General features: G+C 40.5%; 3 protein-coding genes, 2 long non-coding RNA genes and 1 pseudogene across 6 annotated transcripts in view; 2 read left to right on the top strand and 4 right to left on the bottom strand.

Annotated features, from left to right (window-relative positions):
* Positions 1 to 1,963, bottom strand: part of LOC139454327 (uncharacterized) — a 3,322-nt gene extending 1,359 nt beyond the window's left edge. For both annotated transcript variants that reach the window (XR_011652451.1, XR_011652452.1), the window contains exons 1-3: positions 1,717 to 1,963; positions 1,185 to 1,243; positions 1 to 70 (exon numbers count right to left, since the gene is read on the bottom strand). The exon at positions 1 to 70 is cut by the window's left edge. This is a non-coding gene — a long non-coding RNA (uncharacterized lncRNA). The remainder of the gene's footprint in view (positions 71 to 1,184; positions 1,244 to 1,716) is intronic.
* Positions 1,964 to 2,068: 105 nt separating this feature from the next.
* Positions 2,069 to 7,876, top strand: LOC139454329 (uncharacterized). The gene is made up of 3 exons (XR_011652453.1): positions 2,069 to 2,288; positions 2,543 to 2,624; positions 7,513 to 7,876. It is a non-coding gene; the product is annotated as an uncharacterized lncRNA (long non-coding RNA).
* A 9,594-nt stretch (positions 7,877 to 17,470) lies between these two features.
* Positions 17,471 to 34,255, bottom strand: LOC139453723 (uncharacterized). Its single transcript, XM_071235197.1, has 6 exons — positions 34,207 to 34,255; positions 27,475 to 27,765; positions 25,626 to 27,247; positions 21,104 to 21,236; positions 19,302 to 19,601; positions 17,471 to 19,113 (listed from the first exon to the last, which is right to left on the bottom strand). Exons 2-6 carry the CDS (start codon positions 27,761 to 27,763, stop codon positions 17,471 to 17,473), a joined length of 3,987 nt encoding a protein of 1,328 aa, XP_071091298.1. The 5' UTR covers positions 27,764 to 27,765; positions 34,207 to 34,255.
* Positions 31,716 to 33,325, bottom strand: LOC139454326 (E3 ubiquitin-protein ligase TRIM56-like; annotated as a pseudogene).
* Positions 34,256 to 37,570: 3,315 nt separating the features above from the next.
* Positions 37,571 to 42,555, bottom strand: LOC139449481 (tripartite motif-containing protein 66-like). Its single transcript, XM_071230904.1, has 3 exons — positions 42,489 to 42,555; positions 41,078 to 41,368; positions 37,571 to 40,848 (listed from the first exon to the last, which is right to left on the bottom strand). Exons 2-3 carry the CDS (start codon positions 41,364 to 41,366, stop codon positions 39,221 to 39,223), a joined length of 1,917 nt encoding a protein of 638 aa, XP_071087005.1. The 5' UTR covers positions 41,367 to 41,368; positions 42,489 to 42,555; the 3' UTR covers positions 37,571 to 39,220.
* Positions 42,556 to 81,586: 39,031 nt separating this feature from the next.
* LOC139449472 (protein APCDD1-like) lies at positions 81,587 to 132,431 on the top strand. The gene is made up of 4 exons (XM_071230891.1): positions 81,587 to 82,193; positions 105,456 to 105,606; positions 117,743 to 118,367; positions 129,190 to 132,431. The coding sequence occupies exons 1-4, from the start codon at positions 82,124 to 82,126 to the stop codon at positions 129,958 to 129,960; spliced, it is 1,617 nt and encodes a 538-aa protein (XP_071086992.1). The 5' UTR covers positions 81,587 to 82,123; the 3' UTR covers positions 129,961 to 132,431.
* Positions 132,432 to 144,179: the final 11,748 nt, after the last annotated feature.

Genomic DNA, 144,179 nt, shown 5'->3' with positions numbered 1-144,179 from the left:
TTGCTCTTCTATGGTCTTTCTTTGCATTGATGCTGCACGGATGACTGTCTCTTTTATTCATCCGGACATTCTACAAACATAAGTAGCATTCACATCACAGAAATGTCCAAACTGTACATGTTGTACATTTGATTCAAATGAAAAGACCCCGGTTGTGATTCCGACTTAGAACTACCCTAATCATAATAATTCATGTCAAACATTCAGAGATGACATTTATCCCCATATTTAACAAATGTTAAAACAATATTTTGACAACAAAGTCAGGGTCATTCAACACATACATTACATAGGAAATAACTTGTTCGACAATGCAGAGAGATCCTCACCGAGGTGAATATCATTCCATGAATTATTGCCACATTTTCTTGAAATGCAGATTAATGCAATGCAGTATTTACTTTTATTTCTAGGCTATTTGTTTGGCTTTTCCATGACACTTTGTTCAGAAATGACATAAATAAGAGAATACTTTATTATTCCAGAGAAAATTTGGGTTACATTGTAAAAGCACAGAGAAACAAGTATAAGATTCATGATTTAAGTTAAATACACTCGACCCGTGAAGATTCCGGGGTAGACTAGGTCTTCAGCAACCCATACTTGCCGTAAAAGGCCATTATGCTTGTCGTAAAAGGCGACTAACGGGATCGGGTGGTCAGACTCTCTGACTAGGTTGATGCATGTCATTGATCTAAATTCCGTGGCTCGATGCTCATGATATGAATCACTGGGTTGTCTGGTCCAGACTCGATTATTTACAGACCGCCGTCATATAGCTGAGTGCGGCGTTAAACAACAAACCAACCTAAATACACTCATACATACACACACAAACACAACATCCAAACACCAGGGTTAGAAATTGGCACTGGTCATTTTGACATTTTAAAGGTTTTGCTATATGCTATCATTTTAGGACTGGTGGACTGAAAGTGTTAGTTTCTACCGCTGCAAACACTAATCAACTAATGAATTGAGTGGTCAGACTAGGTTGTCATCATACTCTGAGGGCATGGATCTTTGCTGAAAATAACAATCACTAGATTGTCTGGTCCATGTTCAATTATTTACAGGCTGCCATCACAGAGCTGGACTATTGTGAGTGTGATGTTTCACATTACATTGAAATATACCATGATGAATACATGTAGTTTGTATTTATCACAAACAAAAATACTCACTCAATACTTGGTATCCTCCCTGAGGATGTCTGTGAACCTGCCCACAAACCCTGAACATGCTGAAACAGAAAACAACTAACTTGTCTTTATCCTTTCAATGTTTCAGTGAGAATTTGTTAAAGATTGATAAGCTGTCATTATTCATTGTAATCCATATCTCACTTTCAGGTGGTTCAGGTGGCAACACATGATTGAAATTGAATGCCACGTTTTGTTTGACATGCACTTTGCCAGATTTATACCCTTGGTAACTAACCCTCATCATCAAATCCCAGCGTTATGTTGAGAATAAGGACACGACCCTTAAAAGTCCTGCACCTGTAGCTCTTATGCAATCCCAAATAGAAATACCATGTCACAACAAACACTTGATCATAATATTAACAAAGGGTTTCCGAAAACAACAAAACTAAAAGGCCCTTGACGTTTACAGTAGTAACATGGAGATCAGGAAAATATCTAAATCAATCCATTCCATAAGATCTCTGTATAGAAATCATTGACCATTATGTCTCGAAGCCCTGCTACGTACCTGGCATCTGCAAGCTGCTCTTCCTTCCTTCGGCTGTCAATCGAGTTTTCGAAATACTTGACGTCCTCGTTGTGGATGGCTCAGGTGGATTTCGACCGGGATTTCCGAGTTAGAGGTGATTGAGAACAATGTATCGATACACGAGGTAAGCATATCGCAATCAAGCATCACGGTGTACATCGATTACACGAGCTTTGAGTGTTTGTTTACATTTGTGTTCCAAAATGGCGCCTTCGGCCATACAGGGAATTATGGGTAGACTTGCTTGTCCCGGAATAACACGAGTTGGTCACGAATGACGAGCGGTCATTTCTGCAGCAGTTACGGAAAGAGACGTACAGGCCATATTGGGAGCCGCGGGGATTTCGACAGTGTGTATTAGGAAGTATACCTATGTGGTGTATGGGATATACGTTTGCCTACCATGCCAGGCAGTGTGACAAGCGATATCCCAGCGGATGTAATATCCCTACAGCAGAAATGTTTCACAACCTCGATTGCAGGGAGCTGAAGACGTGACATATTCAGACAGAGACCATAATACATAGACTGTTATATGGTCTCTGATTCAGGTAAGGAATATGTTAATAATATTGATCACGTATTAAAGTTATTTATCTTCTGTTAGCCACTTATTCTGTTTTATATATGTTAGTAAATGTGTGATTTAATTTTTGTAGGATAAGCAATCTACCTAACTTATGTTAATCCTTGCTAATGTATATGATGTAGAAATATGTTTGCTTATTTATATTCCTTTATCTAGATACTCTATAGTGACTCATTTTTTTAGTTCATACCGTACCGACTAAACTTACTTTTGCAGGTGTGAATAATCAAGAACAAATTAAATGACAGGAGTTTTGCAACAGTGAACATTGTGAAGTGGAAGATAAGACATTTGAAAGGTATGGATATTTTCACTTGAACTTGTTGAAGAATACCGTGATGACAACTTGATCATGTTGGGAATTTTGGCGGTGGGGTACCCTAGTGGTTGAAGTGCTGAAGACCAAGGTTCGATTCTTGTCATGGGTACAATGTGTGAAGTCTATGTCAGGTGTCCCTTGCTGTGGTATTGCTAAAAACAGCGTAAAACCATACCCACTCATTTGGGGATTCCGGGTTGGAATTGGTCCCCATCAACCTATGCTAGTTGTAAGAGAGGGTTATACTATAAAGGGAAATAGTACCTCGCCTACTATTGCCTGGTGAAAACAGCACCTTGTTATTTTTTTTAACTTGGGTCTGAATATGCCCGAATACATGAAATTAAACTTGCATGGTCACTTGTAAACACAAATAACTGAGAAATGTTCAAAAAGGTTTACATTAAAAACTAGCATCTACTTGCTGACTCTGATTTGGAGATGCAACTAAACTTATTGTGAAAATATAATATGCTTTGATTTCTTTGAAGTAAAATAAATGCAATTAAACTTGCAAACACAAATAATTGTTAAATGTTAGTCACCTAAAAATAATTTACATTAGAAAAATTTAAATGCTCAAATTTACTCATGATTCTGATTGGGAGGTGCAACTAAACTTATCATTGAAAGATCACATGCTTTGAAGTTTTAAGTAGCTTTACTCAGATTAGCTCAATGTCAAGCTGAACCTGAGTCTGGCGAAAATGTCAAGAAACTGGACAACAGGTATACTATATATGGCATATTTATTTGAGTAAGTAGGAAATAAATAGTAATTTTATAGAAATTTCATTTATATATATTTCGGCCAGGAATCAACATGTCTCTCCAGATAACAGACAACAATTAGTAGCCCTTTTTGCCAAATCAAGGTGCTGTTTTCGTTGGAGAAATCAGTGACATTTTGCTGAGGTGCCGTTTTAGCCTCAACCATAAGAGATAACCTAATAGATCAGGTGATCAGACTCAGTGACCTGGTTCATGGCATCTGACAGTGACCATCTAACAGTGTGGATTGATGTTCATAATATCAATCACTGGATTGTCTAGAATTTTGGGCCTACCTTTAGAATACAGTACCTAACTTTTCAAACAGGTCACAGTACCCTGTGATGTAATTCGTAGTATTCTGTTGCCTGACACACTGGCAAAACAATGCCTTGTGATGTCAGGGGTCATTGGATGTGCATATATATATATGCTCTTTTCAGTGGTCTATCGTCTCCACACGCTATGTTGTTGCATGAGTTTAAATTATTTGTTTACTAAATATTGTTTTAAACATTTATATGTGAACTGGATGGGTAAACAAGCAAAAACTTATTTGAATACCGCTCCAGAATTAGAATACAATATGATATGACAAAAGTACAGTCAAGGAATACAATTATATACATGTTCTTATTATAGAAACTACGTTGTCGGCGCTGTCAGGTCGCATTTTTAGTAGTAATAGTGTACTGCAATATACGGCAAGGAATAGTATTATAAATTTAAGATGCTATGTACAATCACAAAACCTATTGGATAGCTGAATGTAGTCTTCTACTGATTTAAGAATTTCTAAGTTTATTTTTGACGTCCTTTCAGGATTACCTAATAGAATTGAATTTAGATCATATCCCTTAACATAATAGTACATATTCTGTCTTAAATCATTGTAATTTGGACATATGAGAAAGAAGTGAAGTGCATCTTCAGTGTGATGGCCACAGCTACATGCAGGATTATCTTATAAATATTGCCTGCGGATGCACATTTTATAACATTTCCTTGTTTATTTTCTATATACTTTTATTTCATTTTTTACTTATTACAGTGGTTAAAATGATTATAAATATAAATTGAAACTAATAATGTGCAATAAGCGGGTTATAGCTGAAACGACACCTTAGCAAAACAGCACTGACTGGCGAAATACTCGCCGAAAGCGAAAACGGCGATTATTACTTCTGACTGATATAAAAGATTTAACGTGCGCTTTCCGACTACAGCGTATTTCGCACACGGGCCTGGTCGGACCATTTAGTGTATTCCGAGAAGGGTGAAAGTGGTGTGTGCAACCCAAGAGGGGGCTTTTAGGGGTTGCTTATATTGATTTTTTGAAATTTTTAAATTTGGAATAAATGCCGAGGTGGGTGGAGGAGGGAACTAAGGGAGCCGGGTGAGGTGGGTGTTTGTAGATTATTACTTGACGAAAATGACACCTTATTTTTTATTTACCTTGGTAAAATAAATGAAATTAAACTAGGATTGATAACTTGCAAAGACCAATAATTGTGAAATGTTAAAACAAGTTTACAATAGAAATTAGCCTCTACTCCAACTTATCCTATACCCGACTCAATTTATTGTGATAACATGCTTTGAAGTAAAATATATGGAATTAAACACACATTGTCTCATACAAACACAAATGCATGTAGTTGTTAAACGTTGAAACAAGTTTACCTTCGAAATTAGTCCCCTACTCCAATTTACTCACCGACTGATTGGCAGACACAGCTCACTTGTTGTGAATGTATTTTTCACTTTAAAGTTTAAAGTACTCAATGTCAAGCTGAAACTGTATTTAAGAATCCTAACATGGTGCAATTTTTCACAATGCCCTTTCGATGTGTCATTTGAACATGTTGAAAGGTTTTACAAGGGATATTTGTAACCCAATACTTTCCGTAACGGGCGACAATGCTCGTCTAAAGAGTTGACTAACGCCATCAGGTGGCGATCAGGCTCGGTGACTTGGTTGATGCATGTCATTGATTCCAATTGTGTGGGTCGATGCTCATGATGTCAATCACTGGACTGTCTGGTCCAGACTCGATTATTTACATATAGCCGGAATATTGCTTGAGTGCGGCATAAAACAGCAAACCAAATCATAAGTGTGGGATGAATGATTTGAAATTAGCAAGTTTAATGTGGCCTTCAATCACAACAACCTGATCTGAGTCTTGAAAAGATATGACTTTGATTCAGTGAAAATTTGCATCATGATAGTTACAACTGTAGATACAGTTAATCTGTTTGTTGTACAGTTTCTGTATATCAATATATATGTTGTTCAAATAAGCTTTGCCTCTTCACCAACCCTATTCCTCTTTTGGAATAAATAGTGTCTAATAATTCAAACACCATCATCCTGGTGAACACAACAAAGAAATGCACATCAAAAACGTCATTATTATTATTTCTGATCTCTGATAAATTAGAAAAAAACTGTTATCCAGCAAGATACATTTCCTTGGTCCCAAGAAGCATGTTACATAGTAAACTGCCTCGATAAGTTGAATAGCAGTTGTAAAGGCACAACCGACTAAGCCGTCACTACTCAATTAAGTAATTAACAGACAATTGCAAGTACTAATACCCACCCGACACTAATTGCCCTGTTAATCCCTAGTCCACAATGAGTTGACATTGAGTTCATTTTGCTAATTAGCTGTAGTTTGAGTAGCAAGGTAATAAACATCAAAGGTGGGGCAGGCTTTGATCATGTGTTCTGTAGAAGAGATGATGTCACTTGTTTTATGTTTATTTAGGATTAGCTACATCCCTTGATGCTACCAAGGCAGCCCTTGAGATTATCAGACAGTTTGGCTAGACACAAACTGATGTCTCCCTTGTAGCACACTATGTGTCAGACACAGACTTTGACCACTCTGTGCAGATGCATATCAATGCATAAAGAACATTGGGTAGATGATTCAACAATGCCACACAAGTCAAAGTTGGGTTTCACTGTATTTAGAAACAGACGATGGATCCAAAACTTTATAACAGTAATTATGATTAATTTAAACTTTGCCAGGCCAATATTTTGGCAGATTTGCATGTTATTGTTAATCTTCATTTAGTTAATTTTCAAAAAAGATAGGATGAATGATAAAATATGATAATGAGTCATGAATATTTGAATTCAGATCAGAACAAACAGGGAGGGTCACCCCAAAATGTGAGAGTCTCTAGGGGAGACTTTTGACAAAATGGACAATAAAATATAAAGTGCTTTGCATTTTCTTTCAGGGAGGGTTGTGTCAAAAATGAATGAGAACATACCGGTAATACATGACCGGCCCCTTTAATGTAATATACATAGTTTTTAGTTGATGGTTCAGGTTGTACTTTTCAGTTGAATTTCTTATCACTGTCTATGATGGACTACCAATTAACGGTAGATATTTAATATCCATAATAACTTAGATAAATGCTTCTACAGTCTCATCCTAATTTGTCAAAATTTGAATTTCAATATAGCTTCCATTAATGAATTAATGAATTTGGTGAGAATATCTATTGTCTGAATTCCTAATATACTTTCTTTTGTATTTGGTGTGCAAGGGTAGCCTAGTGGGTGAAACAGTCTCTGAAACCCGGGTTCAATTCACCACATGGGTACAATGTGTGAAGCCCATAGCTGGAATATTGCTAACAAGCTGCATGAAACTATATCAACTCACTCGCTCATTATGTTGTATTTTGAGATCACTTACATGACATTTACATGTGTTTTGATAATTATGAATAGTTGCATTTATGTATTTATGTATAAGAACCTATGTAACTTAGTTTTGCATAGTCTTGTTTACCCTTCCTTACATTTTGATGTAATGCAAACATTCAAGCAAAATTCAGGTGAACCTTGTGGTATTGTTTTAGAAGACCGGATACATTTTTGTATTTTCTGAACACTTTTCTGTTTGCAATGGCTTATTTACATGTTCAAAGATTGGTTAAATATCAGTTGCAAGATAAATTGTCAATACCTCACTGTTTGAGAAAACAACTTTAAACATTTGTAAATATGTGTGTGTTTCATAACTTTTGACTAACAAGTTTCTAAAGATGTTATGAAATGTTTCAGGTACCTGGATTTCACAATCTGACACCAGCTACATTTAAGAAGATCTTGCTCACACAATTCAGACAAGGGACTCGCCGGAAGATGAACAGTACTCCTGATAACAACCAACAGATTCACCTCAGAAAGTGATGATTCTGAATGAATAATGCCACATCAGTGTGACTGTAGGTGGTTTTATTATGTCACTAATGAAGTCTGAATGAATTTATGCCAAAGCACTGTGACTATGTCCAGGTTGTGTACACCGATGCTGACCATACAAATCTGAATGACTTTTGTGGTTTACTGCAGAAACATAATTGACTTTAGATATTCTTCTTCAATAAAATTCTTCTGAGATTTGACTAATTTGTTTATTTAGAAAATGGCATTGAAGCGTCTGTTCTGTAAGGCCTTGCAAACACCACTGGTTACTTTATGCTAGTTCCTCTTCTTGCTTGATCAAATTTCAATTTGTGATATGTACCAATGAAATGCCATATAATCAATAAATAAGATTTTTTTCCAAAAACATGATTTGTTTTGCTTCATTAGCATAAAGATATATAATACTGATCAGCCATAACATAGGTGCTGAACAAATATGAAATGTACTAATGCCCTGAATGTTTTCCTACTATAAATACTTAACAAAAGTTGTAGTTCCACCTTAGTAGACAAATGACATTGATATTTTTTCTGTACTTTATTTAGGTGTTTTCTATGGATGCCATTAGTCTTATGCACCAATTTGGGACAATTGTATTCTGTTTTATATTCCCATGAAACTACACTGTCCCGATATAACAAGTACTGATACCGTTCCAAACTAATCTGTTAATCTCACCAGGGCCAAATGCCAAAGCACATAGCCAATGACTTTCCATTTTTTTCTGAGTGAGAATGCTGTTTTGCCACTTTTAGCAATATTGCAACAATATCATGGTGGCGGACACCAGCAATAAGCTTCACACATTGGACCCATGTCGCAAAACAACTTGTGAACAATGCATGCCCACATATCTCAGTTTGAGGAGGATATTTACCATTAAAATAACACAGAATATTACAAAAGGTACCTGTAACCTTTTCTTTTTCTCAGTACAAACTGGAAGTCTGGACATGAAATTTAAGGATATCATTATACAAGAACTGATGTTTGTTCATTAAATACCATTAACATCCGAAAAGGACAAAATATGAAATTGAACAATTTTCTTCTCCAAAAATGTTTTAGGAGGATATTTACCATTAAAATAACACAGAATATTACAACAGGTACCTGTAATGCACAGGCTAACATTATTTACCAGAAGCAAGTCATGAAGAAAATTTGCATCCGGATACCTTCCGGAAACCTTCCGGAAACCTTCCGGAAACCTTCCAGATGCCTTCAACAACCTTCAAATTGCTTGGTATTTTCAAGTTAATTTTTTTATGTGTTTCACACTTAAGTGAACAAAATGCACCCCTCAAATTTTGACATTTTTTTTGGAAGGTTTCCGGAAGGTTTCCGGAAGGTATCCGGGCCGGATCCAAAATGGGAAGGTATCCGGAAGGTTTCCGGAAGACGGAAACCTACACTTTTTTTGCTGTGCATCTAAAAGAACTCACCGAATAAAATAAAAACTAAAAACTAAATCACCAATCACCCGAAACCAATAATGGAAGGACTAAATATTTTTCAGTGGAACGCCAACGGACTCACCTCCCATGGCCATGAACTAAAAACTAAATTTAAACTAAATAAAGGCCCTCACATTGCTTGTATACAGGAAACCAAATTCTCAAAAAAATCGAAATTCACACTACCTAACTACAACTCAGTTAGAACTGACAGAGCTAAACCGAAAACAAGAAGAGCCGCAGGAGGACTAATCATATTTATCAGGGAAGATATAAATTACGAAGAAATAAAAATAGACACGCCAAACCTAGAAGCCAACGGCATTAAAATCACATTAAATAACCGAAACATAAACATCATAAATATTTACCACTGGGCGGAACAAAAAGTCCAACCTGAGGATCTAAACAAACTACTCAAAATAAGCGATAAATCTACTATATTCCTAGGAGACTTTAACGCTCACCATCCTACATGGAGCATAGATGATAAAATAGATAATCATGGCAAATTAATCTCCGAATGGATAGAAACAAACGACCTAGTACTCCTTAATAGCAACCAACCCACGAGGTACGATAAGATAAACAAAAAAATGTCGGCTATCGACCTAACCATATGCACCGCAGATCTAGCCCAAAGCACTCAATGGGAAGTACACGACGTCCCGCTAGGTAGCGACCACTTCCCCATAAACATAACCATAGGAAATACAAACGTACCAATCCAAACAGAAAACCAAGAACCTTAAAAAACAACAACACTAAATAACCAACACCTTATCCTACCCAATCTCCCTAACACAGCTCGCACTCATTTCTACTCACACCCACGCCCACCACTCAAACACACCCTTTGACCCAACTCCTAAAAACAAAAAACACCTAATCCCCCCTTCTCCTAAACACAACGCTCGCTCTTTCCTACTCACCACCCACGCCCACCACTCACATACCTCCACTCCTTCGACTAAATATCTCTTAATCCCCGCTTTCCACTTGTCTCACCTTATCCCAGCCTTCCAGAATCAAACTTAATCTTCAATAAATAATCCATTTCCCAAACCCTCCTACTAAAACCAACAACAAATAACCACCGCAACCTCCTCCGCCTCCTAAACGCAAATCACCAAGTAAAAACAACAAACCAACTCACCTCCCCAAAACACTCCACCACCACTCACCACAACACACGCTCTCCAACACAACACCCAAACAATATGACTGACACCCGCAACGCCACACTCGCAGACATTCCAGCTCCTTACTCACCCACGCCTGCGGAAGCGCACAACACTTCTGGGAGGTCACTCGAAAACATCGTCCCGACCGAGTATGGCGAAAACACGACATACACCACCCCAACCAAACCAGCTAACTCGCCACCACAAAACACCAAAAAACGCAAACTCGACACATCCACTCCACCTCCATCGCCAACACCCTCCCCGGCCGCCTTCCTCACCACCTTCGCCCTCTACTTCTTCTCAGCAGGCTCAGGCACCACTCTCTCACTAGAACTTTCGGCAGACAAAATAGGACTTTGGTTCAAAAGACAAAAAATAAATTACAACAATATTAAAAAAGCCAACAAAGGATACCAGATAATCTTTCCTAACCGAGAATCTTACAACGCAGCAAATAAAATAACTCAAATATTCCACGTCACGGTAATCAAACAAACACCTAATTGGCAACAATATACACGAGGCGTAATTAGGGTTAACCCAAGGGAAACAACTGAGGACTTACAATTATACTCTCTAGAAGCTAACATAAACCAAGACCAAAACCCTCAACCCCTAATCACCAGCACGCGCAGAATAACCTCAACTAGAAACGGAAAAACGGTCCCAACCTCCATTGTCATAATCAACTTTAAAAAAACCGCTAAATTCCCTGAAGCCCCCAAACACATATCCTTCGGAGCCCACACCAACTTAGAAGTCAAACCCTATATAAAGCAGGTTAAGCAATGTTCAAAGTGCCTCAAATACAACCACACTGCTTCCCAATGCACCTACCCTAAAACTAAATGTAAAAAATGCGCACAAACAGACTGCACAGGCACATGCACACCCTGGTGCATCCACTGCAAATCCACCCAACACACCTCACTTTCAAACCAATGCCCACACAGACACACACTCACCCAGCAGGCCAACAAACACATAAACATAGAAACGGCTAAAATCCAAACACGAAAATTTGCTACACCTGCATCTAAACCACTCCTCCCTACACCACACCCAAACACCATCCCACAAACAAACACCACACCCATAACCGACAGCTCTGTCTGGGACCCCTACCGAGAAACCGCACCCACCTCACACACACAAGCAGCCACTCAACCAACCACGAACCCTCCCAAAACATCAACCCCCGCATGCAAAACAAACCTCAAAATGACCACCACAACACGACCCTCATCCAAGCACCCTACAGCCCATATGGCAACAACGCTCTCCCACAAGCAAGCACAACAACAAAACACAAACACTAAGAAAACATCAGCTACACCCATCCCGCCAACACCTTCACAACCCTCCACATCACATGCCTCCCCCATGGAAACTCAACCAGCTAAACCTAATCCAACCCATGACGAAGATTTCTCCACTACTGAGGAAACAATAGACACTACTCCAACTAAAACAAACCAAACTTCCCAACCAGCCAACACCCCAAACCTAAATAACCTCACCTTACTCCTAGCATATATGCATAGTCAAAACTCACCAAAAGCTAGTATGGAATCCTTCCACAAAGTAGCTTTCAATCTAAAATTAACCGATCTTCCCTTCTTCCTCTTTAACCTCCATCTAAAAGAACTCACCGAATAAAATAAAAACTAAAAACTAAATCACCAATCACCCGAAACCAATAATGGAAGGACTAAATATTTTTCAGTGGAACGCCAACGGACTCACCTCCCATGGCCATGAACTAAAAACTAAATTTAAACTAAATAAAGGCCCTCACATTGCTTGTATACAGGAAACCAAATTCTCAAAAAAATCGAAATTCACACTACCTAACTACAACTCAGTTAGAACTGACAGAGCTAAACCGAAAACAAGAAGAGCCGCAGGAGGACTAATCATATTTATCAGGGAAGATATAAATTACGAAGAAATAAAAATAGACACGCCAAACCTAGAAGCCAACGGCATTAAAATCACATTAAATAACCGAAACATAAACATCATAAATATTTACCACTGGGCGGAACAAAAAGTCCAACCTGAGGATCTAAACAAACTACTCAAAATAAGCGATAAATCTACTATATTCCTAGGAGACTTTAACGCTCACCATCCTACATGGAGCATAGATGATAAAATAGATAATCATGGCAAATTAATCTCCGAATGGATAGAAACAAACGACCTAGTACTCCTTAATAGCAACCAACCCACGAGGTACGATAAGATAAACAAAAAAATGTCGGCTATCGACCTAACCATATGCACCGCAGATCTAGCCCAAAGCACTCAATGGGAAGTACACGACGTCCCGCTAGGTAGCGACCACTTCCCCATAAACATAACCATAGGAAATACAAACGTACCAATCCAAACAGAAAACCAAGAACCAAAATTCCATTACAACAAAGCTAACTGGGACCAATTCCAAGATATCTGCAACGAAGCTAACTTAAACGAAATAGAAAATAATGATCCAGAAACCTATTGTAAAAACCTAACAGACTATATAATAAACGCAGCCAAAACCTCCATCCCCTTCAAAACATCTAAGACAGGCAAACCGACGGTACCATGGTGGAATGAGGAAATAGAACAGACTAGACGAAAACGTAAATCAGCCTTCAATAAAGCAAAACGCGACTACAAATATTTAAACATAGCCCACGAACTAAACCACCAGGTTCAAAAACTAGTCCAAATAGCCAAAAGTAGAGACTGGAAAAAATTCTGCGAAGGTATAAATAACCGTACAGATGCCAGAACGGTCTGGCGCAAAATCCACGCCATTAGAGGCTTAAAACGACATAAAAAAAACCCTAACATTAACAACTCAACCAACCCCGCCCAAAAAGCAAATAATCTCGCCAACCACTTTTCGGCCGTTAGCAGTAACAGCAACTTCAGCCAAAAATTCCAAGATAAACTTAAAACAGAAAACAAACCCACAAAAGAACCAAACAATAACAATCTAGAAATAAATCAACCCTACACAATGGAGGAGCTCCTCTACGTAATCCAAAACAGGAAAAAGGGCACAGCCCCAGGATTAGACCTAACCTCTTACCAAATAATTAAAAAACTCCCCCTAAAACTGCTCCAGGCACTACTCAAACTATACAATCTCATCTACCTAAACGGACAGGTTCCTACTCCCTGGAAACAGGCCCTAGTCATACCAATCCCTAAACCTAATAAACCAGCTAATCAAGCTAACTCATATAGACCAATATCCCTAACTTCAAACTTATGTAAAGTAATGGAATCAATGGCTAAAAATAGATTACAACATTACTTAACCCAAAATAACACCATAAACCCAGATCAAAGCGGTTTCACTCCTGGCCGCTCAACCCTAGATAACCTCGCCCGACTAGAACAAGATATTAAGACAGGACAACTAAATAAACAATATACCACAGGCATCTTCTTAGACTTCTCTAAAGCTTTCGACATGGTATGGCACGATGGGCTAATACAAAAACTTAAAAAAATAGGACTCAAAGGTCAGATAATAAACTACATCCAGGACTTCCTAAACAATCGTAAAATAACCGTGGGTATAGACCAAACTCTATCGGACCAATGTGCCCTAGAAAATGGCACTCCACAGGGCAGTATCCTCAGCCCCACCCTCTTCAATATAATGATAAACGATCTATTCGAGGGTCTATCCCCTAAAGTAAACACATCAAAATTCGCGGATGATGGAGCCATCTGGATCCGCACTAAAAGCATGAAAATGGCCAAAAATCTACTCCAAAAATCTCTTAATAAAATACTACAATGGGCTGACAAATGGGGCTTCTCCCTTAACTCAGAAAAAACAACAGGAATAGTATTCAAACATAAAAACATGAAACCCGCCTCCCCAATCCTCCAGCTAAACAATCAAACAATCAAATTTCAAAAACAAACCAAATTCTTAGGACTTATTTTCGATGAACATCTCACCTGGGATGCTCACATCCAAAACCTAACAACTAAATGCAGTAAAGACCTAAACACCCTAAGATGCCTAACTGGCTCTAACTGGGGAGCCTCCAAAGATACTCTCCTCTATCTCTACATATCCCTAATTAGATCAAAACTAGACTACGGCTGCGCCATATACAACACCCTAAACAACTCTCTATCTAAAAAACTTGACTCAATACAATATCAGGCTCTCAAACTCATTACACGCACCCAACATGGCACCTCCTACACCTCACTTCAGGCCTTAACAGGAGAAATGCCACTAAGTCTACGCAGGGAACAGCTAAGCTTAAATTTCTGGGCCGCGTCCCAATCAAACCCTCTCATCCAAAACTTAATAAACCAAAACATCAGCCCTAAAAACCAAGCTCTAGCTCGTAAACACCCCTTACTTACCCCAATATCCCAAAGAATAACAAACTACCTAAATGTACACCAAATTAAAAATCTTAAACAAAACTGCAAACAATCAAATATCTTCACCCCTAAACTTAAAATACCCAAAATAGACACAACACTAGCTAGCCAAATAAATAAACAAACCGACCCAAACATAGCTAAAACTACCACACTAGCATACATACACAAAAATTGGCCAAATTGGTGTCACATTTACACGGACGGATCCTCAGATCCGACCTCCAAACACACGGGTTTCGGAGTCCATACCACACAACCAACTAAAACCACACAATCCTTCCGACTCCCAAATAACCAATCAATATTCACGGCCGAACTAATGGGCATGGCCTCAGCCCTCCACAATCAAGAATCAAAAAACAACCAAAAAATCCTAATACTTACTGACTCCCTAAGTGGACTACAAGCCCTCCAAAACAAAAATACCAAAAACCGACCTAAATTAATAAATCAAATACTTAAAAGCTCCAACGACCTAACAAAAGCAGGCAAACAAATAACCTTCTTGTGGATACCCGCCCACGTAGGAATATACGGTAATGAAAACGCCGATAAAGCAGCTAAACTATCCCTCAAAATCCCAGAAATAAGCTTAAACTTACCCATCTCAAAATCAGAAATTAAAAGTGTAAACAAACAAAAAATCACAAAAAAATGGCATAACCTATATCTAAACTCAAATAGCCAAATCAAAAGAGTGCTCAGCAAACCACTAACCAAACCAAAAATTCTCCATCCATAGAAAAAAATCGACAGAGTAATCACTAAACTCCAAACAGGACACACCAACCTAAATAACCACCTAAAAAAATTTAAAAAACACACTACAGGTAACTGCCCACACTGCAAACAACCAGAAACCCCAGAACACGCACTCATCCACTGCACACACTACCTAACACATCGAACCGCATTACAAACCACCCTCAATATAAACAAGGCTCTCACTCTAGAAGCAATACTAAACCCACAAAATAAACTAGAAAACTTCAAGGCCTTAGGCGTATTCTTAATAAAAACGGAACTAATAAAACGCATCTAAAACCATAATAACCTACCAAATCAAAATCACAAAAACAAACAATCATCCACCATACCCAGCTCCCTTAGTTCTCCTCCCCAACCCCATCGGCATCTATTCCAAATCTCAAAATTCCCAAATTCTATATAAGCAACCCCTAAAGCCCCCTCTTGGGTTGCACAGACCACCCTCGCCCCTTTCGGAAACACATTAAATGGCCTGGCCGGGCCCGTGTGCGAAATACGCGTCAGTCGGAAAGCGCACGTTAAATCTCCAAAGTAAGTAAGTAAGTAAGTAAGTAATTTTAAATAACAAGGAAAGACAGGATTGAAAAGACTCATTAAACATATTAAAATACTTATAAATAGTTTGTTTATTTACAAGTAGTTCCATCATAATCATATGTCTCTAAATTGATTGATTAATTGTCATTAATACCGAAAGTTACAAATGCAAACAACAAAGTTCATGTATTCCAAGTCATGGCCATGTCATTCATGTAAATGTTGATAAATTTCTATTTGAACTATTAGCACTGGCATTAAAGTAAATTTCTAACAACTTATAGTGGGTGTGACACATGCAGAAGCCATCTTAACTGAGAAGCAATATAAACCTAGTATATAATTCTACATGTTTTTTGGTGTTAGATATAATTTGATTTAAAACTTTTAAAATGAAATAAAAAATTGAAAAATGAAATCGCATAATACACAAGAGGTTAGGAGTATCTCGGACATCTCTTCTTTGAAAAACAATAAATTTGTTTACAACATTTCAAACATGGTAGGGGCCATGTGGTTGCAAATTCATTTCTTGCGTCAGCCTTCACTGAATTTGTTTACACACATTTACCCAGACACAGATGACGTTTCACACACTTTGCAGGAATGAGTGATGGTTAAATAGAAATGATCAAAATTAACAACAGTTCTTTACATTTTCAATTACAAAACAACCCCGATCGGTATACCTTCTTTTGTCCCTCTGATTATTATTCATCCCAGCTAAGCGTACACCAAAGTATACAGCGTTGACGCTTTTTACTCTCAATTTTTCAAAATAACATATCACTACAACCATTTCATCATTTTCAAGTGTGATTTTGTCTTCCAAATGCGAACCTCTGGACAGATTGGACAACTATCGCAGGCAATATAGCAACGTACATGCACGTATGTGTGTGTCTGCTTGTATTAGTCTAGACTGATGCCGATTTATAGTGCTAGTTCACTGAGATACCATTCCACAGTTTAACATGAATACCCCACTCAGACTCAATATACTGACTCCGAGCCGACCAGTCCTTGTTTTATATTTAGCCCCTTAATGTCGAGCGCCAGACAGGATAATAACAAGTACCATCTTTTGACGTCGTTTGGTATAACGCGGCCGGGGATCGAACCCCGGACCTTCCGCTCTCCGGGCGGACAATCTACCACTAGACCACGGATGCGGTCCTATCGCAGGAGTCATATGTAGGGATCGTGTGAAGCGATGTTGAAACAATCAGCTGCAAGTGTACCTGTCCACCACTCCCTGTGTGTTCTCAACCCATCTAAACGCACGTGAAACACAACAGTCGTTGTCCCCAAAAGTTCATTCAGCACAGTGTTACAAGCAGTTTGGCGATTTGCAATCAATTAGGTCTTATATACAGCGTATGTAGGGCTCACAGCTAGCTTCTACATGACAGAGTAATGTCTATCTATTTCAGTCAATCCTTTCAAAAGGTGAATACTTTCACATGATCATAGTTGGTAACGTAAAGCAAACCATCATCATCCACACAGATACCACGAGGATACTTAAGGCCATCATGTTGTGTGAGAACATCTCTGACAAACTGCCCCGACTCTGTCAGCTGAATCACCCTGTTGGTTTCTCTGTCTACAAGCAGGATGTCGCCTGTGCTGGTTGTTGTGACCCCCGAAGGACATGCCAGAGCTTTATCTCCTGTAGGGGTGTAGGTGAAAACAACTTCGCCATCACTGGTCACAGATACCAGGGATTTTACTTCCTCAACACTGACTATCAAGTTGTTATTTCTCGTGACATGAATATAGGATGGGTCCTTTATCACACCTGTGTTGATAGATTTAAGTACATTCCCTTTCATATCCAGCACGTCAACAGAGGCACGACTGTCGTCACCACCTGCTACCAGTTGTGAAGAGTTCAGACAGGCTAACCCATAATACTTCCTCTTTGTCTTCACAGTTGAGAGTAATTTAGGCTCAGGGTCAAAGTTGATGAAAGCTATTTGTCGTGAGGCTGGCAGAGTAACAGCTGCCTGAGCTCCACCCACCTTAGCCAGTCGCCTTGGACGAGTAGGAAGCTGGAGACATTTCTGGATGAGTGTTGTGTTTGAAGTATAACATGCATGAAGTCTACTATTAAACATATCTATCACAGCAGTTACCTTGATACCATCAACAACTAATACTGAAACATCAAATAAACTATCGAGAAAGGTCAAGGTGTTTTCCTGTCTGCTACAGTCTATTGTTTGCAGGAGAAAAGGAGAAGACGTCCAGTCATACAGACCTCCAACAACCTTGACCTCCCCCAGCTGCACCTCATCCACAGATCTCCTCAGCTTATCTGTGTCATGTGTGAAGAAAATGGTGGATGGTATTGGTCTCTTGTCCTCACTTGTGTTCTTATCTCTGGGTGCTACAACCAACGTCTGATATATATCATACATGTCTGCTACACAGTGTGACGTCACGGCTTTGTCTATGAACTCATGCCGCTGCTGATGCATCTGGAGCTCAATCTCCTGGGACATTATGTAGCCTTTCAATTCTTCTACACGTGTCTCAGTGAGTTTGTCAATACGATCAAGCAGTTTCTTTTCTTTTCTCAGAAGAACATCTACAGCTGCCATGCGTACTTTCTGAACTTGGTCTTTCATCTCCTGTGCGTTCGTCGATAGCTTTTCAATTTTCGAATTTGTTGAAGAAATATTATCAGTGTAAGTTTTAATTTTTTTCTCATGGTTTCTAGTTTCAGTTATCAGACTTTCTTTTACAAGAGGCGTCATTGTATCTATGGTTTCAACATCATCACACTTCCTGTGTTTGATACTGCAGCATACAGTACAAATTGCCGTCCTGCAATCTTTACAAAACAGTTTTATCTTCTCATCCTTGTGAATTCTGCACATAAAGCGCTGTACCTTTGGTTTCCTGTTACTATGGATACGTAAGTCAATCACTTCATGGTCACGTGACAGCGGCATCTTCTTGTGTAACTTGAGACATCCATCACAGAAGACATCGTCACAAATGGTGCACCACACAGTGCCTGGAGTTGTCTCCCCATCTTCTTTGCACACGCTACAGGTATCTAAACATAAAGCACAGCCTGTCACAAATAATGCTATTTCTAGAAAACACAACCACATACTACAACTTTGAATACAAATTTTGTTTGCACACTCGCCATAGTTGCCAGATGTTTAAATGTCAATATAAACCAGCTCACTTCGAACTCAATCCTTCTCACTTTAATAAATATAAAAACTTCATTTCCAATATCTTGGTGTGCAAGACATGAAAACGTTTCAAAATTCCCAAAGTCGTCCATCAGCCCCTGTATCACATGACTTGGTTTCAGCTGACTGACCCACTCCACTACTGGACTGCCAGGGTTAGACACCTTCGTCAGCTGTCTACAGGATGGACATGGAATAGACTTGGCTTGAATTGCTTCAGGCTGTGTTTTAGTGTATTTCAGAAGACAGGACTTACAGAAAGTGTGATTACACTGAAGTGTGGCAGGGTCTGTGAACACTTCTGTACAGATGACACAGCTCAGATGGTTGTCTGTCAGCTTCTTAGCGGTGGCCATTTCTGATGGAAAGAAATCGTCAGACTTAGCAATGTCTTCAGTACGAGTTTATTTCCCATGCATTTGATGACTGTGACATTGATACTCATGTCACTACATGGCTTAAGTTTTATTGCTTCCAGTGATCATAATAAAACACACACACACATGCATGCATACTTACACATACACACACAAACACGTACATACACACATATGTACATACTCTCTCACACACACACACGTACACACATACATACATACATACATACATACACACACACACACACATACATACATACATACATACATACATACACACACACAGATACACACACAGATACACACACAGATACACACATATACAAACACATGCGCACGCACACACACACATACAAACACACACACACACACACACACATTCATACACACATACACTCACACACAGACACACACACACCATTTTGATTCCATGTTCAGCTACAGGTCCTGTGTCCAGTACAATGGTCTTCTGATAAAGGGGCATAACTCTAATATTCATATACAAATTTGCGACGCCAGTATAAACACCGTCACCACTGCATAACTGTGTTCACGCTTGGATTCTGGAAACAAACACGTGCGATATATGGTAACGTCGTTCTGAGGAGACCAAACAGTACAATTAACTTATGTTAACATGTTACACTTATTTCAACCTGCAAGTCAGGACTCGAGGAATGTTCAAGCTGCTTTCGTTATTGAACTTCAATTTACCTTGATGTCGATTATATTTCAAATATATGAGTGGTTTTAACACGAGTCAAATTCGAAAACAACTTATTCCAGTTACATTGAAACAGACATCTATTGTGTTACCTTTACAGATACCGCAACTTGGACGAGCACCCGGGGTAGACTGTTTTTCACTTCCTGGTTGTTGCCTCAGCTACACTGATGATCACGTGACATGTTCAAGCCATCGGGGAGAATGTATGTGATCACGTGACACGCGATACTCGTACACTGTGACACGGTTTCTCAGATCTATTGTGGGCTGTCAGCAGATATATCATGTTGTGAGTGTTTATTGTGACGAAACACTACTGGAATAACAAATACAGTGCTCCCAATACAACGTCATATGTGAAGTACTGTGCGCCATGTTCAAATACTATATATAAAATACACAGTACACAGTACAGTAAATCATGAATCATTCAAATTATAATTGTAATGAATCATTATATAAATATATTCGTTTTATGTTGAAATAAACAGAATAAACAAGCTGTTGTGTTGTTCTGAGCAGAGAAAATGTCAATTCTAACCACAAGAAAACTGTAGAAATTACACCTTCTCATAATGCTCAGAGTCAGAAGACATTTGTCATTATGCACATGGGATCACAAATACAAACAAGGTTTTCGCAATGATCTGGTATAATAGACGTAAAAACTCCAACCTGCCACTTTGTCTGATCCCCTGTTTCAAGTGTATTAACCTAAGAAGCAGCAAAGGTAAACTTAGTCTTGTTCGCAGATACTGCACTTTCCTGTGTTCTCCTCTTTTCTGAGAGCTTCTTGTCCAAACATGGGGGCACGCGCTTTTCTGGTCTCTTTCTTCACAAAGTCCAGTAGACTGTCAAAATTCACAACTTTCTCCCTCTCCCCCAAGGTCTGTATAAGACCCCTGAACTTCTGATATTGACTGGGAGGGTAGTTTTCCAACTATTCTGTTAATATTCTCAGAGAAGTACTCTAACTTAAGGCATTCTTTGTATAGCATTCCGACATTCACACAGGAAAACTGAGTGCCAACTCACACTGAAACATATTTTTTCATGGTCACCTTTCGATTGCATAAATACTTCATTTGTGATTGGCCAGTCACTGTGATTCTTTTGTTCGTCATTTTATGTTCCCGGGTTCGATTCCCCACATTGGTACACTGTGTTTAGCCCATTTATGTTGTCCCCAGCCGTGACATTGCTGGAATATTGCTAAAAACGGCGTAAAACCACACTCACTCTTTGATAACAGAGATACATTAAATGGAAGGGAACAATGAACTTTTCTTGAAAACCACTTAATTCCCCATTATATACCGTTTTGTTAATTAAATCTGGCCAAGTATCGGCATTCAATATATTGAATATCATTTAACAAACATGTCTTTCTAATGTAGATTACTATCACCCAGTGGGCGGGCAATTTTTGTGTTCTGTAACCATGCCAACGGTTTCTACCTAGTATTACGCCTTACCTTGACATTATGTAAACGGATGCAAATTACAAATGCATAACTGTTCAATATAATAAAGATGCATTGTTACACGAAATCAGTTTTATCGTGACCATGTGGAAATTGGCCAGAGAGGTTATGACATTTTCTGTTACAATATGCAAACAAGTATTCAAGGTTATTACCCACATGATACCAAAAGAATCTAAGCCAATTATTTGTTTCCAGAATTACAAGGAACAAATAAATTCAGCGATCAAGGTAAACGTCCATTATACTCCTTCAGCACATAGTTTCTCCCCACACAATATACCTGTGTATGTATCCGACATGAATGAAGATGCTACACGTTATACAGCGACGACTCATGCCAGGTGTTACATGTCAAAATAGTGTGTAGAAATAGACAAGGTATCATTTGTAAACACTTCAATAACCCTTTGTAAATAAAACGACAAAACCAATTCATAATGATAATGATCATTCCACTGTTCGTAACCAGTCTCGACCGCCTCCATGATCTAGCGGAAGGCTCGGGGTACGGCCGGCTTCGTCATACCAAAGGACGTCAAAAGATGGTACTTGTTGTAACCCTGTCTGACGCTCGGCATTAAGGGGCTAAAACAAGGACTGGTTGGCTCGGAGTCAGTATACTGTGTCTGAGTGAGGTATTCATGTTAAACTGCGGTATGGTATCTCAGAGGGTTAGCACTATCAACTCGGCCAGACTATTACAAGCAGTCACAACCACGCAGAGAGAGACAGAGAGAGAGAGAGAGAGAGACACACACACACACACACACACACACACACACACACACACACGCATTTGCAATATAAGTGCAATAATCTTGAACGCGACGTTGAACCCAATTTCTCCTGACCTCAACTCGTAAACACTTTCACACTGAATGACACTGACACCGACATATCAATTGTTAATGCACGGACGTTAAATTTAAAGTTTTAAAGTCATATTTCTCAAGTCAACACCAACACATTTGCTAGTTCTTACATAGTTACGTCCCGTATACAGGCCACATCCCGAATCCCGGTCTAGACTAGTACAAGCAGTCACACACACACACACACACACACACACACACACACACACACACACACACACACACACACACACACACACACACACACATTTGCAGGCACGTCGCAATATAAGTGCAATAATCTTGAACGCGACGTTAAACCCAATTTCACCTGACCTCAACTAGTAAACACTTTCACACTGAATGACACCGACCCCGACATAATCAGCTGTTACTGCTGACTAGACAATCACAGTGCCGTTATTTCTGGTGTCCTCCGCCGTGATATTGCTGGAATATTGCTAAAAGCGGCGTAAAATCATACTCACTCACTCACTCACTCACTCACAGTGCCGTTACGGTTAAGCTGAATACAATCGGGTACATCATGAAAGTGTGTGTGTCGCATAAAATTTGCTTAGGAAGGTGGAAAACAGCTGGTAAAAATAGAACAAACAAACTACGTTACTTTGTATTTGCAATAACCATTTTTAAACTCCATCATATTTGTCATGACAACACCAACACATTTACTAGTTCTTCCATAGTTACGTCCCTTATACAGCCCACATCCCGAATCCCGGTTCGCCCTGACAATTTGTCTTAGTTTGTCAGCACCATATCCGTGCTCCTGCCTCATTTCGTGCTTTCCTCCCACATCAAGCTGACTCACCATGATATAACTGACATAATGTTTAACGAGGCATCAAAACCAATTATCTCTGTTCCTCAACAGGAACAGTAATCTCAAGCGCTAAATGACAGAAACATAACATACGCACCCACAGCATGACTAATAAAAAATGCATTTGTAGACGCTTATTGCAATTTATATTGAATTGATATTTATATTTCGTCCAATGACCACCACAAACGACGTCTTCCTGTTTGCAGTGGTAGTCAGTAACCATAAGGGAATAGATCAAGTGTTACATGAGTAAACTAAACACATGAAAAGGACAAATACGTGTATGTTGGTAATCAAAAGCAGACATATATCTCGCTGAGTCTAACTAATCCAAATAAACACAGACGTCGCCATAAATCTCTAAACTTACATGTCAGATATTTCAACAAGAAATACAGGGTTGAAAAAACTTATTAAACATTTTAAATTACTTATAAAGGGTTTGTTTATTTACAAGCAGTTTCATCATACTCACATGTCACTAAATTGATTGATTAATTGTCATTTATACCGAAAGTTACAAATGCAAACAACAAAGTTCATGGCCATGTCATTCTAAATTCATGTAAATGTTGATAAATTTCTATTTGAACCATAAGCACTGGCATTTAAGGAAATTTCTAACAACTTATAGTGGGTGCGATACATGCAGAAGCCATCTGAACTGAGGAGCAATAGAACCCTAGTATATACTTCTACATGTTTTTTGGTGTTAGATATAATTTGATTTAAAACTTTTAAAATAAAATTAAAAATTGAAAAGTGAAATCGCATAATACACAAATTTACCCAGACACAGATGACGTTTTACACACTTTTGCAGGAATCAGTGATGGTTAAATAGAAATGATCAAAATTAACAACAGTTCTTTAAATTTTCAATTACAAAAAACCCGATCGGTATATCTTGTTTTGTCCCTCTGACTATTATTCGTCTCAGTTAAGCGTACACCAAAGTTATTTCACTTTATGTTTCGCAATGTCTATACGTAAAGTATTTCCGTTTATAATTAATTAGCTGGGCTTTTGACAGATAATCAATGCGAATAATATTTATACACCCTTAATTCAATCTATAAAAAACTTACTAACATTTTGTGATAAATCGAGACATAATGTTATTAATAATCACAGTGGATGAATATTTACCTCTTGGATTCTACGACGAGTGACGAAACGTTTAACTTGAAAGAATCAGAGAAGAGCTATTCTTGACCGCGATCGAGACGGATTTTCTATTGGTAGTCAGACATTTTTGCCAATCGATCCCTTCTTTTGTAATATTTCCTGATAAACAAGGGAACACGATACTGCCCCTCATTCTGTTTTTAGTAATAAAAAATTTGCTCTCAATTCTTCAATACGACATATTTTCCGCCATCATTACAACCATTTCATCACTTTCATGTGTGATTTTGTCTTCCAAATACGAACCTCTGGACAGATTGAATAACTATCGCAGGAGTAAGGTGAGGTGAAATTGGGTTTAACGTCGCGTCCAAGATTATTGCAATATAGCGACATGCATGCACGTATGTGTGTGTCTGCTTGTAATAGTCCGGACTGATGCCGATATATAGTGCTAGCTCACTGAGATGCCATGCCGCAGTTTAACATGAATACCCCACTCAGACAAAGTATACTGACTCAGAGCCAATCAGTCCTTTTTGTTTATTTAGACTCTTAATGTCGAGCGCCAGACAGGGTAATAACAAGTACTATATTTTGACGTCGTTTGGTATAACGCGGCCGAGGATCGAACCCCGGACCATCCGCTCTCCGGGCGGACACTCTACCACTAGACCACGGATGCGGTCCTGTCGCAGGAGTCATAAAAAGAGATCGGGTGAAGCGATGTTGAAACGATCAGCTGCAAATATACCTGTCCACCACTCAACCCATCTAAACGCACGTCAAACACAACAGTCGTTGTCCCCAAAAGTAATACATTACCATGTCCGGTTCATTCAGCACAGTTTTACAACCAGTTTGGCTATTTGCAATCAATTAGGTCTTATATACAGCGTATGTGTGGCTCACAGCTAGCTTCTACATGACAGAGTCATGTCTATCTATTTCAGTCAATCCTTCACAAAGGTGAATATTTTCACATGTTCATCGCTTGTAACGTAAAGCAAGCCATCATCATCCAGACAGATACCACGAGGACGCATAAGGCCATCATGTTGTGTGAGAACATTTCTGACAAACTGCCCCGACTCTGTCAGCTGAATCACCCTGTTTGCGCCTCTGTCTACAAGCAGGATGTCTCCTGTGCTGGTTGTTGTGACACCCCGAGGAAATTCCAGAGCTCGGTCTCCTGTAGGGGTGTAGGTGAAAACAACTTCGCCATCACTGGTAACAGATACCAGGGATTTTACTGCCACATCACTGAATATCAAGTTGTTATTTCTCGTGACATGAATATAGAAGGGGTTCTTTATCACACCTGTGTTGATAGATTTAAGTACATTCCCTTTCATATCCAGCACGTCAACAGAGGCAAGACTGTCGTAACCACCTGCTACCAGTTGTGAAGAGTTCAGACAGGCTAACCCATAATACTTCCTCTTTGTCTTCACAGTTGAGAGTAATGAAGGCTCAGGGTCAAAGTTGATGAAAGCTATTTGCCGTGTGTCTGGCAGAGTAACAGCTGCCTGAGCTCCGCCCACCTTAGCCAGTCGCCTTGGACCAGTAGGAAGCTGGAGACATTTCTGGATGAATGTTGTGTTTGAAGTATAACATGCATGAAGTCTACTACTAGCATTACCTGTCACAACAGTTACCTTGATATCATCAACAACTAATACTGCAACATCAAAACAAACCCTTGCAGAAGGCCCAATGTCTCCCTGTCTGCTCCAGTCTATTGTTTGCAGGAGAACAGGAGAAGACGTCCGGTCATACAGACCTCCAAAAACCTTGACCTCCCCCAGCTGCACCTCATCTACATATCTCCTCAGTTTATCTGTGTCATGTGTGAAGACGATGGTGGATGGTATTGGTCTCTTGTCCTCACTTGTGTCCTTATCTCTGGGTGCTACGGTCATAGTCTCATATATATCATACATGTCTGCTACACAGTGTGACGTCACGACTTTGTCTATGAACTCATGCCGCTGCTGATGCATCTGGAGGTCAATCTCCTGGGACTTTCTGTGGTCTTTCAATTCATGTACACGTGTCTCAGTGAGTTGGTCGATACGATCCAGCAGTTTCTTTTCTTTTTTCAGAAGAACGTCTACAGCTGCCTTGCGTACTTTCTGAACCTGGTCTTTCATCTCCTGTGCGTTCGTCGATAGCTTTTCAAGTTTCGAATTTGTTGAAGAAATAGTCTTGGTGTAAGTTTCAATTTTTTTCTCATCGTTTCTAGTTTCAGTTATCAGACTTTCTTTTACAAGAGGCGTCATTGTATCTATGGTTGCAACATCATCACACTTCCTGTGTTTGATACTGCAGCATACAGTACAAATTGCCATCCTGCAATCTTTACAAAACAGTTTTATCTTCTCATCCTTGTGAATTCTGCACATAAAGCGCTGTACCTTTGGTTTCCTGTTACTATGGATACGTAAGTCAATCACTTCATGGTCACGTGACAGCGGCATCTTCTTGTGTAACTGGAGGCATCCATCACAAAAGACATCGTCACAAATGGTGCACCACACAGTGCCTGGAGTTGTCTCCCCATCTACTTTGCACACGCTACAGGTATCTAAACATAAAGCACAGTGTGTTACAAATAATGCAATTTTTAGAAAACACAACCACATACTACAACTTTTAATACATACTGTATGTTTACGCGCCATAGTTGTTAGGTGTATAAATGTCAATATAAACCAGCTCACTTCGAACTCAATCCTTCTCACTTAAATAAATAAAAAATGCATTTCCACTACCTTGGTGTGCAAGACATGAAAACGTTTCAAAAGTCCCTACCTGACGATTCCCCCAAATCGTCCATCAGCCCCTGGATGACGTGGCTTGGTTTCAGTTGACTGACCCACTTCTCTACTGGACTGTCAGGGTTGGTCACCTTCGTCAGTTGTCGACAGGAGGGACATGGAATAGACTTGGCTTGAATTGCTTCAGGCTGTGTTTTGGTGTATTTCAGGAAACATGACTTACAGAAAGTGTGATTACACTGAAGTGTGACAGGGTCTGTGAACACCTCTGAACAGATGACACAGGTCAGATGGTTGTCCGTCAATTTCTTTGCGGTGGCCATTTCTGATGGAAAGAAATAATCCGACTTAGCTATGTCTTCAGTACGAGTTTTTGAAAATATATTTCATGATGCTAAGTATCTCCAATGATCTATTCTTGCAGTGATCATAATAAAACACACACATACACACACACATACATGCATAATCACAGATACACACGTACATACTCTCATACATACATACATACATACATACATACATACATACATACATACATACATACATACATACATACATACATACATACATACATTCCATGTCCAGCTACGGGTTCTGTGTCCAGTACAATGGTCTACTGATAAAGGGGCATAACTCTAATAGTCATGTTCAAATTTGCCACGTTAGTATTAACTGTCACCCCTGCATAACTGTGTTCACACTTGGATTATAGATCTCACAAACACGTGCGATATATGGTTGCGTCGTTTTGAAGCGACCTAACAGTACATTCATTATCTGTTAACATGTTACACATATTTCAGCCTGCAAGTCAGGACTCGAGGAATGTTCAAGCTACTTTCGTTATTGAACTTCAATTTACCTTGATGTCGACTATATTTCAAATATATGAGTGGTTTTAACAATGTGTGCAATGAATCCGAAAACAACATATTCCAATTGTATTTCAACAGAAATCTAGTGTGTTACCTTTACAGATACCGCAACTTGGACGAGCACCCGGGTAGACTGTTTTTCACTTCCTGGTTGTTGCCTCAGCCAAACTAATGATCACCTGACATGTTCAAGCCATCGGGGAGAATGTATGTGATCACGTGACACGCGATACTCGTACACTGTGACACAGTTTCTCAGATCAATTGTGAGCAGTCAGCAGATATATCATGTTGTGAGAGTTTATTGTGACGAAACACTATTGGAATAACAAATACAATGCCCCCAATACAACGTCATATGTGAAGTACTGTGCGCCATGCTCAAATACTATAATATATGAAATACACAGAACACAGTACAGTAAATCATGAATCATTCAAATTATATTTGAAATGAATAACTTTATAAATATATTCGTTTTCTGTTGAAATAAACAGAATAAATGAGCTGTTGTCTTGTTCTTAGCAGTGAAAATGTCAATTCTAACAAGAAAACTGTAGAAATTATACCTTCTCATAATGCTGCAAGTCAGAAGACATTTGTCATTGTGCACATGGGATCACAAACACAAACCAGGTTTTCGCAATGATCTGGTATAATAGACGTAAAAACTCCAACCTGCCACTTAGCTGCAAAGGTAAACTTAGTTTTGTTTGCAGATAGTGCGCTTCCCCGTGTTTTCGTGTTTTCTGAGAGTTTTTTGTCCAAACATGGGGTCATGCGCTTTTCTGGTCTCTTTCTTCAAAAAGCCCCCTTCAAAATTCACAGCTGTCGCCCTCTCCCCCAAGGTCTGTATAAGACCCTTGAACTTCTGATATTGACTGGGAGGGTAGTTTTCCAACTATTCTATTAATATTCTCAGAGAAGTACTCTTACATAAGGCACACTTTGTATAGCATTCCGACTTTCACACAGGAAAATTGAGAAATCATCAACTGCCAACTCACACTGAAACATATTTTTTCATGGTCACCTTCCGATTGCATATATACTTCATTTGTAATTGTCCAGTCACTGTGTTTCTTTTGGTCGTCATTTTATGTAGTGGTTCCCGGGTTCGATTCCCCACATTGGTACACTGTGTTTAGCCCATTTCTGTTGTCCCCAGCCGCGACATTGCTGGAATATTGCTAAAAACGGCGTAAAACCACACTCACTCTTTGATAACAGAGAAACATGAAATGGAAGGGAACAATGAACTTTTCTTGAAAACCACTAAATTCCCCATTATATACCGTTTTGTTAATTAAATCTGGCCAAGTATCGGCATTCAATATGTTGAATATCATTTAACAAACATGTCTTTCTAATTTAGATTACTATCACCCAGTGGGCGGGCAATTTTTGTGTTCTGTAACCATGCCAACGGTTTCTACCTAATATTACGCGTTACCTTGACATTATGTAAACGGATGCAAATTACAAATGCATAACTGTTCAATATAATAAAGATGCATTGTTACACGAAATCAGTTTTATCGTGACCATGTGGAAATTGGCCAGAGAGGTTATGACATTTTCTGTTACAATATGCAAACAAGTATTCAAGGTTAATACCCACATGATACCAAAAGAATCAAAGCCAATTATTTGTTTCCAGAATGACAAGGAACAAATAAATTCAGCGATCAAGGTAAACGTCCATTATACTCCTTCAGCACATAGTTTCTCCCCACACAACATACCTGTGTATGTATCTGACATGAATGAGGACGCTACACCTTATGCAGCGACGTCTGGTGTCAGGTGTTATATATCAAAGTAGTGTGTAGAAATAGACATAGCGTTTAAGGTATCATTTGTAAACACTTCATTAACCCTTTGTATATAAAAGCGACAAAAACCAATTCATACTCATAATGATCAGTCCACGGTTCGGAAACACTTTCGACCGCCTCCGTTGTCTACTGGTAGAGTGTCCGCCCGGAGAGAGGAAGGTTCGGGGTACGACCTCCGGATGTGTCATCCCAAAAGACGTCAAAAGATGGTACTTCTTGTTGCCCTGCCTGGCGCTCTGCATTGAGAGGCTACAATAAGGACTGGTTGGCTCGGATTCAGTATACTGTGTCTGAGTGAATTCAGAATAGTACAAGCACACAGAGAGAGACAGAGAGAGAGAGAGAGAAAGAGTGAGAGAGAGAGAGGGAGAGAGAGAGAGAGTTGCATGTACGTCGCTATATAAGTGCAATAATCTTGAACTCGACGTTGAACCCCATTTCACCTGACCGAAACTCATAAACACTTTCACACTGAATGACACCGACACCCACATATCAGCTGTTAATGCACGGACATTGAACTAATACTGACTAGACAAACACAGTGTCGTTATGGTTACATCATGAAAGTGTGTGCGTAAAATATGCTTAGGAAGAAGGAAGACAGGTTATAGAACAAAGAAACTACGCTGTTATATGGAATAATCAGTTTTAAACTCCATCATATTTGTCATGTCAACACCAACACATTTACAAGTTCTTCCATAGTTACGTCCCTTATACCGGCCACATCCCGGTTCGCCCTGATATCTTGTCTTGGTTTGTCAGCACGATATCTGTGCTCCAGTCTCATTTCGTGCTTTCCTCACTGCGGCATGGTATCTCAGTGAGCTACCACTATACATCGGCATAAGTCCGGACTAGTACAAGAAGCCACACCCACACACCCACATACACCCACAACCACCCCCCCCCCCCCCCCCCCAACACACACACACACACACACACACATAATTTGCAATCAATTAGGTTTTATATACAGCGTATGTGTGGCTCACAGCTAGCTTCTACACAACAGAGTAATGTCTATCTATTTCAGTCAATCCCATGCAAATGCGAATACTTTCCCTTGATGAAGGCGGTAACGTAAAGCAAGCCATCATCATCCAGACAGATACCATGAGGACGCATAAGCCCATCATGTTGTGTGAGAACATCTCTGACAAACTGCCCCGACTCTGTCAGCTGAATCACCCTGTATCTGTCTACAAGCAGGATGTCGCCTGTGCTGGTTGTTGTGACACCCCGAGGATATACCAGAGCTTTGTCTCCTGTAGGGGTGTAGGTGAAAACAACTTCGCCATCACTGGTCACAGATACCAGGGATTTTACTGCCTCATCACTGACTATCAAGTTGTTATTTCTCGTGACATGAATATAGGATGGGTTCTTTATCACACCTGTGTTGATAGATTTAAGAACATTCCCTTTCATATCAAGCACGTCAACAGAGGCACGACTGTCAGTACCACCTGCTACCAGTTGGCTAACCCATAATACTTCCTATTTGTCTTCACAGTTGACAGTAAAGAAGGTTCAGGGTTAAAGCTGATGAAAGCTATTTGTTGTGTGTCTGGCAGAGTAACAGCTGCCTGAGCTCTGCCCACCTTAGCCAGTCGCCTTGGACGAGTAGGAAGATCGAGACATTTCTGGATATGTGTTGTGTTTGAAGTATAACATGCATTAAGTCTACTATTAAAAGTAGCTATCACAACAGTTACCTGGATACCATCAACAACTAATACTGAAACATCAAATAAACTACCGAGAAAGGTCATGGTGTTTTCCTGTCTGCTACAGTCTATTGTTTGCAGGAGAACAGGAGAAGACGTCCGGTCATACAGACCTCCAACAACCTTGACCTCCCCCAGCTACACCTCGTCCACAGATCTCCTAAGTTTATCTGTGTCATGTGTGAAGAAAATGGTGGATGGTATTGGTCTCTTGTCCTCACTTGAGTCCTTATCTCTGGGTGCTACGGTCATAGTCTCATATATATCATACATGTCTGCCACACAGTGTGACGTCACGGCTTTGTCTATGAACTCATGCCGCTGCTGATGCATCTGGAGCTCAATCTCCTGGGACATTATGTAGCCTTTCAATTCTTCTACACGTGTCTCAGTGAGTTTGTCGATACGATCAAGCAGTTTCTTTTCTTTTCTCAGAAGAACATCTACAGCTGCCATGCGTACATTTGAACTTGGTCTTTCATCTCCTGTGCATTCATCGATAGCTTTTCAATTTTCGAATTTGTTGAAGAAATATTATCAGTGTAAGTTTCAATTTTTTCTCTTGGTTTCTAGTTTCATTTATCAGACTTTCTTTTACAAGAGGCATCATTGTATCTATGGTTTCAACATCATCACACTTCCTGTGTTTGATACTGCAGCATTCAGTACAAATTGCCATCCTGCAATCTTTACAAAACAGTTTTATCTTCTCATCCTTGTGAATTCTGCACATAAAGCGCTGTACCTTTGGTTTCCTGTTACTAGGGATACGTAAGTCAATCACTTCATGGTCACGTGACAGCGGCATCTTCTTGTGTAACTGGAGACATCCATCACAAAAGACATCGTCACAAATGGTGCACCACACAGTGCCTGGAGTTGTCTCCCCATCTTCTTTGCACACGCTACAGGTATCTAAACATAAAGCACAGCCTGTCACAAATAATGCCATTTCTAGAAAACACAACCACATACTACAACTTTGAATACAAATTTTGTTTGCACACGCGCCATAGTTGCCAGATGTTTAAATGTCAATATAAACCAGCTCACTTCGAACTCAATCCTTCTCACTTTAATAAATATAAAAAATGCATTTCCAATACCTTGGTGTGCAAGACATGAAAACGTTTCAAAATTCCCTACCTGACGATTCCCCAAAGTCGTCCATCAGCCCCTGTATCACATGACTTGGTTTCAGCTGACTGACCCACTCCACTAGTGGACTGCCAGGGTTAGACACCTTCGTCAGCTGTCTACAGGATGGACATGGGATGGTCTTGTCTGGTATTGCTTCAGGCTGTGTTTTGGTGTATTTCAGCAGACAGGACTTACAGAATGTGTGACTACACTGAAGTGTGGCAGGGTCTGTGAACACCTCTGTACAGATGACACAGGTTAGATGGTTGTCTGTCAGCTTCTTAGCGGTGGCCATTTCTGATGGAAAGAAATCGTCAGACTTAGCTATGTCTTCAGTACGAGTTTATTTCCCATGCATTTGATGACTGTGACATTGATACTCATGACACTCCATGGCTTAAGTTTTATTGCTTCCAGTGATCATAATAAAACACACACACACATGCATGCATACTTACACATACACACACAAACACGTACATACACACATACGTACATACTCTCTCACACACACACGTACACACATACATACATACATACACACACACATACATACATACATACATACATACATACATACATACATACATACATACATACATACATACATACATACATACATACATACACACACAGATACACACACAGATACACACATATACAAACACATGCGCACGCACACACACACATACAAACACACAGACACATACACACACACACACACACACATACACACACATTCATACACACATACACTCACACACAGACACACACACACCATTTTGATTCCATGTTCAGCTACAGGTCCTGTGTCCAGTACAATGGTCTTCTGATAAAGGGGCATAACTCTAATATTCATATACAAATTTGCGACGCCAGTATAAACACCGTCACCACTGCATAACTGTGTTCACGCTTGGATTCTGGAAACAAACACGTGCGATATATGGTAACGTCGTTCTGAGGAGACCAAACAGTACAATTAACTTATGTTAACATGTTACACTTATTTCAACCTGCAAGTCAGGACTCGAGGAATGTTCAAGCTGCTTTCGTTATTGAACTTCAATTTACCTTGATGTCGATTATATTTCAAATATATGAGTGGTTTTAACACGAGTCAAATTCGAAAACAACTTATTCCAGTTACATTGAAACAGACATCTATTGTGTTACCTTTACAGATACCGCAACTTGGACGAGCACCCGGGGTAGACTGTTTTTCACTTCCTGGTTGTTGCCTCAGCTACACTGATGATCACGTGACATGTTCAAGCCATCGGGGAGAATGTATGTGATCACGTGACACGCGATACTCGTACACTGTGACACAGTTTCTCAGATCAATTGTGAGCAGTCAGCAGATATATCATGTTGTGAGAGTTTATTGTGACGAAACACTATTGGAATAACAAATACAATGCTCCCAATACAACGTCATATGTGAAGTACTGTGCGCCATGTTCAAATACTATAATATATAAAATACACAGAACACAGTACAGTAAATCATGACTCATTCAAATTATATTTGCAATGAATCATTTTATAAATATATTCGTTTTCTGTTGAAATAAACAGAATAAATGAGCTGTTGTGTTGTTCTGAGCAGAGAAAATGTCAATTCTAACAACAAGAAAACTGTAGAAATTATACCTTCTCATAATGCTCAGAGTCAGAAGACATTTGTCACTATGCACATGGGATCACAAATACAAACAAGGTGTTCGCAATGATCTGGTATAATAGAGGTAAAAACTCCAACCTGCCACTCTGTCTGATCCCCTGTTTCAAGTGTATTAACCTGATTAGCAGCAAAGGTAAACTTAGTCTTGTTCGCAGATAGTGCACTTTCCTGTGTTCTCCTCTTTTCTGAGAGCTTCTTGTCCAAACATGGGGTCATGCGCTTTTCTGGTCTCTTTCTTCACAAAGCTGTCTCCCTCTCCCCCAAGGTCTATATAAGACCCCTGAACTTCTGATATTGACTAGGGGGGGGGGGGGGGGTAGTTTTCCAACTATTCTGTTAATATTCTCAGAGAAGTACTCTGACATAAGGCAGTCTTTGTATAGCATTCCGACATTCACACAGGAAAATTGAGTGCCAACTCACACTGAAACATATTTTTTCATGGTCACCTTTCGATTGCATAAATACCTCATTTGTGATTGGCCAGTCACTGTGATTCTTTTGTTCGTCATTTTGTATATGTAGTGGTTCCCGGGTTCGATTCCCCACATTGGTACACTGTGTTTAGCCCATTTCTGTTGTCCCCCAGCCGTGACATTGCTGGAATATTGCTTAAAAACGGCGTAAAACCACGCTCACTCTTTGATAACAGAGATACATTAAATGGAAGGGAACAATGAACTTTTCTTGAAAACCACTTAATTCCCCATTATATACCGTTTTGTTAATTAAATCTGGCCAAGAATCGGCATTTAATATATTGAATATCATTTAACAAACATGTCTTTCTAATTAAGATTACTATCACCCAGTGGGCGGGCAATTTTTGTGTTCTGTAACCATGCCAACGGTTTCTACCTAGTATTACGCCTTATCTTGACATTATGTAAACGGATGCAAATTACAAATGCATAACTGTTCAATATAATAAAGATGCATTGTTACACGAAATCAGTTTTATTGTGACCATGTGGATATTGGCCAGAGAGGTTATAACATTTTCTGTTACAATATGCAAACAAGTATTCAAGGTTAATACCCACATGACACCAAAAGAATCAAAGCCAATTATTTGTTTCCAAAATTAAAAGGAACAAATAAATTCAGCGATCAAGGTAAACGTCCATTATACTCCTTCAGCACATAGTTTCTCCCCACACAATATACCTGTGTATGTATCCGACATGAATGAGTGAGTGAGTGAGTTTGGTTTTACGCCGCTTTTAGCAATATTCCAGCAATATCACGGCGGGGGACACCAGAAATGGGCTTCACATATTCTACCCATGTCGGGAATCGAACCCGGGTCTTCGGCGTGACGAGCAAACGGTTTAACCACTAGGCTACCCGACCGCCCCCGACATGAATGAAGACGCTACACCTTAAGCAGCGACTTCTGATGTCAGCTGTTATATAGGTTAGAGAGGTAGGTTCGGGGTACGACCCCCGGATGTGTCATACCAAAAGACGTCAAAAGATGGTGCTTATTGTTGTCCTGCCTGGCACTCTGCATTGAGAGGCTACAATAAGTAATGGTCTGCTCGGAGTCAGTATACTGTGTCTGAGTGGGATATTCATTTTAAACTATAAACTCGGCTTGAATTCAGACCAGTGCAAGCACACAGAGAGAGATGGAGAGAGAAAAGGGGGGTGGGGGTGGGGGGGGGGGGGGGTGGAGAGATGCACGCACGTCGCAATATAAGTGCAATAATCTTGAACGCGACGTTGAACCCAATTTCACCTGACCTCAACTCGTAAACACTTTTACACTGAATGACACCGACACCGACATAATCAGCTGTTCTTGCTGACTAGACAATCAACAGTGCTTTATGGTTACAGCTGAATACAATCGGGTACATCATGAAAGTGTGTGTGTCGCATAAAATATGCTTAGGAAGAAGGAAGACAGCTTGTATTTGCAATAACCAGTTCTAAACTCCATGACATAACATCATGTCAACACCAACACATTTACTAGTTCTTCCATAGTTACGTCCCTTATACAGGCCACATCCCGAATCCCGGTTTGCCGTGATATCTTGTCTCGGTTTGGCAGCACGATATCAGTTCTCCAGTCTCATTTCGTGCTTTCCTCACTACGGCATGGGATCTCAGTGAGCTAGCACTATAAATCGGCATAAGTCCGGACTAGTACAAGCAGCCAAACACACACATACACACACACACACACACACACACACACACACACACACACACACACACACACACACACACACACACACACACACACACACGCATGCATGCACGACGTTATATAAGTGTAATAATCGTGAACCCGACGCTAAACCCAATTTCACCTCACCTCGTGCTTTCTCCCATATCAAGCTGACTAACCATGATATAGGTGAAATGGGGTTTAACGTCGCTTCCAAGAGTATTGCACTTATATAGCGACGTGCATGTACGTGTGTGTGTTTGTGTGGCTGCTTGCTTATAGTGATAGCTCACTGAGATACCATGCCGCAGTTTAACTTGGATACCCCACTCAGACACAGTATACTGACTCCGAACCGACCAGTCCTTGTTTTAGCCCTTTAATGCCGAGCGCAAGACAGGGTAACAACAAGTACCATCTTTTAACGTCTTTTGGTATGACGCAGCCGGGGATCGAAACCCGGACCTTCCGCTCTTCGGGCGGACGCTCTACCACTAGACGACGGAGGCGGTCCCACCATGATATAACTGACATAATGTTCAAAGAGGCGTTAAAATCAATTCACTTTCTAACTCTGTTCCTCAACAAGACAGTTATCTCTGCCACTACTGATGACAGATAATGTATGCATTTGAAGATGCTTATTGCATTTTTCATTGAATTGATTTTCATATTTCGTCCAATGACCACCACAAACGACGACTTCCTGTTTGCAGTGGTAGTTAGTAACCACACGGGAATTGATCAAGTGTTACATGAGTAAACTAAACACATGGAAAGGACAAATACGTGTATGTTGTTAATCAAATGCAGAAATATATCTTTCTGAGTCCACCTAAATAAACACAGGCGTCGCAATAAATTTATAAACTTATATCTCAGACATTTTAAATAACAAGGAAAGACAGGATTGAAAAGACTCATTAAACATTTTAAAATACTTATAAATGGTTTGTTTATTTCCAAGTAGTTCCATCATACTCAAATGTCTCTAAATTGATTGATTAATTGTCATTAATACCGAAAGTTACAAATGCAAACAACATAGTTCATATATTCCAAATCATGGCCATGTCATTCGAAATTCATGTAAATGTTGATAAATTTCTATTTGAACTATAAGCACTGGCATTAAAGGAAATTTCTAACAACTTATAGTGGGAGCGATACATGCACTAGCCATCTGAACTGAGGAGCAATAGAACCCTAGTATATACTTCTACATGTTTTTTGGTGTTAGATATAATTTGATTGAAAACTTTTGAAATAAAATTAAAAATTGAAAAATGAAATCGCATAATACAGAAGAGGTTATGAGTATCTCGGACATCTCATCTTTGAAAAACAATAAACTTGTTTACAACATTTCAAACATGGTAGGGGCCATGTGGTTGCAAATTCATTTCTTGCGTCAGTCTTCACTGAATTTGTTTACACACATTTACCCAGACACAGATGACGTTTCACATACTTTTGCAGGAATGAGTGATGGTTAAATAGAAATGATCAAAATTAAGAACAGTTCTTTACATTTTCAATTACAAAAAAAAAACCGATCGGTATACCTTCTTTTGTCCCTCTGATTATTATTCATCCCAGCTAAGCGTACACCAAAGTATACAGCGTTGACGCATTTTACTCTCAATTCTTCAAAATAACATATCATTACAACCATTTCATCACTTTCAAGTGTGATTTTGTCTTCCAAATGCGAACCTCTGGACAGATTGAATAACTATCGCAGGCAATATAGCAACGCACATGCATGTATGTGTGTGTCTGCTTGTACTAGTCCGGACTGATGCCGATTTATAGTGATAGCTCACTGAGATACCATTCCACAGTTAAACATGAATACTCCACTCAGACACAGTATACTGACTCCGAGCCGATCAGTCCTTGTTGTATATTTCGCCCCTTAATGTCGAGCGCTAGACAGGGTAACAAGAAGTACTATCTTTTGACGTCGTTTGGTATAACGCGGCCGGGGATCGAACCCCGGACCTTCCGCTCTCCGGGCGGTCACTCTACCACTAGACCACGGATGCAGTCCTATCGCAGGAGTCATTAAAAGGGATCGTGTGAAGCGATGCTGAAACAATCAGCTGCAAGACTTTAGTGTGCCTGTCCAGCACTCTCAACCCATTTAAACGCACGTCAAACACACAGTCGTTGTCCCCAAAAGTAATTCTCTCCCATGTCCGGTTCATTCAGCACAGTTTTACAAGCAGTTTGGCGATTTGCAATCAATTAGGTCTTATATACAGCGTATGTGTGACTCAAAGCTAGCTTCTACATGACAGAGTTATGTCTATCTATTTCAGTCAATCCTTCGCAAAGATGAATACTTTCACATGTCCACCGCTGGTAACGTAAAACAAACCATCATCATCCAGATAGATACCACGAGGAAACTCAAGGCCATCATTTTGAGTGAGAACATCTCTGACAAACTGCCCCGACTCTGTCAGCTGAATCACCCTGCATCTGTCTACAAGCAGGATGTCGCCTGTGCTGGTTGTTGTGACCCCCCGAGGATATACCAGAGCTTTGTTTCCAGTAGGGGTGTAGGTGAAAACAACTTCTCCATCACAGGTAACAGATACCAGGGATTTTACCTCCTTATCACTGACTATCAAGTTGTTATTTCTCGTGACATGAATATAGGATGGGTTCTTTATCACACCTGTGTTGATAGATTTAAGAACATTCCCTTTCATATCCAGCACGTCAACAGAGGCACGACTGTCGTCACCACCTGCTACCAGTTGTGAAGAGTTCAGACAGGCTAACCCATAATACATCCTCTTTGTCTTCACAGTTGAGAGTAATTTAGGCTTAGGTTCAAAGTTGATGAAAGCTATTTGTCGTGTGTCTGGCAGAGTAACAGCTGCCTGAGCTCTGCCCACCTTAGCTACTCGACCTGGAACACCGGGAAATTTGAGACATTTCTGGATGTGTGTTGTGTTTGAAGTATAACATGCATGAAGTCTACTATCAAACCTATCTATCACAACAGTTACCTGGATACCATCAACAACTAATACTGCAACATCAAATAAACTATCGAGAAAGTTGAAGGTGTCTCCCTGTCTGCGACAGTCTATTGTTTGCAGGAGAACAGGAGAAGACGTCCGGTCATACAGACCTCCAACAACCTTGACCTCCCCCAGCTGCACCTCATCCGCAGATCTCATGAGTTTATCTGTGTCATGTGTGAAGACAATGGTGGATGGTATTGGTCTCTTGTCCTCACTTGTGTCCTTATCTCTGGATGCTACAGCCACAGTCTCATATATATCATACATGTCTGCTGCACAGTGTGACGTCACAGCTTTGTGTGTGAACTCACGCCGCTGCTGATGCATCTGGAGGTCAATCTCCTGGGACTTTCTGTAGGCTTTCCATTCTTGTACACGTGTCTCAGTGAGTTGGTCGATACGATCCAGCAGTTTCTTTTCTTTTCTCAGAAGAACGTCTACAGCTGCCATGCGTACTTTCTGAACTTGGTTTTTCAACTCCTGTGCGTTCGTCGATAGCTTATCAAGTTTCGAATTTGTTGAAGAAATATTATCAGTGTAAGTTTCAATTTTTTTCTCATGGTTTCTAGTTTCAGTTATCAGACTTTCTTTTACAAGAGGCGTCATTGTATCTATGGTTTCAACATCATCACACTTCCTGTGTTTGATACTGCAGCATACAGTACAAATTGCCATCCTGCAATCTTTACAAAACAGTTTTATCTTCTCATCCTTGTGAATTCTGCACATAAAGCGCTGTACCTTTGGTTTCCTGTTACTATGGATACGTAAGTCAATCACTTCATGGTCACGTGACAGCGGCATCTTCTTGTGTAACTTGAGACATCCATCACAGAAGACATCGTCACAAATGGTGCACCATATTGTACCTGGAGTTGTCTCCCCATCTCCTTTGCACACGCTACAGGTATCTAAACATAAAGCACAGCATGTTACAAAAAATGCAATTTCTAGAACACACAACCACATACTACAACTTTTAATACATACTGTATGTTTACGAGCCATAGTTGTTAGGTGTATAAATGTCAATATAAACCAGCTCACTTCGAACTCAATCCTTCTCACTTTAATAAATATAAAAACTGCATTTCCAATACCTTGATGTGCAAGACATGAAAACGTTTAAAGACTCCCTACCTGACGATTCCCCCAAATCGTCCATCAGCCCCTGGATGACGTGGCTTGGTTTCAGCTGTCTGACCCACTTCTCTACTGGACTGTCAGGGTTGGCCACCTTTGTCAGTTGTCTACAGGAGGGACATGGAATAGACTTGGCTTGAATTGCTTTAGGCTGTGTTTTGGTGTATTTCAACAAACAGGACTTACAGAAAGTGTGATTGCACTGAAGTGTGGCAGGGTCTGTGAACACTTCTGTACAGATGACACAGGTCAGATGGTTGTCCGTCAATTTCTTTGCGGTGGCCATTTCTGATGGAAAGAAATAGTCCGACTTAGCTATGTCTTCAGTACGAGTTTATGAAAATATATTTCATGGAGCTAAGTATCTCCAATGATCTATTCTTGCAGTGATCATAATAAAACACACACACAAAAAACACACATATACATGCATAATTACACACACACACACGTACATACTCTCATACACACACACATACATACATACATACATACATACATACATACATACATACATACATACATACATACATACATACATACATACAAACACACACACATACATGCATAGTTACACACACACACACACATACATGCATACAAACACACACACATACATGCATAGTTACACACACACACACACATACATGCATACAAACACACACACATACATGCATAGTTACACACACACACACACACACACACACACATACGTACATACTCTCATACACACATACGTACAAACATATATACATACATACAAACACACATACATACATACAAACATACATACATACATACATACATACATACATACATACATACATACATACATACATACATACATACACACACAGATACAATCTTATTCATGCGCACACACGCACACACACACAATACATACATACATACATACATACATACATACATATATATAGATATATATACAGACACACACACACATACATACATATGTACACACACATATATAAACACACATACATGCACACACACACACCATTTTGATTCCATGTTCAGCTACGGGTCCTGTGTCCAGTACAATGGTATACTGATAAAGGGGCATAACTCTAATATTCATATACAAATTTGCGACGCTAGTATAAACAGTCACCACTGCATAACTCTTGAAACAAACACGTGCGACATATGGTAACGTCGTTTTGAAGCGACCTAGCAGTACATTCAACATCTGTTAACATGTTACACTTATTTCAACCTGCAAGGCAGGACTCGAGGAATGTTCAAGCTACTTTCGTTATTGAACTTCAATGTACCTTGATGTCGACTGTATTTCAAATATATGGGTGGTTTTAACATGAGTCTATGTGCAATGAATCCGAAAACAACATATTCCTATTGTATTTCAACAGAGATCTAGTGTTGTTACCTTTACAGATAAGCAACTTGGTCGAGCACCCGGGGTAGACTGTTTTTCACTTCCTGGTCGTTGCCTCAGCCACACTGATGATCACGTGACATGTTTAAGCTATCGGGGAGAATGTATGTGAACACGTGACACGCGAATCTCGTACACTGTGACACGGTCTCTCAGATCTATTGTGAGCAGTCAGCAGATATATCATGTTGTGAGAGTTTATTGTGACGAAACACTATTGGAATAACAAATACAATCTTCCCAATACTACGTCATATGTGAAGTACTGTGCGCCGTGTTCAACTACTATAATATATAAAATACACAGAACACAGTACAGTAAATCATGAATCATTCATATTATATTTGCAATGAATCACTTTATGAGTATATTCGATTTCTGTTGAAATAAACAGAATAAAGAAGCTGTTGCGTTGTTCTTAGCAGAGAAAATGTCAATTCTAACAACAAGAAAACTGTAGAAATTATATCTTCCCATCATGCCCCAAGTCAGAAGACATTTGTCACTATGTACATGAGATCAAAGTTCGGCTCAGGGTCTATGTTACAGTTGTAAGAGTCATACTTGTTATAGATAAAAAAAGAAAGTTAGTGAATATAGAGCACGGTATAATGATATTTTACATTGTAATCACAATATTAATATATTAAACTTCACCAATAAAGATTTTTTACAAAGCCTTCATTGTTTTAATACAACCGAGGTAAACAATGTTAGTTAACTCACATAACTAAAATATCGATTAAATAACCTATAATTATTAAGTAAATAAGTTTGAAAAGCCCTAACAAACAACGTGTTGTGACATCTGCTTTTAGACCTCGCGCAAAGCGAGCGAGTTTTGAATACAGCAAACAGCTGAGAAAGCTATGTAAAATACAGACTAAATACTGAAATACAGATTAAATAACGTGACTGAATATTGCAGAAAGTGCTGATGATAAGTTAATTATATTATACACAAAATGCTCCTCAGCAAATAACATAATTCATATCGTTTGTAGACCATCTGCTCTTTCAAATCAACCACCCACATATAGACAGGCGACATACCTCATAATCAAACCCTACCACATCTTCCTGAGGCAAGGGGTTAACTGACTATTGCTTTTACAGTCAGTGAATTCCCCTGCCTCGGGAAGATGACCCTACCACAGCCCAGCAGCAATGTGTAACCACTATGAATGCAACGCGCTAAAAACTTAACAATATACGCTATACGCACCGATGTTAATCTATCAATTCTCGAACAAAAAAATACCCAAATAAAATTATCATTTTGCAGTAACACTTTAGATGGGCCTTGAGTCCATACATATGTAATTTGAACCTGTGTCAAATTAAATAAATAATATACCATCAAACCCTGATCTTTATTGACATGTTCATATTTAGGAACATCGATGTTTTACATTAACAAACCGACCATGGAGGCCCAGATGCTTAAACTTTGAATAACCTGTAAATAAGGATTAAAGTACCATCTGCATGGCCGTGAACATTAAACAGAACTTTAAAAATACAATGTAAATAAATAGAGGATCTTACCCTTGTGTCTTTTGTTAGGAAACGAGCGTTGACATATTTCACCCAATGATTCACTATATGATAATGTAACTGCCACGATATCAACCTCGTGTATATGTCCTCTGATTCACTATATGGTAATCTGACAATATCAACCTCATATATTTCCCCAGTAATTCACTGCATGTAATGTAACTGTCACAACCTCACGTTGATTCACGATATCATGTAACTGTCACGATCGCATATATTCATATATTTCCCTGTGATTTACAATATGAAAATTTAACTGTTACGACTTCAAATCTCGTAAATTTCCCCTATTGATTTACTATATGACAATGCAACTGTCACGACCTCCATCTCATATATTTCCTTGTGCGTTTTAGGTTTTCTAATTTAGTATTTATTCGGAACACATTCTATATAATTTGCTTTTACAATAAACTCACAAATTTATCATATGATAGAATTGTTCTGATGTCTGGAGTTGGTCACATAACGTCCCCTGTTCTCATCCCATGTTAAACTGTGTGTTACTTCTCCATCAGTTAGCATGTTATTACCATGCCAAATATTTTGCGAAAAAAGAAAGTACCACTAGGCGGAAAGAAGGTCACAATCTAACTTATTGCGAAATAGTGATAGTGATAACACCTTTTAGGAGTGTGTGAGTGAGTATGTATGGTCTTACGCCGCCTTTAGCAATATTCCAGCAATATCACGACGGGGGACACCAGAAATCGGCTTCACACATTGTACCCATGTCGGGAATCGAACCCGGGTCTTCGGCTTTAACCACTAGGCTACCCGACAGCCCCTCCTTTTAGGTTTTGACTGTTATATTCGAAATTATTTGAAGATCCTAGGTTTGTTAGATTATGGGAATGTATATAAACATTACAGGAACACCACGTGTCTCAACTACAGACCAAATTATTTTGTTTGTTTGTTTGTTTGTTATTTAACACTGGACTCAGCAATATTCCAGCCATATGACGGCGGTCTGAAAAATAATCGAGTTTGGACCAGACAATCTAATATTTGACATCATGAGCATCGATTCACGCAATAGGGATACGGTGACATGCATCAACCAAGTCATCGACCACCCGATCCCTTTAGACGCCTCTTACAACAGCATGGGTAGCTGAAGGCCTATTCTAGCCCGGATCTTCTCGGGTACCAGTTTATTAATACGACATGCCACGAAGGTTCTATTTCTTCTACACTATATGTTGTTGGTTATCATGAAGGGAAACACTGATTTAACGGTATGTTACTACATATAACATGACGAATACACGACCACAAAAACATACCTTTTAATGAAATAGCCATTTGATATACATAGGTGCACAAAATCCCTTTCTTTCCATTGGAATACATGTAAGGGATTACTGATTGAAGCGCTCGTAACAGATAGATAGATAGATCATCTTTATTTCCTCCAGTTGATGAAGATACATTGATATGAGATATAAATGTATAAATATATAACAGCTGATATATTGTATGTACAGACAGTTTCACATCGTTATCAAATGATGTTTCTTAGTAGGTTTTTCCACATTTTAACAGTTTTACAAACACGAAGTGGCGTTATCTGCATGCCTTCCTTCCTTCATTCCTTCCTTCATTCATTCATTCCTTCATTTATTTATTTATTTATTTATTTATTTATTTATTTATGTATTTAATGTGAAGCCCAAAACTCAAAACACCATGAGCACAAGAAATGTCACTTCCGTCAATAGAGGCTGCGGCAAAGGAAAAGGAAAGCTGATCCAAGCTGAGAGTATGTATTTATGGTACATAGAGGTGAGGCGATTTTGATCAAGTCACTTTGGTAGAGTGGAGAATCGCCTGAGAATCACAGTATTTCAGTTACATGTATATCACGATGTGTCAGCTCTTATTGTGTGACGGTGTGTGTGTGTGTGTGTGTGTGTGTGTGTGTGTGTGTGTGTGTGTGTGTGGTGTTACGACGTTAAATCTCTTATCTTTCCCTCATGATTAACTATATGACAATGTAACTGTTACGACCTCAAATCTCGTATATTTCCCCAGTGATTAACTATATGAAAATGTAACTGTTACGACCTCAAATCTCATATATTTCGTTTTTACTTTGTTGCTTCCAACGAGTACATAAAAACATCATCAGGGAGAATCACTCACTCATGTGATCTGGCTGTTGCACATAAAGGTAATCCGTGTCACTGAGGCATAAGGTTCTATAGTGTGTAATGGTGAACAATCGACGCCTTGATCCAGCTAATATATTTTGGAAGAAAAAATATGTACATGCACTTGAGCTTGGAGCTTGGTTAATCGTATTGAATGAAGCGGTCAGAAAATCTCCCGTAAAACACTGCTTTCTCAGTCACTTGAGAACTCCAACAATTTTGGAGTCTTGAAACTGTTCGAGACATACTTCTCATTTTCAAATACATGCTGTCTATCTAGATTAGTTGAAACTGTTTCGTATTCTGTAGACATAATAATAGTTTTGTCTTCAGATTTGAGTGGGACAGAGGCGATTCACAACCCCCTGATTATTATACTTTGTTTCTCATCACCATACCATATATGGTAAGCCCCTAAGACCTGCATCACGGTAGTTTCGGTCATATTAGGGCGAGGCGAGGTGAAATTAGGCTTAATATTGCGTCTGTGCGTGTGCGTGTGCGTGTGCGTGCCTGTCACGGTATACTCCGAGCCAACCAGTCCTCGTTTTATTCCCTTAATGCCGAACGCCAGGCAGTGCCACCTATCAACGTCTTTTGGTATGACACGGCCGACCCCCGACCTTCCGCTCTCCGGACAGACGCTCTATCACTAGACCACGGAGGCGATCCATTCACCGAGTGTACATTACGTGTTAAAACTTCAATACCTTTCAAACCCAACTCACACAGTATATAAAGAAAACAAACATTTGTTGAAACAACTTCTCTAAAAACAAGGATACAGACCTCTGGAATTATAACAAAATAAAAAATTGATGTAAAAACATTTCTTTAAAATCGATAATTAAGGCTATGGTGGATTGGTTGGTTCGTTGTTTAACGCCGCACTCAGCAATATTCCAGCTATATGACGGGGGGTCTGTAAATAATCGAGTCTGGACCAAGCAATCCAGTGATTAATATCATGAGCATAGATCCACGCATTTGGGATCAATGACATGCATCAACCAAGTCAGTGCGACTGACCACACGATCCCGTTAGTCGCCTTTTACGACAAGCATAGTCGCCTTTTACGGCAAGCATGGGTTGCTGAAGACCTATTCTACCCCTTATCTTCACGGGTCTAAGCTATGGAAGAAATGACCAATTAACTCTATAATACTTTATATTATTATAGTTATATACATATATGTTTATGTTTAAGAACGCATGTGTACAAATAAGATAAGGTGTACTTCGTTCATAATACAATGTAAAATCTGAAGAAGATTTGATCTCATAAGAGTTGATCAAATTTACACAGAGATCTTCCGTCATTCGAGGTCAGGCGAAACAGTCCTTTACCGAATACATTCCACCAGACATGATGGACATCCGATACACTGCAAATACAGTGGACAGGTCTAATGTAATCACAGCTAACGTGAGTCTCCTACAGGTCACAGATCACACATGAGGTCACACATTTACATATCTCCTGCTGTATGTCTTCCAGACTCGCATCTTCCCGGGCAGTGCTTGTACAGAGATATATTGACATAAAGTTCTTAATATGAACTCTGCAAACATGCCTCCACTCACGTTACCTATAGCATTTGTCAGATTTGATTGATATAGGCTCGGACAATAATTGATTGCAAATTTGCCCGACCATTAAACAAGAGAGTTGTGAAGCGTCTTCACTTGATATGTCCCTGTCAAACAGATGTAAACGATAGAGTGATTAGAATCCGGCTCTACGGGAAATGAGTCTGAGAAGGAATGCTAATTTCAATTAACTGTTGTTATGCAAGGTATTTCGTGCATGTTGAAAGGTAATTATTTTTCTAAATCATCAATAGTCTCAAGGAACATGACATGGGCCGACATATATTGTATTGCCTTAAGGGTAAACTCAAGTCAATTTTAATTCGGCTTTTCCTGAGATGGGTCTAATCTGGCAATATATTTATAAAGGAAGTTATTGTTGTGTATTTGCTTTCCTTGTACCGTGATGTAAACGGCAAAAGAAAGTATACACTTGAAAATTCGATTTGACCAAACAATTACAAACTTAATCAAAACGTTACTAGGCTGAAAACAGTCGCCGAAACACTGCAAATGTAAGGTACAAAACACAACTATGATACCCGTATCTAATACATCACCATCAAATAACCATATTTTGTTTGTTTCATTTTTAGCCACCATCATACACAGGTGTATACTTTCTTTTATCCGTCAGTTTATGGTACACAAGATTGCCCGGCTGTCGGTTTAGACAGTGCCGACTGTATTAAAGTAATCTTACATCCACGCTCTCTGGTATTTATACAGTTACCTCCTTGGAGTACATACATTTTATTTTTTCTCATATTCTCATTTTTTGTTGTACTCGTAATATACATCATCGCATATAAACCTTTCATAACAAAATATTCCGGCTTGATCAAGGTGCGCTCTTTATCCCTGATTCTGTAAACATTAATGTCAAACCATTTTTCATGTTTCAACTCTCATTATATCCTCATGCCCATCAAATTTGCGTTTACCAAGTTATTTGTTTGTCGTGCTATATGTCCTGTTTCAGAATGCAACTGGTTTAGACACATGTGTATGTACACTCTTAAGAAAACAACGCATTTGAGATAATGAGAATGTTGATTTTGCTTAACATGAAACATTCAATACAACTGCAATATTTTTGATTGAACGATTTTATAATGATAGTCCTTATAATGATAACATATAGCAAAACCCTTAAAATGGGCCAATTTCTACTAGGCCTTAGGATACCTTTACTATTGGGCAGTTTGGTAAGGACTACAGGACTAGTGGCAATTTCTAACGCTGACCTATATAACCTATACAAGTCCGTGGTCACATGTTCGTTGACTGGTTCAGTGCACAAACAGCCGTTTTAAACTTATGTAGCTTCACACAACAATTTCTGTAAGACTGCACGAAAAGGAAAGGAAAATAAAAACAGAATGCACGTGGGTGCATGTGTAGTGACAATTACTATAAAAGGTCAAACGTTAGTCAACATTTTGTCATACGTTTGTCGGCTTATTGGAAGTGTGGAACTACCGAGACTCAATGTTCCCAATCGCAGCAGTTGTCAGCAGTTGCACGTTTTATCATCGTACACCAACCATGGGATCGGTATAGCCGCCTCAATTCAACCCAAGATCGCCCGAGAAGTGGGAGACCAAGAGTCACCTCCCCTGCACAAGATCGCTACATCCGGGACGACAACGCATGGGATGGAGCAACACCGTACAGACATGGATTTCGAGAACCTGGCGTGGAGTCTGGTTCAGTGATGAATCGCGATTTCTCCTCCAACGCCCATATGGAAGACAGCGTTTCTACCGACGTCGAAATGAACGTTCGACAGGTCGACAGATTCTGTGGCGAAAATGCCATATCCTACACACGGAGATCTGACTTGATGGTTAAGGGGAATCTGACAGCAAATCAGTACCATCGACCAAATTCTTTAACGTCACCTTCTTCCGATTATCAACCGGATACGAACAACGCACCACCATACACACTTCATAATTCAGACACCAATGTCTTGCTGTGGCCTTCCAGATCTCTGGATCTGAACCTAGTAGACTATCTGTGGTATGAACTCGATAGACGTGTACGTCAACGTCAACATACGCCACAGACACTCGCACAACTGGCCACCGCGTTGCAGGAAGAATGGAGGAGAATTCCACAGGACGGAATCCGTAGGAGTAGAGCAGTGATAACAGCACACGGGGGTAACTCAACGTACTGATCGGAACGCCCCCCTCGTGGACCTACGTGTCTTGTGACAGGACAATCAGTATTGCCATTATGTCTACAGAACATGTGACCGCCTCCGTGGTCAAGTGGTAGGCCCCGGAGAGCGGAAGGTCGGGGGTTCGATCCCCGGCTGCGTCATACCAAAAGACGTTAAAAGATGGTACTTGTTGTTACCCTGTCTGGCGCTCGGCATTAAGGGACTAAAAACAAGGACCGGTCGACTGTTCTTGAAGTGTGTATGTAGTATGGCCACAGGCAGACAATCTTCCCGAGTCAAGTTTCAACCCTTGTCGAACGAGGTTGCAATTATGCAGTTATATTTATAGACTAACGAGTTTATGCACAGTCCAATCAAAATCGCGTCACGAAATCAACGTCCGGTTCGTAAACTGCCATGCAGAATTCGGCTGACTGCAGGATTTGCAGAGCACGTGTACCAGCCACTGGTGGCGCTAAAATCGAACGAAGAAATTCCGGCCTAGATCGGTAAGAATGGAACTGGACTTTTTAGGTCAGTTAACTCCATTGGCACGGGAAGATGTAGACAGACAGGGTATCAGGGCGAGGGATATCCACTTAAAATTGAAATGCAACCGTTAAACCAGACACCATTCTTCCCGGACGATCTTCAGCACACTCATACACAGCAAAACGGAATTTTGTTAATCTGGGCGATATCAATGGTTGAGGTACCGTCCGGATTAACGAGGTTTTACCGTATATCATCCTTTATGCTGACATCATTAAACCAGAAATCTACGTTCGGGGTAGAAGTGCAGTTAAACTGCTCAACTCAGATTTAATGTTTTATAGCTGGAATATTGCTGAGTGCGACGTTAAACAACAAACATACAATAATATTCTGGTGCTTTGTGCGGTTTCATGGTCATGTTTATAATTTTATTATGTTGTTGTTTACAAACGTACAAACCTAAATATAAACACTGATGTTGATCGATTAAAATGGATCTAATGAAAACATGGAACTGGTTCATTCATCAAATAGGTAGTATTAATGTTTAAAAAATGAACGTCAGAAACGTATTTTTTGTTTAGGCCAAAATATCTGTACAAATTTAACAAACGTTAGTTCTATTGCATACTCAGACGTGTACATGTATAGCCAACATGTGGTTATTTTTACGTCACAAGATGTCAACATTTTGATAATGGTTCAAATGATAGTCGTCATTACAAATAGGACCCGTGAAGATTGGGGTAAATAGGTCTCAAGCAACCCATGCTTGGCGTAAGAGACGACTATGCTTGTCGCGAGAGGCGGCTGACGGGATCGGGTGATCAGGCTCCCTGACTTAGTTGATGCATGTCATCGTATCCCAATTGCGTGGATCGATGCTCATGATGTCAATCACTGGATTGTCTGGTCCAGACTCTATTGTTTACAGACTTACGTCATATAACTGGAATATTGCTGAGTGCGGAGTTAAACAACAAACAAACATATATTAGGCTTTTTTCAGATAGAACTGAACATTTTTTTTATATTTCCTACTGTGTGGCTGAGGCTGTGGAAGAGGGGAGACTCACCCAGCTCGTCAACTGATAATGCTATCTTTTGAAGTCCATGAGGTTTATTTACATGCGTATTTTGGAGGTCCATTACAGTTTGAAGACATAGCCAGGAAGGTTTGTTATCACTGATTGTACAGGCCGTTATCATCCCCCGGGGAAACTGTTGACATCGTGGCTTCTCATTCTTGGATAATTGACGTCGTGTTTGAAGCATGGCACTTTTGTGTGTTCCCCTGTATCTTACCCTATCTTTAATGGACTGCTTAGCAAAATAATTACATTTTTTTAAATGTTTTATCGTAATGGTACCTTTAAATTAGACAACGCTTGGCAGATGTTAAAATTTTACAAGAAAATAATTGAGATGTAATTTTTTTTTACATGTTTTTTTTCTCAAGAATTTCAAATTCTACATCATTTTGTTGGATACGTGATGACCTGATTGAGATCCACTGGGAGTTCATTGCTACGTAATGTTTCCGACCCACAGGGGATTCCGATTCAGAGCAGAATCCAGTTCCCCAGGCTTGTCTTAAGGGGTGATTAATGTGTATCGGGTGGTTAAAATGTATGACATGGCTGATTGTGTATCCACGTGTCCCACGGTTACACGTGCTAAAGGCCACAAGTCTGCCTGGCAGGCTCGCCTATTTACAGGCCGTATGGTATAGCTGGATAATGTGACGTAAAACAACATTCACTCACGCATTCAAGGAAATCATGTTTATAATATCTAGAGCCGTATCAGATGACTCTAATTTCGGTATCATAAATAGTGGTGATTCCAGGTGTTTGCTGAAAAGGTGAACGTATCCTACACCACCGGTGGGGCAAGAAAAAATCTTGATAGTACGACTCCCATTAATTTCCCGGATAAACAAATTCCTGGCTTAACGAATCATGGACACCCATCTTTTCCCAAATGATTAAAAGATATAGATTTTCACAGTAGAATTTTTTCGGAAGGTACGGTTTCCGGATTAATGGAGTCCGGACTCAGGAGGTTTCAATGCATTCACGATGAATTAGCTTCAAATGTATTTATATTGATCACAAATGCATGATAATGTTATATTTCGGTTTGTATTTTTGCAATGGAGGTCTTCAAAATTGTTTGTACGGTGTCTTTCTACTTATAGTGAGAGAGCCTTTCCCCAGTACAAAATAGGGAAATATTTGAATTTGATTAAACACGTTGTATACAAGGTCTTTGATAGTACATATTCAACGTGAAGTACCAAAACATACGTCAGTCCGTTGTATAGTTATACCCGAGAACACCTCGGTAGTCAGGAAACCCCGTATTCCGTATGAGTACTTTTTGGAAAGGGTTTCTATACCCATTAGGATGGGTTTGGGGAAGACTATACTTCTTTGGCCGATACATACAATGATTTGTTTTTTTATAACAATGTTTTTTAAAACATTCAGTAAGTTCAGCGAACAGTTATATATTTTTTGCGTATAACTTAAATTTAAAATGAATTTAAAACAGAATTCCAGTCCCTCCTAAATATCAAATGGTTAGTCACGTCCACTTTGTTGAAACCCGATAACAAGGCGAATATTGGACTCGAAACGACGACTAACGGATCCTGACCTCTAAAGGACGTAACTCTACCGAACCAATTATGGAAATGTAGACCACGGAGCCAGCAACGACCCCCGTAAACAATGAAAACACACATATATATACATTGGGTGATTACAACAATGACCAGGGTGGTTTTTATATTTGTAGGAACCACCAAAGTCAATGTCTGACTGTTCCAGTGTCACATTTTTCCACAAATACTTGAATATCATTTGTTTACAGTGTCCCGACCCGGAGGCAGGTAGTTGGACGCCGCGATTCCATTGTAAGATAGCAGAACGCCGCATGACGTCTTCTTCATTCACAGTCATGTTTAACCGCTAACTGACATGTGTGGAAACTCAATGAGCTCAATTCCCTCTACACTGACTGTGACTGGGTATTTACGCTTGCCTTGCAGGGAATACTCCAGACGAATACAATTAGACCTCTGTTTATACATCGTGTCTGAACTTTCCCAATGAATGGATTATCCTTTAATACCCCTTTAACACGTTCCTTCTTGAGGGGTTGGTCTTTGCCTATTGACGATACATTACCTAAGGATCGGTCACGAATAGAGCCTTTTGAGGACCCTACATGTCATTTTTAATTCCATAGTGGTCTGGTTACGAGATTATCCCCGGATTTCACTGCCATCGAGACTATAAAATGGCGGACCGGAAGTGCCCCCTACTGTCGAAATAGGTAGTTAAATTTGTATCCCGCAGGCAGATTCCTTTCTCCCGAAGCGTTGTCGGGCTGAAATCATTCATAACGAGGAAACATAATCTCATTTTTATTCAAGAATTCACAACAATGAGAAGTGAGCACAACATGTGAACACAGTGAGGGTTGTTGTAAAGTTTCTTTTTTTATTAACGTTTCCTTTTTGAACAAGTGAATTATCCATGCGAAAAATTAGTCTCTGATTATGATGACAAAATAATAATAATCATCATGTTTCGTGACAATTAAAGATGACGGTTGGTGTGTTCGGCCATCGTTAATTAATTACTTTTTGATTTTCACCCGCTTGTTCTGTGAAATCAAGCATCATGCTGAAAGAGAATTTTGGACATATGTAGATTAATGATTAGACTTTGCTGGACCAGAAAGCCATAAACCTTCACGGTTGACTTGCTTTGTATCTGTGACCGACATTTCAGGGTTGCGTCTATCACGGTATCAGTTGAATGGGGAAAGAAGTAAATTTACACGATGCGTTTTAAGGAACCCTCCATTTAATATGAAATATGTAATACCTAAAATGCAAATGCAGTATTCAGTGGCACATTTTGTATGAGGAGTGCATAACACAATAAAGTAAAGAAATGTTGATGATATAAGTCTTAATATGGATATGGAAGCACTGCATTATTTTCACCCCGGTCAGTGGATCAGTATGCACTCTTTCGTTCATTCTCGGCTCCCTGGGGAGTATACAACCAAAGCTGCTCGTGAGGCGCTAGAAGGTTAATGTTCGTAATATCGTCTCATTCTACCGGGTACCCATTCGCCGCTGGGTGGACAGAGGCATGTTTCGAACAGATTCCCTTGCCCAAGGAGACAACACATGCGTTACATGCTACATGTAATATGAATGAGCAAATATACCATTCAACTGCACGTGATCAAATGTCCTAATTCTATGTGATGATTAAGAGCATCACGCCCTGATGTTAGCTGCGTGCGGTTCCAGTTAGCTCCTTTTCATGCTTTTGCTGTTTGGAAACTGATACATTCATAAAAACTGACATCTCAACTGCTGGAAATTGTTTGTTGTGTTTGCAAGCAGGCCATGGCCCTCTTAGAAGTGCAACCATTGTAACGGTCATGATTAAGATAGATTTACAATGGTCTTAGCACTAAGATTGTTATTTGCAAGCAAGTCCTGGACCTGTTGAACAGACTGATCTTAGCATAACGACCATTTTAACCCTCATGAGTTTGATTTTATGCCGCTCTAATCAATATTCCAACAATGTCATTGCAGGTGACCCCAGAAATGGGCTTCACACATTGTGACCATGACGTACAATTGTCTTTGCGCTAAGATTGCTTTGTGCAAGTGGGCCCAGATTCAAGTAGTCGTCTTGTACGAGTTCTGGGTTACTACAAAATACAAGAACGAGGTACTGGGGACCTATTCCAGCTTGGGGGCGGTGGGGTAGCCTAGTAGTTCAAGCGTTCGCTCTGTACGCCTAAGACCCGGGTTCGATTCCCCATATGGGTACAATGTGTGAAGCCCATTTCTGGTGTCCCCCGCCGTGCTTTTGCTTGAATATTGCTACAAGCGGCGTACAACCATACTCAATTACTCACTCACTACTCAAACCTGGAATTCAATCGGAGGGAATATTATTGTTTTTGCATTGCAGAAAACTGTCTTTATAAAACGTTTATTGACACTTTCCCTTTATTGTATATGGTGTGTTGAATTTCATGTGTCGCCAGGGACATCACATCACTGTGTGTTCTTCGGTCAAAGACCCTGAAAATATATCCAATGCAGCCCATGGAAGTCTATAATAGTGTCTAGATTACTGCAGTTTCTGGGCTCCTTTCTATCATAGTTTAACAGCACATTTAACAACTGTTTTTTTTCTATTAAATATGATCATTTCAGAGACTATCTGTTTGTCTACTCCCTCTCATTTACAATGATTTATGTGGTTAATGGGTTCGCTCGTCATGCCGAAGACCCGGATTCGATTCCCGACATGGGTACAATGTGTGAAGCCCATTTCTGGGGTCCCCCGCCGTGATATTGCTGGAATACTGCCAAAAGCATATTCACTCACTCACTCACTCACTCACTCACTCACTCACTCACTCAATCACCTCACTCGATTATATACTGCAAAGAGACCTGGCAATTGGGTTATTTTGTCCCAATTCCTTATTTTTATTTTGAATTATATTGGAAATTCCCTGGAATATTCTTTGTAGCTTTGGGGGTCTCAGAGCCTGTTTTTCACCAAACGTGTAATGTATTATGTATCGTTTCATGTAATCTCCTCGTCCGGTGCTTCTATCAATAGCTCCTTATTTACTTGGCTTGCCTAACAATGGCTCGCAAAATATAGTGTGCCCCCAGACAAAACGATACTGGTGAGGAGTGATCTTCAGCAACCAATACTTGTCGGAAGAGGCGACAAACAAGATCGGCTCATCGTATCCCAATAGCAAAGATTGATGCTCATGATGTAAATCGCTGGAATTTCCGGTCCAGACCTATTTAGAGACCGCCCTCATATAGCTGTAATAATGCTGAGAGCGGCGTTAAACAACACACAGATATGGCAAGCATCCGCGAATCAGGGGTACTGAAATGAAAGAAACCAGGGAATATTCCATTGCAAATGTTGGATTCTTTTACTTTGGATGTAAATAATATCTTACAACTTTTGTTGTTTGTTTGTTTGCCGCACCAGCAATATTCCATCACGAGCATCGATCCACGTAACTGGGATACGATGACATGCATCAACCAAGTCATCTTCTCGAGGCAAGTGAGTTTACTGACTATAAAAGTCCAGTTTCCGCCCTTGCCGAACTAGGCTGGTATTATGGAGTTACATTTTGGCTGGACTAACGAGTCTATGCATAGTCCAATCAAAATCGCGCACCAAAATCGAAATCCGGTTCGTAAAGTGTCATGCAGATTTCGGTCGACTACAGGATTTGCAAAGCATGTGCACCGCTAACTCGTTGTCAACAGATATTTTCTGTATCTTTTTATGTTTTTAATCAAGGTGCTCACGTGATTTGATGCACTTCGGGATGTAAAACTCGTTTTATCACAATATATATCCTAATTATCGATCAGATCGTCTTGACTGGGCGCCGCCGTTTTGTTTGAAGCAAATCCAAGTGACACGAGAGGTTGAATCTGATTGGTCATTAGGAGAGGCATAGAAAGGACATTACTCGTAAAAGCCACTGGTGGCTATCGAGCCAAGGAATTCCAGCCTAGTTCGGCAGGGTGGAAACTGGACTTTTAAAGTCTAATGCCTCGGGAAGATGCAACCAAGTCATCGAGCCGGACCGTTAGTCGCCTTTTACGGCATGCATGGGTTGTTGAAGACCTATTCTACCCCGGTCACAACTTTTGATGAAAGTAATTAGTACTACTAAAGAGCCATCTAAGAAACGTTTGTGCAACATTTGCCCTGATTCATGTTTCCCACACATGTCATTAATCGGCATCGTGACGCTTCTATGATATTCGATAAATATCCTTAGAACTTTTCGAATTTATCCATCGTCCGCACTTCCGATACCTCTTGACAAGACGCTTGGTTTTTAAATACGACGTAGCCTGTAAGTTGATAATATTGCTTCGTTTGAAATTTAAATCGCAACTAGCTTAAAACGTTTCTAGAAATCAAGTCAACATTCGCAAATCACATTTTTTACATTAAAAAATTAATTGCCCGTCAGTACAAATTTGAACTTCCTGTAAGATGGCCACGTACGATCACGTTCCCGGAAACCAAACTGTTTGGTCTTGATAGCTATCATGTAATCTGAAGATCTGTAATTACTAATTCAATCAAGGACATGTCTCAAAATATTACTATATGCACATATGTGTTAGTCAGTGAGCTCTCTAAGTGCGTGACGGGCTTAGCCCATCGCCAACTGCAGTTTACCAATACTATTCCCCAGACGATATGTGTTCGGCTTCAATAATCGCTTTCTTTGTCTTTGAAAGGAGACACCGAACAAGTAAGTTCTATTTTGCAAAAAAATAATTTATCAGGACATCCTACATGTCCAGCCAATAATATTTTGGCGAAAAGAGAGGACAAAATACTTTTTTTCCATTTCTTGGTTGAGCTATTCTTTTTTTTTCAAAAATGTAAACACAATCAAAATCCAGAACATAAAACCTACGCCTTAATCTGGATTGTGACGTTCCCAATGAGTTATATATTTTCGGATAATGCTATCACTGTTACTTCATTGTGCTTTGTATTTTCAAAAATATTTAGAATACATGGTCATCTGCCCACGAGTACATAGCCCTGTGTTTTGATGCGAGACGAGTCGGCGTTTAGCTGCATATTTAAACGGCTGCAGAGATAACATTTGTGTTTTGTGTTAAACTTTAGAGGTTGCATGATTAGAAAACATATTCCGCGAACAATGTAACACAACAATATGAATATTTCATTTTTCCTTTTTTTATTACAACATGTTTGAATCGTCATCTATCGTGTAGTTGTCCAATTTTCGATCACAAACGTTGATAATACCTAATTTCGTTTATCCGACATACTCGTTAATCCGACATAATCATATGCAACCAACAATGTCGGATTAACGGGACTTGACTGTAGATAGTAAATCTAAAGGGCTTTCGGTTAAGCTCGTCACTTTCCGTCACTTTCCGTAACGGGAAATATCCGATCGTGTTCAAATAGAACTAACGGGTTTCATTCATATGGACAAATGTGACATTGGACTTGGAGTATTTAATCTAAACGAAAATATAAGTTTGAGGTTTAAGACAACGATATAGCCAACAGGTCCGACACCATGAATTCATTCATTGAAAATACACAAGTGCAGCATTGGTCTAACTAAAGTAGTCACACATGAAGAAACAAGTTTGCGGGAAAAGAACGTCCAATGGGACACGTGGCCGTCACGCCACGTTGCAAAGTAGCTTCATCAACGTTGACACTGACAGACTGCTACATGGTATTTATAACGACTTCACAGTCGGTGAACCCATGTTAATTATTCATGTTACTCGTTAAAGGGGGTGACCAAATACGCAGAGTGCATGCCCTCTCGTGGCCAGAGAGGACATCATGTACCAGTCACTCCAGTGATGAAGACAGAAGTTATATGCCCCCTTTGAACATCAATACTGGTTGTCACCACACAGGGCAGCCATACCCCCAAGGTACACGTGCGTTGTGGCAGTGATAAACAACGATTTGATGAATGTTGTTTGACGCCGCAGGGAGTGCTATCCCAGCGACCTGTAACATTATCGTGTTTGGACCAGGCAAACCAGGGAGTGAATGTTGTTTAACGCCACAGCGAGCGTTATCCCAGCTATATGTCAAGCGACCTGTCCATCATCGTGTTTGGACAAAGCAAATCAGTGTGTGAATGTTGTTTGACGCCGCAGGGAGCGCTCTCCCAGCGACCTGTAACATTATCGTGTTTGGACCAGACAAACCAGGGAGTGAATGTTGTTTAACGCCACAGCGAGCGTTATCCCAGCTATATGTTAAGCGACCTGTCCATTATCGTGTTTGGACAAAGCAAATCAGTGTGTGAATGTTGTTTGACGCCGCAGGGAGCGCTATCCCAGCGACCTGTGACATTATCGTGTTTGGACCAGACAAACCAGGAAGTGAATGTTGTTTAACGCCACAGCCAGAGACTGTCCAGCTATGTTACAGCGGCCAGTACATAATGTGTTTGGACCAGACAAACCAGGGAGTGAATGTTGTTTAACGCCACAGCCAGAGATTGTCCAGCTATGTTACAGCGGCCAGTACATTATCGTGTTTGGGCCAGACAAACCAGGAAGTGAATGTTGTTTAACGCCGCAGCCAGAGATTGTCAAGCTATGTTACAGCGGCCAGTACATTATCGTGTTTGGACCAGACAAACCAGGAAGTGAATGTTGTTTAACGCCGCAGCCAGAGATTGTCCAGCTATGTAACAGCGGCCAGTACATTATCGTGTTTAGACCAGACAAACCAGGAAGTGAATGTTGTTTAACGCCGCAGCCAGAGATTGTCCAGCTATGTTACAGCGGCCAGTACATTATCGTGTTTGGACCAGACAAACCAAGGAGTAATGCTGTTTAACGCCGCAGCCAGGGATTGTCCAGCTATGTTACAGCGGCCAGTACAGTATCGTGTTTGGACCAGGCAAACCAGGGAGTGAATGTTGTTTAACGCCACAGCCAGAGATTGTCCAGCTATGTTACAGCGGCCAGTACATTATCGTGTTTGGACCAGACAAACCAGGGAGTAATGCTGTTTAAAGCCGCAGTGCGCGATATGTTACGGTGACCTGCAAATTATCGAGTCTGGACATGTAAAAAGTGTGACTTCGAGCTTTAGCAACGATCCACGCCAACGGATAATGAGGACACACTCTCCCGAAATAAGATCCTGACGGCCCGATCCCAATTTAAACCGACTCTTACGACCACCGTATGGGCTATTAGTTTCAACAAAATCAGTATCCTATCACTGGTCTGGTCCAGTATCATTTAACTGTCTGGTCAAGTACTGATGTGCGGCGTTCGCGTCCATTTCTTATGGACCCGTGACGATCCAGGGTAGAATAGGCCTTCAGCAACCCATTCCGTAAAAGACGAATATGCTTGTCGTAAGAGTGCGGCGTTAAACGATAAACAAACAAAACTTTTCTTATGCATTTGTTTTGTATGCGACGGGTGCATGTGACTGAACATGCTTACATCTGGTGTCTTCGCTGATTTTCAGTGATCAATTAATATCATGTTCACCATTATTTTGCCTTACGGGCTAAATGGAATCTGTTTCGACAGATAATCGACATCAGTTATTCTTTGGCGTTGGCGTTTGGTATTTTTTTAGGGATCTGTTCCTACTCGTCATCCCAAAACCTGCCTTTACGATGCAAGCGCTATTTTAGTACATAATATATGTATTTCTCAAATGCAAAACCTCTTCTGGAGAAGACCTTCTTCACTACTTATTAAAATATACATTTTAATTATTAAAAGCATCGCCTCTCAATGTCTATACATGATCAAGGAATGTTTGAGAGCACAATAAACCATATACAATATACAATATATATACAATATACAAGACAATGTTAGCAATGTAAACAATTTAAACAATTACTGTAATTATTTATGTCAATGTGGAAAAATTAAAAGAAAATTATAAAATATGTACAAATACCTCCAAATGTCATATTGTGTCAAGAATAGGATCAGTCTATGCGTTCTTTGCCTCATACATAATGTGTGTATTTAAGGAATTCGAAAGTCACATTTCAGAGTAGTTTAAGTCTAGACAGTGTAATCAACACTATGTGTGAAAATCATCGTTGTCACTACGCATTGCTGTTTTACAGCTTCAATGAACAATAAGTGAGGTATGGTTTTACTCCAATATTCCAGCAATATCATGGCGTGGGACACCAGAAATGGGCTTCACACATTGTACCCATGTGGGGAATCGAAACCGGGTCTTCGGCGTGACGAGCGAACCCCACCGCCCCAAATGAACGATAAGGGTGGTGAGACAGTGAAATGTCTGAATCGGTCGCTTGTCACTCTGAAGGTTTGAAGCTGACAGCAAAGCCACTCATTCAGTGAAAAGTGGACTTGTAAAAGACCAGGGCCCGCTTGCACAGAGCAATCTTAGCGCTAAGAAGTTTGTAACTCCCGTGCTTTAACATAGGCTTTCAAGAGTCGTAGCGCTAAGATCGCTTTGTGCAAGTGGGCCCTGATGCAGAAATAGCAACAATGACAATCTACCTACGTACGCCCATTTCCTCTTTAAAACGTTTTGTAAGTTACAACATCTAAAATACCTTACTTTAAGAATGGTTATTATTTGATATGGATATTACAATGCGAGGATTGTTCCCCATATTTGTAATGAAGAAATGTATAACTGTGTGTCACATAATCAAATATTTGTGTTATTTTATATTTAATTATTATGTATTTTAGATATTTTGCAGTTTTCCTCCCTTTATTGAGAAGTGCACTCGTGAACAAGTACGTTAATATTCATCACACATTCATAAAATGATATCGCTGGGACACTTTATAAAACACACAAAACATGTTATATCCAAATCTTTTCAACTCTTCCCGACAATAACAGATACTAGTATATAGACTCTATTTACGTTTTCTCCATAGCGTATATTTCACAAAGTTGTCATTCTATTATTTGAACTCTGAAAAGATGTATTGAGGTGTTTCTTTTCCCTTAAGGTAAACGTGCCAACTTTCATATCTTGCAATAAACCACTATTCAAGCCGTATAGAAATTTCAACAAAATAGTTTAACTTGTATGAAAAACTTATCTTAGGCAAATAATTTTCAATAATTACGAACAAGGGTCCCCTAGGGGTGTTTAAAAAAATCACCTCAGGAAAAATAGCGTCAGTTACACGGAATTCTATCCAGAACACATGCGCTCCTGTGTCAGTCGAAATGTTATCTCTTCCGCGCGTTCAGGATAAGGGGGGATCTGCGAAGTCCAATTACTGTGTCGTCTTGCGTTCGAGACTGTGTATCAACGGCGGAGAACAGCCCATGGAGCTTCGGAGTTTTTCATTAAAACGTATTAAGGTGACGAATACGTGCTACCCTTCAAGCTTGTGTTGTGTTTTGGTGGTGTTAAAACGCCAACAATTCAAGCTAATTGTTATCTTACACCGATGCTGTCGCTGAAATACATCCGGTGTTTTAATTATTCGGTAGAAAATACCATGTTGAATTCAATTATTTCAAGAAACAGCGATTGAGTGTATTTTTAAGTGCAGGCGTTCTTTGGCCATGTTATTGAAATAATATTTTTTCCTAAATATACATGCGTTTAAGATTGCAAGGCGGTTTGAAATGACCAACGAATACAATCACAGTATAATCATGTCTCGTTAATTTCAAACTCCTTGAACTCGTCCTTACCGGCGTGAAGGTCAAACCTCGACACTCTTCTCGTCACGAACTTCTTTAACTCGACATATCGTTTAAGATGATGTTTTCTCATCCTCGATTATCCAGTATATTATATGGAATTCGTTTTATAGCTTCGTTTAGGAACACGCGTCATCATTACATCAATCTCTGAGTACCTTAAAACAGAAACTTTCTCTCTCGTGATATTTAGTATTGTCACATTCAACTCGGGCTCAGTGATGTTGGAATATGGGTCCATGGTATGTTTCAACAGAATAGAGATAAAGCACTGGATAATCGAGGGTGTCGTGATGAGCGTACACTGAATTGGAGGAGATCAAAACACTCAGTATACACCATAGTTATGTCCCGAGGCCGCCTCTGTGGTCTATTGGATAGAGCACCTGCCCGGGAAGCGGAGGGCCGGTGATTCGATACCCTGACTGAATCCTAACAAAAGACGTTTAAGATGTACTTGTTGTTACCCTGCCTGGCGCTCGGTATTACAGGTTTAAACAAGGACCGGTCTGCTCGGAGTTTTTATACTGTGTCCTAGTATCTATGTACCGCCGCATGGTATCTTCAGTAGGCAAGCACAAAATATCGGCTGAAGTCCAGACTAGTACAAGCAGACACACAAACACACACGCGCGCGAGGCACACACACACACACACACACACACACACACACACACACACACACACACACACACACACACACACACACACACACACACACACACACACACACACACTATAAGTGCAATAATCTTGGAAGCGATGTTAAACCCCATTTCACCTCCCCCCTTCGGCAAGATGCCATACGTGCATGTGGTCACAGCTTCTGGGAAAAGATATCACGCTGCATCGTCAATCAAAGTCATGTATGACAGGTCTAATACACCTATCAAACGTGTTCATGACAAGTTCTCTTTGCCGAGCAGCTGAATTTTTCAGACTGACCACCTTCCCACGACAGTCTAGCTGACCTGTCCAGTAGACACGATAGATAGTGTCCCAACAGGGCAAAACAATGAAATATTCTGTAGATTGAGTGACACTTACAGTATGCCGCACCATTGTGCCTTGTTGACATATGCATTCCCCCGAACAACAACAACAACAACACGACAACAACAACAATAATAACTCGATTATTTACAGACCGCCGTCATATAGCTGGAATATTGCTGAGTGCGGCGTTAAACAACAAACAAACAAATTTACTCAGTATCGGCATGGAGATGTTTAAACAGAACCATTAGACGAGCCCAGTGGGGCTTCCGGGTCCCCGGTAACCTGCATCGGTCGTAAAAGGCAACTAAATGGATCGGGTGGTCAGGCACCGTGACTTGATGGATCGGGTGGTCAGGCACCGTGACTTGGTGGATCGGGTGGTCGGGCACCATGACTTGGTGGATTGGGTGGTCAGACACCGTGACTTGGTGGATCGGGTGGTCAGGCACCGTGACTTGGTGGATCGGGAGGTCGGGCACCGTGACTTGGTGGATCGGGTGGTCAGGCACCATGACTTGGTGGATTGGGTGGTCAGACACCGTGACTTGGTGGATCGGGTGGTCAGGCACCGTGACTTGGTGGATTGGGTGGTCAGACCCCGTGACTTGGTGGATCGGGTGGTCGGGCACCGTGACTTGGTGGATCGGGTGGTCAGGCACCGTGACTTGGTGGATCGGGTGGTCGGGCACCGTGACTTGGTGGATTGCGTGGTCAGGCACCGTGACTTGGTGGATCGGGTGGTCAGGCACCATGACTTGGTGGATTGGGTGGTCAGACACCGTGACTTGGTGGATCGGGTGGTCAGGCACCGTGACTTGGTGGATTGGGTGACTTGGAACATTAGTTCGGGGTGCGATTTTTGAAAATGTCTATTTCTGATGGGAAACTATAATAAGTGGAGCTTAACTTTTCTTTTCCATGCGGTAATCGGGAGATGGCGAATTTTTTATCCCATAACATTAACGCTGTCGCCGATGTTTTTTTTAAATCTGAACGTTATTCATTCACGGGAGTTATTTATAATGATAGGAATCTACTATGTGGATCTGTGGCCATCGATGATGTGGCGAGATAAGCCCTATTGGCAGTTGTTTAAGTGACCGTGACTCTGTTATTAATAAGAAATGGCGTCTTTGAATTTTCTAAAAACAGCCACGCCTTTGATGGGGGGTAGCTTTATTTCTTATTTAAATTTAAAATAAACTGGGCATTTATATGATGTATATTTAGATGCCCTTTGTGTTCGAACTATTTTAAGAACCTCAAAGTCATCTAACGTATATTTTTGGCTTTGAAGCTTAAGTTAATAGCTTTTGGCAAGTGGTATCTGTCGTTCATAATAGACTGTAGGTATTTACATCTCTTGCTTTTCGCCTTTTATCTTCAGTTTGCAACCCCGCCTACTGTTAGAGACAACATACGCATGCACAGGGCCAACGTACATTATAGTGTGTTTTGTATTTCTAGTCAGCGTTTTAACTGCAGAGTGTAAATAGGGGCACAGGCGGGTGGCCCAGCAGTCTAGTGCAGGGTTGAGTCCCTTTGGCGTGCCAGCAGGCCGATGATTGTGGGTTCGAATCTCGGTTTGCGCTTATCACGTTTCTAGGTTTATCACAGTACAATGTACCTGTGGATTTCACCAAAGAGGTTAATATATATACGACCTGTGTCACTTCGGGCTTTCTTCAAACATCCCGCTGACACGTTGTGATATAACTGGAATACTGTTCGAAGCGGCGTTAAATCAACCTCACTCACTGCAGTTGAACATGTACTTGCCGGCAAACTGCAATCATGGTTGGGGTTATGTGCTTGATGCGATATGTGATGTGTGATGCGATGTGTGATGTGTGATGCGATGTGTGATGTGTGATGCGATATGATGTGTGATGCGATATGTGATGTGTGATGCGATGTGTGACGTGTGATGCGATGTGTGATGTGTGATGTGTGATGCGATGTGTGATGTTTGATGCGATGTGTGACGTGTGATGCGATGTGTGATGTGTGATGCGATGTGTGATGCGATGTGTGATGTGTGATGTGATGTGTGATGCGATGTGTGACATGTGATGCGATGTGTGATGTGTGATGCGATGTGTGACGTGTGATGCGATGTGTGATGTGTGATGCGATGTGTGATGTGTGATGCGATGTGTCCTGGGTGATGTGATGTGTCCTTGATGATGCGATGTGTGATGTGTCCTTGGTGATGCGATGTGTGATGCGATGTGTCCTGGGCGATGTGATGTGTGATGTGTCCTTGGTGATGTGATGTGTGATGTGGGATGTGTGATGCGATATGTGATGTGTGATGCCATGTGTGATGTTGGATGCTATGTATGATGGGTGATAATTATGTGTAATATGCGATGCGGTGTGTGATGTGTGATGTGTGATGCGATATGTCCTTGGTAATGCGATATGTGATGTGTGATGATATGTGTAATATGCGATGCGATCTGTGATGTCTTATGCGATGTGTGGTGCGTGATGCGATGTGTAATGTTGGATGCGATGCGTGATGTTGGATGCGATTTGTGATGTGTGATGATATGTGTAATATGCGATGCGATGAGTGATGTCTTATGCGATATGTGATGCGTGACGCGATGTGTGATGCGTGGTGTGATGTGTGATGTTGGATGCGATGTGTGATGTATGATGCGATGTGTGATGTGTGATGCGACGTGTGATGTTGGATGCGATGTGTGATGCGTGATGCGATGTGTGATGTTGGATGCGATGTGTGATGTGTGATGCGATATGTGATGTATGATGCGATGTGTGATGTTGGATGCGATATGTGATGTTGGATGCGATGTGTGATGTATGATGCGATGCGTGATGTGTGATGCGATGTGTGATGTTGGATGCGATGTGTAATGTATGATGCGATGTGTGATGTTGGATGCGATGTGTGGTGTGTGATGCGATGTGTGATGTGTACAGTGACTCACTACATTTCTTATTCATTATCCGCTCAAATTGCGAGTGATAACACGACGTGTGTATTAATTACGTATCACGGTTATTTTATTTGTAACTGTATATATTTGTTTTTTCGTAAACAATCCACGCCAGCGTCAGAGTTAAAGTACGGGGAGATAAGACGCTTCTACAAAAATATTTATGCTTCTGTATCAGATGTATCCGTTGAGAAGATCTTACTTTTATCTTTGAGACACTGATGAAAGATTTACCGTATGTTTGGAAAAGAATTCCTTAAACTTTGGACACCGATGTCGTAAAGATTCCACTGTTTGAAATTCACTGTAGAAACACATAAGTTATGCCTTAAATAATAATATGTTAAAGGGGTACTACTGCAGTTAATCAAAACATTTCTTGGTTTGTCATCCATGATTTTACCCTGAATGTGATTTGAACATATGATATGCATTGATGAAGACACAGAAAAGTTTTAAAATTAAAGGCGGACTTACCACTACAAGTTAAGCTGGGGATTCATGATATATATGTCAATTCAATTGCTGTAGGAAATCGTAACATCGGTAAGTTTCGGAAAGAAGCGATTACGGATCCGTGACCTCTCGTGCCATTCCGGGACAAGCCTTTGTAGGTTACGAGAAGACGCGAGTGGTGCCGAATGTATGACGAATGCTGTCTGGTATTGGTTGATGTAATTCTTTGTTATAATTCTGTGTGAGAATGAAAATGCATCCGCCAGTCAGTAACCAGCATGTAACCAATCAAATCAATAACTAGCAAGTATTTTAACCAATCAGTAACCAGCAAGAAAGCAGGTGGCGTACGTTTGCCCGTGATTCTTTAACGAAATACTCCGCTTGCCATGTCGACTGACCTTACCGCTCTGAAAAGCTTTTACATTTAATTGATATTCATTCTGTTGATATGCTCTACTATCAGTTGGTTAAGTTCCAGATAAACACAATTTTGCTTATCTATTGCAGGAGCAGGGTGCTGATTTCTTTTTTCACACCGAATAAAATCCACATGCTTAAAGCCACTATACATGCCAGTGTCAAAGCGAATGTTCAAGTTTACGCGTGATGATGGTCATAAATGCCAGGTACCCTCTTGTTTATTTATTTCCCTTGACTTAAACAACATTATAACATTGTGGAGATATACTACATTGTACTGAGATTTGATCTGAACGGGTTCGTTGGGTAGAACTCCGCTTTGAACAGCTTGATGTGGGAGGAATGACCGAAATGATGCAGTTAGATTTTATCACTTTAATAAAACCCACGAGCATAGGTATGATAATGACAAACCTAGAAACATACTAAGGGCGAACCGGTGTTCGAAAGATTCGTTGTAACGAGACGTGCATTGCTAAGGATATACTGATGGTCGAAAGTAACGCAACGTAATATATTCTTCAAAAAAAGAAACGCAAAGCCAGATTTGTGTGAGGTAGGTAAATACATTTATACGAGGAACCGTACAAGGTATTGAACCAAAATGTTGTGGAGAGAACACTTGGTGATTGTAGTCATCTCAGTTATCGGTACATAGGAAAAGCCCAAGGTGAAGGTCAGCTACCATCAATAAAGCGTATGTCCCCCGTTCGAATCGATAGCGGCCTGACATCTCCTGCCCATGGAAGAGACGAATATGCGAATCACATCCTGGGGAATGGTAGCCCACTCGGCCTGCAACGCAAAAGCCAACTGCTGCAACGTCTGGGATTGTGGTTGACGTCGGCGTAGCCGTCAATCCAATTCATCCCACAGGTGCTCTATCGGGTTCAAATCCGGGGATCTGGAGGGCCAGGCGAGAACATCAACGTTGTTGTGTAGACGGGCTTTTGTGATCGGTGCTGTATGCGGGACGAACGTTGTCCTACTGGAATACACCGTTGCCTTTAGCTGCAATTGGGAGGACGTGTGGTAGGAGAATTTCGTTGATGTATCGTTGAGCCGTAAGATTGCCCTTGATATGGACCAAACCTATCCTGCCATGATGAGAGATATCCGCCCACATCATAACGCTAACCCCACAAAACCTGTCCACTTCCAGTACGCAGTTTCCGGCATAACGTTCTCCACGACGTGCTATTCTATCCCCTCGACGGAGGAGAAATCTTGATTCGTCGCTGAACCAGACATGTCTCCATCGCAGTTAAGGCCGTACCCTGTGTTGACGATACCAATGCAGTCGTTGTTGACGATGTTGTCGACTCAATATGCCGTGTCAAACAGAACGTCTTTCTCGTAGACTTGCTGCTCTTAGACGGTTTCGTACGGTCTGGTCGGAGATTCTGCGAAGTCAGGGGATTTGGGATGCGGTTGAGGTGGCTTTTGTCGTCCTTTCACATGGGTGGCGCAGTCAGATGTAGCGATCTTGGGCGGGGGTGGTTACTCTTGATCGTCCCAACCATAGCCGATCACGTGTTGACCCATGCTGTTGAAATGTCGTGTTTCCCTACGAATGGTTTGCATGTCCTTGTTGTGATTATCTTTATCCAGGAAATTTGTCACTGACACTATACCACATTAAATCTCTTCATTTTGCACCTCTTGGTCCGATACCTTTGCTTTTATGTCCAAAAATATCCGTATTGCGTTTCTTTGTTTTTGAAGAGTATATTTAACAACGTAAATATTGTTTTTGTTTTGTTTGTTGTTTAACGGCACACTTGGCAATGTTTAAGCTATATGACGGCAGTCTGTAAAAAATGGAGTCTGGGCCAGACAATCAAGTGATTGACATCATGAGCATTGATCACCACAATTGGGATACGATGACATGCCTCAACCAAGTCAGCGAGCCTGACCACCCGATCCCGTTAGTCGCCTCTCTCACTGAAATTGTGGCAGTAGTTGCTGGTTGTGTAACGCCGCATTCAGAAATACTCTAAGTATATGACGGCGGCCATAAATAATCGAATATGGACCAGCCAATCCAGTGATTGACATCATGAGCATCGATCCACGCCGTCGGGGTACGATGACACGCCATCAATCAGGGACCGAGCCGGACAACCAGATCCAATAAGTCTTACCAACAGGGCAGTGTACGTTTTAGAAATGTTGACAGTAGTAGTGGCAGTAGACGTTGTGGTTGTAGTAATAGTAGTGATGGAGGCGGTGGTAATAGTCGTGTTGGCAATGTTTAGAATACCGATGCGAGTAGCTTAAGTCGTACTGTACATAGTGTTGGTGATAGTAGTATATCGGTAGTAGTCGTTTCAGTGGTGGTGGTGGTGACGTGGTAGTAGTGGCAGTAGGCGTTAATTGTTGTTATTCCTGTTCTTGCTGTTGTTGTCGTGCTAATGATGAGAGTAAGTTGACGTCGTTACAGTTATAGTTATGATGTAGCGGTAATGACAGTGATTGTATTATCATATTGTTGTATACATGGTGGAGTAAGAGTGAGTGAGTGAGTGGGGTTTAACTCCGCTTTTAACAGTATTCCAGTTACATCACGGCGTGTCAGCTTAATGTGGGAGGAAAGCCCGAAATGGTCTCAGACGTTTACCACTTCGGTGAAACCCACGAGCACGGGTATGGTGCTGACAAACCTAGAAACATAATCGGGGCGAACCGGAATTCGAACCCACAATCATAGGTTTCTGGCGTAATTATATCAACGGGATGCATTGAAACAAGTCATAACGACAACCACCTTGTCGTAGTTGCAACTGTACAGACTGGCACATCTACATGTTAGACATTTTTATTTATGGCATTTTAGCCAAATGTACGAAGTAAGATTCATCCGTTATCTCGAAGTCATCACTGACGATAACGTTTAGTCACCTAACAGTACTTTACCCTGAAGGGATCGTTTGAAACCACATATACGTTATCAGTATATTCTTTGAATATATCCTCTTAAGTACTGAGATTGATTTGATAAAACCATGTTTACTGGGTTGGTCAGATGGGTTGTACGTCTCTCTGAAGGGTGTTTCAGTTATATCAAGGCGTGTCAGCTTGATGTAAGAGGAAAGCACAAAGTTGCTCCAAGGCTGCACTGAATGATAAATCCATGGATGTACAGTAAACTTACCCTCAAATAGGCAAGTCTTGATAAGGGTGTTAGTCATTTACTGGAACAACGTGTTCTTACTATTTATATGATCTAGGAATTATGATTTAAACTAATAATCATTTCCCTAGAGACGTGTGCGAGTCTAAGTAACGTAGGTCCTTAACGTTTACCGCTTAGGTGAAACCGAAGAGTGCAAGTAAGTATATATGTATCGTATATATATCGATATATATATCGTATCGAGCTCACATATGCTCCTGGATAATGTTACTTATTTATAACAAAAGAGTTTCGTGTGTATGTGGCTTCTATCTAAATATGGGCTAAACGTTGGTTGGGTGGTTGCTAACTGCTGATTGGGGTTAGATTCCAAGATTCACATATATACACACACATACAGTAAACTACGTTTATAATGAACACGTTTATAACTAACTGACGGACATTTCTTGGTCCCGTCCATTTGCTGTATATCTGTTGTGCATTTGTTTATAACGAACTACGGTTATAACGAATTGAATTAAAATTAAGTCCCTTTGAGTTCGTTATAACAGTAGTTTAATATATATATGGGAATCTTATTATCCAGGAGCATATGTGAGCCGGAGTAAACCTGTTATATTGAAACAAATTTTCGTCTGTATAGTTTTTAAAATAATAATTTTGCGAATTTATTTCAAATGTGTATTATTTAATTAAACGGCAACTATAATGTGACATGTTGGAAAGGAAACTAAACATTTTTGTACAATATGCGAGTTAATTAAGTTAAAAACAGATTTTCAATAACTTGTTGCATAATGTCTCTGCTCTCGTCAGTCCGGACACCGTTAATCCGGTAACTTCTTCATCCAGGCTAGTACTGCTGGTAAGGCGTACATGTGTACCAGAGAACATTACTCCGAACATATGATTCGCTCATCCGGACATTAGTTAATGAGGACAATTTCACTGGAAATGTTATCGTCCGTATTAACGAGGCTCTACTGTATATGCTCTCAAGTATATGCGCTCATAAATAAAAGCGGCAAAATCCTGTCCATATATATATATATATATATATATATATATATATATATATATATATATATATATATATATATATATATATATAATAATAATAATTCTGCAAAAAAGGAGTCGATTGTACTATTCCGACTTTATTACGAGCATATGTGTTTATGAATCACTATCAATTAGTGATGGTACCAGGTGTTCGCGAAATGGTTGGAGTACCCTGCCCCACCGGTGGCACACGTCACAAACACATGCAAGGGCAAGTCAATTGTTCATCTGAAAAAAATACAGGAACATATGATACAAGTCAAATAGGGAATAGCACCGGACATAATTTTCGTCACTGATGCGTCAAATTTGGAAATGTCCTCCACATGTCTACCATAAAACATTTTGAAGTTTTTGATAAAACCAGGAATTTTGGTTTTCTCTCAACACACAACAGGGTGAACACATTATCTAATTTCGAGTCCTTACATCTTTAAATATCTTAAATACTGAGGCACCAAGCTATTTTTTTTTAAATGAGGAAACCGTTAAATCTTTGAACACTTAAAACAGAAACCGCGACATTAATCGCACATTACACTTCATTTGTAAATTGCTCGAATATCTCAAAGGCGATGTTACTAAGTTAATTCCCACTTGATTGTTTCCAAAGAGTCTGTATGGCACACACGTGTGCTAATTATCTCGTGATTTATCGACACCGGTTGGTTTGATATCATGCACAGTGTCTTTATCGCTCCTTTATAAAGCCTACAAAGGGCTTGACCCCCACTCAAGACCTCGGAGTTTACGAGACTTGAATTAATCTATATCTCAGCAAGCCACGAACAAGGCTATCAGTACTTCATTACGTGGGAGCCAGGACGTCCACGTGGTTTATGTACCTATCTATCACTGTTGTTGAAAGCTGGGGATAGGAAATACACAAAGGCAACTTTGAATTGAGTTTTATTTCAAATTTATTAAGGAACCGGTCATTGTAGGTATGGGAATTATGTAATTTCGTTCGACTGGTGACCGTTCGAACATGAAAGAAATATTAATATTCCAGATTTGGGGTGATTTTGTCTATTTTGTGTTTGGTATGTCGATGTTTTACGTCGTTTTACACTAAAACAAATAGCTTACCCTCTTCGCGAACACCTGGTGTTTCAGTGATCCTTTCATATAATTTTCACCGAAGTTTTGCCTTTTAAGCCCTATGGAATCTGTTTCGGTTGATATTCGAGACTGGTTATTCTCTGGCGTTGACGTTTTATATTGTAATATATTTACCACTTGGAATTGTCCTATTGCTGGGTCCATTTTGTGAGTTGTCTGCTCATAAGTAAACACCAAAATGATCAATTTCAATTTGCTCTGACTGAGGTACCCCATGCATAAGGGTAGTGATGTAGGTGTGGCCTCCTCACGCCGTGGTTTGATTCCATACAAGTACAAGGTTAACCCCCACCACCACCACCCCTAATATGGATGGAATAATGCACTTCCGTATCGTATTGTACCGCACTACGGAAATCTTTTAGAGCCATTTGGTGTTGTTTTTAATTTTGTTCGTGAAATTTCAAGATACTAAGTTGAAATTTCAAAATACCAAGTTGAAATTTCAAGATACTAGGTTGCAATTTCAAGATACTGGCTTGAAATTTCAAGATACATACTAAGTTGAAATTTCAAGATAATGATCTTGAAATTTCAAGATAATGAGTTGAAATGTCCAGGTACTAAGTTGAAATTTCAAGTTATAATCTTAAACTTTCAACTTATTATCTTGCAATTTCAATATAAATATAACAACAAAGAATAAAGTAAAAACAAATGGCCCTAAAAGGCTTCCGTAGTGCACAGTGTGACTATTTGTGGGTTTTGTAATGATTTACCAGGACATATCAGGCAAACGCTACCACAGACGACGTTTGTGAAACGTGGCCTCAAAACGAAAGGATTAAGCAGGCCTAAGGTGCGTTGATCGTACCAACCACTGTTTTCTAAAAATATTATATCCATAAACAAAACATATATGATAAGTATAAACCTAGTGTGTCCTCTGAATAGTAGGTGTGACTGGGAATAGCGTCGCTGTCCCGTAGTCAACTCCACACATACCTGCACAATGTAAACTATTATGTACACTGGTGTATTATGGGATTAATGACTATGCATTTCCAGTTAATCTTTTAACGCTGATCTGACACGTTTTTAGCCTCACTATGTGTCTGCCCACAGCATAAGATGTGTTGGTGCATATATCAGTTACAAATCGTGTTTGAAGAGCTCGCACGTTACCGTCACCCGATATGTTGGACGGATAAAACATCTTAAACATTTAGTATAAAGAGATACAGAGGAAGGTGAGGACCTTGCATTACGCCACTAGTAGTACTGTTATTACTACAGTGATAAGTACGTATAGTATCACAGGTGTAGTAGAGGTATATGTATGTACAACACAATTAGTCACGAGTCATACGAATACAGCGAATTTCATGTCGGTATTTGCTATTTTCTAACAACGGCTTATATATGGAGAAAAAAGGTATAGATGTTGGCATGATATGAGATTATTTATTCCAATCAACAACTATAAGGGTGGTTTTAGGTCGACCACATGCATTTATACGTCATAATTAGGAAATAAGTCTGATCTAAAATAGTTTGAGTGACATTTATTGCAAATATAGGTTTTATCCGTAGCTTCCTTTTTTAACTTTTTTGTATCTTGACAGTTGCGAATATGATTATGCTTATCCCTAATACATGAAGCTGATGGTAATAACATTATTCTCTTTTTTTAAATACCTCAAAATAAAAATATAATCGGATCGTCTATAAATATGAGAACATTCATTCACACTGCTGGCTTGGTTTCGGCTAACTGAGTTCCAATAAAAGGAAATGAATGTACCGAATGACTTGCAGCGCGCCTGCATGCCGGAAGAAGGGAGCGAGGCAGTATTTTCTTCCCTCCATCTGGAGAAGATTCTCGACTGACCACCGCCGTTGATGATCCCTAGATGGCCGAAATATGGCCAGGTTCGTTGTATACAATATGACCGACATAACGAGCTGCTAAGCGGTTTCAACTGGCATATTGGTCAAATGTTTACATTTTATGACCTTTCACCCTAAACACCTTCAGCCTATTTGCTCGTGCATATTTCGGCCATCGCATTACCTTTTAATGGCGTCGTATAACGATAAAATGATCACCCGCGGGGTTCAAAATATTAGAGAAAATATCATTACAACTGAATGTATTTAGGCATTTTCTAGGGGCATCTGTATCAACAAATCAGAACAGCCCATCTGTACTGCCACAATACTACATGTAGTTGAAGTTCACTGATTTATTAGAGGTACGTCTTAACCGTTGTTGCATTTCATACGCATGATTTTAAAATAAATAAGTAGTGTCCTTTAAGGGAGAATGAATGTGGGGTAGTCTAGTGGTTAAAGCGTTCGCTCGTCACGTCGAAGGCCCCTGTTCGATCACCCACATTGGTACAATGTGTGAATCCCATTTCCGGTGTGTCCGCTGTGATATTGTTGGAATATTGCTAAAAGCGGCGTAAAACACAATTCACTCACTCTTAAAGGGACGGTCTGTTATCTATTTCATTAAGTCTGGATGCTGTTTATGTGTGTGGACTGAGATGTTGTATATGTTAAACTTTAACTTTTAGACAGACAGACATCGTACACTTATATTTATCAGATACACATAATGGCGTTTTAACGTCTTGAATTATACTTGCTAGGAAGGCCAATTTGCACAGTCTCTCTTTAAAGCAAGCAAGAATTATAACCCGCATTGAGTGCATATCGGTGTCTATCTTAACGGGCAATAACCACAGTAGACCAAATTGACAGAGTCTTTCTCACCAAAACTGCACATAAAAGACTTGCTAGATTATATCACACTGTGATCATTTCTAATCTTAGAGTCAAAGTAAATATAACTATAAACCGTCAAAGACAGAGAATAACCGGTCTCCGAAACAGACCCCATTGGGAGCAAAAGCCAAAATAGCGGTTAAATATGGGATTGCCTAAAAGTCGGGCCAAGAAAAGTCGGGCCGGGCCGGGCCAGCGGGTAATACTAAAAATGGATTGCAGAATAATAAAACGAAACGTGCACATCTATAGGCAGATCTCAAATGTCCACAAACGTATAGTTTTGCTCATTTAATTGAGTTTGAATCAAAATGCATCTTCAACAATGTAATAAACTGATAATTATGACTACATACCGTGAGTCCTCGTAGAAAAGTCAGTGTTTTCATTGACTGTGTGTTTTCTTTGATGAGAATGTTTCTCACCGACCTAAGCGTGTAGGGGCGTAATGTCCTGGGCAGGAAACGACAGTGTTTTGACTACTCTTGAAATATAGCATTTGTGCTTTTGCGTGAAATGCAAAACTGTATGTGTAACGTGAAAGTAGATGTAACCATTCCAGATAAATCAACCAGAAATTGTAACCGTCCGATTTTTATTTGAGTCTGGTCTTACGAAACCTGGGGTACAGGGGATTCATTCTGTCCGGGCAACACCACTTGACAATGACATCAAGTACTATTCACAACGTAAATGAATAGTAATTCAGAGTTAGATACCGAAGTAGGTACTATACATCTCCATAGCAACCGTGGAATGAAACACTTAACAGCATCGCACCATGATCTACACGGGGATATTGGATATTACACAATACACTTGTTGATGCTATAACAGTGATTAAAGTGACATATTTACCAGAGTGCGTTGATCACGTGTTTCCTGTTTACGGGAAGGTTTATGGTGCTCAGTGTGTACCTAACAGATTTAATCCAAAATGTGATGTAATCTTGCACTAAAACAACAAGAACAACCATTATGTCACTATAACGTTTAGGCATTAACGAAAGCAGTTTTTTTATGAAAGTAAAAATAGACAGCTAAATATTATTCCATTGATAACAGTAAGAGATATTTTCAGAGTGCGAAATTTGATTCGCTGGAAACGGCCGTACAATGTCCAGATCATCGTAACCGTATTACTGATTTGGTTGTAATTGTTAGATCACTTTGTTGAGCATGTATGTGACTAAACTTAACGTTTATTTTGCAAACACATATGTTATAGTGTTGGTTCGGAGAACCAGGTTTCAAGTGTACCGAGTTCGAGTAAATGGGAGTTCACTGAAGTGGATCGATTTAGACGCTTCTGATATAATGAGTTTGTTTGTTGTTTAACGCCTCACTCAGCAATATTCCAGCTATATGACGACGGTCTGTAAAAAATCGAGTCTGGACCACACAATCCGATGATTGACATCATGACCATCGATGCACACAGCTGGGATACGATGACATGTATCAACCAAGTCAGCGAGCCTGACCACCAGATTCCGTAAGCCGCCTCTTACGACAAGCATATTCGTCTTTTACGACAAGCATGGGTTGCTGATGACCTATTCTACCCCGGATTTTCACGGGTGTTGCATTAAACAACAAATATATACATGCAATATCTGCCCCCGACTCGGGAGGATTCCCATTACTCTACACTATCATATCCCCTTTATCACCCACAGTCCCTCACCCAGCACCTCACCCAACACCAAATCTTTTCACACGGAACACCTGCATTAACACTTTCATAGCTGACATCTACTGCTGTTTGTCACAACCCGTTCCCAGGGAGTTATGTCATACCCCCCCCCCCCCCCCCTACCCCCACCTTCGTAGATACACACCTGCGCCACCGTCTAACCCCTCCGACCTGCCCCCTTCACGAAAACCCGATGGATTGAACCCTCTTATAGCCAGATGGACAATGTAGGCTGTCCGTCTCCCATTTAACCATAACACACTATCAGCCTCCTCACCGCACCACCCACATACCCTTATGTCATACCCTCTACCCCCTTGATTACACATCCCCACCCCTTCACGGCTATTACATCACTTGTTTCCATCCATAGCATTCACCCGAGTCTAACCATGGACACACTTCAACTCAATACAGACTGCTAATAATACACGTTAACACCACGGGGTATCCTAGACTTACACCACTGAAAGAAATCAAGAAACTGTCTACATTTATTTCGATTATTCTCGCTACCGTCAACCCAAAATATTGTATATCGTACCAGTATTTATGTGTCTGTATTTCATCACGTGTTGGGGCGGTCGGGTAGCCTAGTGGTTAAAGCGTTCGCTCCTCATGCCGAAGTCATGGGTACAGTGTGTGAAGCCCATTTCTGGTGTTCCCCGCCGTGATATATTTTTGCGGCGTAAAACCATACTCACTCACTCATCACGTGTGATTATGTCCAGAAGGATAACTATACTGTACAACATCCTGATGTACTACCGTAGATGGTTTGGAGAATATAATGACTTTCCTTGCAACAGATTGTAAATAAAAGCTAAAACAAAATTTCAATAATCATAAGAAATTACCGCTAAAAGTAAATTCATTCTTCGATTCTGACTTTATCATAAGAATACGTTTATGAATTACTATGAAATAGTGATCATACGGCGTTAGCGAAAAGATGAGCGTATCCTGCCCCACCGGTGGCACCCAACGAAACACATGCAAAGGCAAGTCATCTGAAACAACCCAGGAGCAAGTCAAAATAAGGAATTGCATGAAATATCATTTTTGTCACTGATGCGTCAAATTTGTCAAAGGAATTAATTTATATAAAAAGTAAAAAAAAAAATACAGGTAAAATTAAAACCTACTCGAATAATCATTTTGTTATTGTGAGCTTATCTAGATTTGATCATAAGCAAGGTACAACATTTTCTACATACTTTATTCACACGAAAAACATTGAGCATGAGTTATCACAACTTAAATTAAGATCACCCTCTCCCATAGATTAGCATGTGTAGTTACAATGACAACTACCAAGTAAATAACAGAAAAGAAAAAAAAGAAATGGAGAAACGCATTAAGGTTTTTACATCACTCACGCATTTTTTTGTTTTCTTTGTATTATTTATTAAATATAGATTTACATATTTATATTGTTCAATCTAGTACCAAGTCAATAAAGTTGATCATGTATGAGAGATGGACATTCGAATGTGTTCCCACAACGTCAGTCTAATTTTTGAATTGTATTTTTTTTTATTAATATTTTTTTAGGGGAAGGGGGTGATGGTAAATCAGGACTTCAGCACTATCAAATTCCGTAGCTTTGTATTAAAAGGATTGTGTAATGTTTGTGTTTCTGAGACCGTATTATGATAAACCATTCACGGGAATGATAGTGTTTTCCCTTTAGTACAGACTTGTAGCAAGGCTAGAGTCACCTCTCACCCTCCATCCTCCCAACACATCCAACAGCGAACACCTGTTTTCACAGTTTCCCCAGATCGGTACATTATTCTCCCCGAGGATCACCTCTGAACAAAAGGAACACTCGCGGGCCGTGTTATCCACTGGTCTGATTAGCGCCGTCCTGAGCTAGGTAATTATCGCCCTGTTCCGGGGGCTCACTGATAACTACCCGACGCTGATACGGAACATGTTATACGGCATTTACCTCGCTGCTGCCTGGAATGTTTGATAGCAATGATTTATTACCATAGTTAAGGTAACTCTATAAAAATCCCAGATCAATACCACTGCCATTAACCTTATAAGAGTCGTGCTGGGTCAAAGGTAAGCTTTACTGTTTAAAGTTTTACGGCTTAATTTTCGAAAATGATATCATAACTTGTAAATAAATCTAGCTATCTTGCCAATGACCGTTTTGTAGGAACCGTTATAACTCACCTGGCCGGTATATACGGACCACATAACGTCATAATTCTTGGACAGTTTTAAAAGCGATATAAAGCCACTCACTCACCCAGACACCCACCCCGACATCCACTCACTCACCCACTCACTCACCCAGACACCAACCGCGACACTCACTCACTCACTCACTCACTCACTCACTCAGCAGTGAGATTGGTTAAGCCCGCTTTGCACAGTATTCCAGTAACATCACGGCGTGTCAGCTTAGCGTGGGAGGAAAGCCCGAAGTGATGCAGACGTTTACCACTTTGGTGAAACCATCAAGCATGTGCATGGTGCTGACAAACCCAGAAACACAATCACGGCGATCTGTTATTCGAACCCACGACCATAGGTTTCTGGTGTGTAAAATGATGCAACTCTGCAGCGATATGACGTCGGCCTGTAAATATTCAAGTCTAGACCAGACAATCCAGTGAATGATATCATGAGCATCGATCCACGCAAATGGGATACGATGGCATGCATCAACCAAGTCAGTGAGCCTGACCACCCGTTAGTCGCCTCTTACCACAAGCATAGTCGCATTTTATTGCAAGCATGAGTTGATGTATTCGTATGTAGCTCAGACAGGCTTATTCGTGACTCTGGCAACGTGTTTTGCTGGTCTAACGTCTTGATGAAGAAGTATGTTGCAATGTGTGTGACTGAGGAGAGGAAGTAGGTTGAGGAAGTTGAGAGGTTGTGGAAGAATGAGAGTAGAGGATGAATGAAGGTAGATGCTCGTGGATGGAGAGGAGAGGGTTGAATAAAGGTAGATGCTCGTGGATTGAGAGGAGAGGGGTGAATATAGGTAGATGATCGTAAATGGAGAGGAGAGGATGAATGAAGGTAGATGCTCGTGGATGGAGAGGAGAAGGTTGAATAAAGGTAGATGCTCGTGGATGGAGAGGAGAGGGTTGAATAAATGTAGATGCTCGTGGATGGAGAGGAGAGGGTTGAATAAAGGTAGATGCTCGTGGATGGAGAGAGGAGAGGGGTGAATAAAGGTAGATGCTCGTGGATGGAGAGAGAGAATAGGGTTGAATAAAGGTAGATGTCAATCACTGGATTGTCTGGTCCAGACTCGATTATTAACAGACCGACGTCACACAGCTGTAATATTTGTGAGTGCAACGTTAATAACAACAAAATAAACAAACAAACCTGTTAACTTCAATTTAGTATATATTAATGGGACAAGCGCACATAACATCACATAACAGCAGTAAAAGGATTAATCGGTAAATAATAACACATTCTGACTGAGGATTAATAATTATTGACTTTGATATTGGATGCTTTTAGACACAACCTTAAAACGGTTTTCTAGAATATGTGAGTGGTGATACTCGAAAATACTGAGCAATACTCGAATAAATAATTCGTGTTCTTTATACAAAACTACGGTTTCATTCATTCGTTCGCGTTTTGTCAATGAGATTAGAAGGTAGAAAGTGGAACATAGGGTTATCGGCAGAAAGTGCGTTTGAACAGTTTGACACCTGCCCTTTTTAAAACGAAAACTGAAAATCAAACAAGCCAACGTACAAAAAGGAGAATATTTGATTACTTTTCCGTGCACGAAGAACGTTCACATCACACAAAACCCGACGCCATAGGAAGTCTGTCTCTCTGCACACATCGTTTGAATCATTTCACCAACATTACTCACGGGACAATATAAGCGTTTAGTTTACCAGTTTCGCTAGGAGTCTTTGAGCTATGCATGTTTGACTACCGCTGCCGTTGAAAACATCGGTTCAGATCAACTCGTTTGTTTCTTTCAACGCAATCTGCTCTGACTGACCCTGAGAGACGAGCGCGAGTCTTGTGAATGTACTCAATCGCCTGTCACTCAAACCGAGGTGGCTTGTGTTCTCGGTTCTGATTGGTCGCTCGGCAGATAAGCCCCGCCTCTGCCTCGAGGGCTGAGATACACTTGCTATGTTGTGAAGTGAATTACGCTTCGTCTCAATCACCTGCTTAGTTTGGCTGACGAGTCAGTCATTGAAGAAATGTGTTGCGGTTTTGGACAACTTTGAGTGTGTGGCTGATTATATTAAGTGCTTCACGTGTGGATTGCGACAACCAGTGTGACTTCTCTTTGACGTGTATAAGCACACACATATATATCGTCTGCTTTTGGATTCAATACCAAAGTGAACTGTATCGTCTGCTACCCACAAATGAAGGAAGGGACGATTACAGGAGACAGAATTTGATTAGGAATTGACAGAAAAAAGCCCTCGGGTGTTCTACATAATCAACATCAACAAAACTCGAGCAGACGACATTCAGACAATCACACGGTCACACCCGATCAAGTTCGCTGGCTCCACATCTGATGGAATGTGAATTGATGAAGATAAAGACCTAATATTACATGTCCCCTACATGGATCGACTTTGATGGATAAACACATGGTACCGAAGTGACTGACAGAGTATTGTACCCCATCGAAACTGTGTCAAGATTATTATCTACCTCCAAATATCAATGCCCACTATAAACACAGGACGGTCAATCTAGATGTCCAAGAGAACTGAAGAGATGGGGTATCGCAAGCACAGGTTAATTTACCTAGCTCTTCTCTTTACAGGTAAGTCAACGGAAACGTAACTTGATCGTCTTTTTCAGGTATGCCATTAAATGTTTCAGGCAATGTCCCGGTATACCGGCTGGTTTATTTATTACGGGTGTTTTTGTATATGGAAACATTTGACAAAGCCGTTCCATTCCTAACCGATGCCATTTGTGGTTATTTATATGAATTGTTATATTTCGGATAATTCCAGCACTCGTTCCTGTTGGATTATTGATACTATTTTCACATAAACATACTGTGATTGTGAAATATAACCAAACGAGCCTGTTGGATGTTAAACACGTCCATACCACGTGTGATTTGCTACACTGGTCTGTTATGCAGTCTAACCGTAACAAGCATGGATTTAGCGATACCAGCTGAATCAGGGCGTTCAACAACGATGGTGCTTATATCTGAGTTTGCTAAACTAAAGGCTTACTGTCACGTTTTTGAAATAAATCCTAATATCCAGATGTGATCCAGTCTTGAGACGGAGACTGTACGGTGATAATGACCGGCTTACGAACGGACGACTTATCGCCAATGTGCAATTTCAGGTGCATCCGATATCAGTGCATAGTGACAAAGCACGATTACATTTGAAATTTACACTCGTCGTTCGTGAAATGAAATATCTGTTGCAGTAGTTTTACTCAATAGGTTAGACCAGACATACAGGTGTATATTTAAATAACTAAACTGGCTCATTTAATCATTTAAGCCCATGAAAACCATTTTCATATATAACTATGTGCGTATTTCAACCTGTCGTCACTCAGCAGATATAAGTGAAGATAGATTCATGGTTTTTTCATCTTTTTATAACACCTGGAATACATAGTTTTCATTTATGTTTTTTTTTGTATCAGAATGATGCGATTCATTCAGTTGATTTGCAATGTAATAAATGATCATTCAGGTCATATTCATATGTAATAACGTGATCTGTAATAATGCAATCAGTTTTGAATAACAAGCAGAATCACAATAAAAAAACGTAACGTTAGGGTTTGTTGATAGTAAACATATGTTCAAAGAATAGCTTTGTTGTTGAAAACGGCAGTTATTAATCTTAAAACTTTTTGCTTAATAACCTTTGGCAATATAAACACGCAGCTTCAAAGGTTTTTAACCCGGAAAAACAACACTTTTCAGCCACAGTCAGTGTGATAGGCCTTTTGGTCCTAACGTTACCCCTTCCGTCGTATATACACGCTGGCAAAGCCATAAAACATTTTTATCATTTGTCATAGCTCGCCTTGTACAACACCATCCATGAAAACATCACAGGGTGGTTGTACCAGCGTGACGTATTGTGTGTCTTTCAGGCGCTGGCGTGACAGGACTGGGATATAGTGACAGTATGTACGGTGTGTGAATACGATATAAATAACTATACGCGACGGACATTTTGTCCAAATTTCACAAGTAATCATGTAATTTTATAAACCTATTTATATGTCTACATATATGCACGATTGAATAAAGCGACAGTACCCTTTCCATATCAAATAGAAATATCTGCATAAAACAGAGTCGATTGTACAATTATGACTATATCATAGTCATGTGTTTATGAATCACTATCAAATAGTAATGATACCAGGTGTTCGCGAAAACCCGGTGGCACCCGTCACAAACACATGCAAAGGCAAGTCAGTTGTTCACCTAATACATGGGAACATATGGTACAAGTCAAAATAGGGAATTGCATCGGGTATCGTTTTTGTCACTGATGCGTCCAGTTTGGAAATGTCCTCCACATGTCCCCAATAAAACATTTCTAAAATTTTACTGAGGCCTTGAATGTTGTAACCTTGATCAAACAAGGCCTATTCAAGTCATACACAAACCCTGAATTAATTACGGTTTTTACGTAAATTCGTACGCTCGAGCGCACGTATGTACCTCCGCACGTACGCAGGCAATGGCGCGTGTATTTTTGTATTTTTATGATATCTCGATCGAACCCTCCATGACTCTGCATTCTTAAAAAACACATTGTTTCGCGGGGGTAGCTATTCAATAGCAGATGACTGTCAGGATATAGAAAGGTAGGTTAAATATGACGTATTAGATCCATATGTGCCCGAAACAGCCATGCTCGTTACGATGCGCGATGTAGCCCTGTGTGGGAGGTAAAATCCATGTCGACATGCACTCCGTACAAAGATTATGGCTTGTTGCCCGAGATTGTGTCGGATAGGGAGTTATGTTTTGTGTCCTCACGTTTACGTTTAAATTTTTGTCCGTGTGAACAGTGCCATATATTCACGTGTAATTTTCATATGTTTCATGCTAACCTAACCAGCTTTATGTTAAGCAAGGGATATTGTGATACATATCGTTTTTAACTTGTCAAATACCCCAAATCAACGAATCACCATTCACACAGAAACTGATCTAGTTCTTTGAAAGGCATTAAGAAGTGATACACATAAGGAAGAGATTATATGGATGTCTACTTCTTTATTATGAGGAACACAACGTTTCGGAGTATATGCTTACTTCTTCATCAGGTGAATGATTCAGCATATTTTCGGAGTATTCTCTTCCTTAAACTGATCTAGTTATACTTTGAGGTACAGTAAGTATAGCGTGTGAGTGAGTATGTACCCCGCTTTTAGCTTTTAGAGGACCCCAGACATGTGCTTAACACAATGTACGAATGTGGGGAATCAAACTCGCGTCTTCGGCGTTACGAGCGAACGATTTAACCACTAGGCTACCCCACCGCCCCTAGTAAGTATAGATCGAACTGATCGAGAAAACACATCATATACCTCACATGCTTCTGGTGTGTCAAAACTGTTGCATCTAAGGTCACTCAAAATGAATTATATGTTCCTTTGTTTATTTCCACATATAATCATCTTAAACTCTCTGAAAATGTGAATTAATATTCTTTTACATCGCAATATTCTCAGAATATTATGAAGGACTGTAAATAATCGATGGGCCTTACGAATATGCTCTAGGAATACTCGGGGTACTTGCATAAACGATATAACGAAAACAGATAATTCGTTTGTTGTTGCCTAAGTGATTTCAGCCAGTCATGTAATTCATTTACATATGTAGCACAAAGTCATTTGGTGCACTCCGAAAATGCGGTGATAAGTGCCTTTTTAACTGTGCCCAAATATCGTATTTCGCATTGTAATGTCACCCTTGCCGTTTACATATCATGTTACTTGTATATATAACACATTTCATCCACTGAGACAATAACAAGCAGCGCTAAGCAATGGCGGCTGGAAAAATAGACATTATCATTACCAAAACAACCTCCCGCTGATGATTCCGGGGTAAACTAGGACCCCGGTTCCTAATACGTGTAAGATTCGATAAATTGAGGATCGGGTGGTCATAATGTTTTACCTGCTGACGTCATGTCATTGTACTCTGACGATGTAGATTTTGTTTATGCTATCAACCACTTGTTTGTCAAGTCAAGATTCGAATATTGGGTAGTCACTCTGTATAACCTAGTTAGTTTGGTATCATTGTAATCTCTGCGGCATGGATCCTTCTTCATGTTATCGACCACTAGTCCAGATTCGATAGTTAACAGCCTTGCACTCTCACTCGGAAAACCCACCGACTTGAATGTTTGTATACTATGTATGTAAACTGGCGGACAAAGGAAAGTATACACTTTAGAACTGACCAAAAACCCGTGAAAGATCCAGGTTAGAAAAGGTCTTCAGCAACCCATGCGTGCCGTAAATGGCGACTAACGGGATCGGGTGGTCAGACTCGCTGACTTGGTTGATGCATGTCATCGTATCCCAATTGCATGGATCGATGCCCATGATATTAATCACTAGATTGTCTGGTCCAGACTCGATTATTTACAGACCCGAGTCATATAGCTGGAATATTGCTGAGTGCGGCGTTAAACAACAAACCAACCAATCAACCCAAAAATACAAACGTTATCAAAACGCTACTAGCCTGAAAAAGTCGCCGAAACACTTCAAACTTAAGGTCCACAACACAACCATCAAACATGGTGTACATACTTTCTGTTACACAGTAGTTCATGTCGATGCTTCATAGCCGGTAGCACGCAGAAAAAAATAACACAAAGAACGGAAAAAGTATATGTCCCAGAACTAAACGTATACCCTTTTTCAAATATAACCTTTCCACATAAATCATATTTCAGTGGTTACGAAGTGTACACAATAATTATCCATCCTAAAGACCCTTACCTCAAAGGGTTACTCCCCCGGGAAAATTGCATTAAGGAAATCTCAAGCCACGACGCATATGATCTATAAGGGCCAAGAGTACCATACAACAGTAATCCTCTTGAACACAAACCACACATAGACCTCGTTTAGCGCCCTGCATAAACACAGGATCAAAGTGATGTCATCGGCTAGTGTATTACCTGTGTCATAGGGTACAACTTCACCCACGATGTCTAACAAGAGGCAAGTTCCCGCATCACTGAACAGTGAGATGAGGATGAAGGGTGCTTCGTTCATTCTATTAGAAGTGTCCACCATAATAACAAGTTTCGCTTGACGCCCGGGGTTAGATTCTGGGTGCAGAGTCGACGCACGGGCGTAATGCGACCAAATAGAGGTGCAATTTGGGCTTTGATGTTAATATGGTTACCTTTTGCGGGTGGGTTTTTTACGCTCTGTGCTTAGTTAAGCGATATCTTATTACTGACAATTTCTCATGGAAATTGTGCTCCTCTAGAATTCTTTTGAAAGAGGTAAGAGTGAAAGGATTCTTTAATAGGCATGACGGGTAAACTTGGTGTAGAGGTAAACACGCATATGTAAATAGAATATTCATGCAGTGAGGTTATAACTGAAAAGCCCAAAGACTTCATTGTAAATGTTGATTTTTGCTTATAATCACAATTCGAAATATTTTCCCCAAGGATCGAATATTTTATCTCTTGTTTTTGTGACATTATAGAAGAGTTTTTTGGTTTAATCATTTTCAATATTAAAGTATACGAATTATATTAATTTTAATGTCTGGGTATATATGACATTAGAACCAGGGAGTCCAGTGTGTGTGTGTGTGTGTGTGTGTGTGTGTGTGTGTTTGTGTGTGTGTGTTTGTGTACCTAGTAACCTATGCTGATCGTAAGAGGCGAACCGCCTCCGAGGTCTAGTGGTAGAGCGTCCGCCTGGAGAAGGTCCGAGGTTCGATCCCCGGCCGCGTCACAACAAAATACGTTAAAAGATGGTACTTGTTGTTACCCTGCCTGTCGCCCGGCATTAAGGGACTAAAACCAGGACTGGTCGGCTCGGAGTCTGTTTCAAAATAGGGTATTCATGTTAAACTGTGGCATGGTATCTCAGTGGGCGAGCACTACTAAATCGGCATTAGTCCGGACTAGTACAAGAAGAAGAAGAAGAAGAGAAGAAGAAGAAGAAAAATGGTTTATTTAAGTGTCCAGCGGTGTATACATAAAATTACATCAATTTATACAGGAAATAGAATATATTAAAAGATATACATCGCCCGGCCAACGTGGGCCTATTAGACACTAATGTTCTTAAAAGTACAAGCGTGGATTGTTGCCCATGATGTCAATCACTGCATATTCTGGTCTAGACTCGAATATTTACAGACCGCGGCCATAGAACTGGAATATTGCCGAGTGCGGCGTTAAATAACAAACAAATACAACCCAAAACATTTTCGCATTTCACATTTGTTTTAAACAACGCCAACCTCTTGCTTCCCCACACGATTCTATGAAGAACAAAAAAGTATTCAAATATATCCCCCGTAACTTCCTACGTCTTATGAAGCATTCATAACAATATCAACTTTCAATGTCCATAATTTTACTTCTTATCAGATACACGTTTCATAGTCTTCAATGAAATACCGACAACAGACGTTAGTGGGTCGTTAAGCCTCACTGCCATAATATATGACCGTGGACCTGTTACAATGGTCCAAGGTATGCTAAACGCATCACACGCATTTCAATGTATTTCTTCAGTATGTGAATCGTAACATTTGACACATTTGTTATCAGTTTCGCCGATAAATTGAAATTGTGTCGCTAATTTACCCGGAGCCATATCCCACGACCAATTTGCATTATAATACTTGATTTTCATACATTCACCTCACACAATCTTTAAAGGATTCCTACCGTTTAGTATCCCAGACACCTAAACAATTGGAGGTTCAAGGTTATAATACCGGTGCATTCTATCTCATTTCTCCACTCTGCATATTCGCACACATAGGTCCCCCAGCTGTCTTTACAACGCCAGACGCTAAACCGTGATTTATATCGGCATAAACCCCCATTCATAATCAATGTTTAACCCGAGAAGACCCGGGTAGCACTTGAACTGCGCATAGATAGCGCTCAGGTGTCAAAACCCTTCTCGTTTTTGTCAAACTGACTCCCAGAGCATGAAGATAGCCTTTTGTAAGACAGTCTCAGAAGTTAAGTTAACCAATGTGCCTCCACTGATTGCTTCCATCACGTAAGAGCTCGACACACGCTAGACTAACACCTTGTAAACCCTCCCATGGGTCTATCGTAATGTCAAAAGTCTGCTTGGGTGGGTATTCGCCTGTTCGTTCAGTCCACCAGACCAGAAACGTTTCGCATAGACGCATTTTTAGGGTCACCAGCGAGTGTGTAGTTGACTGTCTTTATGGCTACCATACATCGTGCTTGTTTAAAGATATACCCAGTTCGATGAATGCCAGTGACATTTTGAACCCAGTTGAATGGGATGAACAAAGGCGTTTTGTGACGAACTTTAGTTACAAGTCATGAACGTATGGCGCTTTTATGCTTTTTAAAACGCTGTTTAAGGGTTGAGGATAAAGTGTACATGTATATGATATATGTAACCTGCTGAACTAAACAGTATGTTTCTCTCGTGATGTTCTTTTCATGGGGAACAACTTTGGGATTGTTTACGAGCAATGATAAGGTTCTTTTGGCTTATTCCAATGACAGCAACCGGTTTTTGCGATCATTGATTATTGTTTATAACACAAGGCACGTGTTAATGTAGAATCCAATGGTGAGTAACCCATAACGTAGAGGAAATGGACTCTCGGGTTAACGCCTTTGAGGGTTCAAATACAGAATTTGATACCAATTATCAGTCCAGTTGGTATGAAATGCTTCTCTGTTTCGTGTCATGGTTGGAACTGTGTCTTAGCTATCACCAAAGCTGTGCTCAACTAAATGGAGTTAACGCTTTTGCAACCGTACATCAATCTTTACTAATACAATTTCGAGTGTATGAATACTAGTTTTGGCCCTGCGTTTGTTTGTTTGTTTGTTTGTTTGTTTGTTTACGCTTAGCAATATTCCAACTATCTGATGGCGTTTGTCAGTTTGTTGGTTACCCTGCGCTCAGCAATATTCCAACTATCTGATGGCGTTTGTCAGTTTGTTGGTTACCCTGCGCTCAGCAATATTCCAACTATCTGATGGCGTTTGTCTGTTTGTTTGTTTACCCTGCGCTCAGCAATATTCCAACTATCTGATGGCGTTTGCTTGTTTGTTTGATTGATTGTTTACCCTGCGCTAAGCAATATTCCAACTATCTGATGGCGGCCTGTAAATATACGAGTCTGAACCACACAAACACGTGACTGATATTATGAGCAATGATACACGGCGTTGGGCTACGATGACAGACTAACAACCAAGACTGACCACCCAATGTATTAAGCCTCGAACGACAAGCACAGGGTGCTGGGGACCTACTATAACCTGGAATACCCAAGGGTGCGTCTTGTAGGAATAACATACTTGCATGTATAGGATATTGATTTTTACATATGTCACCCTCGATTATCCAGTGCATTACATCGCGACTTTATCATAATAAATATCCAGAACTCATTCGCAACAGCAGTTCCTTTTTCGGGTCCTATTCGACAGCCACGATGCTGTAAATAGCAATTCAATCAAATAACGCACTTTGGCAAGAGGTTTTTTGTGCGAAAATACTAAGGGGAAAAGGGATGGCGATGGCACTTCCATAAGCTATAGCAGCACCAGAGTATTTATCATAATAGAATAGGAATATCATACACTGGACAATCGAGGATGTGCAAATATATGGACATATGTCAAAACGGTTGTTGGTCTATGGATAAAAACAACTTCTTACTCTGCGCTGGTTAAGCACGAAGATACTCGAAACGAAATCCTGGGTAAAACGTGTTCAAATGGTGTTGAAGTCTGGTTGACGTTTCAATTAACCATGTAGGCATGCGTTCACAACTCAGGCTAACACATTTTAGTTGCAAAACGAACTAGACGGTTGTTTTATTTTCGTGGGCCAGTGGTATTTACCTAGCCTCGTAGAAAGGCACTGAATAATACAATATGTGTTTGGGGGTCACCAGAAGACATACAATATAGAATTGTCATAATATTGAAAGAGTTTTTTCAGCTATAATGTACATTCTGTTCAACATTTTCAAAAAAGGACGAGACAAATGTAGACATTGTGTCATAGGTAATAGGGCTGTTTTTGTTCACAACATTGGGGGTTCGGTTCAGACATTCCTCAACATGTGATATGAATGTCTTCACACAGCATTTGACAACAGTTGTCATATATAACCTCCTGCACCACTGCTAACAAATCGGCGCGATCTCAGGCCTTATACATAATGTTAATAGGTATCTAAATGTGTAGAATAGTCTTGATGTTGAATGAAATGAAATCAAATGTTAATAGATTGGTGTCGCCCTGTATAGCTGGGGCCCATAGTGGGTTCGAATCCCAATTATGACCTTTGGTACCTCAGAATCACACCCATGCTCATGCTCTTCGAATGGTAAACGTCTACAAGCTTCCTCCCAAATCAACTGACACGTGATAAATATATATTGTTGTTTTACGCCGCAGAATTAATATTTCAGCTACAAAACTGCGGTCTGTAAATAATCTATTGATTTGGGTATAAAGGATACCCGGCGTATGTACGATAACATACAATAGGCACAGCACAGAATCTTATCACCCTTTTTCCTTTTCTGTCCGCTTTTATGAAATCGGATCCAGAATACACGATTGTTTTAAAAGTCAGTTGTTTCATTAACAAACTTTAGATTTACAATGAAACTTACAACTGAATTATTGTTCAAATGTCGTTAAATCCGATTCAATCACTCGCAGCGTAAGAAATTGGCATTAGTCCAGTAGTCCTCGCCAAACTGCCCAATAGTTTATAATTGGGTATCATATAAAGACTAGTAGACTTTATAAGGGTTTTGCTATATGGTATCATTATAAGAACTAGTGGACTGAAAATGCTAGTTTCTACCGCTGACTCGCTTTGGTTGCTCCCTCACTACACCGGAGTGAGTGAGTGAGTGCTTTTGATATGACTTCATGTCGAACATATATCGACCCGTGAAAATCCGTCATTGGTTCAGCAAGAGGCGACTAACGGGATCGGGTTGTCAGGTTCGCTGACTTGGTTGGTGCATGTCATCGTATCCCAATTGTGTGGATCGATGCTCATGATGACAATAACTAGATTGTCCGGTCCAGACTCGATTATTTACAGACCGACGTCATATACCTGGAATATTGTTGAGTGCGGCGTTAAACAAACAGACAAATCGAACATATATCATCATATCACGGCCTGTGAGATCTTGGAGCCAAGCCCAATGTGATGCAAGTCTCAGGCCGCTTTCATGAAACCAACAATTATGGGTATGGAGCTGATAAACCTAGAAAGACAATCAGGGCGAATGAAGGGTTTTCAACCCACGATAACAGGTGTCTCTCACGCCTAAGGGACGCAATCCTGCATAGCGAATTGAGGCGCCTTAGACGACTGGGCCACCCGTGCACCAACAACGGTGGTCAAGAATCCAACTACAACTGCGGACATGAACAGTACCAGTTGGAAATGTTCTCCACCTCCCCTTCACGTCTATGTAACGACTGTCGTGATTGGCTCCAACACTATAACCGTTACCAACAACCCAACCCAACGACATAACGCTTGCCATCATTAAGAAAAGATTAAGATAATCCCTGCCAACACACAGGCTTCTGTTGTGCTATACATCAAACAATCCGTCAGCATAATGACATTTACATATCAGGAACGCGCGGTAGCCACACATCCAAACCCTGGCCATATGTCCACACACAAGTCCGACAGCACCGTAGTTTATGACCCCCTTGTCACAATGTTGGACGATCATAAACTCTCCGCCGTGCTATAATGTATACACGTTTTCACGTATTTGTTTATCTTGTAACATTTCTGAAGCAACGTTTCCATAGCCTTGTTTGCAACCCATCTGTTTTATGGTCGCAATTGTTCGGCGAATACCCCTGATCCTCTTTAACCTCGTATCAGAGAGAGTTTCCCCACGTATTAACGTTGCTGTTTATACGCAAAAAGTCAAAGGAAAAACGCGCTTGTGAATGAGCAAACATTTATTCTTACTAAACTACCCTACGTGCTTCTAAACCCGGGAGGAGCACTCTGCTTAATGATGTATTTGGACAGATGAATATGTCGGTTGAAGGATGGAGCAGCGTGACTACAAAGTTTTGGTAAAAAAAGCGGAGATGTATCTTTTAACTCATATATATGATAGATGTGGCTCTCCATGATTTTTCAGTCGAATGGCTCTGTTAAATTATCTTTGTTCCTTTTTTAACCCTGACGTTGACATGTTATGTTATACCTAATTGGACATATTCATCAACCAGTTGGCCTTGCTATTGTAAGATCGGCTCACCGCGATTACGTCATCTCACCATGCACCTTAGAGTGAGTGAGTTAGTTGTAACGCCGCTTTGAACAGTATTTCAATGTCAGCTTCCGGGGAAAAGACACACGTGATCCAGGTCTCAGTTGTACAGCACTTTGGCGAAACACACCAGCATAATATAACCAGAGCGAATCTGGATTCTAAACAGCGATCATAGTTTTCTGGCACGCCTGTGAAGGAAACACACAATATTATTGTTGAACCTGAGAAGACTGGGCCGACGGTGACCCACATTTTTCTTAACGACCGACCATTTGATAATTTCATATTCTGTGAGGGGCCTGGAATTTTATCGTAAAAAAATTGCCCCAAAAAATCTTTAAAAAAAATAAAATTACATTGTTTCAAGGTGTTATTCATTTAAAACATCAGGCTCATAGTTTTAAGTTTAAAAAAAATATATGGTTTTGACGGTCGGTCTCTCAGATACAGTGGTTTATGTGTTTATTACTTATTTACTTGATAGCCATAACCATCTTCAACCGGCAAGCTGTCAAACCCTTGACGTCAACCAACCTTTTACAGCGTAACCTCTCTATACCTCCTCGTACGTAGATTCGAGTACCCCTGGCCGCATTTCCTGTGTCCCTATCGTTACCAACGGCAGTTTTCGTTAGCCGGTTGTTTATGCCGATTTGCCAAACATGCCGTGGTGTAAGTTATGCATCAGCCAGGATATAAGTCAACTTGCATCAACCCAAGACTCAGGCCTCATCTTCAGAAATCTATCCGCCCCGGAAAAAACACCACGACGAAGTACATAAGAGATCGGATTATTTTCCTGAGTTTTGTAAAGGTATCCGATATCTAGAAAAATTCAAAGAATTAGCTGGACCCCTCTGATGAGTCATTTCAGATAACCTTCACCCTTGAATGTCAGTCGTTGCTCTTGATCGATGGTTTTCCTCTCACCGCTGACTGTCATATGCATCTATAACGATGTCCACGTTTATCACTAAGATAAATAACGCATTCATCACCACCTTATAACGATACTATGCGAGCGAAAACCGTTCACACACACTGGCAGTAAATATAAACAGCCGCGTAGAGGCAATGAAATATTGCTCGCCGAGCGTTTCTTAACGCTCAAGGGCTGTTCACTCCTACACCTCGACGCTCGAACTCTTTAGCTAATAAAGTGAATATGGTTTGAGACAGCGACTCGCAAATACGATACGGCGACATGAAATACTGACACACAATGAATCTCTGAAATCTACTCGCTTTAAACTTCAGTCTACAAAGGCAGTGTACGGACAGAAAGTACTTAGCGGTGGACTGAAATAGAGAAAGAGCCTTCGGTGTCGGTGGCTTGATGGGTGGCGGTGTATTCCCTATCGCTCCACGTGTGAGCGACAGTGGACTTAAATGCAGTCCAAGTGCTAGGTAGTTTTCAAAGGAGATTTAGTTTATCAACATGATTATCATGAGGTGTTTTCTAACTCCAACGCGTTAAGATCTTGCTATTGTCAGACTGTCAACATTGGTCTCGGTAGCCGGTCACTGCCATATTTCTCTGCCTATTATTAGGATCAAAGGGGGTTCTTATCTTAGGAATCATTGACCTAATAGGGGTGCTACTTACACTCCCTGGGTAGCTTGTTCCTGTTGGGTAGCGCCATCATTACCAGAGATTAGGAGGGTTTAGCTTAAAGGGTATGGGGTGTTTAGTGAACACTGGTATTTGTATGTTTATGTTGGCATAGGTTTAGGGTTTGAGTTTACAGGTGTTCGGATTGTTAAATGTACGTTGAATGAACCTGTAACAATTTGTGATATACGAGTATGTTTATGAACGTGAATGGTTGACAATCGTGAATAATGTGTATCAGTTGAATATTTGCTAATGTAATACCGCAAATCGGGTCCTTATTTTAGCAAATTGAGGCCTCAGTCTGGTCAGACCACTTCAGGCGTCGGATCCCCGGGTCCTTGTGTTAGCATATTGAGGCCTCGGTCTGGTCAGACCACTTCAGGGGTCGGATCCCCGGGTCCTTGTGTTAGCATATTGAGGCCTCGGTCTTGTCAGACCACTTCAGGGGGTCGGGTCCTTGTTTTCACATATTGAGGCCTCGTCAAGAGTAATTATTTGTATAATACATACATACATACATGCATGCATACATACATACATACATACATACATACATACATACATACATACATACATACATACATACATACATACATACATACAAAAATTGACCCGGTCGTTTTGTCGAATTGTATATTTGTGAACACCTATAACTCGGATCCGAGTTATAATGGAACCTATACCGCAGAGTAAATAACAGACTAACCCATCGCCAAACATGTCTACCCGGAAGCCTGTGATGTTTCAGCTCTGATCATGAGTGTCGACTGGCGAACTCTAGAGCAGCATTAACAAGATAATCACAGGCTACACAGGCCACCTGCGTCCCGCCTACGTTGAGACTTACAGTATACCTTGGATTGACGCAGGCATGCTCCAGGCATCGGCAGCCTCAAGTTAGCAGCGGTTTCGTTGTTCTTATTTAGAAAAACTAAAAATAAGCCTGCAGCGGGTTCGTTATTCAAAGATTGTATATTAAACAACTACACTCGAGTCTGTTTAATAACTCATTTGAATATCTCCATGATATTGAGAGAATGTTATCTTTTACACCGACAAACCAGTGGCTGATTGTATGTGCACGACTGAAACGTAGTCTGTCTTACAGACCCTGATACAAATATATATCAAATACAGCCCATGCAAGTCTATAATGTTTGGCAAGTCTTCTGAAAATGAAGAGAGTCACTGGGCTCCTTTTTATTATATTTTTATTAAGATAACTGAAAAACTGTATTTTTATGTACGATTTCATTTCAGAGACTATATGTTAGTCTAGACTGAAACGCAATAACCAAGGTGTCATTGGTTGTTATCCCTGCATCCTCATTTTCATCGACTCTCTTTGCGAGTACCTAGTATTTTCCCCGCAATTCAAAAGCGATTGTTTTAACTTATCATTCGAGAACAATCGTCCCCTTTTGTCCTCACAGGCTGATTCATATTAGTGTTAAAAATCGTCATGAAAACATTGAATGAGTGAGAGGCAAATGTTTCATCAGAAACTGAGTAGGTTCCCGGAACGTCAAGAATGCGATTTGTTGTATGTAAAGTTTACGTGAGTCCCACATATACTCACGGCTATCGTATACATCCTAGCTGATGGATGACATTTATGATGAAGCAACCCTCCGTCAAGAAGACACGTGGCTTCATAACTATGCAGGACAGATTTCTATTAAGGGACTCTCACATGCACGGAAATATATATCTACTCAGAATCAACCTTTTATGGGGTCTTGAAGTGAATGAATGTTGTACCAGGCATTCTAACAGCGATCCCCAAACGGCCTGAAAATATAACCCGGTGACCTTGAGCAGGTGAAAATGGAGCTTGAGCAGGTAAACTAGCAGCTTGAGCAGGTGAAATAGGAGCTAAGTTGCAGAATTGATCCACACCAACAGGGTACGATGACACTTCAAATAATCAAGGTCTCAGCTGAAGGTACCTTAAGGGTTCGGCGAAAGGTAGACACCCAGTATTCCATGATTGTCAGCGCCGATTTGAATGTTTGTTTGTTTGTTTGTTTGTCTGTTTGTTGTTTAATGCCGCACTCAGCAATATTCCAGCTATATGACGACGGTCTGTAATTAATCGAATCTGGACCAGACAATCCAGTGATTGTCATCATGAGCATCGATCCACGCAATTGGGATACGATGACACGCATCAACCAAGTCGGCGAGCCTGACCACCCGATCCCGTTAGTCGCCTCTTACAAATCAAGCTGGTTTGTACAATCTCACAGAAAGCTATAAACATTTTACAAGAAAATATCAGGATGGTACTTTATAGTTATGTCATGCCTTTATATATCTGCACTCAGCAGTTTTCTAGCTCTTTTACCCCAGACTAATAATAATCACGACTGGACCAGACAAACCAGTTATTGAGCTTACAGGATACGATGACACGCAACCAAGTCACGGAGCCTGACCACGGATCCAATTGGTCGCCTCTTTCGACCAACACAGGGTTGCTGGGGACACGGAATTCCCACAGGGCCGTTATTTTTTTTATAATACATCTCCATTGCAGTTATTATTAAACACTACGAAGAATTAATTAAGAGAAGTCTTGCTCATCTTAATTGCTGTTCCGACAACACCCCTCGGGAACTGATGAAACTTGTGTAATGGTTTCAATGTCTAAAAGCAACCCAATTCTTACCTTATTTCTAGAGAAAGTGGAAGGTGAACATTAGTACCAAGCTAAGGGGTTTTGTTCGTATTGTGTGTATATTTTGCAGAAAAAAAGACATATTAACAAACTACATCTGTAAGTACGTACAGTAAAACAACCCTACAGTTTCGCTGTCTCATCTGTTGAAAGATTTGCCCTCTCTCCTTTGCGCATGAGAGAACCACCTGGCCACGTTGACACCCAACAAATAAAAAGGGTACACACCAAAGGAAAAAGAATCGGGGGTCGTATTTAAGAAATCCTTCTGGGGCAAGCGTTTATGGTATTAACAGTTCACAAGACGCTTGCCCCCAGCCATAAGTAATGTACCCCCTTGCCTTTGTATATACAGAAGTTTTTGTAATAAGCCGAGATATCATTGGCCCGAATTTCCCCATTTTACGACTGGTAAGAGACATACAGACTGGATTTTGTATCAACGCGGGGCAATTCAACGAAGTACGAAACAGAACGTTAAGCTTATCGTATTTATCTGTTATATAGAATTATACTCAACTGTTTTATTGTCGCTTACATTTCCACTTTTAAGTTGGAAGAATTCAAAAGGGTCTTTGTACCATCTGCCAATCAACTTCCCTTATATCCGACCTCCCACAAAGATGTTTAAAAGAAATGACATCGAAGCAGCCGTCAACAAGTTAAGGGAGTTTATTTTGGACCTTCAACACAGTTTCCTCGTCGAAGGTTTAAATGTGTTTGTAGTAAAGATCACGGTTGTGTATTTTTACGTCAATGTTGTATATGGATAAATACTGCTTTATCACCAGTGTATCAAAACCAAAGGAAGCATGCTATCTGATTTAAGGAGCTGCAGCTAGAGTTTCTTTCGTTGAATCAGATACGGAGAGAACGCATAACGGTAAACACGTTCGCGGGTCTGATAGTTACATCAGTGCGTCTATATTTATGTCATAACTTGGGTTTGTTTGGAACACGACCACTTTTATTGCCTCCTGCTATTTTCTGAAGAACTTCAAAGCGGAGAGCATATATGAACTCCCGATACGATGCACACGAGAGCGCTCAGGTCCCCAAAACATTCAAACGTGTTTATTTAACTGCGGGCATTAAGAAAAGCAAAGTGACGATACTGTACACAATATTACCATGCATTCATTCATGTTTTCGACTTTTTATGAATAACTATTTATGATAGCCGAAAAATGAATGTAAGAACGAAAGGTTATAAGTCGTTTGAAGTGAATAAATAAACGTTCCGCCAGACTGCATGGGATTCACGTGTCGTATGTATCTGTGCTTGTTTACGAGCTTCACGTGCCGTCAATTATCTACCAGAACGTGTTTTGCATTCGCAGCACGTGTTTCACATGTCGTGTCCGTTAATTGAATTTATTAGAATGCGTTTTTGCGTCTATGTCAACTCTATGATGGGTGCATGTTTGTGTGTAAAGCACGGGATTCACGTGCTGTCTCCGGGCCTTCTAAAGAACGTGCCAGTGTGTACGACACAACGTGCGGTTTTATCCACCTTAAACTGGTTATCGTTTACAGCAGGTGTTTCCCTTGTTATGTTCATTTCGTATTGTGAGTTTAGTGAGTTAGCATAGCAACGCCACAAACTACGTACTTCCTCACACCTTGACTAAACGATTGAGATTCCTTTGACAGACCATGTTTTTTTAGTGAAGCCCCGCTAAACTGAAAATTACTTGTGGAATTATCCTGATGAACGAAACGGAATATTGTAGTTTTATGAAAAGGCGCTTGTGTTTTAACGCCTCACTCAGCAATACCCCAGCTATATGACAGCGGTCTATAAATAACCATTCTTGAACAGACAAATCTAGCGATGCATCGATCTACGTATTTGGGATACGATGACATATATCAACCAAGTAAGCGAACCTTCCCACCCGATCCCGTTAGTCGCTTCTTGCGACAAGCATGTATTGCTGAAGACTAGTTCTGATGCGTATCTTCACGAGGAACGGCGCTTCTGGTAGTAATCGATCGGAATGCAGGATGTCCGGAATAACGGAGTTCCACTGTATGTTAATTGTGTCGTCATAGAGCTTTGTTGACCATGGAGCTCAAATCATCAATATCACTTCAGTTTATTTTTTGAGTAAGGACACCATCCGAAATCAACATTCTTTCCAAGGTCAAACGAATCTGATTACCCTCCGTGGACATTTACCATCAATCGTCTCGAGGACCATCACCCCATATCATGCAATGAGCAGATTTGTGGATGGTAATTAACCCGTTAACAGAATTAATCTCTAGCTCGGTAAATGGTTTTGATTTAAGCACGGAAGACAGTAATTGAACATACTTCGAATATCAATCACACACTGTGCCACTCTGACTGCAAGTAGATGGGGAGCAATTTCCAGGTTACTCAACCTTGTTTGGGATAAACATTTCGTGTATATTATGTTCTGTGAAGCTGCGGAATCGTAGTTGTGTACTTTTCTATCTGACACTAGAGTTTGTTTGTTGTTTAACGCCGCACTCAGCTAAATTCCAGCTATATGACGTCGGTCTGTAAACATACAATCCAGTGATTGATATCATGAGCATCGATCCACGCAATTAGTATATGGTGACATGCATCAATCAAGTCAGCGAACCTGACCTCCCGATCCCGTTGGTCACCTCTTACGACAAGCATAGTCGCCTTTTACGGCAAGCATGGGTTGTGAAGACACCTCTTCTACTCCGGATCTTCTCGGGCCGACACTCACTAGAGCTAATATATAGCTGATGCACACCTTTATAACGTTCGATGCTAATTTTGCACCAGCTTTCAAATGATTCTTCACAGTTCAAATTCGGAATGGATATACCCCTGGTATCTAAACTTGAGATGCTGATCGCGGCACAGAATAACATTCACCCACAATATAAACATAACATGCTTATTGACGCAATGTTGTATTTCGCCGGGGTCAATATTGTAGTCATATCACGGCGGCTTGCAAATAATCGAATATTGACCAGACAAACCAGTGATTGATAACGGATCAACAATCGACGTAATTAGGTCGTTATGTACAATAAAGTATTACAGCACCATTTACACGTGAAGATCTGGATTGTCTGTCCAAACTCGATCATATAGCTGGATATGTGCGATGTTAAACAACAAACAAGAAAACAAAAAGCACCATTTATCTCAAACGTTTAGTCGCCATTGTTTGTAGACAATCACGGACTATGAATTTAGTTCTTTGATGTTCGCAAAAGCTTCAGCAACAAAATGTAAAAGTATACTGCATGCAGAAACTTCACCTCATCTCACCTCGTCAACAGTAACAGCTTTGTACTCATAGTGTGTAGGCGAAGAGGGGTGGGGCCGTGCTTCGTATATCTGGCCATTTAATAACAATAAAGTATCCATTTTAAACCACTTCACAACTTGAAGCTGTTTGAGTGAACACCAGAACAATTTGCATCAAAGGATTTGGTGTGCATGGGCTATAACGAACATTTCAAACATATAGTGTTGGTAGAGAGAATGTTGGTTTTTTTCACTCCGCTGGCAGAAGATGTATACATGTATATCGGGGCTTGGGTATACCCGGTTCTGGGCCTTGCAAACTAGAGGTTGATAACACGAACACCGATCCATGCCATCATTGAAAATGACATGCAAGGCCACCACACGATCCATAATTGTTTGTACTTGCAATATGCATGAGGTGCTGGGCATGTGTTCTATCAAGGGTATCAGTCGAAGTGTGTGGGGGGTGGGGGTGGGGGGTGGGCGTTGGGAGGTGGGTCGCTTGCTTGAATGGATGGGGAGCCTTTGCATGCTATAATTGCGTAAGTTCAGCATTTGCCGGGAGGTGGATTTTGGGGCATACGGTATAAGCGATCTATGAAATTAGGAATGTCAGGATGATAAATGTTGTCAGCAATACGTCAAACTAAACCCTTGTTTATTAAACCCGTCAGTACTTTCTTCACACGAATTCTCGGCTATCCAGGTTACTTTATGACCTCGTCATTATTACACGGAACAACTGGGAAATAAAAAAAACGATAAAAATAGTTGGGATTGCCCTTATCCGAAAGAGACAGTGTAAACCAGTCGTGCTCCCTTGTACAGGGTATCCAGATTTACACTAATTCCACTCTGAATGTGTTTTTTTACAATTACATTTGTAAATAATTGTAGCGTGCGGGAAACCGTTTCTTTGTTGTATAAAGTGTGTTAGGGGTGAAATATTGTGTTCGCTGTTAGCCTTGCAGTGGGACTATGCCCTAAGACATTTTGTTCATGTTGCGTATACCTGTTTGTGTAGACGCTACAGTGAAACGGAGACGTTCGTCTTTACGTTATAATTGTACTCATGAACTGTTACACAGAGAATGTCACCCTCCTGTCTTTTAATATGCAATATATCAACACAAGTCGATACAAGTTTAAATCTCAGAGGCTTTCCTCTGAGATTTATATCTTTATCGACGGGTGTTGCCTCGGAGTTTTAAACTTTTATCGACGAGTGTTGATATATTTGATTATATCACATGAAAAGACACGAGGGTGTGATTCTATTTTTGATCATTTTTCCAACGTTCTCGGTTCATATACAGTTATAACCAGTGTCTTGAGTGCAAAATGTACTGCTAGCCAGCTTCTATACGAACATATCGTCTATGAAATCTTTTATTACACAATACATTTCTCTCATCTAAAATAAAATTTAAAAAAAAACAATATGATACTGATTTGGAATTAGCCCTGCTTTTATATAAATCTAGATTGGTTTTGTTTTCATAAAATACGTATATTCCACAGTCATGGTGCACGACTAGCCAGCTTCAGGTGCAGTGAGATTAGTGGTGTCATTTAATTGTGACGTCATGTTATCCGATGACGTCACAATGCAGTGGAAAACATTGTGATGCAAATTCATAGCAGCGATATCACCTAGTATAGTTTGATCTCACCAAAGCTATATCCACCGTGGAAGTTTAAATGATAACATATTATGCATCACAACATTTTAATTACCAGAGGCACACACTGATGTTTTGGAACCACATAAATCATACTGACTTTTGACTGCACGGTTTTGTAAGCCCAGCATCCCTGAAGACCGGGCATGGGCAAATTACCGTATTTCCTCTATTAGACGCCCGGGCTTCTATTCATTTCGGACAAGCCTTTGACCCGAGGTCAATTAGAGGCCCGGCGTCTATTGGAGGCCCGGCTTCTATTAATACCCCCATTTCACTATGACCACGAATTTAGGTCTGAAAAAGGGATCAGTAGTTGTATCAATTGATCGACCCGGCGTCTATTAGAGGCCCGGCTTCTATTTTTTGCACTGAACAATTGACCCGGCTTCTATTTGAGACCCGGCGTCTAATAGAGGAAATACGGTAGCAGGCCTACACTTCATTCAAGTTATTCAAAACCTGAACAGTGTATCTGGTAATTCAAACTTTCACCTCATTTTAGCGCATGTCAATCAACAGCTGACGAGTAGCCTAATTGTATAGAGTCAATGTCTCCATTTACACCCAGGGCATTAATTACAACGTCTAGACCGTGACTTGAAACAATCACCAGGACAGTGGGGCATAGTCTCCAAGCAGAGGCACAATGTTCGTGCGGGGGTGTACGTGTATTGTTAAAACGGGCGTAGGCTGGGTGTTTTCAGCTTATTTGGGCGTATAACGTAACGGCGTCGTTGACAGGACAGAATATTGTCTGATCACATAGTTCGGCAGAATCAGAAACTTCTTGTTAACACGTCTGTATCTCTCCTATCTTCCAAATTCATTGCATTCCGGGCGAATTCAAACTTGTTCATTCGAGACCTCGCGATGCTCCCATCACGAGAACATTGATGTTCTTAGACGTCGTTAAAGTGAATTATGTCTGGAGGCGTGACTCATGGTTTATATAACATCTGAAGGATAATGCTCGGGTTATTGAGGGGAACTGGGTAGTAAATTACACTCCTCGCTCGATGAGCCAGTGAAGCAGGTTGCCGTGCGTTCAACACTAGCAGGGCCCTATCCACGAAGCATTTGTTGCGCTATGATAGTTGAATCTATCGTTCGAATTAGACTTAAGACAGTGGTAATACTACGAACGCGTGTGCATCGAAACCCTGGCTTGTGTCTCCGTCCCTGATCCCAGAAAACCCGGTCAATAAGCGTTCGCAGTTTAACATAGATTCACTAACGTCGTGAAACTAGAAACCCATTGTTTGTCGGACTTCTATGTGTCTAAGGGTGACAGAGCATTTATAAAAAGGAGGGATCCAAAATATCAAAAACCTCTCTCACATTTTTTTACTGCCTACAACATACTACATTTGGATTTGGATTTCAAAAGTGTGTGTGGGGGGGTGGGGGGGGGGGGACCCTCCGGACCCCCACCCACCCCACCCCCATCTGGATCCGCCTGTGGTGTCTCACCCACCTCTAACTTTCATGTACAACTACGACAGCTAGTCAGTAGTTTAGGGTATGTGCGGCAGTTTTACGCTCGAACCGTTATGGTATCAACATTCTCTTTATTTCAGTGACCCGTGTTATTATTATTTTTGTGTAAGCATATACCACGATCATCGTGTTATTCAAGTGCTACCTGGCCACAAGCACAGAACCACATAACTTCCCTCAGACGTTGTTGCTGTTCACTTCTGTTGGGTATACGATTAACTTGGCAGTGGGCGTGTGTGGGTAACGTGTGTACACGTTTTGATGGCTTGGCCTTCAAAGTAAAATATAGCCCAGCGAGGATTCCCGGCCCCTGTTACTCGTGCTTAACGTTAGAGCAGACTGAGAAGGGATTGGTAGGTCCGGCTTTGTGTCATGGCAGATTGCGTGTCATCGAACCCGGACGGCTTGGATTGTTGCTCATGTTTTCACTCACTAGTTTACAGAGTCCACTCACTCGCTCACTCACTCACTCACTCACCACAGGCCCCAGCGTTATATCTCCGACCTTTCTACATCACGACAGTGTTCATTTAGTGTTGTGGAACGTGGAAGTGTTTGACATGTGGATTGGATGGCAATAATGGCTGTCGGTTGTGTTTCTTGGATGAGTTTCGAGACCAACCTTGCAGCTGAGGCCGGTTAACTGAGATCGTTTGGTGATGACGTCTAACGATTCTCACCCTCTTGGTTACTGTTCTGCTTGTTCAATAGCTAGGCCCACTTGTGTAAACCGACTATAGCGTTACAACTACAGTTTATACTATCGTTAACATGTTTTAACACCTTACACTTTGCCAACCGTGTTGTATTATATACTACTTAAAATGCACGGTGTAAATAAAGGCGACGAAATCCTTTCCCTAATCAACAAGAATATCAACTTGACACAGATGTAACAACTTAAATCAAGAAGAAAGAAAAATTATAGCACGTGTTTTGGGAAACTGTTCACGTCGTCGTAACATTGAGTGTTTAAAATGTGAATACATTTCATTGCCCTGAACGTTATAAGGACAACTATCCGTCCATTAGTTTTGATCTCATCACAGTCCCTGAATCACAACAGGGATGCAACATAACTTGAAACATTCACTAGCCCGAATAATGATAACGTGCAAGGATACACGTTGAATATCTTGATATTCTACTAGCCCTTAAGGTGCCTTTAAACAGTTTCCTGACCATATAGTACCATGACAATGTTTTCAAGAAAATATGAATAATTATTAATTGGCTATGACCGGAGGAAGGAGTTGTAATGTCATTATAATTTCTTAATTTCATTTGACTTACCGTGATCGTCACCATTGTCACCAGAGGTGTTATTCATCATACATACACGTATTCGTTATTATGATTAATAACCGTGTCAATATGGTATCAGATTTGGAAGTAACAACTAATATATTATTAATAGTTATTAACGAATAGGGGGACGGGTGCCCTGTCGTCGAAGGCGCCGCGATTCGCTGTGAAGAGTTGCGTCCCTTGGGCACGCCAGAAACCTATGATTGTGGGTTCGAATCCCGGTTCGCCCCGATTATGTTTCTATGTTTGTCAGCACCATACCTGTGCACGTGGGTTTCACCGAAGTGGTAAACGTCTGAGACCTGCATCACTTCGGGCTTTCCTTCCACGTTAAGCTGACACGCCGTGATATAACTGGAATACTGATAAACCCAACTCACTCACTCACTATTAACGAATTACCCACACGTTTCTGTTTACGATGTAGTCATTTCCCTCTGCTTGTCTCCTCAGGGGTCTTGCTGCCCGGGGGTGGGGCGCGGTCCTACCACGTGTACAGCGAGGACTGGCGGGAGAGGGAGTGTGGGAGAGTTCTCAACCGGGTACAGCACGACCACATGGAGAACTTTGCCCCTAATCTGGTCGGAGAGTGGACATCATACAGGTAGGAAAGGGTTATAAGGCTTCTCAAAGCTGTTTATTGTGCGACAATGCGGAAAGGGGGTTACACGTGTAGTGTGTACATCATACAGGTAGATCTATCGAGTTTGATGACAGCATAAAGCTGATTGTTGTGTGAGAAGTGATAATGGGGGTCACACCATACAGGTGGAGATTGACGACAGCATTAAGCTGATTGTTGTATGAGAGTGGATAATGGGGGTTATGTTATAAAGGCAGAAATGGACGACAGCATAAAGCTGATTGTTGTGTCAGAATTGATAATAAGGGTTACGTCATACAGGTGGAGACAGCATAAAGCTGATTGTTGTGTCAGAATTGATAATGGGGGTTACGTCATACAGGTGGAGACTGCATAAAGCTGATTGTTGTGTGAAAACTGATAATGGGGGTTACGTCATACAGGTGGAGACTGCATAAAGCTGATCGTTGTGTGAGAGTTGATAATGGGGGTTACGTCATACAGGTAGAGACTGACGACAGCATATAGCTGATTGTTGTGTGAGAGTTGATAATGGGGGTCACATCATACAGGTGGAGACTGACGACAGCATAAAGCTGAGTGTTGTGTGAGAACTGATAATGGGGGTTACGTCATACAGGTAGAGATTGACGACAGCATAAAGCTGATTGTTGTGTGAGAACTGATAATGGGGGTTACGTCATACAGGTAGAGATTGACGACAGCATAAAGCTGATTGTTGTGTGAGAACTGATAATGGGGGTTACGTCATACAGGTGGAGACTGCATAAAGCTGATTGTTGTGTGAGAACTGATAATGGGGGTTACGTCATACAGGTGGAGACTGATGACAGCATAAAGCTGATTGTTGTGTGAGAGTTGATAATGGGGGTTACGTCATACAGGTGGAGACTGCATAAAGCTGATTGTTGTGTGAGAGTTGATAATGGGGGTTACGTCATACAGGTGGAGACTGCATAAAGCTGATTGTTGTGTGAGAGTTGATAATGGCGGTACACGTGTATCCATGTGTCAGCTGCCACGTGGGGTTGACTACATCGACAGTGAACAAACATGAAGTTAAATCATTCTGTTGCAACCAGCAACTAACTTTCGACCCACGTGATTGTCGTATAATCGGTTCTTCAACTGTGAAACCAGATCTAAAGACCGCTGGCTGTCAAAGCGTCTGTTATTTAGTGGTTACTTGACGATGGAAAGCTTTTGTTTCGTCCAATGAAATAATTAACATAGTCATAGTCATGCCAGAAGAAAAAGAAATTATAAGGTTTAACCAGAGGTGTTGATCTACCTTAAATAAAAAAAATATACTCCATGCAAGGTATCCTGTAAAGCGAACTTGCGTCATTGTCGGCGACGTGACTTGAATTGATCTCGTTACAAGTGACAGTTCACAAAATAAGCTATCCGTGAAGATCCGGGTTAGAATTGGTCTTCGGGAACCCGTCCGTGCTTGTCGTAAAGCGAACGGGATCGGGTGGTCAGGCAGGCTCTACGACTTGGTTGATGCATGTCATTGTATCTCAACTGCGTAGATCGATGCTCATGATGTCAGTCACTGGATTAGCGAACGGGATCGGGTGGTCAGGCAGGCTCTACGACTTGGTTGATGCATGTCATTGTATCTCAACTGCGTAGATCGATGCTCATGATGTCAGTCACTGGATTAGCTGGTCCATACTCGAATATTTACAGACCGCCGTCATATAGCTGAAATATTGCTACTCGAGTGCAGTGATGAAGAGCAAGCAAACAAACAAACAAAAAGAGTTACAGAATGTTTGTTGGTGATGCATCTACCACCTTGGAATTGACCTTCAGGTGACCTTTCACAGTTTCTGATATTTTCAAGGGTAGCGTTTTGTAAATATATAAGCGTTGTGTCAACAGTGCTGATCTTTCGATTTAGTGGACACCAATTGCGAACTGTAACATAGACGTACAACATAATAACGGAGCACTAAGCATTATGAAACTCCCTCTGTCACTAGCAATATTGAGCTAAGTGCATTGCCTCGTCAATTTCCTCGAACCGGTCACAAGGAAGTGTCAATCACTGTTGACAGTTTGCTTCTATGTATATCACACTGTTGTCATGCCAGCAACAAAACAATGACGTGCTAATGGTCAACTGCTAAAAAGCTATCGTGGACACCAATGACATGCTGATGGTCAGTTGCGATAACGTTAACGCGACGTTAACCACAGGTCAAACTGTCTCTGTCCATTGTCCGCCCTTCCGATAATGAAAGTGGGTACATGCTTCTTTTGACGGGATGGTGTTGAAAGGTGTATCTAATGTTATCTGGGTCCAAGTCGCAGAGCTGAAACGAATAGAACAACCATGACTAGTTTCACAGCAATGTCGGTGTGGCCCTCTATGTCTATGAGTCATCTAAGTGTTGACAGCCTTCGGACAACCTAAATCATTGCATTTTCATTGAGTGCGATCTGAACTGCTGCTGATTTATAGATAAAAACTTGCTGGGTACAGGTTTTGTCTGCTTCCTCTTCCAACTAGTCAGAGTCCTTTAGGTATTCGTCCAATGGAATTTCCTTGTCTTTTGACCTTTTACGCCCAGTGGAATCTGTTTCGGTGGATAATCGAGACTGGTTATTCTATGGCGATGACGTTTTATATTAATATCATTGTCCTGAACCGACTGAAGGTGAGTTGAAATGGGGTTTAACGTCGCGCCCAAGATTATTGCCCTTATATAGCAACGTGCATGCACACGTGTGTTTACTAATGCCGATTATATAGTGCTAGCCCTCAGAGATACCCGCATGCCAGTTTAACACGAATACCCCACAAAGACACACGTATACTGACTCCGAGTCGACCAGTCGTTGTTTTAGCTCCTTAATGCCGAGCGCCAGGCAAGGTAAGAACAAGTTCCATCTTTTAACGTCTTTTGGTATGACGCGGCCGGGGATGAAACCCCGGACCTTACGCTCTCCGGGCGGACGTTCTACCACTAGACCGCGGAGGCGGTCCGGAACCGACTGAAATATGCATTTGATGGGTACAAATATGTGGCCTTGTTGATTGTTATGCGTTATGCTTATGCTATCAAGCATTTGTTTGTCTGATTTTGTAGAAAAGTAGGTCTCTTCCTAATACAAATTGAAATACATGTATTGTAAAACGTTTTAATCGATCTTATGTAGCGTAGTGGGGTAGCGTAGTGATAAAATCGTTCGTTAGTCACGTTCGATTCCCAACACAACATGCCTACATTGGGTCATTGAGTGAAGGGTAAAACCACTCACTCACTCTGTCTCGACGTTGAGGGGCTGCGGGGTAGCCTTGTGGTTAAATCGTTCCCTCGTCACGCCTAAGGCACTAGTTCGAATCGCCACATAGATACCGTGTGTTAAACCCATTTCCTATGTCCCCGCCGTGATGGAATACTGCAAAAGTCGGAGTAAAACCCAACTCACTCACTCACTAACTCGACGTTGAAGTCTTCTATTTTTTCTTTTTTTATTCACATGATACTCAACCACGATATACATAACCATTCGACACTGAAGTCATCGTGACACGTTCGCACTTACCCTTCAATCAAAATGCAGATAAACCGCCTCCACCCCACGTCACTGTTTGAGAACAAGCTTCCTGCCGGTCCGGATTCACACCCCGGCGTTACCATGCTCCTGTCTTTGACAAACCGTTATCAGAAGGGCTGCCGCACACGTTCTCTGAGCGGCAAACAAACATGTAAACCATCCGGCTCACACGGGCTGGTTGGGGGCTGTTTTGAAACAATCAGCTGGTTTAAATGACCGTTTAATCTTGTCGGGGTTAGACAGATATCAAAGATAGCCTTTTAACTGAGCCGAAATATGCATTAATCATTCACGAACCTTCCAAATGTTCCAAGACGTTGAGATGTACCGTTAAACCGGCTTAAGGGGACCATGGCTTTGGTATACAAACAAGGTGTCTTAGTGGTTCTGTGGTGTTGGTGGCCGCGTCGTTTTCAAACCCCCTTGATAATGCTAACCAACGGTTAGAATGATTTGCCACCCTAAACCCCGTGATATATGTCCTTAGGGACAAATATTTGCCCGCTTTCATTGACGGACAGTCTTGAGTAAAGATTTTCCTTTCAGATCTTGTAATCTAGATGCAAACATAGCAATTGGTACAGGCCTTTGAGAGACTTTTTATAGAGTGCGGTAAATACGGTAGGTAATTTTATGTACGGTATTGGTTGTCTTCACCTGGAACGTTTAAATGCATTCGTCTGAGAAAGGTAACTTCTAAAAACTGTGCATTTGAAGTTGAAGAAAAACGATCACAAGTAATTAAATAGAACGACAAACGAAAAACTATTTCCAGATTTACAATGAAACGCTACATTTTGAAAAATCATAGTTTCCATCTAAATAAATAACGTCATCGTCTAACAAAACATGGAGTGGACATTACTACGGTAAACGTGTCTGTTCTATTTTTGCTTCAATTCCATTGTCAACCCAGTCATTTTGTACTTGCATTCCTTAAATGCGTTGTCATAGTCCGTAGAGTTTAAATCGTTAAAATACTGTAAATTCGCGTGCTTTTTATTTGAATGTCCATAGCATTTTTCGGCAGCATTTTAAAATTTGAGGAAATGGATTACTGGTAAAATCCGATCTTTCCGCTCTCACAGTCCCTTCGCCCACTCGAATACAAAAATTACTCAACTTACAAACATTAGCAAAATACTCAAGTTCGCTAAATAAATACCCCAATACCTCTTATTTCAATACCTCACGAACTTATTCGTATTATTTGCTGGTGGTCCCATTGAAGAAAACACCTCCCACGGGGACTATTTGCCCTTATAACATCTAGAGAAATACAAAGTGGGGTCAAATGATTGTTTTCCCGCGCCGCTCAATGACCATTCTCATTCCAGTATTCCCTCTTGAATGCCGCATAACACCTGAAGAAACACGGCGTTATGGAGACTCTGTGGGTTTGTTAGTAATAGACTTTAAAGTAGTACATTGTTCGGCTAATTTCAACCAGGATATTAAATAATGGATTAACAAAGAAAGAAATCTCCACACTTTCTCCTTTGACACCTGTTCTTGTTGTTGGGGGATAGACTGATTTAAGTAAATAGTTTAGGGCAGGACGTGCTTACCCTTTTCCCCCCTAATAGCTGGTGCCATCACTAATGTTCTGCGATCCATTCGTCATTTTCCGTGATCCATTCGTATACTTTTCTCTGCTATTTTGCCTATTACGCCCAACTGAATCGGTTTATTTTTTCTCTGGTCTTGACGTTTTATATTTACTTATTTGCAATTAGAGATCAAATGTGAATGTATACATGTATGGTATTGATAAATAAATGATGTTTAATCATAAACTTCAGTTGAACAGGCCTAAACAGAAAGGATATACACATGTAGTCTCACAGCGATCGTCTCACAATTTTGAATTAATCATGTCTCAAGTAAATATTTAATGTGGCCTGTATACATTTTTGAACGTCTTGTGCAAGTTGTAAGCTAAAGTATTAAAATCGCTCTCAAAATATATTAAGATTTTATTCAACACACTTAATAAATAACATCTCTTGTCAACGTGCATCTAGTGTATATAATTGTAGTATATGCTCTTTTATCATCACCCTGTCTGGCTTATGGAGAAAAGATTTTAGAAACTATTCGGTGTGAAATCATCTCATATTTTGTAAAGGTCTATCCAGATGTGTTTAGAATTGTATGCAACAGTAATTACATACAATTTAAACATGTTTACTAAAAAGTATATTAAGTAAATAATACGTTTTAAATGGTTATATTTTTATCGTTCATCATTGGTTAAATTAGCTGTTATAATTTATAAAGTAACATTCGCTCCTACCTCAGCTTGAGCAATTTCATGAACAATATAACGTTTTTCAGGTGTGTTTTTCAAACTAGTTTATACACATTTATGTATGCTGACTATTGAGGCATACAACCGTAAAATATTTGCCAAATAAATTAGATTTCTTTTTCAAATATTCATTTAATAAAAATTCAGTATTTGATCTCCGTCTGGCAATTTTCTAAAACCAATTTCTCAAGACGAAAACGTGATAAAAGACACTGGTTGTTGCTGGTAAAGTAAAGATGGTATGAACAAGTCTAGCATCTATCATAATGACATCCTCGAAACCCAAGGCTTTATTTGTGATTATTTCACGAACAACGTCACGCAGGCCTCATCTTCTAGCAAGTTGTATTGTGAATGTGTATCAATCGATTCTGTTCATTCTGAGGCGGCCAAGTGTAAACATCAAGCATGTCCGCAGTTATGACATTTGAACCCCGAGCCGAGTGGCGTCTTATGTTTACAAATGAATAAGTCATAGGTTCTAGATTCATTTTAGCCAGTCAATAACGTAAGTGCATAGATTTTCACTATCTCGTTAAACTTGAAATTATCGTATCGCGTAACACGTTAGTTAAGCGGCGCCCTCTGTTAAATGGTTACTGGGAGACTGGTATAATCAATAGGCAGGCAGTCATATGGAATAAAATATGAGTTAGGGAAACCCGTGTCTCTTCATTATTTAAACGCACATTGAAGGTTTATAATGAATTGATCCAGCCCTTCAGGTTTGTGCATATAAATGTCTTTACCAAGTAATGTAGAGCATAAAAGAGTTAATTTTTTGTTCCCGAAGGTAATCACTTAGAAGAAAGGTTCTCGGATCAACAGTACTGCGTTTAGATATATGTGAGTGAACCAATGTTGTTTTATGCCGCAGTCAGTATTAGTCCATTTATATCACGACCATCGGCTAATATTATAGTGAGTGAGTGAGTATTGTTTTACACCGCTTTTAGCAATATTCCAGCAATATCACGGCGGGGGACACCAGAAACAGGCTTCACACATTGTACTCATGTCGGGATTCGAACCCGGGTCTTCGGCGTAACGAGCGAACGCTTTAACCACTAGGCTACCCGACCGCCCTGCTAATATTATAAGCCAGGTATGTGGTTGGTAGCATGAGAAGCTATCCCCACAACACGATGAATGTCGTCACACGTTTTAACCAGCCCATCGTCATGAGTCGGTTCTTACCACAAGAACGTGGCCCCGGGGACCAATTCTTCCGAAGAGTGAATCCAGAATCCATGACATACGCGAATCCAGAATCATTTCTTGTTAGTTTCGAAACATACTAAACATTTATTATTAATATTTTCGTAAAAATTTCAGTTGAAGCAAATATATTTCTAAAGTAACGTATGTAAAAAAATGACTCATATGGTGAATTTCTCTTCTACAAAATTACATGATCACTGAACACGAATTGTCAACTCACAATATTCGCTCCTTCTTTACTTTGGAGCTGTACTAAGCCCCACAGTAGTCTTGGGTACTAACGTACGCTCAAGGAACATTCATGATGTTACCGGCGATTGGGTATTCTAGTGGTTGAAGCACTTGTTCTCTCGCCCACCCGTACATTCACTCACGCACTTACTCACTGTCATTCTCACTTACTCAAACACCCAACCACTCACTCACAGATTCACATACTCACACTCACAAAACACACACTCACTCACTCACTCACTCACCCATCCACGCACTTACTCACTACTCAACCACGCACTCTCTCTCTCTCTCTCTCTCTCTCTCACACACACACACACACACACACACTCACTCACCCACTCTCATTCACTCACTCAAACACCCACTCACTCAGTAATAATGGTTCTGTAATCATGTAGACCACATGACAAACGACAAACTAACGTAGCTATTAAACGTTGTCTTCATGAATACTCATTTTAAACTAAATATATACCTCACAATCAGACTATTGCGCAGGCTGAGACTTCGTATCGGTCTGGCATTTCTGTCAGTTGAATGTTCGTAACATGGAATACGTCCAGTGCCATTAAGGTTGGGTTCGGTCGCGACCATGTTTGCATAGCTTCTCTCACGGAAACGTATGAGGTTGAAAATGTCTTCAAGATGCTACCTACATCGAAATACATCACAGAACCGTAGCCGACGCTGTCCCAGCTGGGTGATATTCACAACACTACAGGAAATGTACATTGCTGTTTTAACCATTCTCTTAGTCACTTTGGTTCGCGAGAACTGCGCTTCTGAAAAAGGGGAAGGTTTTTCGTCAACAATTTCACATCCTTTATGATACATATACATACAAAAGAAATAATAAACAAGGTTTCAGGAAATATACGGCGACATTTATTTCGAGAAACAAAACACGTATAATATTTCAAAGGGCACGTGGTCCAAATTCCAAGGAAATCGAAGTCTACGATGTAAGTATGATATTATATTGTTCATAACAATAACAACACATGCTGAAGATATGTAGTGTGACGTATTTAACCGATTGTCTTTGTTCCTTTCGACCTTGAATAGAATGATTTGTCACTACTTCTGGGTGCTGTTTTATACGATACGTCAACATATTTTTTGTACTCGCCCGTGCGCTTATCACACTTTCCTTAGTTGTATAATTATATATGATTTCGCGTTTTAAGACAGTCCATATTATAAAATGTAACGACTAACGATGGAAATAAATGACAACTTGGCACTTTTTTATAACTGACAGTACTAACTATCACCATATCTCAATCAAACAAACGCTTTTAAAGAATCCCTGGTTACGTCTCGTTAAACTCGCAGGTTTGAAGAATTTATGCACGTGTCTCCCCTTTCGCAATTCAGTATGTAAACGCAAGTTTCGCAGCAAACGGATACCTAATTTTATGTCAATATAGTCTTAGCACGTCGAAGGGGTGTCGCAAAGGTTATGTAAGGAACCTGTTTCAAACGTCTCCACAAACCATAAGCACTGGTAATTGCCCTACCAACTACAATGAATGTTGTCGATACCAAACACTTGTTGACACGGAGATGCTAATTTCATTTGTAGAGATTCTACAAGTGCTTTAAACCTTTAATTCATTTGCGTGATCGTTTAATATATGCCTCAAATTGCATACTTTCCTGATTTGTTTACGACCGGATCACAACCCGTCGTTAAGTTGCCCGTATCCAAGTTACCCCGCCCGGGCGCGTTAATGAAATTGGGCGTTTTATTACGCCATCGCGGGGATACTCTCCTTTTATCTTTGCTTAATGTTCGTCAAAGAAACGATAAAATTTGTCCTGGATTTAAATCAGTTTCCCGATACAAGACAGGCCGATTGTGTTACGTCCAGGGTCTGTCGAAAACAATTATCTCCCCTTGCCCTTGGTTCAAGGTCACGTATATAATCTTAAGATAGGGACGGTTGAAAAGAGCGTTAACAATAGGATGAGAATTAACGGCAGCCTTTGTCGAGAAAACTATCAAGATAAATAGTCACAGGTTATACGGGAGGATCAGTAATGATAATTAACACCTGTTTTTTCAAGACAATTTTCAACGTTTTAGATTAATCACGTCACGAGTTCTAGGGCGTCTAAAGGTTTGGGTAACACTGAAAATTACGATACATTTCGGGCCAAACACCTCTGCATTCATTAACCATATCACTTTAGGCGATAAGCCGTTAGATCAGCCATGTGAAAACTATGTTTGCCGATATGTCAGAGAACGGGGTATCTTTTCGACGTGACGAACTGCATCGTGTAATTCCATGTTAAGCACGCACTTGTCTGAAACACATACATTTGAACCTATACAAGAATCAGAAATTAGACACTCTCGGGAAGGTTCATCCAAATAACACCTGCATAAACATTAATTCGCACACATATTGCCAACTTCTATATTTTAAAAGCATGTTAAAAGGTGTAGGAACAAACTGTCAAAATACATTACTCTAGCAGTTACCTTCCATTTCTCTACGTCTCTCGATGACAGTTTGATCAAATCTTGCATTGCTTGGTACACAAATTCCCGACCTCAGTTAACCTCCCTATTGCTTTTCGTTATTTTGAAAGAATTTTAATAATATGTATAATAACAAGCCGTGTCTAAATGTCACGATAGTATCATGTTAGAGAGGACTACACTATGTGCTATTTTCTATAGACAGAGACGGTAGTCATTGTTCGCACTGGCGACCTCCTGTTTCGCACTTTGTCACTGCATCTAGTTCGACCCCTCTCCGTGACAAAGTCCTCGTCTTGGGCATTTCCATCTTTATCTTTGACCATCGTGTGACCCAAGCCTTGTCAGATAACTCCAAAACTAATAGATTTTACTTATGTGTTAGCCGTAGCTGTCGTTACATTTACATAGAAATTCCAACTTGTGCAAAATGTGGTCGTCTTTTTGGCCTCTAGTCGTCAATGTTCCCTCGTTTTTCAATGTTTTGGACTTAGATGTTAATGTTTTCGCTCGTCAAGCAACGGTTCCGGACATGTTCGCATTGTGTTTAATTGAATTTGTAACAGGAACGTGATGCATTTAATTACTCCACGCGTAATTCACGTAATTCTCTCATCTCAAGTGAGGGGCGGTGGTAGTCCGACATTGCCTCCTCACGCTGTAGAAGCAGGTTTGACTCCTCAATTTGTGAAATCCATTCTTTCTAAGTTCTTTTACGCTCTTGTATACACATGGGTATATTGTGTGGAGGCGATTTCTAGTGTCCTTTATTGTAAGATCGGTGGCATATCACTCACTCACTCACTCACTCACTCACTCACTCACTCACTCACTTGGTGGCCTGTAAATAACAGAGTCTTGATAAGGCAATCTACTGATTCCATTTTTTCCACCCCGCATTGATATTACTTTATATTGCTAAAAACGGCGTCAGACTCACTTATTCACATACAGTCAAGAATAGTGTGTTCGCTAACCATACACATGTGCACTGCAAGTGACTTCCTTTGTATTATATAAAAGGTGGTGATATGTGCAATTTCCTTGACGAATTCCAATGTTATATTTGATTGATGTCTAACTGTGATCGACCTGATGTTGCAAAATACATGGTGTTCTATTCAATTTTAATGTTTCTACAATGACATTTGCCCAGCATCGCATCCATTCCAGTCTGTGTAAGAACCTGGTCATCTCCCTTACACCAACCTTATCACCAGCACATCAAGGAACTCGACTCTGGTTCTATTAAGCAACCCTTTGTTCACACGCCTCTGCAGTTTCCATAATTACATTCCCTACCTGTCGGCGAGATCAAACCAGGGGAGGAAGTGCAATGGTGGCAAGCAAGTCATTATTCCATTGAGTTACTTCCCTTTGCAAATGACTCATGCAGGTGCGCGAAGGGTGGATCTCAGATGCCAAGGGTCGCGGTTTAACGAGGGTAGATACGTAGTGCAGTTCTCAGACTTCCATCTCTTAAGTCATGTCAGGTAGGATTTTATAGGCATGCTGAGTCAAGGATAATTGTGTGATGACATTGTAATGGCCTTCTGTCTTCTGCATGTGGCAGTTTAAACTGCGAGATAAATTGGAAAACTGGCAAGCGATTAGGAAATGAAAATAATGATTTGTTAGTCTACTTGATTTGACACTGACATATTTACAAACGGATGACGTCGGGTAGCTTCTTTTGTGTCTGCGTCCTGCTCTGTGACGTAACAAAATCATTGACATATTAATTACCAATGTTAACCTAGTGGTAGAGCGTCCGCCCGGAGAGCGGAAGGTCAGGGGTTCATACCAAAAGACGTAAAAAGATGGTACTTGTTGTTACCCTGCCTGGCGCTCGGCATTAATGGGCTAAAGTCAGTATACGTGTCGTCTCGGAGTCAGTTTTGGTGTGTCTGTGTGGGGAATTCATGTTAAACTGCAGCACGTTGGGGTAGCACTATAAAATCGGCATTAGTCTGAACTAGTATATGCAGACACACACACACACACACACACACACACACGTGCTTGCACTTCGCAATGTGAGTGCAATGATCTTGAACGCGAAGTTAAACCCCTCACGACACTTCGCCACCGCAACCTTGTGGGTATATTTACTTAAATTTGTTATCATCGGCAACTTATTTTTAAAAGATTCTTTTTTTAGATTCTTAGAATCTACAATACTAATAGGAAGTCCCTTTTACACAATGCTTCTCGTTTTAGCCGAGTTACATGGCTGATTGTGTGTCATATTGTAAAATCACTCACTCACTCACTCGTGTTAAAATCGTTTCATTTTGTTCCAGATGTGAAATTCGTTCGGGACCAGAATACCTTCTCAGGAAATACAAATTTAGTGAAAATACGTTTGAAGTTCATCAATACTATTACAACGACCCCGACTGCAACGATCCCAGATACGCCATCGTGGCCCACGGGACATATCGACAGCTCCGGCAATCATGGCTGGTACCGGGCGGGACAGAATCCGAGTACCAAGTTATCAAAGCTCACGTGATTCCATATTCACCTGATATTGCCAAAAGTCTGCAGGTGGATTTTAACCGATCGTGCAAGGTTTTAGGGACGGTGAAACTGGAAACGTTTGAAAAACAAGTCTTTATGAGCATCCCTCTGGAAAAGCCCGGAGAAGGTCCAGAGAAGACGCTAGCGAAGGATATCGATTGTTCCCATTTATTAAACTTTACCTTATCGGAGCTTCAGCTGATGAGGGTTGAAATTAAGAAACACAAGACTTCTCATAGCCGTGATTTGCATGACAATGACTTGGACCAAGGGCGGGAGTCTGGTGACGTCAAGCACCACGTGAGGAAGATACACGATCTGCTTCTTGGAAGTGTCCATACTAACAGGAAGTTACGTCATCGCCATCGTCCCTCGAGCTTCCAGATTGCGTTGAGAAATTCAGAGGTTAGTATTTAGTTTCACGCCCCGACACCATTGTCTCACATCACAGAAGAGATGAGTTAGTTTTACTGTCCGAAGTCTACAAGCTACAAGCGTGTTGCAGCAAACTCATTACATGTTGTGGGTTCAGTTATTATTTCAACATGTGCTATCCTCCTCTCAAGTGAAGAGTTGGGGTAGTCTAATAGTTAAATCATTGCCTCGTCACACCGTGGGTTTGATTCTCAACATGGTTACAATGTATTAAGCGCATTCTTGATGCCGTCGTCTTCATACGGCTGGCATATTAGAAAATGCGGTGTAACATCCAACTCACTCACCCATATTAGGTAACGACATATTGATTCTTCGGGGAGAGGGGGGGGGTTATTTTCCTCCTCTCTTCCTCAAAACCAGTTTGGTAAGGAACACTATACTATACACAGCTACACAATTGTCCTCAAACTTAAATTCACTCTGAAATCATAGTTTTCGTTAAATATAAAAAAACACCATGATTCCTTTATACTCGAAGTCAGCATTTCATTTTACGGGTCTGTGAGTAAACTTTATATTATGACTTTAAGAAAACACATTCAGGAGAACACAACGTAAAGACTTTCGACCGCGAGATCACCGCGTGCGCTCCCTTTGATATTCCGGAGCTAAACAGATCCCCAGTAGCCCATGTATTCTGTAGCTGACTTCAATGGGGATGGGGTGGTTACACTGTATGTCACCTGGCTGATTGTGTGTGATGGTACCCCAACTGCTCGGGTCGTTCATGGTGTCATTAACCGGTTTAGCTGATACTGTGCCGTGATGAAGATTTAATACATGCATTTCTGACTGAAGAGTATAATATATACGACTATTCACTCATTCATTCATCACTTTTGACCTGAATTGCCGGGCAAAAGAAAGTACACACCCGTGTTTTATAGTGGCTAATTGATAATGAAACAAACAAGACATCGTTATTCAATGGTCATGTATTTGATATGGGTATCATAGTTGTGCTTTGGACCTTCAGTTTTCAATGTCTTGGCGACTGTTTTCGGCCGAGTAACGTTTTGATAACGTTTCTAAGTTTTTGGTCAAATTGTATTCCCAACCATCTACTTTTTTTCCCCCGTTTAAAACCAAGGAAACAATTTATTATGGCTTCCGTCCTGTTTTTAGCTTTCTTCATTTGAATTCCGTTTTCTCTGCATAGTCACATATGTAGACACATGTCCAGAACTCCGCCGCATCTACATCGATTTAACAAACTTAAAACAATACAACCCGTGCCAGTAGTCACGATTCAAGAACGAAGTCAATATCCGCAGCTTCAATACAGTAGATCTATCACGGAAACCTGCTGCGATACTGTTTCCTCTAACCCAGAAACGTGCTCACAATCCCCCCTCGCCTCCAGCACAGCATTTTCCAGTGTAATTAGGTTGTCGTCAATTTTACCGCTTCCTTTGAAGGTTGAGCGGAATAATTTTGGCGAAACCGTATCCTTACATTAAACGTTATGCCCCTGACACGACAAGCCAGTTTTTATAGAACAGTTTTAGGTGTCAACGAGATAATGTAATAGATCTCCAGATAACTACGTTCTGGGTTTGAAGGTTTTCTGAAAGACTCTTCTGATAGCAGGAAACCCTAGCTCTAAATGAAAGTTAAATGGATCTTGTCGTGTTTATTACACTTGAAAAGGCACAATTTGGGGGTGAACACCGATTCAAATCAACAGCGCTACATTACGTTTTAATCGACGTTATTTTGTAGTATTACATATGTTTTAACTTTGAAAGTATATCAAATTTTCGCCATCTCATTCGAGATCATTTGTAACGCTTTGGTCGTTTTCGTTTTGCGTTGGACCTTTATTAGGAGAGATTTGTATCGGAATAGGGCGGTAATGAACAGGAGCTAGAAATCATTACGAGCGCTCACGGCAGTAATCATTACGGGGCTCAAAGTGACTCCTCCGTAATCAGTAATGAGCTTGGCGGGGGTCTTTTCGTACCTGGAGGGTATTTAAGTGTTTAGGTACAGTGGGGTTTTTTCAACAAAAGGATAAACCTAAAGAATGTCGATTTTAACAAGGTATTAATCTGTAAGGTATTAATCTGTTAATCATTCCTGGAATCCATTCCTACAACTTTACCAAGTTCTTCTGTCGCTACAAATCTGATTTTCTTCATCATCTCTGCTGCATCATTTGGCGCTGGTTCAACCTGATGCGAAAAGGAAATGTTTTTGTGCACCCATGTCGGCACCAATATGATATTCGCGAGTGAGTTATGTTTAACGCCGCTTTGAACAGTATTTCTGGCCTGTCAGTTTAATAGTGGAAGAAAGCGTACGCGATGGAGGTCTTGGACGTATACGAATTGTGTGCAATACACAGGCATAGTGCCGACAAACAGGAGATCATAATCTGTCCACGATCATCGGACCCGGGCAGCCTAGGGACGCAAACAGCACAGCGAAATGCGACTCTACTCCCGTGCTCCTAAGAAGCTAGAGAGCACCTGATGTTTTCACATGACTGTAGTTAGTCTGTCATGACATGACAGAGTAACAATAGTTCAACATAACTCACTCACGAATATCATATTGGTGCCGACATGGGTGCACAAAAACGTTACCTTTTCGCATCAGGTTGAACCGGCGCCAATGGTGATGCAGAGAATCAGACTTGTTGCGACAGAACTTGGTAAAGTTGTAGGAATGTATTCTAGGCATGTTCAACAGATTAATACCTTGTTCAAATCGACATTCATTAGGTTTATCCTTTTATTTTCACATTACTGACGGTGTTGTTATCTGTCATGTCATGACAGACTAACTACAGTCATACGAAAACATCGGGTTGAACGATTTACCAATAACTATAGTCAAATTGAATCGGGTGTTCTTTAACTTCTTTTAAGTAGTATATTATTCATAAGTTATCGAGTAAGGTTGGAAGTGCCTTTTAGTGAACGTCCAACAAAATCAAAATCAAGGGTACAGCGAACGCTATGATGATCAGGCTAGCCCTTCGCCCCTCATAAGATCATACAAAAAATATAGTGTGTAGCGTATAGCGGCCTGTATGTGACACGAACTATCAACAAACGGAAGTATTCTAACAAATGTAATTTGCCCTCACAACCAGATGAACCAACACAGACGCGTGGAGCCAGTATGTGTTTCATCTGCTTCAATGATTAATGATTTGGCTTCATTTGGAACAAAATCAACTGTTCCGCCCTTTTACCTTTGTGGTACAGAATACGGAATTATAGCACAAACATTTGATCCCGCTAACTCGCCAGGATATACATGCATGCAATCTGGATGTGATAAGGAGCGCTTTTTATGTAGTCTATTATTAATATCTCCATGTGCATTAAGTTTGAACCTACGCTATTTATCATCCATTGGACTAATTAAATACGAGGCTATAAATGCACCTACCTAAAGATATTTGCAAGCACTTGCCTCTTTGATGTAACACTAGATCCCGAACTTTGCGGAATATCAAAAAGAAACTTATGCCACTAACTTTTTCATCAATAAAAATTGCACTAGGGACCCGTAGCAGAGGAAATATAAGCCCTAGATAATACTGACGTATGTTATGATATCAATCTTCGGAATCTTCTAGTTTATTGTGATAAAATAGCATGGCGCTTTAATTAAAACTGATGTTCATTTGCGGTAGGCTCTTAAAGTTGGTTGTGATTATCCAGCATAACGTCATAGGTAGATATGGTCGTTAACTCTCATGGTTCATTCTCCGGGTGAGTCATGTGTTTCGTGGAGTATTAATAACAGTACAGTGCAGTTAACATTACCGATATTAGACAAGATGGGGGACGTTGCTGTTGTGGGATTGATGTAGAACAAGATAGTGTGCGTGGGATGAAATAATTATGTTTGCGTGGGATGATATAATCATCTGTTCGTGTGATCTTAATTATATAACTAGATACACGTGTTGTGAGTTTTGCTTGTGGTTAGAAATCACCCCCTGTTGGGATTCCGAGTTTAAAGAGGTCCCCAGCATCCTAAACTTGTATGAGGGACTAAATGGATCGGTAGGTCAAACTTAGTACGGTGTTAAACAACAAACAAACATGGGTTTCACATTCCGAAAGACCATCACAGTCAATAGTTTCACAGTTTAATGACATAATGCACATACGTACCCTGTACCTATTCGCCATCAAAGCTTCGGTTCAGTAGTGACAAAACCACCTTCAAAACACTAAGCACAGGGTTTCTTTCACTCATTTGTATAATTTCATTGGGCGACTAATTTTGGTAACATGTCTTTCGAATACGATTAAACTTAGGCTATTTTTGACGAAAGAAATATCGTATATCATTAAAGGTATAATTGAATTAAATGATTAAATGAAGGTAAACGGGCTACAAATGCTTTATATTGATTACATATTGATAAAATGAAGGTATCAATTTTGACCAAATAAAGGTATAAATATTGATCAGATGAAGGTATAAATATTGATCATATGTAGGTGTAAGTATTGATCAAATGAAAGTATAAATATTTATCACATGTCGGTATAAATATTGATCGAATGAAGGTACGAATATTGATCAAATGAAAGTACGAATATTGATCAAATGAAGGTATGAATATTGATCACATAAACGGTATAAATTTTGATCAAATGAAGGTGTAAATTTTGATTAAATGAAGGTATGAATATTGATCAAATGAAGGTACGAATATTGATCACGTGACGGTATCAATTCTGATCAAACGGAGGTATAAATATTGATCAAATGAAGGTAAAATATTTATCAAATATGGGTGTAAGTATTGATCAAATGAAAGTTTAAATATATATCACATGACGGTATAAATATTTATCAAATCAAGGTTTAAATATCGATCACATGTCGGTATAAATATTGATCAAATGAACGTATAAATGTTGATCAAATGAAGGTATAGATATTGATCACATGAAGGTATGAATGTTGATCAAATGAAGGTATGAATATTAATCAAATAAAGGTGGAGATGTTTATGATTTTTTGAAAACATGCTTCAGAACTTATTCATTCCCTCTATTCTCTCCACGTCCCCAAGGATCCTTAAGAGCTCACACCTCCCCAAATGCCCAGTTTGCAAATGTATACACACGTTTTCTAAATCTACCCCTTGTCTACCCGTATCTAAATAGCCGGGCTCCTGGTTGAGGGGGTGCCAGCGCACATTTCACCCTTATTGTATTCACCCTGCAATTGTCGGCTCCGCTTTCTGAGCATATAGACCAACCGCTATTTGATATCTACGGACATTGTGCTCAAATAGGAAAGCGTATTGACAAATTGAACTCGTTTGTTGCAACAGTAAATAATCGTGAAGAGGAGGCCTTTTCTTAAAGCTAACATTGTTCACGACAGCACTCTAACAAGGTGCCCATTAGCTTACGCTGGTTTTGAGAGTGGCGCGGAGACCGCTTTACTGGGATAACAGAAGCAGGGACGGCTTGCTTGTATTTCTACACGCTCTCATTGTAACCCTCTGGAAACATCGAACTACTGTTTGAAACCACCCAGCACACGCTAACAGAGTAGGATTCACAACGGATCAATGGAAGGTTTAATTAAAGGTCAAAGTCTCTAGATTTCTGGAAGGTTTCTAATGAAAAAATATTAATATGAACTTCAAAGCTTAACTGTTCCGCTTAACTTTGGACTGCTTCTCCTTTTATAACACATGGAAGCCTGGGAAAGCAATAAGATGTAGACAGGAATATAATAATATGATCTGATAGGCCCACACACTGAGGTCTGCAACACAACAGACCTATGTTTATATGATAATCAATAAAGAAGCAATTACATACCGAAAAAAAATAATCTCTTGTGACAGAGGCTTATTATGAATGATGCCTTGACGCTGATAGTTGTTTTTTATAGACGGGTTTAACTTCTTTAGATAGCCATATGATTTCATAATGAGTCACGTTAGATAAACGTTAAAGTCAAAATCGGAATTATAATGAATGTATGTCATGTAATCCAAAACATGGTAACGGAATTAGAAGCTATCAATGCGGGAATGTGTTATTAAAGCACATGCTACATGTATAGAGGCCGGGTTGCTTGTTGAAAGATGTGATGATGAACATGGACTTGGGAACACAGACAGGAAAATGACATCCTTATCTGTGAGAAGCTGCTAAGCTTGTTTCCGTTGACTTTGATAATCCTGATGATAGACGTAGGAACACACAGCAACATGGCAGAAGAATGTCCTCTGCTGTTCGTACAGATGTTCATATCAACATTTCAAGACCCAGAGTGAAGCGTTACTATCTGATGTGTCAGTGCATTGCTAAAAAAAACAAGCTTGGTTATCCTGTGTGCGGGACGTCGAGTGAAACGAAAGTTTATCTGGTCCCGGGTCTGCTCTTTTTAAAACTTTTGTAGGGAGTGGGGCTTTTTAGCATAATTTGTTTCAAATACTGGCCCAAAATCTCGTTTACACATAAAAACATAACTGTTCATTGAATGTTATGGAAATTCTGTTTCGCTTCCTCTTTCAGAGAAAATCTTTTTAAATGAGTTATCTAAAAAGACCCGTTAATGTTAAAATGGGATATTGATATGATATGTGTAATCGTCACTGCTTTGATCGTTGTTCACGACAACAGCCACTGGTTCGACTGGCAAAGACTTGATTACTTACTTATCGCTATGATATTGATGGAGTGAAAGTGAGAGCAATACTCCTGTAATATCACGGTGGAGGGCACCAGAAATGGGATTCTGACGTCCTACTCATGTGGGGAATCGACCCCGGACCTTCTGCTTGACGACCAAACGGTTTAACCACTAGGCTAACCCACCGCCCCGTTATTGCTTGAACATCACCGATTCACACTATGTAGTTGCAGCGAGCACATGTATTTTAGCAACAGACACACTTCTTATAACAAAAGCGGAATTGCCGGAAAGACCTCCCGTCGGATGATTGTAATAAATTGTATCTGTAGCTAAGACCAAGATTATTTCTTTGCCTCTTACAATTACAAATCGGATTACGAGTTACCCTTAAGATGTAGGTCATTGGGCTTCAACTTCTGGATATAAACTTGGGTTGTATCTAGTTTCTCATCGGGATGAACCATGTTATTTCCTGTATCAAAACCTTTGATCCGGTCATGAAATTATTGAATCCGCTTTCTGTGTCTGCCATTATGAATAGGAAAATTTAATGATGGAAAACAAATTTCCCACGGGATAATAAAGTACTATCTTATCTTTTCTTATGTCTTGGTGGGGTAGCCCGGAGAACTTGTCCCAACGAATGTATGTTGGTCGCAAGAGGCGACTTAATTTATCGGGTTGTCAGGCTTGATGACTTTGGTTGAAGGCGTGTAAACGTGCCCCGACAGTCCTATTCCCATGTTACCACACAGTCAGTTCTTAGTGTCGTTGTCGAGATATTATGCTGAAGTTGTTAATATCCTTATACAATGTTTCTTTCCCTTTCCAGTTCAATGTTTACGTAGTCAATTAGCCCGCCCGCTTCATAAGAACACTCTAGGCTTTACATCATGTCCAAAGTACCAGGGGCAGTGGGGTAGCTCAGTGGTTAAAGCGTTCGATTCCCGACATGGATACAATGTGTGAAGCCCGTTTCCCCGCCGTGATATTGCTGAAATATTGCTAAAAGCGGCGTACAACCAAACTCACTCACTCACTCAAAAGTACCTACAAACGAGGAGTGAACGTGTCCACTTCTTGTCGGGAGAAATCCCGTAGTGATGCAGATCTTATGCATTTACCGCTTTGGTGAAACCCACTAGCACGGTTATGATGAAACAAAGAAACATTATCAGAGAGAATCAGGGATTCGAACACTGGACCATATGGTTCTGGAACGTCTAAAGGGCCCGGTTCTGCATAGGGAATAGGGGTAACTTAGACGACTGGGACACCTGCTTCAAGTGAATCACATCCGTCGACAGGATACATGTATGTACACAGAATGCCTCTAACAGTTTGTTTTTTTAAAAAAAGATTTAAGGATCGACTGTGTATTTTCCGGTTCATTGAGGTATGAGTGAAAAAACAGATACGGATTCATCAAAAGGTTTTCAGTTTGCACGCAGCCTTTTCGATTTATACATCAATGACTCAAAAATAATACACTGTCATTCCTTACAATCAAATGTTTTCAACAACAGTTTAGTTACAAAAAGATATCGTATAAATATGACAGACATTTGGCGAGATCAATGGATAGTCCTGGCGTAGGATAACATATTGTGGCGTTAATCAGCTGATCAGGTCTTTCACTGGCCAAACAACGCAGAGTAGTACCTAACAAAGTTCAAAGAGTCTGTCAATCAAGTTGCTCCACAGGAGTCGGCATACATATAAAGGGAAACAAAACCAACTAGAATATGATTGGCTAGCCCTGTGTCATTAAAAAGGTCACAGCCATTACTATAGCTGCAGACACCTGTGTTAATTTATCCTTCCTACACTACATCTCTAGGTGTGTTTCTCATTGTACCCGTGAAGATCCGGGTTAGAATTGGTCTTCAGCATCCAATGCTTGACGTAAGAGGCGACTAACGCGATCGGGTGGTCAGGTCCCCTGACTTGGTTTATGCATGTCATCGTTTCCCAATTACGTAGTCTCGATTATTTACAGGCAGTCGTCATACAGCTGCAAGATTGCAGAATGTGGCGTTAAACAACAAACAAAACAAATGTTTCACATTTCATTCTGCACACTCGGATGGGAATGATTAAGGCAATGGTACAAAATAAACTTCAGTGTTTGAACGTGAAGCAGATCATTTATTTGAAACAGACTCTCCAATGCACTCCCTGTTGTCAAGTATTTTTCAGGGATAACAATGATCTCACCAACTTAAGATTTGTCCGGACCAATGGTACATTTCGTTTATAGCTAACAATGACCCTAGTCAAGGATCGCTTTGTGGAAGTAGATGGCGATTGTATCCGAAGCCTAAGATTGCGACATTATGGACTTACGATAATTGTACCGAAATGGCAAGTGGGCACAGGAAGAAAGTGGCACGGAACTGCTTTCAGCTTGACCCGTGACGATCAGGGGTAGAGTAGGTCTTCAGCAACCCATGCTTTCTGTAAAAGGCGACTATGATTGTCGTAAGAGGCGAATAACGGGATCGGGTGGTCAGGCTCGCTGACTTAGTTTCTCCATGTCATCGTACCCCAATTGCGTGGATCGAAGCTCATGATATCAATCACTGGATTGTCTGGTCCAAACTCGATTATTTACAGACCGCCGTCATATAGCTGGATTATTGCTTAGTGCTGCGTTAAACAACAAACAAACAAACAAAGCTTTCAGCTTGCATTGGGATTTCCCGACATTCTTATTGTGGTGAAAGGGTCATCTCTGTGGGCGTGGCTTATTTGTTTCATTCATGGATAAATGAATGCAAAACTAATTGACCCATTCAACCAATCAGATTGCAGGAATTACAATGAACACACACAAAAAGTGAAGCATGTAGATATAAAAACTAAAATGTCTCCCATCCCATTCTTCTTATATCTTTTTCGAAAAAACTAATATTTAATTTATTATGGCCTAAACGAAGTTTCATCTGAAAGCTGCTTCATTGAAATATCATGATTGGTACGAGCACCCTTGGGGCTTATCTTTGATAGCGCCTACATCCGGGGAAGTCATGGCATCTCACACCTATCTACCGGTGCCATAGCTGTATCATGTTCCCAGGCTGATTGATCAGGGGGGGGAAATGTGATGATTTGTTGTGATAGAGCCCCAATACACATGTTACATAAATAGGACAACTTGGCAATGATCGCCTCCCCACGTGTGATGGAAAACAGCGCCACCTCGAGAGCAGATTGTTGTTATTTCCCCCTGCTGCCCCACGTGCTGTGTTGCTCTATGTACAATTACCGCGTTTTCTAGCAAATGCTCTTCCGGTTTGCCAGCAATGGTGGACAGATTGATCGACGTGCCACCTGGCGGCCAAATGCTGTATGATATTAAATGGTGGTCTTTTAGGTCAAGTGAAATAATATGGATACATTATTAAGAGAGTAAAACGTTGACTTTTGAAATGTTTCGTTTTTGGTACTCCATCTCAGGGTTATAATCTCATCAACGGTACTTCGTGGGTGCATTACAGGTGAACATTGTTACGTCTATGGAACGTGGTGTTACCGTAACTAAAAGGACATTGTTTCTATGTTTGTTTATTTATTTGTTTTTTCACGCTGCACTCAGCAGAATTCCAGCTGTATGACAGCGGCCGGTAAATAATCGAGTCTTGATCACACAATCCAGTGATTGACACCATGAGCATCGTTCTCCACAATCTGGATACAATGACAACCAGGTCAGCGGGCCTGATCACCCGATCCCGTTTGTCGCCTCTTACGACAAGCATGGTTTGCTAAAGACCAATTCTAACCCGGATTTTCACAGGGGTGTTTCTATTTACTTCTATTCATTGGTATATGTCAATAAATAGTCTTGTGTACGGTTCCTTTCATTGACATTATTACAGATTATTCCCCCAAAATCATATCAGGTCATTCCATTATATAAGGCCTGGGTGCCATTGTACAGAAAAACCTTAGCGCTACATATACAGGTATGGGAGCTACGATCACCTTAGCACTACGATCGCTTTGTACAAGGCACAATGGTTTGCTGTGTGTATTAGATTCGTGATTTCGTGATTATGGAAAGGACTTTGTCGCTTTTTTCACATAATCATTATTAACGTTCTTGTAGCTATATCAATGAAATAACTGTACTTGTTTTATCTTTTTTCAGACTCAAGGATGTAGCGTCTGCGCCCGGATAGCCAACTCCAACGACTACTACCCCCCAGAACTCCACACCCACCCAGGGTCCATCCTCAGCCTTGAGGGGGATTGGGTCAGTACAAGATGCGAGTCCAGACAACAAGGAATGTTCCTGACAAGATGGCTGACCTTCCTCCCAGACGGGCGGTCATGGCAAGGGATTTACGACTTCTTCAAGGACTCGTCATGCTCTGAGCCGACCTTCACCTTGACCGCTAAAGGAAATTACGTTGGAGGTGACGTTTCTTCCATAATTCCTCATTCAAAGGACTACAGCTTCAAGGTCACTCGTCTCAAGGTCACACCCAAAAGTGGCCAGATCGTTGGTCACCTCAATCACTATCAGGGCGGGAAGTGCGGTACCGATAGATCATGGGTGGTGGGCGTGGAGCAAGATGTAACCTTCACGAACGGATGCGTGACCTTGGGAATACAGCTCCCGAATATCGAACAAGAGATTCTCAAAATGGAGGTCGTTCACCGTCAGCTTCATCTTCTTGTGGGGTCAAGGTTCACGGACGCCCCCACAACGAGGTTCAGGGATAAGAGACCGACGTCATTCCAGGAGCCTCTTGTGAAGTGTGATCGCTTTCACAGTGACATTCACATCAACTCTATCTACGAGGGTCGGGCACTACCTCTCAGTGCGCCGCTCATCTCTCAAAGCCTCGAATCCTCAAGCTGGGCAGCATGCCCCACTGTCCTCCTTATTCTACTAGTAACACTCTTACAGATGTAACGGCTCTGTAATTTTCCCTTAGGATCTATACAATGGTCTCAGTCCTCATGTTTAACCAAACGACAAGTCTTCGATCTTATCTTATCATGTTAACATTTAACAGTGTTTGACCCTAATCAATCGTATCTGGCATTTAAGCAAATGGGCGTTGTACACTAAATATAGATTCAATTGAAAGCTGTTGAATTCAGTTCATGTAAATCAAGTGATATTGTCACACCTAGGACGGGTAGAAACTAACAAATAGAAGTATCTTCTCCGTATCGTGATATATACATAAAGAACAAATATAATTTCTACTTGTCCTATTGATAACCTATCCGTATGTCTATTTTTGGTTACAAAATGGCCAGTAATGCAGTTCGATGTCTTATTGTTTTTTTGTGTGTAATTCATCTGTACCAATTCCATGAAACCATGGAGATGAAATTGCTACAATTGAAAAAGGAACTCTTTCGATGGATAATATTTCATAATTAATAATGTTTCAAAATGCCGATTTAATGACGGTCTGCTCCAAGCACTCAGGGTAAACTACATACGTAGATTAGCTATACAGATATACTTTGAAACATTGTACATACTTTATATGGTTATGATGAACTATTGTCGATTTCACCAATCGTTGTGTTCAGTCCCTAGATCCTAGTGCTGGTACATATTGCTGTCAATCAATGTCAGTGTCTATTATACATGTATATAACGCATATCACTTTGTCTATGTTGCCCTACAGTTGTTGATGTCATCAATTACGGCTCTTGTCGAGTCATTAGATTATTTTGTGGTTGTTAGCAATCTATATAGACTTGCTGAAAGTCTCAAATAATTGGTCTTCTCTGAAACAGCATTTATTCGAACTCTATCGTTCCTGGTTAAATCCGGGCATTTCCTTCCTCGTTTATCCAGTTATCACATCTTCATTTTACTCTTGATCTTAATAGAATGGAGATAGGTAAATAAAATCACTGGATAATCGGGAATCGGACATTTCTTGATTAAAGAGTCACTGGTAAGTGATGATATCAATTATAAATATATAACGGTATTTCCAAATGTAATCGTCCGAACATTTCCGAACGAACTTTTTTCTCTTTTAATTTCAAACGAAGAAAGAAATTATTGTTCAAATGAAGTTTAGAACAGGTCTCAGATAGTGGGATTCATTCGATGCTCGTGAAATTGCAACGCTGTCAGTATCGTTTTGTGTCAAAACGTGTGAATAAGGAACCTTCTTCTTTTTTGTAAAACAGTACTTTATGTATACCACTCAAAACAACTTAAGGTTCATATTTCACACCATTATTTCGTATATTTGTTGTACAACATAAATATCGAACACCTTTATGTATCGTTGTAATTGCATATAATTGCGTGGATGAGATATTTTTTGTCGTTTCATTTCGGTTTGATATCGTCACATGTAGAAAGATGCAATTGTGAATATCTCTATTTCGTTATGTGTAGACACACGTGGTACTTCTATAATAACCGTGTTTAATTCACTAGGCTGTGCTTTCTTTAAGGTCGTCCTCTGGATTTGGTTTGGTTTCTTGTTTTACGCCGCACTCAGAAATATTCCAGCTGTATGACGTCGGTGTGGATCGAGTCTGGACCAGACAATCCATTGATTAATGTCATGATGCAATTAGGATCGATGACATGCTTCAACCAAGTCAGCGAGCCTGACCACCCGATCCCGCTAGTCGACTCTTACGACAAGCATAGTCGCCTTTTACGGCAAGCATAGGTTGCTGAAGACCTATTCTACCCCTTATCGTCACGGGTATCGTCCTGTGGAGAAACTACACCATTGTGTTTGTGTGTCTATGTTGGCTGAGCGCTGCTTTGAACATTTCAATAACGCCTGTCATGTCAGTTTAGTGTAAGTGGAGAGAAGCCCAGAGCGGTAGGTCGTAGACGTTTATCATATTAGTGAAACCCACGGACATGGTGCCTAGAGACCAGGAATCATGTTTGGGTTCAATCCTGGGATTCAAACTCACTACCAGCAGATTATACCCTTTTCACAAATTCACCGTATACATTGATACTTAACTTTCTTAATAGTTATAATAGTAATATTTGATATAGCAGCTTCCTTAGACATACAATACACTTTATGATCCGATTTTCAATACTAAACCAAAAAGATATTTTACAATTTAGCTTTAAGTGCATAATGATCGTTTATGTCAGAGAACGTAGTGCAGTGTACCATTTGAAATATTATGTTGTTTTCAGATTCATAATTTCATCTTTGAAATTTGCCACCATTCATCCTCGTTCATTCCCATGTGTTATTTATTGTGTACATTGTGTAGAACATCCGCTAAACACATCTCAGGTCGCCATGGCAACGTTATTGTTTGTGACGTCATACCGAATCTTGTACAGTGTAACATCGTGTTTTACAGTGTTTGTACCATTGAATGACTTACAGATGTAAATATTAGTTACACATGCATGTAAAAATTATGACACTGAAATGAATAAAGAATGGTTACCAACTGCGCCATTTTGTCAATGTTGTCAAGCTGCTGACAAAAGTAACCACTGAGCAGAGATATGTGTCTCTCTGTTCATCTCCTTTTGGGTGTCTGAAAACATGTTTGTTTGTTTGTTTGTTTGGCGGGGCATGAGAGTTTACTGGGTTCTGTTCTGTTCTTATAGGCTGTTATCTGGCGTTTTGTCTGACTCCGGAGAGTTCGTGAGGCTCTTATCTGGCGTTTTGTCTGACTCCGGAGAGTTCGTGAGGCTCGTATCTGGCGGTGGTCTGACTGCAGAGATTTCGTAGGGCTCTTATCTGGTGGTGGTCTGACTGCGGAGAGTTTGTAGGGCTCTTATCTGGTGGTGGTCTGACTGCGGAGAGTTCGTAAGACTCTTATCTGGCGTTTTGTATGACTCCGGAGAGTTCGTAAGGCTCTTATCTGGCGGTGGTCTGACTGCGGAGAGTTCGTAGGGCTCTTCTTATCTGGCGGTTGGTCCTGACTGCGGAGAGTTCGTAGGGCTCATCTGGTGGTGGTCTGACTGCGGAGAGTTCGTGAGGCTCTTATCTGGCGGTGGTCTGACTCCGGAGAGTTCGTAAGGCTCTTATCTGGCGGTGGTCTGACTGCGGAGAGTTCGTAGGGCTCTTCTTATCTGGCGGTTGGTCCTGCCTGCGGAGAGTTCGTAGGGCTCTTATCTGGTGGTGGTCTGACTGCGGAGAGTTCGTAGGGCTCTTATCTGGTGGTGGTCTGACTGCGGAGAGTTCGTGAGGCTCTTATCTGGCGGTGGTCTGACTCCGGAGAGTTCCTTAGGCTCTTATCTGGCGGTGGTCTGACTGCGGAGAGTTCGTAGGGCTCTTCTTATCTGGCGGTTGGTCCTGACTGCGGAGAGTTCGTAGGGCTCTTATCTGGCGGTTGGTCTTGACTGCGGATAGACCGTAAGGCTCTTCTCTGTCGGTTGGTCTTGATTGCGGCGTGTTCGTAAGGCTCTTATCTGGCGCTTGGTCTTGACTGCGGAGAGTTTGTAAGGTTCTTATCTTGCGGTTGGTCTGACTGCGGATAGTTCGTAAGGCTCTTATCTAGCGGTTGGTCTTGACTGCGGAGAGTTGACTGTCATCCGTCACTTTAGCACCCGGTGTTTCAAAATTATGTTCCATTACACACACAATCATGCGAAGAAAGTCGGTTATTATCGAATAATATTCATTGACCTAACTAGAAATTCCAGTTTTGTTATATTTCATGTCCGAATAAAAATGTTTTCTTCTGTGTTATCATGTAATTTTGTGATCGTCGACCTGGGTAACTAACATACGGCGTTGGGTCTGCCTGCGGGGAATTGACTAGACTCACAGAACCCAACTAGACAGCAATATTGCAGCTTAAACAACACAGCCGATAACTGTTGGAGCATGGACAGGCAAACCAGTGGTTGATAGAATGATGACACACAATCTGCAAGGCACAGAGGGTGGCGATGCCACTCCGTAACAACGTGATGGGCATAGCGCGAAATTCAATATGGGTTTAAATAATAAATGACGTCTTTCGCATCTGAAATATTCGGTTATTTAGTGCAGGATATATTCCAGGGGGATATTTCCCCAAATGTCTCGAATCCCTCCTTCCAAGACAACCTCAATTCTTAAGCTTGTTTTTCAATAGGCACCAACAGTTTTCGGTAATATTGACATCTGGTGATTATGCCGGACACAACATTAAATTTATGTTGATCTGTTGAACGGGCGTATTTTTATCCTGGAAAATACAATTGTTTCCCGTGACCTCGCTATGACATTCCGCAAGTGAGAATCGTGTATATCGAACGTAGGCACAAATCCTTTTGAACGGCTTCCGACGGTGCAAAAAGTCATTGCGGTGAGGTGAGGTGAACAGGGGTTTTACGTCACGGCCAAGAAAAGTCATTCCAATAGTCGCTGAAACAATTAAAATATATTATTTTACATGCCTATGTATGACGTAATCAAAGATGTCATTTTTAATTGTACAGGGGATACCTGAATTTGGGTCATGGGACATTTGTCCGTCACAGAAGCCCGGATGTCAGGATCACACACAAGGCCGGAAGTCATAATCCTTCACAAGGCCGGAAGACATAAACACACGCAAGGCCGGAGGTCAGGATCACATACGACAAGGCCGGAAGTCATGATCACACACTAGGTCGGAAGTCAGGATCACAAACAAGGCCGGATGTCATAATCCTTCATAAGGCCGGAAGTCATAAACACACGTAAGGCCGGAGGTCAGGATCACACACGACAAGGCCGGAAGTTATAATCCTTCACAAGACCGGAAGTCATAAACGCACGCAATGCCGGAGGTCAGGATCACACAAAAGGCCGGAGGTCAGGATCACACACGACAAGGCCGGAAGTCATAATCCTTCACAAGGCCGGAAGTCATAAACACACGCAAGGCCGGAGGTCAGGATCACACACGACAAGGCCGGAAGTCATAAACGCACGCAAGGCCGGAGATCAGGATCACACACAAGGCCGGAAGTCATATCCGTCTCAAGATTGTATTGAAAGTCAATGCGAAAATATCGTTCAGCTAAAAACACACAAAACTCATTCCTTCATCCTCATGTTAATATCCATCTTAACATGTCCAGACAGAAAGTCGTATACCGCACAGAAAATAAAATAAAGATGTGAAATTGCCAGCCGGTTTCATATCTTATTCCTATGAATATGTCACAGACAGGGACAACATTCATCCACCATATTTTATTCATTCTTCCAGACTTGGGCGAAAAATATTAGCAATATCCCAACCTTTCTATACTCAATAAAGTTTGACAAAGGGTCTTTGTTCACGTTTCCCGCTGATGCTGACTTGTAACGTAACCTGCCATAAACATATCTTCCTTTTCACCGGAGGAACTCATGAGTTCTCAAAAATATAGCAATCTTATGTTCTTGGTCGCAGGTCACCTCGTAGACACATATATTGTGCGTGATGAAAGGCTTGAATTTACCTATCTGTTGCATATCCGTTTCACGAAATCTCGACAGACTATGAAATAATAATCTTTATAATTAAATCTCTAAAATACTGGAGCCAGCTTGTAGACCTGGAACCTTTCTTCTGCTCTACCAAAACTCTACTTAGTGTTGTGTGGTTTCATTTAAAATAAATAAAGGCACTGTGCCCTCTTCTCCCAAACACATAACACACTATTGCCAGTCGTTTAGTGCACTCCTTTACCCAAACTAAAGCAAGATAAATATTTTTGTTACATCGGAATATTTCCTTGATGGAGATAACGAATTTGTCGGTACTGTTTCCAGAATTAAAACAAAAATGGTTCCTTTGTTTGTTCTGGGTCTATTAAATCTCGCCGGTACATTTCGTCATCCAACATTCAATAAACAAGAGAATATGTTTTTAAAATAATCCAAAGCGTAAATTAATTCAAAATGGTGAATAGCTCTTGTCAACTCAAGGCCAAAAAGCCTTCAATGCTATTAACACGTGGCGTGTAGACGATGAAATATACAAGCATTGATGTTTATTATAGTGCACTGAAATAGACATGTTTGTCAGTGAAATGTATTGCGGGGAGGATCTGCCATGAGATACATTTAAAATGTGCACGTTGCTATGCGATACTTTGGATGCCAAGCGCACGGACTTTCTGCAAAATGTTCGGAGAAATAAGGTGCAGTTTACGGTTTTCTTATCTGATCCCCATCAAGCCGCGTGGGGTAGATATTTGAAATATGTATTTGGTACATAACTGATCTTATGTTATACGTCAAAAACATATCGTTCTCTCTATCAGATTATTGTACGTACAAGCATGTGTGCCATACCGATTTCACGAAACGAGTGTGAAAATTCTTACACTTTAAGCGGGGATAATAAATGAATTCTTACATGGGTGCGTTAAACCATTATGACACACTTGCGAGTTCAATAATTTCTTTATTGCCAATTATTTCTTAATTCCTTTGAGCTCGCTAAACAATGCACATAGAATCCCGTTAACGCACATGTTTTTATACGCATTCTTGGGTAGTGATATGTATGGGGCTTGCATAAAAGTCAACTTTTGCATAGAATGTAACTATGCTTTTCTGTAGCAGTGGCGTTTTTGTGACTTGATTCCATACATGTACTACAATATTGAAAACCAAACTCTACTTGTTTAAAAAATACACTTTAATATTGGTGTCACAGGCATTTTTGTTGTTGAGCATATATTCCACAGTCATTTTGCAGGGCTAACCATGAAGCGGCCAACTCACTCAAGAGATACCGTGATGGACTTGTATTTAAATCTACCTCAGCAATCCACTTAATTTTATTAAACTAAAGTGGCGCCTATATATGATTATTTGTATTGTTGACGTACATAAATAAGGCAGCTTTGTATTTATGTGGTCCAAAATCACCCTCAGATCTACTTCCTCCCTTCCTCTGGCGCCTTAGATAACACGTACCCCAATATCGTATAAATATAATATAGATATAACGTAGAAATAATATGTATCTAAACCTGCTAACTGACATTAAAATCACATCAAAGAATTTCCTATGTCCTACTCGTTTAATCGATACGTGAAAGAATAGGACTCGCGGTTATAGAAGTCCCAACAAAGACACCTACCCAGCCCACTCGACGCCACCCTAACCCTGACCCCACAGCAGGACGGTATCATCAAATTACACTGCTGGACAAAATAACGTATACACATGAAAAGGGTTTGACCAAATAATTACAGACGTCAATCGGCTGAAAATAGTCGCCGAAACACGGCAAACTTAAAGTCCAAAACACTACTATCATATCCGTATCAAAAACATCACCATCGAATAAACATTTCTTGCTTGTTTCACTTTTAGCCACCATCAAACATGGGTGTATACTTTCTTTTGCCCGGCAGGATACTTGAGCAAACATTATTCCCTCACATTCAATCAATGCAGAGAATATGGCTGTGAGCTGTAATGTGAGCCTGTAGTATTCGTACATATACGTTGTGAGGGCAGCTAGCCAGTGCTCTCTGTCAGAGTAATGCAATGCATCTTTATAATCGTTATCGTGTGTGTTGACAGCTCGACGGGAGTACTCACATCCATGCAAGTGTTAGGTACACAGTGTGTTTGTCAGGGAGACACACGATATCAATGAAACACAAGCATTCGGAAATACAGGGTACGCATGCGTGAGTTATTCTGATCGTGGAACTGGATTCCGATTTGGAAAGATAGGCCGAAACACACACACAGTCCGTCTCTTTCTCTCTCTCTCTCTCTCTCTCTCTCTCTCTCTCTCTCTCTCTCTCTCTCTCTCTCTCTCTCTCTCTCTCTCTCTCTCTCTCTCTCTCTCTCTCTCTCTCTCTCCCGTTTCCCTTTCACTCTCACTCACTGAAGGGTAATGAATTTAATCATACTACATATCCCTTGCATTTGTTTCATTTAGACCCTCAGATCCAATCTCAGCCTCCTTTGTCCAGCATACAATGTCGGAGAGTTACGGACAGGATCTAACAACTTGAGGCTCTTACAAATTGCATTTGTGAATTCCGACAACGGAAACCGATCTCTCCCAGTGAACGTTACACAGGCACCTCAACGTAAATAATGCATAATGTCACGAATCACATTCTAAAGAAAATTAATTCTTTCTAGATAGTAAAAGCCCACCAATAAAGAATAAAACACACGTGTGAGTCTGGTACGTGTAATTAATTTGTCGAGACTTCTATAGTCGCAACTCGAATGTGACAGCGAAACGGATCGCACGCAGCCACGCCGATAGGCCCTTGACACCATTGTATTTGAAGGTGGGCACCAGTAGATTTACACCAGTTGGCTCAGCCGAAGCCATAAATTAAGTAAATTAGAAGTTAAATACACCTCGCACAGAGGTCACGGGCACTTAGCATTGGAAGAGATTTACTTTCCACTTTAAATCAGGAAAGACTGATGTGAAGATTTATTGTCCTTTGTTGGGCGCAGTTACAAACATTCAGTCTGTCTACTTGAAGTTTGCCAAAATGGGATTAAATATTGAACATGACGAAAGTGATGTTGGTGAAGTATGGACATGTTGTATACATGTTGTATAACCTGATACCGGTGTGTCAATATGTAATCCCAACTTTGCTGTGCACGGGTGCGGCAATCGGAGTGACCTTGTAACTATTTACACACCATGCAAATGTAATGATTTTTACTGCACAAATCATCACATACTGGTTTATGAAAAAGTCGCGTTTTCAAACTATTAAAAAACGGGCGGGTTAAAGAGTGGGTTTCAAATACCGACTTCTTAAATCTAGTCGGGAGATATTCAAATGTTGATTCATAACCTCAGTGTGTGCAAGTATGCTGAGAGGTGGAAGGTACATTCTGATTTGAGTTGCGGAGGGGGAGGTGCCAAATTCTGGTTTTATAACTTCTTTGTTGGGTGGGGGATGGAGGTGATCAAATTCTGATTTCATAACTTCATTGTTGGGGAGGGGTGGGTGGGGTGGAGGTGACCAAATTCTATTTCATAACTTCATTGTTAGGTGTGGTATGGAGGTGATCAAATTCTATTTCATAACTTCATTGTTAGGTGTGGGATGGAGGTGATCAAATTCTGATTTCATAACTTCATTGTTAGGTGTGGGATGGAGGTGATCAAATTCTGATTTCATAACTTCATTGTTAGGTGTGGGATGGAGGTGATCAAATTCTGATTTCATAACTTCATTGTTAGGTGTGGGATGGAGGTGATCAAATTCTGATTTCATAACTTCATTGTTAGGTGTGGGATGCAGGTGATCAAATTCTGATTTCATAACTTCATTGGGGTTTGGGATGCTGGATGTGTGGGTGGTTATTCAAGTTTTGGGGTACATTGTGGGGTACAAAACTGATACTGACTGATATTTAAAGTTTAACTTAAACAGACATGAAGTCCCAAAAATAAAGATATCTTATTTACAAACATAATTTTATATCTAAAATATATAAATAATAAAATCCAAATGCAGCCCAGAACAATTCTTAATGTCAAAGCTGAGGCAATCTAGACTTGCCAAATCATTCTAGACTTGAGTTGGACTCCTTTTTAAAATAATTTCTCAGGCCTGGAAGACAGACGTTTAACATTATGAATGTATGTCCATGTCAATAGAGCCCCTGTAGGATTTTCAACATAACCCCAAGACAAACATCCCTTGAATAGCCAGTGCATCATATATAGCCCCTGATACATCAACCCCTGATCCTTTCGCCACCAAAGCTTCGTTTCGGAGTGAGTGAGTATAGTTTTACGACGCTTTTAGCAATATTCCAGCAATATCACGTCGGAGGACACCAGAAATGGGCTTCAATCATTGTACTCACGTTGGGAATGGAGCCCGGATCTTCGGCGTGCCGAGCAAAATCTTTTAAGAACTAGCCTACCCTACCAGTCCTTCTGTTTGGAAGTGACACCACTGTCACATCTCTCCTATCATGAAGTTACATAAATATTTCTCTCGATCATGAACTGGCCAACCAACCAAAATGCCTCTTCCGGACGAGAGTTCGGCATAGATCCACATTCAAAATCACGATCTCCCACTAGCCAATCCTCGATATGTGTAATATTTCCCTCGATCATGAACTTGGACCGGTCAACCAACCAAAATTCTTCTTCCGCACAGAAGTTCGGCATAGATCCACATTCAAAATCACGATCTCCTACAAGCCAACCCTAGTCCTAAATGAACATCTACAGTAGGACCACGTTGTGTCGACTTGGCGAGGACCTGAAAAGAAGTCCGACTTATCTGGGATTCGAGACAATCAAACATGGTATGAAAGATGATTTCCAGTTCCGAATACAACACTAGATTTCAAGGCGTAGGTAAAATCCTAATGGCATTGTGTGGTGTGTGCCTTAGCACGTCCGGTCCTAGTTACATTGTGTGGTGTGTGCCTTAGCATATCCGGTCCTAGTGACATTGTGTGGTGTGTGCCTTAGCATGTCCGGTCTTAGTGACATTGTGTGGTGTGTGCCTTAGCACGTCCGGTTCTAATGGCATTGTGTGGTGTGTGCCTTAGCATGTCCGGTCCTAATGGCTTTGAGTGGCGTGTGCCTTAGCATGTCCGGTCCTAATGGCATTGTGTGGTGTGGGCCTTAGATTGTCCGGTCTTAGTAACATTGTGTAGTGTGTGCCTTAGCATGTCCGGTCCTAATGGCATTGTGTGGTGTGTGCCTTAGCATGTCCGGTCCTAATGGCAATGTGTGGTGTGTGCCTTAGCATATCCGATCCAAGTTACATTGTGTGGTGTGTGCCTTAGCATGTCCGGTCCTAATGGCATTGTGTGGTGTGTGCCTTAGCATGTCCGGTCCTAATTGCATTGTGTGGTGTGTGCCTAAGCATGTCCGGTCCTAGTTACATTGTGTGGTGTGTGCCTTAGCATGTCCGGTCCTAATGGCATTGTGTGGTGTGTGCCTTAGCACGTCCGGTCCTAATGGCATTGTGTGGTGTGTGCCTTAGCATGCCCGGTCCTAGTTACATCTTGTGGTGTGTGCCTTAGCATGTCCTGTCCTAACGGCAATGTGTAATGTGTATGCCTTAGCACGTCCGGTCCTAATGGCATTGTTTGGCGTAAGTCTTAGCATGTCCTAACCCTGTGGAGGTATGTGAACATATAACAACTAGATAATCGAGAAGAAAAAATATTTGTTCACCAAATATTAGATTTTCCTTTTCATTTCAAGGGTTTTTCTTATTGATCTTGTATTGATTGAAAGCTTCAAAGATAGTGTGTGTGTGTAGATATTGTCATAGTGGGACCTGCCCATGTGGACATATATCGTCGGTCAGTTAATATCTTCTCATCACGTTATATTGTGTGGCCAGTCCTTTAATATGATCTGACCACGTGACATGGAGATATATGTGCCCATCATACTCGGTAAAATATCATACCATTATTTTTTATTAATTTGGAAGAAAACTATAATCTATCTCGTAAAATAATTCCGACAGAAAACGCCAAAGACTCCTAAAAACCCTTCATTTTACAATCCTCCGCTACAAATGGAAACAATTAAAAAGTAAGACTGATTAATTAAAGTATAATCCCTCCGTCACTTGTCTCATTTCCCGCTTCATCTAAATCCCGTCCTGTCTACTTGTCCGCCACAAAATACAATACACTAATCCCTATGGTGTATGCGGAAGCAAGCCAGAAGCGTGAGTCCCGTCCCAATCACGTTATAAACCCAAGTCACAATCCACAGTCAATATTTGGGATGATGGTGACTGCCTACGAGAGATTTGATCGTATTTGTTGGGATCAACGAGACTGGTCTTTATTGACTCAGATGTGAAGTCAATGCCTGGATTTCTTGTTGTTAAACAGGCAAAAGTTGATGTTAGAACGTAAAAAATATCATGTAGCCATTTTTAGAACATGGATTTCTAGGAACCAGTTTATAAACCTCCCGGTCAGTTTTAAATAGCACGCAAAATGTGGTGTTTAACCATTTCTGTATTAGCAGTTATTTCGCTTGTATCGATGGTGTTCTGTTTGACTGAGTTACCAGTTTTTGTGTAATTTAGAATATGTTTGTCCTTCACAAGTAAAACAAGGTGAGTGAGTGAGTGTTTTTTTACGTCGCTTTAAGCAATAGTCCAGCAAAATACGGAGTAAATTAGAAACGGCGTCTGGGTAGCCAATAGGCAATCGAAATCTGGACTTCGGCGTGACCAGCATGAAACATTGAACCCAAAAGGGAATTAAACTCTGGTCTTCGGCGTGGTCAGCGTCAAACATTGTACTCCTATTGTGGAATAGAACCCTGGTCTTTGGCGTGGCCTCCGTCATACATTGCACTCCGATATGGAATAGAACCCGGGTCTTCGGCGTGGCCTCCGTCAAACATTTTAACCAATAGGGAATCGAACTCTAGTCTACAGCGTTTTCAGCGTCAAACTTTGTACCCGAAAATGAATCGAACTCTGGTCTTCGGCGTGGCCAGTCAACGTTTTCACCACAAGTTTAACCCACTTATCTTAGCGAAAAAATAAGAATTCACATTCACTGTCAAACGGTTTTTCTGGCGTTAAGGTTGTACGCAGGCGCGGCAGCGAAAGTGTAATCTCACCATGCCTTTGCTCATCAATATTTACAGATTTTGAAATTAAATAAAAAATACAGGACAAGTCATGATTAGGACCCTTTTTGGTCCACAGCATCTGGTATAATCACAGAAATGAGAACACGTTTCAGAAATTGTCAGATGTGTTCAAGTAGTGAGTGAGTATGGTTTTACGCCGATTTTAGCAATATTCCAGCAATATCACAGCGGGGGACACCAGAAATGGGATGCACACATTGTACCCATGTCGGGAATCGAACCCGGGTCTTCGTCGTGACGAGCGAACGCTTTAACCACTAGGCTACCCGACCGCCCCAGTGTTCAAATAAGGTCCTGTTATAAAACCTAGTTCTCCTTAGCACTGTCATGATGTTTTGTATAAAACTAAATGCATAGGTAAGACTGGTATCATTACTATTCGATAGTGATTAATAAACACGTGCTTGCGATGCACTTTTTAAGCAGAGATTTCTTATAGTTATGGAAAGGGCTTTATAATTATGGCTTATATTTATTTGATAAAAGTTTATTTATATGGTTAAAACTTCACTTCGATCAATGCTCATATGGAGATCTTCTTGAAATGAAAGACATTTATATTGTTGGCCATACTTATATGTAAATTAAGTGCTTGATCATGCCGAGGGGATGGTTGTCAACCATTGAAACATCCCACAGCCCTTATGCCGCCTTCGCCGTCCAATATGTTATGGAGTACATATCTTTATATTCAACGTACAGTAAGCTATGGTGAACCTGTTCTGTTAAGCATACATCGCAGTTTATAATGGGCCAGTAGGGACACAGCTGATATTACCAGGGTCAGCATCTTCATCGTGAATTCGTCATCCCTTTTATCTTTAATCTGGAAGGATGATTGCGGTTACGCACCTATTTCTAAAGATCTGAAGGTTTGGGAAGACCTCAATGTGTGAGTTATGAGGATTGGCCTAGTACGGAAAAGGTGTGATTCTAGACGTATTGACTTTGAGGATCATTGACAAATGAACAAATATTTGTTGGGCATTAATTCATCCTGGTTCAAGAGATTGTCATATATTCACAGTTGCCCTTACACATCGCCGTCGGACATTCAGTAGATAGACGTGAAGTCGTTTGTTTTTTATTGCTCTGTCTACAGATCCGTAGACCTATAATTTAACATTTCTTGTTTGTTTGTTTGTTTGTTGTTTAACGCCGCACTCAGCAATATTCCGGTTATATAGCGGCGGTCCGTAAATAATCGAGTCTGGACCAAACAATCCAGTGACTGACGTCATGAGCATGGATCTACGCAATTGGGATCGATGACATGCATCAAACAAGTCAGCGAGCCTGACCGCACCATCCCTTTAGTCGCCTTTTGCGACCTACCATCTATTCTCCATCTGGCTCTTCACTGGTCCTAAACTAGAAAAATGCGGTACAACATTTGCGGTTCACTCGACCATGCACGTTCTACGAAGAATACGACTCTTGCTCAAAAGTTGTTTGAACTTGGTAAGGGCATTCAAGGCCTTAGTAAATCTTTCAAAATGTTTTTATGATAGACTTTCCCAATGTGACACATCATTGACAAAACTGATGTCGGATGCAATTTGCTAGTTTGACT

The sequence above is a fragment of the Haliotis cracherodii genome, unplaced genomic scaffold (assembly GCF_022045235.1).
Source record: "Haliotis cracherodii isolate W230 unplaced genomic scaffold, xgHalCrac1.p SCAF_10, whole genome shotgun sequence".
In the NCBI taxonomy this organism is placed as follows: Eukaryota; Metazoa; Mollusca; class Gastropoda; order Lepetellida; family Haliotidae; genus Haliotis; species Haliotis cracherodii.
This window is presented reverse-complemented; position numbering and strand designations above follow the sequence as displayed.

Excerpts from the sequence above, each read along its gene's own strand:
- LOC139453723 (XM_071235197.1), bottom strand. The coding sequence starts at position 27,763 with ATGGCCACCGCAAAGAAATTGACGGACAACCATCTGACCTGTGTCATC. Across the intron at positions 19,602-21,103 it reads GGAGAACACAGGAAAGTGCA|AAATGGCCACCGCTAAGAAG; the intron begins GTATCTGCGAAC and ends TCTTTCCATCAG. Across the intron at positions 19,114-19,301 it reads GAATTTTGAAACGTTTTCAT|GCTGTGCTTTATGTTTAGAT; the intron begins GTCTTGCACACC and ends TATTTGTGACAG.
- LOC139449481 (XM_071230904.1), bottom strand. The coding sequence starts at position 41,366 with ATGGCCACCGCAAAGAAATTGACGGACAACCATCTGACCTGTGTCATC. Across the intron at positions 40,849-41,077 it reads CGATTTGGGGGAATCGTCAG|ATACCTGTAGCGTGTGCAAA; the intron begins GTAGGGAGTCTT and ends CTTTATGTTTAG.
- LOC139449472 (XM_071230891.1), top strand. The coding sequence starts at position 82,124 with ATGTCCAAGAGAACTGAAGAGATGGGGTATCGCAAGCACAGGTTAATT. Across the intron at positions 82,194-105,455 it reads CCTAGCTCTTCTCTTTACAG|GGGTCTTGCTGCCCGGGGGT; the intron begins GTAAGTCAACGG and ends TTGTCTCCTCAG. Across the intron at positions 118,368-129,189 it reads TTGCGTTGAGAAATTCAGAG|ACTCAAGGATGTAGCGTCTG; the intron begins GTTAGTATTTAG and ends ATCTTTTTTCAG.